At 38.9% G+C, this 143497-nt stretch overlaps 15 protein-coding genes and 2 long non-coding RNA genes across 17 annotated transcripts; 6 read left to right on the top strand and 11 right to left on the bottom strand.

Annotated features, from left to right (window-relative positions):
* Positions 1-17119: 17119 nt before the first annotated feature.
* On the top strand, positions 17120-19227 carry LOC136245191 (uncharacterized). Its single transcript, XM_066036692.1, has 16 exons — positions 17120-17171; positions 17223-17276; positions 17324-17377; positions 17429-17482; positions 17534-17566; positions 17647-17667; positions 17723-17758; positions 17806-17857; positions 17914-17946; positions 18010-18063; positions 18120-18155; positions 18212-18268; positions 18334-18357; positions 18421-18474; positions 18536-18571; positions 18965-19227. The coding sequence occupies exons 1-10, from the start codon at positions 17120-17122 to the stop codon at positions 18011-18013; spliced, it is 393 nt and encodes a 130-aa protein (XP_065892764.1). The 3' UTR covers positions 18014-18063; positions 18120-18155; positions 18212-18268; positions 18334-18357; positions 18421-18474; positions 18536-18571; positions 18965-19227.
* A 6022-nt stretch (positions 19228-25249) lies between these two features.
* LOC136245806 (uncharacterized) lies at positions 25250-32001 on the bottom strand. The gene is made up of 14 exons (XM_066037279.1): positions 31884-32001; positions 31564-31826; positions 31017-31483; positions 30636-30786; positions 30531-30584; positions 26647-26700; positions 26466-26519; positions 26251-26304; positions 26172-26195; positions 26055-26108; positions 25896-25958; positions 25749-25840; positions 25585-25687; positions 25250-25531 (listed from the first exon to the last, which is right to left on the bottom strand). Exons 1-14 carry the CDS (start codon positions 31991-31993, stop codon positions 25365-25367), a joined length of 1710 nt encoding a protein of 569 aa, XP_065893351.1. The 5' UTR covers positions 31994-32001; the 3' UTR covers positions 25250-25364.
* A 1535-nt stretch (positions 32002-33536) lies between these two features.
* Positions 33537-38088, bottom strand: LOC136245979 (uncharacterized). The gene is made up of 8 exons (XM_066037428.1): positions 37974-38088; positions 37807-37910; positions 36005-36222; positions 35355-35404; positions 34710-34791; positions 33873-34040; positions 33689-33825; positions 33537-33636 (listed from the first exon to the last, which is right to left on the bottom strand). The coding sequence occupies exons 2-8, from the start codon at positions 37907-37909 to the stop codon at positions 33567-33569; spliced, it is 828 nt and encodes a 275-aa protein (XP_065893500.1). The 5' UTR covers position 37910; positions 37974-38088; the 3' UTR covers positions 33537-33566.
* Positions 38089-42652: 4564 nt separating this feature from the next.
* Positions 42653-44289, bottom strand: LOC136245190 (uncharacterized). Its single transcript, XM_066036691.1, has 3 exons — positions 43960-44289; positions 43492-43720; positions 42653-42864 (listed from the first exon to the last, which is right to left on the bottom strand). Exons 1-3 carry the CDS (start codon positions 44287-44289, stop codon positions 42653-42655), a joined length of 771 nt encoding a protein of 256 aa, XP_065892763.1.
* A 4860-nt stretch (positions 44290-49149) lies between these two features.
* LOC136245189 (uncharacterized) lies at positions 49150-50147 on the bottom strand. Its single transcript, XM_066036689.1, has 5 exons — positions 49983-50147; positions 49885-49932; positions 49392-49835; positions 49215-49346; positions 49150-49164 (listed from the first exon to the last, which is right to left on the bottom strand). Exons 1-5 carry the CDS (start codon positions 50145-50147, stop codon positions 49150-49152), a joined length of 804 nt encoding a protein of 267 aa, XP_065892761.1.
* Positions 50148-50156: 9 nt separating this feature from the next.
* On the top strand, positions 50157-51540 carry LOC136245617 (uncharacterized). Its single transcript, XM_066037111.1, has 2 exons — positions 50157-50451; positions 50498-51540. Exons 1-2 carry the CDS (start codon positions 50437-50439, stop codon positions 51413-51415), a joined length of 933 nt encoding a protein of 310 aa, XP_065893183.1. The 5' UTR covers positions 50157-50436; the 3' UTR covers positions 51416-51540.
* LOC136245615 (uncharacterized) lies at positions 51418-53023 on the bottom strand. The gene is made up of 3 exons (XM_066037110.1): positions 52769-53023; positions 52441-52717; positions 51418-52247 (listed from the first exon to the last, which is right to left on the bottom strand). The coding sequence occupies exons 1-3, from the start codon at positions 52983-52985 to the stop codon at positions 51425-51427; spliced, it is 1317 nt and encodes a 438-aa protein (XP_065893182.1). The 5' UTR covers positions 52986-53023; the 3' UTR covers positions 51418-51424.
* Positions 53024-53169: 146 nt separating this feature from the next.
* Positions 53170-54336, bottom strand: LOC136245188 (uncharacterized). The gene has a single exon (XM_066036688.1). The coding sequence runs from the start codon at positions 54334-54336 to the stop codon at positions 53170-53172; it is 1167 nt and encodes a 388-aa protein (XP_065892760.1).
* Positions 54337-55959: 1623 nt separating this feature from the next.
* On the top strand, positions 55960-56982 carry LOC136245186 (E3 SUMO-protein ligase ZBED1-like). Its single transcript, XM_066036687.1, has one exon. The coding sequence runs from the start codon at positions 55960-55962 to the stop codon at positions 56980-56982; it is 1023 nt and encodes a 340-aa protein (XP_065892759.1).
* Positions 56983-67248: 10266 nt separating this feature from the next.
* LOC136245185 (zinc finger MYM-type protein 1-like) lies at positions 67249-68061 on the bottom strand. Its single transcript, XM_066036686.1, has one exon. The coding sequence runs from the start codon at positions 68059-68061 to the stop codon at positions 67249-67251; it is 813 nt and encodes a 270-aa protein (XP_065892758.1).
* A 903-nt stretch (positions 68062-68964) lies between these two features.
* LOC136245184 (zinc finger MYM-type protein 1-like) lies at positions 68965-71264 on the top strand. Its single transcript, XM_066036685.1, has 2 exons — positions 68965-69192; positions 69342-71264. The coding sequence occupies exons 1-2, from the start codon at positions 68965-68967 to the stop codon at positions 71262-71264; spliced, it is 2151 nt and encodes a 716-aa protein (XP_065892757.1).
* A 3752-nt stretch (positions 71265-75016) lies between these two features.
* Positions 75017-77063, bottom strand: LOC136245844 (uncharacterized). Its single transcript, XM_066037316.1, has 3 exons — positions 76743-77063; positions 76593-76694; positions 75017-76539 (listed from the first exon to the last, which is right to left on the bottom strand). Exons 1-3 carry the CDS (start codon positions 76824-76826, stop codon positions 75829-75831), a joined length of 897 nt encoding a protein of 298 aa, XP_065893388.1. The 5' UTR covers positions 76827-77063; the 3' UTR covers positions 75017-75828.
* A 1238-nt stretch (positions 77064-78301) lies between these two features.
* LOC136245183 (uncharacterized) lies at positions 78302-80369 on the bottom strand. Its single transcript, XM_066036684.1, has 4 exons — positions 80216-80369; positions 80101-80166; positions 79103-80049; positions 78302-78511 (listed from the first exon to the last, which is right to left on the bottom strand). Exons 1-4 carry the CDS (start codon positions 80367-80369, stop codon positions 78302-78304), a joined length of 1377 nt encoding a protein of 458 aa, XP_065892756.1.
* Positions 80370-82143: 1774 nt separating this feature from the next.
* On the bottom strand, positions 82144-83124 carry LOC136245182 (cell surface glycoprotein 1-like). Its single transcript, XM_066036683.1, has one exon. The coding sequence runs from the start codon at positions 83122-83124 to the stop codon at positions 82144-82146; it is 981 nt and encodes a 326-aa protein (XP_065892755.1).
* Positions 83125-103762: 20638 nt separating this feature from the next.
* LOC136245128 (uncharacterized) lies at positions 103763-104574 on the top strand. The gene is made up of 3 exons (XR_010695786.1): positions 103763-103861; positions 103913-104116; positions 104170-104574. It is a non-coding gene; the product is annotated as an uncharacterized lncRNA (long non-coding RNA).
* A 4986-nt stretch (positions 104575-109560) lies between these two features.
* LOC136245841 (uncharacterized) lies at positions 109561-110372 on the bottom strand. Its single transcript, XR_010696151.1, has 3 exons — positions 110242-110372; positions 110117-110179; positions 109561-109897 (listed from the first exon to the last, which is right to left on the bottom strand). It is a non-coding gene; the product is annotated as an uncharacterized lncRNA (long non-coding RNA).
* Positions 110373-110402: 30 nt separating this feature from the next.
* On the top strand, positions 110403-119990 carry LOC136245181 (uncharacterized). The gene is made up of 8 exons (XM_066036682.1): positions 110403-110750; positions 113652-113762; positions 113817-113852; positions 114144-114188; positions 114243-114362; positions 114421-114459; positions 119715-119768; positions 119820-119990. The coding sequence occupies exons 1-8, from the start codon at positions 110403-110405 to the stop codon at positions 119907-119909; spliced, it is 843 nt and encodes a 280-aa protein (XP_065892754.1). The 3' UTR covers positions 119910-119990.
* The last annotated feature ends 23507 nt before the right edge of the window (positions 119991-143497 follow it).

Raw genomic sequence — 143497 nt, 5'->3', positions numbered from 1 at the left:
TACAGCCTCTGACTCACACATTGCTCTACAGGACTAAGGGACCTGTGAAATAACTTTGAAATCTCCCTTATCTGGACCTCTTTTATCCAGGCCCAGACAGTCCAAATTAGTCACAAGCATGTGGCCTGTAGTCTATTGACAATAAGATGTTTACATGTTAGGTGGCTTGTTGATTCTAACTACCACTTGGTTGCTAGGTGATAAAAAAAATTTACAACCCAGGGGAGTGACCACGAATGCTCTGTAGTGACTTCCCCTTCTGCCCACTAAAATGTATAGTAGCAATAGCAACATTGCAGAACAGTTAACTTTACCAGTTACGGATATTTCTGAGATAAGGACAGTATACCAGACTACCTGGATAAGAGAGGTTCCACTGTACATGCTATAAAATAAATTACATGGATGACTCTAGCAAATAAAAATTCTTCAATTATCCTTGTTGCCTCTCTGTAATGTTGATGATTCTATCAGAGTAATTTAATATTGACTGCTCTACTAGAGTATCTTGATCTAAGTTACCAATATTAAAATTCCTTGAGGGTGAATTAAAAGCATGCAACCAATAATGCACAACTGACAATCAAGCTTAACAAGTTGCTCTACCTTTGAGTTGGGAGACCAGGCTGCAAATTTCTAGAACTACCCTTGTGTGTAGCTAGTTGACAAGTTGAAATGATCTCAGAATTTCATCTTTGCAGGCAAGTCCATATTATATTGTTTGGTTGGGAAATTTGACTAAATAAAAAGGACTGGTCTGGCAAGAGCACTCAAATTGTGGCCTGCTGAGATTCATATGAATATTACAACAAGCTATTTTACTAGTTTAATTTTGTGTACTGATCTGTTATGCACCTATGAATGTAATCCCCGACTACCACTAATACGGGCTGAGGTGGGGGAAGGTGGGGATTTGCATCACTGAAAATTACAATTTCCCACCTACTGGGGACGTACTGGCAATGCAAACCACGACCAAGTCTCGACTTGTAACCCCCGGGAATACTGGGGCTAGGAGGGGATTTGTACGGTTGTGTGGCGTTGGTCTAGTGATGAGTTAGTTCGAGTGGATTCTAGTACGAACATAGTAGCTAACACCCGAGACACTCCTTCCTAATTAACCTGAAAGCACACAGCTTTGCTGTCTGAGTGAATTTCTTTAGTGAAGATAGATCCCCACTATGTCGGAGAAATGTAGCGATCAATTCCCCCACCATCCCCTACCCTTAGCCCGTATCAGTGGTAGTCGGGAATTACATTGATAGGTACATTACAGTCCTGTAAAGTATTAATAAACAACTAAATAAAACACTACTTGATTCATGCAACTAAATAATTATACTCAGCCGAATTATACTCTCAGTGACAGCGGACAGCATTATATTCAATAATGCTGTCACTGAGAGTATTGGCACCCAGGGATGAAAAGTGAAACACGTGCAGTTTACAAATTGTCACATTTACAACTGAAAAGGTAACTCCATACCTCACATCCTTAGTTACAGATGAGATCAGTTCCTTTCATCACCAATGACAGCAACATTGACCTTAATAAACGCGCAGCAATTATTTCCATTAAAGGTCATGGACTCATCCGAATGAAAACAAGCCTAATGAGTCACGCATAGCACCACAGATGGTTCATCTACAGTCACAAGCAGCTAATCAGCAATTAGTATTTACAAGCATAAGCGCCTATAATATTATTATACTGAAGGATTCGCAGAAAATTAAAATGCAAAAGCAGGTAAATTGTTAAATATCGTCGATGTTTAGCAAATGTCATCAATGTTTAGTAAATGTCGTCGATGTTTAGTAAATATCGTCGATGTTTAGTAAATGTCATCGATGTTTAGTAAATATCATCGATGTTTAGCAAAAGTCGTCGATATTTAGCAAATGTCGTCGGTGTTTAGCTAAATGTCGTCGATATTTAGCAAATGTCGTCGATGTTTAGTAAATATCGACGATATTTAGTTTAGATCTCAATTTTTGGGGTTTTGAGACAAATGGCACCCCATAACGTACAGCTGTTAAGATGTGATGCTACTGCATTTCTGTTTACTCTAAAGATCACCAGGAAGCAAACAGCAATGGTAAGATGCTAACGTACAGCTGTTAAGATGTGATGCTACGCCCTCCAGTGCCTAACTGGTAAAGTAGATAACAACAACCACAACTAATAAAAACGCAACAGTCTTCTCGAAAATATACGGAAACTTGTAAACTTATCGTGTTATAGCGCCTGTTATTTTATTTCTTGCTTGTTATTGTTGGTGTACCGTTGGTTGTATTCGTGTACCAGTGGTCATACTGCTGTCGTGTTTTCGTGTTCTGCCGCGTGTGGTCATGATTGATACTACCTCGGATACTACCACACAACCGGTATGTAATTAAAGTATAGTAGTACTTGTGCGAAATACGTGTCGTGTCATTTTAGCTGTCAAGCAGTGATGATTCAGCTCCACTGGCAAAGAAAAGAAGGTAAGAGGGTGGCAATACTGTTTGTGGTTTGCTGTATTCTAATTGATGCACACATTGATTGTTTTCCTGTACTTGTACATCCATGGAAACTGTGGTAGCGGTTAACTTTGGTGAATCGTTAGCACTGCTGTTTCCTTTGTATGAAAAATTCAGCACTTGTTGACAAGTCTCGTGACAAATGAAGCCTCTGCTATTTGTCACTGGACTTGTCAACTCATGCTGTATTTTCCATATAAAGTCACAGCAGTGCTTTAAGTTATAGTTATATCACAAGCACTTGTACTTGAATGTAATCAATATTTAACCACCACTAATTTCTACTCTATTGTAAATCTAGATGTGATAGTGCTGCCATAACAGGAATTTGGTTCCAATATGAAGATGCGTTAAAAGATATATTCACTAACAGTACAACATCAGCGTCAACGTGTCACACTGTTAAGGATGTGTGCGCATTCTGTGAAGTTGGACCCCAGGAGTGCCTCATTGCACATAATGGTAAAAGATGCCTACCTAACCTCTCTTTGGATAATTTAGATATATCAGAAAATCGTCCCCTGCAAATCACAAGGCTTGTAGTTCACTTCAAACTAAATACTGGCATAACCTTGAAGATGGCATATCAGTCCGAACATACCATTAAGAATTTACTTGATTACCTGAAATGCAGTTCTGAATACTTCGTGAAATGTGGAGATGCATTGTACGATGATTACAACTTTTTACAGGATATTCCCACATCAATTGATAATCCCTTGATAATAGCGCAATTTGTCATTTATATCCAATATGAGGATGTGCCAGCTGTCAGAAAGATATACAATCCGTATACTCCTATACGAAATTTATTCAGAGACTCCCTTTCTCTGGCATTTCACAATAATGAAGAAGTTAGCAGTGCTGCAAATCTGATGTCTTGTGCCAAGAAGTGTGATATTTCAATAAGTTGTCCCCTAATAATCAAGCGTAAACAAGTGAAAGTATATATTGACAATGAAAATAGCAACATTGACATATCTACCTATGACAGAGTATTAGAGGTGATTACAGCAGCAGAGGAAGTAATGCGATCAAAATTGCTCCCTCCCAAAAACAATTTTGGTGCAACAGTTTTAGCAAAAAGAAGTTTGAGTGAATATATCAAGACTACTACATCAAAGAATCGAGCTTTATATTTTACAAAAGTTATTCCAGATAAGCCTCAATATTCACATGGTGGGCAGTCGGTATCAACTGCAGCAAAATGTGATTCTGGGAAACCAATAACACAGCATAATAAATACTATTCCAGCTATGCACACTGGTTTGCTTTGAAGATATATAACAAATACAGGGGTGATCCTGATGAAGGTGCTGTTAGATTTTCTGAAAAGTTTCAGAACATGATGGATAGGGCAAAGTATCCTCCTAATGAAGCCATACTTCAGGATTACGAAACTGTGTATTCCGCTCTGTTCTCTCGTGCACTAGACAGATTTTTGTATCCAGATGATGATGCCGGTTGCTGTATTCACCAAGTGGCTTTGTCTGACGACCACGCCCACAGACCTGACCTGTATGTTGCTACATTATCACACCATGTACCTTCACTACCCTTATTGGTGGCTGACTTTAAAAAAACCGATTTCAATACAGCTAAAATTGAAAGTTTTGGATATTGCCAAACTATGTTTCACCAGGGAAAAGTGAGGCATCCAGTGCTTACCATGCCTTGTACACAATCAATTCTCTCTTTGCATTTGTGTTGGCCCGAGTCCAAAACTAAGGTTGCCTGCATTGAAATTTGTGAAACAGACAATAAAAATCTATTTTCAAATTTTTTTTTTTGCACTGAAGTTGGCTGTCACAGAGTTCAGAAATTTCACAACTAAAAAGTCTTTTGTTGTTGAGCCATTTCAAGCCATTACATTTGACAGCAACCACATTTTGAAAAAGCCACATGTGTATTGTAAAGATCAGAAAGTATATAAATTTTATGATACATTCAATACCCCAAACAGAATTGATATAATCAAAGAATTTAATGAGCAGTACCTGCCTGGCTTGGATGTGATATATATGAGCGATGACAAACGTTATCAGTGTTTGATGTACAAGTACATTGAAGTAAAAGAATCAACAGATTTGCAACTGAGTGACTTCCTGCCCATCATGCGTACACTCAATATTCTCCATGAACTCGACTATGTACACTCCGATGTACAATTGGTAAATTTTCTTTTCCCTATGGATGATAGTGAAGCCAAATTAATTGATTTTGATTGGTGCGATAAAGTTAACACGGAATATCCAAATGGATACAACGCGGATTATGAAGAACGTCACCCTAATGCCAAATTTCAATGTACTCGACAAATAGTTCATGACCAATATTCCCTGCTTTCTATAATAAAATCTAACGTGGACTGCACAGACGAAGTAACCGATATGATAGAGAAATTTCTACGAAATCAACAACCTGAATTATGGAAAGAATTAGTTGACATCTTACTTTGATGTTGTAAATATAAATGCTATAAATGTACGCAAAATGCAATAAATGATAGTGCAGTTGCTATTAATGTATAAATGCAATAAAAATAAATGCTATAGTCTCACATCTTATTCTTAACAGTACGTAAACATCTTACACTAGGTATGATGCATATGCTACATATACGAGGTTACGTTGCATACGCTACATACACTAAGTGCGATGCATATGCTATATACACGAGGTACATTGCATATGCTACATACAATAGACACAATGCATATGCTACATACAGAAGGCACGTTGCATACGCTACATACAAGAGTCACACTGAATACGCTACATACACGAGGTACATTGCAAACGCTACATATACGATGCACATTGCATAAGCTACATATACTAGGCATGATGCATACGCTACATACACGAGGTACGTTGCACACGCTACAAATACGACGTACATCGCATACACCACATACACGAGGCATGTGTTAGCCCCTCTACAACCAATGGAGTCTATAAATCCATATTGTTGGCTACAAATTTTGTCCCTTGAATGAAGGTGTTTGGGTATTCTATAGCTAGCTGTGGTCACGTACTCCAGGAGTACAAGAAGTGCATCATTATTGCACTATCATGGATATCATTGTGTATGCATTATGTGTAATATGTATCTATATAATCATTTTGAGTTGCAATGTACACTGATATAGCTAGATACATGTGCTAGTGCTGTTAAGCTGTATGGCTTCACATAAATAAGACAATACAGAATTTGAATGACTTACAAAATTGACTGTAGTTAAGTATGCAAAGTCAACAAATCACCAATCAAATTCTCCATAGTAGCAGTGGCTGGTTGTATGAGGAACATGCCACCAGCACTACATGGCATGCCAAATACAATTTTTACAATTGCATGAATTTACATACATACATACAACCAGGAAGCCTCACACAAAAGTATGAGGCTTTTCGTCCCTTATATTTTACATGGCAGGACTCCTCAGCTGGTGCCATGGTAGGCATGACAAACAAATAACATGGTTATATTATTAGTACGCTCTACTATATGAGGTACTGTACACTACTGTACACACATACAGCACAGTAAGCATCCCTTAGTGTTTATGTAACAGGAGGTTTGGAAACCAGTCACCAAAATCCTGGGGCCGCCCTTGTGATGTGTATATGTTACTGTACCTGTCTCTTGTCTAGAGGTACCTATTCTCTAGTACTGTCACTCACTATTAAAAAAGTCAAAAAAATAAATATTTAAACAATACAAACACACACTACTGCACTATCTGTCTCCTTCTCTCACATGAAATAAAGTCAATATATTTTTCACCTCTGACAGAAAACCTCTATAAAAAATATTGAGATTTTCTCAACATGTATGTACTATACAGTAAAGTGGGGTGTACCTTAGGGGTTAGCACCTCACAGCATAACACACAACACTAGAGCACAACACACAATGTGGACTAGAGCTGAAACAAACGTTCAATTTGCTTGGGATATTTGCTTGTTTAAGTTAGTATTCAAATAGCTCAGTAAGTATTCGAATACTAAGAAATTAAACTCAAGAAATACGTACCGTAGAGTCGGGTTGTTAAGCATGCATGTCTATTATGCGCATATTATTTGTCAAGCGCATGTACATTTCTTGTAATTAACCCTGGTTGATAAGTGCACGTGGTCCAATGATAGTCTCAACAAAATGAAGCTGCACACAGGAAGAAAGGGTAAACGGTGCTACAAAAAAATGGATCAGTCGTGTAAAAGGTGAAACGCTAAAACCAGGGTTATTGCTAGCTACATTGCTCTTATTCAGCACAAATCCGAAGCCATTTCTCCACACCAACGAAGCCCAAATATCACCTGGGGACCATGAACCAGTTGTTTTAAGGGGCATCAACATTATCTATAAGACATATGGAGGGTAGTTTGATAGTTAAAGTGTCTGTGGATACTTTGACAGAGGTACTTACTGGTCCTAGCTACCAGTGCTTTATACATCCTTGGATGGTCGGATCCATGGATCTTTGACAGAGGGTACCCCTTGGTCCTACCAACCAATACCTTGTACATCCTTGGATGATCAGAGTATCCATGGATTCCACGGATACTTTGACAGAGAGTACCAACCAATACTTTCTACACCCTTGAGTATCCATGGATACTTTGACAGAGGGTACCCCTTGGTCCTACTAACTAATACTTAGGACATTCTTGGATGGCCAGAGTATCTACGGATTCCACAGACAGAGGGTACCCTCTGGTCCTACCAACCAACACTTTGTACATCCTTGGATGGTCAGACTATCCATTAATTCCATGGATACTTTTGGCAGAGACTACCCCCTGGTCCAATACTTTGTACATCCTTGCATTGCATGTTTGTCATTATTCTTTTGCATCTTTGGAAAGTACTTCTACGGCAGCACTGGACATGTCTGGTCCCTAGTACACAACACATGGTACAATACTGGTCCCTGGTACACAACACGCAATACAATACTGGTCCCTGGTACACAACACATGGTAAAATACTGATCGATATCCCTGGTACAACACTGATCCCTAGTACATAACACATAGTACAAAATGGTCCCTGGTACACAACACACGGTATAATACTGGTCCCTGGTACACAACACACAATACAATACTGGTCCCTGGTACACAACACACGGTAAAATACTGATCGATATCCCTGGTACAACACTGATCCCTAGTACATAACACATAGTACAAAATGGTCCCTGGTACACAACACACGGTATAATACTGGTCCCTGGTACACAACACACAGTACAGTGCTGGTCCCTGGTACACAACACACAGTACAATACTGGTCCCTGTTACACAACACACAGTACAATACTGGTCCCTGTTACACAACACACAGTACAATACTGGTCCCTGGTACACAACACACAGTACAATACTGGTCCGTGGTACACAACTGCACACAGTCCCTGGTACACAACACACAGAACAATACTGGTCCCTGGTACACGACACACGGTATAATACTGGTCACAACACACGGTATAATACTGGTCCCTGGTACACAACACACGGTATAATACTGGTCCCTGATACACAACACACAGTACAATGCTGGTCCCTGGTACACAACACACAATACAGTGCTGGTCCCTGATACACAACACACAGTACAATGCTGGTCCCTGGTACACAACACACAATACAATGCTGGTCTCTGGTACACAACACACAGTACAATACTGGTCCCTTATACACAATCCACAGTACAATACTGCATGGTCTCTGGTACACAACACATGGTATAATTAATAATGGTCCCTGGTACCCAACAAACAGTACAATGCTGGTCCCTGGTACCCAACAAACAGTACAATACTTGTCCTAGCTGGTACAGAACACACAGTACAATGCTGGTCCCTGGTACACAGTGCACAGTACAATGCTGGTCCCTGGTACACAACACACAGCACAATACTGCATGGTCTCTGGTACACAACACACAGTACAATACTGCATGATCCCTAACACGGTACAATACTGGTCCTTGGTACACAACACACAGTACAATAATGGTCCTTGGTATAATACTGGTCCATGGTCTGGGGGCAAGACTAACACCAAAGGACACACCACACATCAGTGGCGGATCTAGGATTTTTGAAAGGTGGTTTCCATCGGTAGTAGATCCCAGATGCAGGGGTCTGGGGGAGCAGCCCCCAGCCGCTGAAGAGGTTTTAATTTTTACAAGTATACAATCTATTGAAAATTATAACATTTTATACCTGTAAACCATTATCAATTATGAGCTAGCAAACTTAGTAGTTAGCTAGTTATTAGTGAGCTTTTCAAAGTTATAGCTATATAATATACTAGAATACTTTACATGTGTTGATAAATCATTAATTATTGGGTAGCTATGTAGTTAACTACGTATGTGCATTTATAATTACAGTCAGTTAGTTACATGTCTAGGAATTAGCTAGTCAGAAAGAATGAATGGCAGTTTGATTCTACGAGGATGCCTTTCCATAAATGATTTTACAAGTTCTGCCATGCACAGTTTATCACAGTAGTTTCTGTTGACTTTCATGATAGCAAGACCACTCAGTCTATCAGCAATCATAGTGGAACGTCGTGATGTTTTTATTAGTTTTAGCTGGCTAAAACTTCTCTCACTTTCACATAATGTTATAGGAAGCGTCAGTGCAAGTTGAAGTAGGATATGTATGTTGGGAAAATTTAAATAATCACAAGCCTTATAGACATCAATAAGCTTTCTAGGTAATTCATCTCCAGATTGCTTTTGCTTCCACATTCTGACCCACATGCGATATTCTGTAGGAAACATTAGAGCATGTGGTATATCATTTTGATAGAAATCCACAACCTGTAAAAGAACTCCAGGGACATCATCTTCACTATATTCTGCATTGTCACTACAACACTCAGTAGGCAGAAGATATAGCAGTCCAAAACCATGAAGAGGGTTTTCAATAAACCTGTCTTGTATAGATCAGAAATGATGTGGGAAATGAATTCATTATAATAAGAAATTCTGTAGTACTCCTCAGTGCTGGATGCTTGAGCATTATCTCTATGGACTTGTCTTCTATTAATTCGAGGCTGGGTTAATCTGAAGCTACTACCATGCACATCTTGACCTAACTTGTTAGCGCTGGTGAAAATCTTATTAAATTCTCTCTGTGAATTTTCTCTCATTTCTTTGAGAGACTTGATGGTATTTTTAACTTCTTTATAAGCATATAGCACATCAATAGCCTGCATCTGCAACTTCAAAGTTAATGCTCTGAGTGATGACAGAACTTCAAGTAGTATCTTGAAACTAATCAAGAAAGGGGAAGATTCAAGTTGATACAAGAATCCATTGGCTTTGGAAATGGTTTCCCCATCCCAGTTCCAATTTGTCCCTAGGTCTTCAAACTGACCTGGACTACTGATGGCTTGTAGAGTCATATGCACTAATGGAAAAAGCTCTAAGAAAACAATGTATGAATCTATGCGTTCAACCCATCTTGTTCTACATGCATCTTTGAGCTTTTTTGCCTTTGGCAATGGATTAATGGACTCCACAACTTTGTCAAATAGTTGTTGCCTTTTTGGTGAAAATTTAAAAAACCTAGATATTTCACCAATGCACAATTCAGCATTTCTAAATGCTTGAACCTTACATGCAGCAACAATTGACAAATTCAACTGGTGGGCCGCACAATGTGTATACAGTGCCATAGGAGCTTGTTCCTGAACAAGAGCTTTACAACCTGACTTAGCTCCTGCCATATTTGAGCTTCCATCATAGCACTGACCACGTAAATCAGAAAGGCAAAGTTCCCAGGAGGAAAACTTTTGCAATATTGCATCTGCAATACTCTTTCCAGTAATCCTTTCTACTTGGACAAAATCTAAAAACACTTCCTTTACAGAGAAATCTAAGCAGTAGCGCACTGAAATAGACAACTGCTCCCTATTGGCTGCATCTGTTACTTCATCTGCAATAACTGAGAAATACTTTGCCTTTCTAACTTCAGTTAAAATGCTATTGCGAATTTGTGCACCTATGACATCTATCATCTCATTTTGAATGGTTTTAGATGTGTACAGGGCATTTCTTGGGGCATTCTCAAGGTGTGTGTGAAGAATTTCATCAGTTTCCGCTCGAAATTTGACTAACTCAACAAAATTTCCCACATTACTGCTTTCTTCTTCCTCAAACCAAGGGATATTATCATCCCTGTGACCTCGCAAAGGAAGCCCTTGCTTCCCACAGAGCAATATAATTCTGAAAAGTGACTCTAGTACCTTTTGGTTATGTTCTATTCGCCGCTGCATATCTCTTTCAAAAGCTACATCAATTGATTTTGTAGGGTTTTTATACCTGGTAAGAAATTCTTTCATTCGTGTCATTGCAGTCAAATGATAATCTCTTTTTGCATGTGCATTCATTTTTTGTGACCGTACAACCCAGTTTTTGAAAGGTACTGAAACAAACTGCCCTGCAGCTTGTCCACCAACAGTACCTTCAAGCTGAGTAAAAAATACACATGCACGACAAAATACCCCATCAACATGCTGACTGTAGTGAAGTCATGGGTGTTGCTTCAGCCAGCTTGGCTGAAACTGCCTGTAAGAACCAGACCCATAAGGTCGTGTACGTGGATAAGAAGCATTAGAATTTGGCTCACAAGACAAAATTTTAAATATATGCTCCCTACTGAGATTTTGCACACTTTGCAGTAGCTTACCAATGTCACATTCAGTGACAGCCACAGCTGCTGCCACTGCAGAACTGGTTTCAACTGCTGAAGCATTGACGTCTACCATACAATTATTGTTGTGTACCACTAAAGTGTTGGTATCTGTTATTATTTCTGTACCACTACTATTACCACCATCACTAATAATGTCTGATACAGAATCTGCATCTGATGGTAATTGCCTGTTAGACCCTACACTACCATACTCAACTGCTTGGATGTCATTGTTAACAATGCCAAGACAATCAGCTTCATATTCATCCTCAATCACTTGACAATCATCACTGTCAACAAACTGTGAGACAGGCTCGATCTGACTTGAGTTAGTGGTTCCAGTCTGCATGCGATCTGCTAAAGATCCTGGCATATCTGTCACAGCCGTGCTGATAGCACCCACCTCACCACACCTTGCATCACCTATATGCAACAAACCAGGAAAAGCATAGGCATGAAGTTAGATAGGTTAACTATGTAGTTATATGGCCAGATAGTTCAGTAAATTGTTGAGCTATTACTTCAACTGGGAAATTCCATTATTGACTAAAATAAGAGCCTAAGAGGGGGTCAATAATTCCACTACCATTAACTAAAAATTAACTTATTTGTTGGTTTGCTTTTCTTAGTAAAATAAGAGGTAATGTTACCATGCTTCCGTTTGCAACTCATTTCCGTCGTATTCTAATTGGTGCCCACCAGTAGTAAATGCACGTATTTGGGCATGTTTCGCTACAAATGATTAGCTTAACATAACTTGTTTACCTTTAGTAGTTAAGAGAACTCTTAGTTGGTTAAGAAGAGGATGTATAGCAGTACAAAGTATGTTTTTAACAACTGTAGTTGATTAATGCATGATTGTAAATAATTTTATTAATACCAATTTGAAAGGGGGTTTCCGTGGAAACCAATGAAACCCCACTGTTGAATCAGTTCAAATATTGGGTCAGCTTTGCCAGTGGTGGTACATGAAGCAGATGAATGCTGCATATTGTAAACTTGGCGACGATTACCGGGTAGTTCACTTTTACTGGTAGCTTCTAAAATACCACCCACATCATCATACACCCTAGCAATCACAGATTTTTGCTTAACTTCTGAGTCTCTTAATTTTTCAAGTGTGCTCTTTTGAGTGCGATGGTAGGGATTGGAAGTTGCTGTCTTTGCATTACCAAGAAGGTAATAGAACATCGGTTTCTTTTCCATCTTAAAAAATGTACTGTACTACAGTGTATTGGACAGTTTGATTGTTGCTATCAATCAAATAGGAAATTCTTCCATGAAAAGTACAAGTACTTTTGTGGTGATGACACAGCCTTACAAGGGTGTACTCCTTCCCTGGATTTGTACTTTCTCCCTCTGGTACAGCACTAATAACTACCCCAGTATTAGGACCAATTTCAACTACATACTTCTTCCTTGGTTTACCACCATGAATCCAAGCACCATTATCATCTGCACACAGATCATCGATGCAGCGTACACATGAAAGGTCTACCACAAAAACACTATTGCAAGTCACTGAGGTTGGTTTTCTGTGACAAATACGATTAGCTGGTACAGTGCCAATCATCAAAGTAAACAGTTGGGTAACACTAAGCCCCTGTAACGGACGTGCCAGTACAGGAACTCTTCTTGTGGTAGGATCATGGTAGTCGTCATTACTTACATTAGGAATAAGTTGCTTTATAAATGGCAAGACACTATTACTTGGTCAGCCTGGATTGCTGAGTTTGTCAGGTTCAACCTCACGCCGCTTATTCTGCCTTCACTCATGGCTTGTCACAGTCGAGCCAATGTATCAGAGTTTTTACAACCCCTTGGAAACAACATTCTACTGGTGCTTATTGCTACTGTGACCGAGTGCTCTCCACATACTTACCGGTGGGGAATCAGATACACCGTTCCCGGCATGAGTCAGGGTGTCCTTAGTCTGGCGCTGCCGACCCTTTTACACCGCTTGCTTTTTGATTAGTTGGGCGGCGCTCGCTGTAAAAAGGGTCTAGTCACAACCGAATACTAAACTTGTGTACGTATAGTGGCAGCACCATTCAAATCACAGCGTTTGTAATTAAACTGAACATTCACGCGTAAAAAAATGGAACCATGGATACTATTGCCTGGAGGGTATCGTATCTACGGTAACTATGCATGGTCTTACTTGGAAGAGGACGGGGTGCGCTGTTATCAATTCTATGCAGAAGCTTGGCTACATGAAGTGCGCCTCTGACAGTGCTGTCAAACTCGAAGCGAGATTCAAAGCAATAATTCTAAAGCGTTACCATGACAAAACCCACGTGATTCAGACGTTAAGCTGCACAAGTTTGGTATGCGGTTGTGACCAGACCCTTTTACAGCGAGTGCCGCCTAACTAATCAAAAAGCGAGGGTCAGCTGCGCCAGACTAGGGTGTCCTCATGTCTCTGAGCTTGACTAGAATGTACCGAAGTGAACAGTTTCCTCCGTAGCCTTCTTCTTTTGATGCTTCTGATAAGCTTCTCTAAATCAGAATCACTGCCACTGCTGTAGTATGGCTTGCGCACAGTCTAATTGATTTCGTTTCACCGTTTCGTGTCATCCCGGATTTTATAACTGGCCTAAATGAAGAGCGCCGTGAAGTTTATTGTAGCTCATTATGAGCTACAATGCAAAAGTTATAGACGGATTTGTACAAGGTTAGTTTTGTTGTGTAAATATAATATACTTTAAATTATAAGGTTAGTTCTTTCTAGTGTAGTTTCACGTAATGTATTGCCATTGTATATCAAAAGAATCACCTACTAATGGCAAACAAAATTGTCTTTGTTTATAGCCCATAGCTTCTAATGCTGCAAAGATATAACTCTTTGTTTAGACCCCTATTTGGTGATTATTAGTTTCTCATCCACCGCCCGCATCCTTCTTAAGCTACCACATGGTAAGCCATTATTTACTCTGCACATGCTCAGAAGAACACGTGATACCAAACTGTTATAATTTTGGTTGATGAACGCTACAATGCGCTATATATCACCAGGAGAACTGTTGTTTTCCTTAGCAAATTGCTGCAGTGCCAGTTGCAATCGTGCTCTATCGAAGATCAATTACATGTAACAAAATGGACACATTAGTTTCTTCAACTATTCACAAGTGGTGTGGTGGCACTGGGAAGAGTTATTTCATAAAATGATAAAGGCTTGGGTTCAGCCTACTGCTGGTAAAGATGTTGCCATAACAGCACCCAGTGGTATTGTTGCTTTCAATATTAATGGCTTGACCATTCATAGATTGTTTGTGCTGCCAGTTGAACATAGCAAAAGTTCCTAGCACGGCCATAGGTCTGACAAGGCATTAAATATAGTCAAAGAAAAGTTATTGAATGTTAGTTGATGAAAATATCAATGGTGAGTAACATAACATTCATCTTAGGCTCACTGAAATATTTCAAACTGAAGATTGGTGGTTTGTTACCATTTCTGAAGGACCTTTACAACTTCCTAAAGACCTGCTTTTTAAGCCACTTTCAATAGAAAATGCACAGGATGTGTAGGAGTAGTATTTTGATTACCATTATCAATTACCAAAAGTTGACAAATTGTAACGACGACAACACATTGACTGCTGGATTGGAAAAATGAATTACTACGGTACAGCTCAACTTTAACTTGACACACGCGGGCTGCACGCACGCAGCTAAATAGTCGCCCGCAGGTTTATCAACCTTCGGGTGCATGTTGCAATATGTAAGCCCGTAGCTACGTGTATGACCTGTCATGGGCCTGACCTGCAGTTCTTCACGCGAGCATACCCGCTGCATTGTGTGTACAATACGTACGTCGCAGAAGTTGTGTGTACATCCGCAGTTAGCTGTTACAGTATTTACAATGCCTCGTATTGATGTTGAAACGAGACGAAGGGCAGTATTGTTAAGGCGGAGTGGCTATTCTATTGCTCAGATAAGAGAACGACTGAAGGAGGAAAACATCAAGATTAGTTCACAGGCACTATTTAACCTAATGAAAAAGTACAACGAAACAGGAAAACTGATGGATTTGTATTGAAGAAAGCGCCCAAGAAAGCTCACTAATGAAATGAAGTCATTTCTATCACAAGCACTCAACGATAACGACGAGCTCACAGCAAGTAGAGCCCACTCCATGCTAATCGAGAAGTGGCCCACTCTGAATGTATCACTGCCAACTATCAAGCGAAATCGTCAGGAATTAGGATATGTGTGCACTAAACCACACTACTGCCAATTATTAAGTGGGGTGAGCATTAAATTGAAACAGCTAATTATGTAATCAATAATTTAGTTACTTCACCATTATTTCACCTAAATATCTCCATAAAATTAATTATGTACTCATTGTATTCCTTTTAGTTGAACAAGAAGAAGAGGCTGCTGTGGTGCAAACAACAACTACAAGCAGAAGAATCATTTGATGATGTATTATTTACAGATGAGTCAACAGTCCAGTTGGAACATCACAGTCGCTTGTGCTTTAGAATGCACTTTAACCGTAGGGTGTTAAAACAAAGAACCAAACATCCTGTTAAATTGCATGTTTGGGGTGGCATCTCAAAGAGAGGGGCAACTAACATCATCATGTTCACTGGGATAATAAATGCAGAATGGCTGGCAAGAGTGTTTGAAGCAGGATTATTACATTTTTTAAGAGAGCAGTATCCAGATGGACATCGCCTGCTGCAAGATAATGACCCTAAGCATGCTAGTGGTCTTATCGACAATTTCTTCAAGGAGCATGGAGTAAATTAGTGGCCCACTCCTCCTGAATCGCCTGATCTTAACCCTATCGAAAACATATGGGGATCCTTGAAAACTTAAGAAATATTTACAAGCCTAAGAATTTGGAAGAGCTTAAACAAGGAATACAGCAATTTTGGGTAACCCTGACACCTGAAGTCTGCACACGTTACATTATGCACCTTAAAAAGGTGATGCCTAAGGTAATAGAGGAGAAGGGAGGACCAAGTGGATATTAACTTAACTATGAACTTTGTTTTAACTACTGTGATGTGTGAGTAAGTACTGCATGTGATGTAAATGCATGGCAAGACTTCTGATTGAGCAAAACAACATTTTTAACCATTAACAAAATTGATTTAAAATGAAATATTTTGAGTACCTGAATCAAAGTACAGTTAATCACAAAAGCCAGTCCAGTATCAGTCCAGTATCCAGTTCACATAACTATGGCAATTCCTTCCTTTTCTTCAAGCCACGTGATTTGTCATCTATAGATTTAATACATTTCTTCCATTCATCGTCGATGTTTGACAGAGGGCATTCATAGTAGTGTTGCACCGATAATCGGTTCAATAATCGGTATCGGGCCGATATTGGCTACTAGCCGATTAATCGGTTTTGATTAAATCAAGGCCGATGTTAATCTCCACTGCGCTGTGTAGTATAATGATGTGGGGGAGGCTAGACATAAGTTATTTGGCATTTTAATTAAGTTATGTGCTAATGGTTTAGCGGTGACTACAAGCCATGCCCATAATAAACTGTCAGGATTTAGGCCATGCCCAACAATAAACTGAGGTTTTTAGGTTTCTATGTAGTGCCAGCCACTTGTCTCAACTGTAAAGCAGTAGTAAAATGTACTTAAAACCTGTTTACCATGAGTAACTTTTACTTGTGGTATACATCTAACTTTACATTTTAGCCTAGAATGAGCTGTATATCAATGGTTATGTCACTAATATGAGCCATTTAATAATGATGAGGATGAGTGTTAGTGTTATTAGTGTATATCGGATCGGTTATCGGTATCGGCTAATTCTGTTGCTTAATATCGGTTATTGGAATAATCGGCTAATTTGGATATCGGTGCAACACTAATTCATAGAACTCAAAAACCCTTGTTTTGATGTACCTAATTATAAGTACTGCCAATGTAGGTGGAGCAGGTCACACCATCGGTAAGTGTTGAGTTACTTATGTATTAGCTCACTTAATTTCTTTATCAACAGTTAGTTCCGTGTGCCCAAGTACTGCCAGTTTAGGTGGAGCAGGCCACACCCTCGGTAAGTGTAGAGTTATGAATTAGCTCACTTAATTTCTTTATCAACAGTTAGTTCCGTGTGCCCAAGTACTGCCAATGTAGGTGGGGCAGGCCACACCCTCGGTAAGTGTTGAGTTATTTATATATTAGCTCACTTAGTTTCTTTTTCAACAGTTAGTTCCGTGTGCCCAAGTGCTGCCAATGTAGGTGGAGCAGGCCACACCCTCGGTAAGTGTTGAGTTATTTATATATTAGCTCACTTATTATCTTTATTAACAGTTAGTTCCGTGTGCCCAAGTGCTGCCATTGTAGGTGTGACAAAATTATTAAAAATTAAGTCACTTGCTTTTTATCAATGGTCAACTGTTTATGTCCATACACAACCTCTGCAGGTAGGGCAGGTCGGACGCTCGGTAAGCATTAGTATATTTATAAAGAGGTGAAAATCTTTATCAACTGTCAATGCAGGTACTGTTTCTGCACGTCAGACAGGTCGGACCCTTGGTTAGTGCCAAGATATTATTTTATGAAACTACTTTCATTATCAACAGTTAGCTCTTTCAACAAGTACTTCTTCTGTAAGTGGGGCAGGTTGGACCCTTGGTAAGTAGTAGAATATTTATGAAGAGGTGAGAGTCTTTTATCAACTGTCAACCCAGGTATTCCTGCACGTCGGACAGGTCGGACCCTTGGTTAGTGCCAAGATATTGTTGTTGTTTTTAATGAACTACTTTTATACTTTTCATTATCAACAGTTAGCTCAGTGTCAACAAGTACTACACCTGGAAGTGGGGCAGGTCGAACCCTCGGTAAGCATTAGGATATTTATAAAGAGGTGACATTCTTTTATCAACTGTCAACCCAGGAACTGTTCCTGCACCTCGGACAGGTCGGACCCTTGGTTAGTGACAAGATATTGTATTTTAATGAAACTACTTTTATACTTTTCATTATCAGCAGTTAGCTCAGTGTCAAAACGTACTACACCTGGAAGTGGGGCAGGTCGAACTCTCGGTAAGCATTAGGATATTTATAAAGAGGTGACATTCTTTTATCAACTGCCAACCCTTCATATCCAGATACTGCTCCTGCAAGTCGAACAGGTAGGACACTTGGTTAGTGTTGAGGTATTTATGGAACTACTTACTTGTTTTCTCTATCAACAGTCAGTTCTATGTGTGCAAGTACTACCCATTCAGGTGGGGTGGGTCAGAACCCTGGTTAGTGTTAAGGCTATAAATTATAAATTTATGAAATTACTTTTTTTCTCTTTATCAACAGTTAGCTCTACGTGTGGTACGTAGGGTCAATCTGTGGGTTAGTGATGTACAATAGAGCATCATACTTTGGAATTGTGTGCGCAGTGCTAGAAATATGGTGTAGAAATTTGTAAATCATTTTTGGTAGATGGAAAATTTTCTGTTCACTCAATGCTTCCACATTGGAAATGCAGTCCGAACAAAATATAATTTTAGTCAGCCAAATGCTGAAAATGAGCAACGGCCAACTACTATTTCTAATACTGTATACATTTTTTGGTATTTACAGTACAGTGAAACCTCACTTAGCAGCCACCTCAAACATAGCTCTGATGTACTTTCCAACCTCACTAATAAGGCCTCATTATTGGTCCAGAGGTGGCCCTATAAATGAGGTTTCACTGTGCTATATTTTATTGGTATGAAGTTACTAGCATTTGCAATAATGTAGCCAGTGAGGTCGGACAGAAAGTGGTTCTCTTGTCTGAGAACAAGCAACCTATTGGGCTGGGGCAAGTCATCAATGGCCAAGCTGATGTTCATCTGCAAGCAATCCCTGATGGTTACTGCAAAGTAATGATTGATTATGTTGTATCAGGCACTCTACCATATCTAAAAAGTCCGTTTGATGATGATGACTTGCAAGCAGGACAGTTTACTGTATGGCCAAAAACTTTAACTGAAAGTGCATACAGTCAATGAAGTTACTGTAAATAATATCTAATCCAAAACAGCCAAGCTGTAAAAAAAGTGTGCGGCCCTCAGAAAGGCTATGGTGAAAAAAGATGTGAAATCCAAGGTGGCGGCCAAGAAATGGCTGTGATGGTAGGTTAATGGTAAAAATTTTAATAACGACAATTCAGGTGAATTTTTGTGCCGCTTCACAAAATTTACCTAAATTGTCATTATTAAAATTTTTACCATTAACCTACCATCACAGCCATTTCTTGGCCGCCACCTTGGATTTCACATCTTTTTTCACCATAGCCTTTCTGAGGGCCGCACACTTTTTTTACAGCTTGGCTGTTTTGGATTAGATTTCATTTCTTTTTGTATTTGTATACCCCAAAGCCGGCCTATGGCCAGCTTTGGAACTTTTTTAACCTATGTTTTTTTCTTTACTACAGGAAGAAGAAAAGATGAAGTAGATGTACTTTAAATAGTTTATCAGTAAATGTACAAATTATATATACTGTATAATACATATGTGACCGGATTTGCGAAAAGGGGTCTTCCACACACATCCAATTTGCCAACTTTGACAATTGATAACTTCAGGTTGGAAAGAGCTATTACCTTGAATTTTGGGCAGTGGTGAGCACCACTATAGCTGAATACCTGGTGAAATTTTCAGGTTAATGTGTTACTTGAACATTGAGGTATGGTCTCCAACATTTACGGAATTGGATGTGTGTGGAAGACCCCTTTTCGCAAATCCGGTCACATAATATTATATTGATTACAGAAATCTCCATGGTGGTTTCTTTGTAACTGAACACTCTACAAGGTGACTTCTTCTAATTGCTCTCTCTACAGGGTGAATTGTTTGTAGCTGAACGATCTACAAGGTAACTTCTTCTAGCTGATCTCTCTACAGGGTGATGTGTTTGTAGCTGAATTCTGTATAGGTGATTTGTTTGCAGCTGAGCTCTTTACTGAATGGTTTCTTTGTAGCTGAACTCTCTAAAAGGTAACTTCTTCTAACTGATCTTTCTACAGGGCAATTTGTTTCTGGCAGAATTTTCTACAGGGTGATTTCTTTGCAGCTGAACTCTCTACATGGTGGTTTCTTTGTAGCTGAACTCTCTACAAGGTAATTTCTTCTAGCTGATCTCTCTACGGGGAGATTTGTTTGTAGCTGAACTATCTACAAGGTAACTTCTTATAGCTGATCTCTCTACAGGGTGATTTGTTCGTAGTTGAATTCTGTACAGGTGATTTGTTTGCAGCTGAGCTCTTTACAGAATGGTTTCTTTGTAGCTGAACTTTCTCCAAGGTAACTTCTTCTAACTGATCTTTCTACAGGGTGATTTGTTTGTAGCTGAACTATCTACAAGGTAATTTCTTCTAGCTGATCTCTCTACAGGGTGATTTGTTTGTAGCTGAATTCTGTACAAGCGATTTGTTTGCAGCTGAGCTCTTTACAGAATGGTTTCTTTGTAGCTGAACTCTCTACAGGGTGATTTGTTTGTAGCTGAAATCCCTACAAGGTAACTTCTTCTAGCTGATCTTTCTACAGGGCGATTTGTTTGTAGCTGAGTTCTCTACAGGGTGTTTGTTTGCAGCTGAATTCTCTACATGGTGGTTTCTTTATAGCTGAACTCTCTACAAGGTGACTTCTTCTAGCTGATCTCTCTACAGGGTGATTTGTTTGTAGCTGAACTCTCTACAGGTGATTTGTTTGTAGCTGAACTCTCTACAAGGCGATACTTCTAGGTGATCTCTCTACAGGATTCCTTGTTTCTAACTGAACTCTCAACAGGGTGATCTGTTCATAGCTGAACTTTCTACTGGGTGATTTGTTTGCAGCTGAACTCTCTAAATGGTGGTTTCTTTGTAGCTGAACTCTCTACAATGTGACTTCTTCTAGCTGAACTCTCTACAAGGTGACTTGTTTCTAGCTGATCTCTCTACAGGGTGACTTGTTTCTAGCTGAACTCTCTACAGGTGATTTGTTTGTAGCTGAACTCTCTACATGGTGGTTTCGTTGTAGCTGAACTCTCTACAAGGTAACTTCTTCTAGCTGATCTTTTTACACTGCATATATGTTTGTAGCTGAGTTCTCTACAGGGTGATTTGTTTGCAGCTGAACTCTCTACATGGGAGTTTCATTGTAGCTGAACTCTCTGCAATGTGACTTCTTCTAGCTGAACTCTCTACAGGGTGACTTGTTTCTAGCTGAACTCTCTATAGGTGATTTGTTTGCAGCTGAACTCTCTACATGGTGGTTGCTTTGTAGCTGAACTCTGTAAAAGGTGACTTCTTCTAGCTGAACTCTCTACAGGATGATTTGTTTGCAGCTGAACTCTCTACGTGGTAGTTTCTTTGTAGCTGAACTCTCTACAATGTGACTTCTTCTAGCTGAACTCTCTACAGGGTGACTTGTTTTTAGCTGATCTCTCTACAGGGTGACTTGTTTCTAGCTGAACTCTCTACAGGTGATTTGTTTGTAGTTGAACTCTCTACATGGTGGTTTCTTTGTAGCTGAACTCTCTACAAGGTAACTTCTAGCTGATCTTTCTACAGGGTGATTTGTTTGTAGCTGAATTCTCTACAGAGTGATTTATTTGCAGCTTAACTCTCTACAAGGTGACTTCTTCTAGCTGAACTCTCAACAGAGTGATTGATTTTTTTTGCAGCTGAACTCTCTACATGGTGGTTTCTTTGTAACTGAACTCTCCACAGGGTGATTTGTTTGTAGCTGAACTCTCTACAGGGTGATCTGTATAGCTGAACTCCCTATAAGGTAACGTCTTCTAGCTAATCTTTCTACAGGGCGATTTGTTTGTAGCTGAGTTCTCTACAGGGTGATTTGTTTGCAGCTGAACTCTACATGGTAGTTTCTTTGTAGCTCTACAATGTGACTTCTTCTAGCTGAACTCTCTACAAGGTGACTTGTTTCTAGCTGATCTCTCTACAGGGTGACTTGTTTCTAGCTGAACTCTCTACAGATGATTTGTTTGCAGCTGAACTGTTTACATGGTTTATTTCTTTGTAACTGAACTCCCTGCAAGGTGACTTCTTCTAGCTGATCTCTCTACAGGGAGATTTGTTTGTAGCTTAACTCTCTACAGGTGATTTGTTTGCAGCTGAACTCTCTACATGATGGTTTCTTTGTAGCTGAACTCTCTACAAGGTAATTTCTTCTAGCTGATCTCTCTACAGGCCGATTTGTTTGTAGCTGAACTCTCTACATGATGGTTTCTTTGTAGCTGAACTCTCTACAAGGTGATTTCTTCTATAGCTGATCTTTCTACAGGGTGATTTGTTTGTAGTTGAACTCTCTACATGATAGTTTCTTTGTAGCTGAACTCTCTACAAGGTGATTTCTTCTATAGCTGATCTTTCTACAGGGTGATTTGTTTGTACCTGAACTCTCACATGATTGTTTCTTTGAAGCGGAACTCTCTACAAGGTGATTTCTTCTAGCTGATCTTTCTACAGGGTGATTTGTTTGTAGCAGAACTCTCTACAAGGAAACTTCTTCTAGCTGATCTCTCTACAGGGAGATTTGTTTGTAGCTGAACTCTCTATACATGATTTGTTTGCGGCTGAATTCTCTACATGATGGTTTCTTTGTAGCTGAACTCTCTACAAGGTAACTTCTTCTAGCTGATCTCTTTACAGGGTGAATTGTTTGTAGCTGAACGATCTACAAGGTAACTTCTTCTAACTGATCTCTCTACAGGGTGATTTGTCTGTACCTGAACTATCTACATGATGGTTTCTTTGTAGCTGAACTCTCTACAAGGTAACTTCTTCTAGCTGATCTCTTTACAGGGTGAATTGTTTGTAGCTGAACGATCTACAAGGTAACTTCTTCTAACTGATCTCTCTACAGGGTGATTTGTTTGTACCTGAACTATCTACATGATGGTTTCTTTGTAGCTGAACTCTCTACAAGGTAACTTCTTCTAGCTGATCTCTCTACAGGACAATTTGTTTGTACCTGAACTCTCACATGATTGTTTCTTTGAAGCGGAACTCTCTACAAGGTGATTTCTTCTAGCTGATCTTTCTACAGGGTGATTTGTTTGTAGCAGAACTCTCTACAAGGAAACTTCTTCTAGCTGATCTCTCTACAGGGAGATTTGTTTGTAGCTGAACTCTCTATACATGATTTGTTTGCGGCTGAATTCTCTACATGATGGTTTCTTTGTAGCTGAACTCTCTACAAGGTAACTTCTTCTAGCTGATCTCTTTACAGGGTGAATTGTTTGTAGCTGAACGATCTACAAGGTAACTTCTTCTAACTGATCTCTCTACAGGGTGATTTGTCTGTAGCTGAACTCTCTACAAGGAAACCTCTTTTAACTAAGCTCTGTACAGGGTGAATTGTTTGTAGCTGAACTATCTACAAGGTAACTTCTTCTAGCTGATCTCTCTACAGGATGATTTGTTTGTAGCTGAACTATCTACAAGGTAACTTCTTCTAGCTGATCTCTCTACAGGGTGATTTGTTTGTAGCTGAATTCTGTATAGGTGATTTGTTTGCAGCTGAGCTCTTTACAGAATGGTTTCTTTGTAGCTGAACTCTCTACAAGGTAACTTATTCTAGCTGATGTATCTACAGGGTCACTAGTTTGTAGCTGAATTCTCTACATGGTGGTTTCTTTGTAACTGAACTATCTATAAGGTGACATCTTCTAGCTGATCTTTCAACAGGGTGATTTGTTTGTAACTGAACTCTCTACAAGAAAACTTCTAACTGATGTCTGAACAGGGTGAATTGTTTGTAGCTGAACTCTCTACAGGGTGATTTGTTTGTAGCTGATCTCTATACAGGTTACTTGTTTCTAACTGATCTCTTGAATTCTGTTCAGGGTGACTGCTCTATTAGGATGACTGCTCTATTAGAGTATCTCGATCTCGCACTTGCTACACCTAGTTGGATTTCGTGCTATAACTCCGTGGCTTTAAGTCTGATTCTTCTACACCATTGAAGAGCCTTTCTAAGATGATAACTCCATCTGTACAGCGATTTTCAAAGCATTAACCCAAGTGGTTTATCTGGTAGGCGTGGAAAGCATAATAATAATAATAATAATTAAAAAAAAATTAGCTAATCTCGATTGCGTAATTGTTACACACTGTTGATTTTTTCGCTGTATCTTCCTGGTTTTTAGCTCGATTTCTTTCAAACCACAAAAGGTTTAAGGTTCAATAGTTAACCTATTCACCCACCGATTTTCAGCTTCTTCCCATACGCGGTTTACCCTGTAGGCGTGACAACATATTGGTGTTATTTTTCGTGCATAATCGCTCATAACTCTTTGCCTGTTTATGGTATTACAGCCAAAGTTGGTACCGAGATGCGCCTTTATACCCCCTTTCTGTGTGCCAAATTTCAAGGCAATCGGATAACGCTTTCGTGTTTTATAGCAGTTTTTGTAAGTGTGCGAAAAGAGGAAGAAAAATAAGAAGAAAAAAAAACGAAGAAACTAAGCCAATTTTTGAAGTCGCATATCTCAGGAATGCCTGAAGTGATTTCGCTCAAATTTGGAATGTGGAGTACTGAAGTTGGAGGGAATGTACACAGCAAAATTTGTCTTGTTTCATCAAGGCAGCACAGAGCTACGGAGGTGCGAAAATTGCGTTTTCTTTCTTCCTGTCAATGTACTCACGGGGTTGCGCGCCGGCTTCTTGGGCCGCACGACACACTACCGTGTGTCTTGATGCTGGTTGTCACTGTAGAGTATTTTTGAAGCAACTTGTATAATGGCTGTACTTTAATGGACATGTATAGCGCTAAATATGGAGAGATACTTAGCTACACACTCACACAGGTTTACCAGTCAGTAAGTGGACGGTCACTGCTACCTGTTGTAATGCATTACTTCTGTGTAGCCAGACTCACAATATAAGGTAGGAATACCTATATGCAGTATTGTAAGTTGTAGCTACTCTGATACGATGACAGTTCAAACTATGTACTTCAGTAATGACACATTGACTTCATCAAGCTAACTGTGATTTTATTTCATTACTTGAATTGAAGAAGAGATGTTTGCTCTGGTGTATACAATATTAATGATTCAAATCAATACAAACGGATGTATTTAATCATCATTATAATGTATCTAGTATAATAGGTTTTTGTATAATAATCACAGTACTATGTACAGGAATATCTAACCTTTACGACTGGTTTTATACACATTGAAAGCAAAATGTCTTCTGTTTCGCTTCTCAAGGTCTTTCTTAGCTAAGTTCATTAAATTCTTAGCATATTCTTTTAAATCTCCTCTGTGCATAAAAGAACCCACTGGTCTTGCTCGTATGGGATTAGTGCAGATCTCTATAATACATGTACAAATGGTGAATATATAATGAACTTGCACTCGAATGTACCTCTTGTGGTAGTTGCAGATCTGATATCAACATCACCATAATGGAGTTGTGAATTCTCTAACAAGGTTACTAAAACTAGTAAAGGAGACTCTTGCTCAGAGTCCTACAAAATGTATGAAACAATCATTATACCGTGTAAAGTAATGCTGATCGAGTGAATCTACCTCCAGCTGTTTTCTGTAAGTGTCAGCTCTAGACCTCCAGTTTTTTGGACCTTCAAACTCCTCGTCCGAATCTTCATCCATAGAATCTATAGCTAGCAAAATGAATAGTTAATTATTTTATAAACAATAAAACTATAATATTATTACATGTACTAGAATAGTCTGATACATCACCCAGCTCTGTGTGGTAACTTGCATGGGTATCATCCACTGAAATTAAAAAAATAATAAACAACTGCCAAATCTGCACTACATATAGTACAAGAAGAGCAATAACCACTTTACTAAACAGCTTAAAATACGTACTGAAACTCTCGCTTGCGGCACTTTCAGAAGCAGTACTTGTAGTCATGGAGCTAACTGTTGATAATATAAACAAGTGAGTTATTATGTAAATACCTCAACACAAACCAAGGGTCTGACCTGTCTGACTGGTAGGAACAGTACCTGGATACAAAGGATGATAAATGAATGTCATCTCTATAAATATCCTAATGCTTACCAGGGGGGTAGCCTGCCCCAACTAAATTGGCAGCACTCGGGCACACGTAACTAACTGTTGATAAAGACATTAAGTGAACTAATACATAAATAATTCAACACTTACCGAGGGTGTGCCTACCTCACCAACATTGGCAGTACTAGTACTTGGGCACACAGAACTAACTGTTGATAAAGAAATTAAGTGAGCTAATACATAAATAACTCAACACTTACCAAGGGTGTGGCCTGCTCCACCTAAACTGGCAGTACTTGGGCACACGGAACTAACTGTTGATAAAGAAATTAAGTGAACTAATACGTAAATAACTCAACACTTACCGAGGGTGTGGCCTGCTCCACCTAAACTGGCAGTACTTGGGCACACGGAACTAACTGTTGATAACTCAACGCTTACCGAGGGTGTGGCCTGCTCCACCTAAACTGGCAGTACTTGGGCACACGGAACTAACTGTTGATAAAGAAATTAAGTGAGCCAATACATAAATAATTCAACACTACCGAGGGTGTGGCCTACCTCACCAACATTGGCAGTACTAGTACTTGGGCACACGGAATTAACTGTTGATAAAGAAAACAAGTGAGCTAATATATAAATAACTCAACACTTACCGAGGGTGTGGCCTGCTCCACCTACATTGGCAGTACTTGGGCACATGGAACTAAGTGTTGATAAAGAAATTAAGTGAGCTTATACATAAATAACTCAACACTTAACGAGGGTGTGGCCTGCTCCACCTACATTGGCAGTACTTGGGCACACGGAACTAACTGTTGATAAAGAAATTAAGTGAGCTAATACATAAATAATTCAACACTTACTGAGGGTGTGGCCTACCTCACCAACATTGGAAGTACTAGTGCTTGGGCACATGGAACTAATAGTGCGTTTACACTAGCACTTGGGCACGGTACGGTACGGCACGGCACGGCACGGTACAATATTGACATGCGTTTACACAGAAAAAATTGCAACCGCGCTGGGAAGTTAAATAACCGGAACGTGAGTTCACGTGATTTGTTTAAAGACTCTGACGAGATGGAAGTCGCCTTTTCTGCAACGTGCTCCGCAATGCGTGTGAGTGAAGGGGACCAATTTGAGGAACAATATCAACGGCTACGTATACTGCTTAGCAGACGACGTAGGGTAGTTCGTCGTAAGCGTTTAGAAGCTAGAAGAAGATACGTTCGTTTGATGATGGTATTGTCCATGGCAGTGATGGCTACCTTTGTGCCACAGCCAAGGGTACAGTGGACGCTACAAAGGTACTGGATATAATTTTGCTATGCAGATAGCCAAGTGTGGTGAAGATTTTACGTACTGACATTTCAGTTTAATAAATTCAGTACTTCAGTGTAGCTAGTACAGTAGCTAGATGTTTTCTAGCTAGCCCTTTTATACGTAGTTTTGTATTCATGCACAGTACATTAAAAAAAAAATCTTTCAGTATTTGTGTACAAGGGTTAAGTTGAAGCAGTGTTTATACGTGTCTTGCACATGCTAGGGGTAGCCAATGACTTTGTACTCTAAAATAATGTGTAATTTTAAAATACAATCATCTAGGTATTGGACTCTAGTACAGCATTTTTATCATGGGTGTTGGCTACCCCCTGAGCATGCGAGAGGCAACACATTTGCATTACAGCTGTATATATAACTTTTTAGGTCATCATCCTGGTGGAACTACATAGTGTTGGAAACATTTACACCTACCCATTGGCTTGAAAACTTTCGTGTCAGCAAAGAAACATTTCAGTATTTGTGCATCAAGTTAAAGCCACTAATAGCCCGTCAAAATACTCAACTCCGTAAATGCGTTTCTGTAGAGAAACGTGTTGCTATAACTTTATGGTGTCTTGCTACTTGCTCAGAGTACCGTACAATTGCTCACCTGTTTGGTATAGCCCGATGTACAGTTTGTGAGATAGTTCATGACACTTGCCGAGCCATTGTGTCTGCCTTGCAAAAACTATTCATCAAGTTTCCTGATGGTGATAACCGCCAAGAAGTGGTTGATGGGTTTAAGTCTACCTGGGGAATGATTCAGTGTGTGGGATCAGTTGATGGCTGTCACATCCCTGTGATGCCACCAGCATTGAATCATACTGACTATTACAATAGAAAGGGATGGTACTCCATCCTATTGCAAGCTGTTGTGGACTACAAGTATATATTCAGGGACATTTGTGTTGGGTGGCCTGGCAGTGTCCATGATGCTAGGGTATTTAAGAATTCTGGAATTTATACCAAGCTATCTGTTGATAAGATTCTTGATGGCAGTGAGATACAAATTTCAGACACCACCACTCCTCTTTTTATAATTGGCGATTCCGCCTACCCTTTAAGTAAGTTTCTGATGAAACCCTTTGCACACAACACTGCTTTGTCAACTCAGCAAAAGACATTTAATTACACTTTGTCACGATCCAGGATTGTTGTGGAAAATGCTTTTGGACGCTTGAAAGCTAGGTGGAGAAGGCTAACAAAGAGGAACGACATGAGTATTACCCATGTCCCTCATGTTATCACTGCCTGTTGTATCCTACATAACATTTGTGAGATGTTCAATGATGCTATCCCTGAATCTTGGCTGAACGCAGAGGTGGATATGGACCAGCCACCAACCGCTACTACTCCAGAGGACACTACATACACGAGTGATGCAACAATTATTCGTAATACATTGGTTGACTATTACAGTACATAATTGCACATACAGTGTACGTACATATGTTCTAGGTAGATAATTATGTCATACATATATATAATATGTTATGTGTACAGCTATACTTTATGAGTTGTAATCAAAACCTTGGTAATCACCATATTCACAATTACCACCAGATTCACTGCTACCTGCACTGTACGCACTTGGTGAACGATGATATTGACCAGCAAACACTGGTGCACTGGTCATGGATGGGCGCTGACCACACAACATGCCAAACAGCTGCAATTGAAAATCTCTCTCTTCCCGTCTTTGCCTCTCTGCTCTTTCAATTTGCTCCCTCTGCATATCTTGTTGCATCTTTAGCATGTCTTGTTCAATTTTCATTCTTTTTTCTTCAAGGTCTGCATACACACGGTCACTTTCTGTCTGCTGGGAGCTGATTTTTTCACACATTTTATCTATTACCTTTTCCATTTTATCTATCTTTGCAGATTTCTTCCTTTTTGAGCCAGCAAGTTTTGGCTTTACATCTTCTTCATCCTCTTTAGCCACTAATGCAGTTGTAACGTCACCATCTTTGCTTGGTTCTTTTGGTTCATTCTCACTTACATTGTTCTCATCTTCTAAATCTGTCTCTGGTATTTCATCAACTTCATCGTCAATCGAAGACTTAACAACTGAGGTATCAAGTATGAAGGGAGGGTTCACACTGTGTTTGGCGCTCATCACTTCGTTCATTTTTTCATAGAACTTGTTGCTCTTCTTTCGATTGTTCCCTGTCTGTTTATGCCCATCTTTGATCTTCCTGTAATCGCCTTTCAACTTCTTAATTTTATCGCGACACTGAACAAGTGTTCTTTCGTATCCCGCCTTTTGCATTTGGTCACTCAGTCTAGCATAAATCTGACTATTCTTCTTACAACCCTCCAGGTCTTCTTGAATGGTCCCATCGCCCCACAGCTCAATCAATTTGAACGTTTCTGGATCAGTCCAAGCAGCCATCTTAATAATTATTTTTCGAGACGCTCGACTAGGCGCTTCATACTTCTAGTAAATCTTTGTATATTTTCGTAGCATTGTGTACCGTGCCGTGCTAGCCCGGCTGAAGCACCAGGGCCAACTGTACCCGGCACGGTACGCTTCGGATCAGTTTACACTAGCAAAATTAAGCGTGCCGTGCCGTGTCGTGCCGTACCGTACCGTGCCCAAGTGCTAGTGTAAACGCACTATTACTGTTGATAAAGAAATTAAGTGAGCTTATACATAAATAACTCAACACTTACCGAGGGTGTGGCCTACCTCACCAACATTGGCAGTACTAGTGCTTGGGCACACGGAACTAACTGTTGATAAAGAAATTAAGTGAGCTAATACATAAATAACTCAACACTACTGAGGGTGTGGCCTACCTCACCAACATTGGCAGTACTAGTACTTGGGCACACGGAACTAACTGTTGATAAAGAAAACAAGTGAGCTAATATATAAATAACTCAACACTTACCGAGGGTGTGGCCTGCTCCACCTACATTGGCAGTACTTGGGCACACGGAACTAAGTGTTGATAAAGAAATTAAGTGAGCTTATACATAAATAACTCAACACTTACCGAGGGTGTGGCCTGCTCCACCTACATTGGCAGTACTTGGGCACACGGAACTAACTGTTGATAAAGAAAGTAAGTGAGCTTATACATAAATAACTCAACACTTACTGAGGGTGTGGCCTGCCCCACCTACATTGGCAGTGTTTGGGCACATAGAACTAACTGTTGATAAAGAAATTAAGTGAGCTAATATATAAAATAACTCAACAGAGGGTGTGGCCCGGCCCACCAGTAGTGGCAGTTTCCAAATGTGTGACTGCTGCTTGCAATATAAATGAATTATTTCAGTAATGTACATGTAATAAACTCTAACCAAGGGTCCCATCTGCTATATAGCTACATTTTCAGCTACCATTTCAAAACTGTCATGGGTACTACTAACTGTAGTAAATATTTAGGGTCTTTGGTTACCATATAAGAATAAACTTATACCTACTCTTGAAAGCTCACTTCTGCATTAGAATACACTGTAAATATATACAGACATACCTGGTATATATTGTTGAAAGATAATTTGCAGGTCCGAACGTTTTCTAGAAAATAAGACAATTTCTTTGCAATCAGACAGCTGCACCCAGATAATTTATTAATATCCTGAGATTGTTCACTGTTCATTAGCTGCGTGATTCCTTGATGATTGTTAGTTAGCTGTAATATTTGATTTTCATAATATTCTAAGAAATTAGACATTTCCTGTGTTAATAACATCATTTCTTCATTAGACCTCACAATAGTTTGAAACTTCTTCACAGCTTCATGCTTCACTTCAAGAGGGATTGAGTCAACAGGATTAGTAAGACTAGCTGTGTATGAATGGCGGTGAATGTTACATGCAGCCTCCCATGACATTCTATCATCAACTGGTAATCCTTCATTAAAATCATTCAACATTGCTTTCATGTGGCTGTTGACAGTGGTTATACGTCTACTTAGCCGAACAGCAATTGAAAGGCCATCTACAGTGATAGAAATGCAATAGCTATAATATACAAAACAAACAAATGTACAGCTCACAAAGCACAAACACATTCTATACCAGCATATTTTGCTTTCAATCTGAATAAGAACCATCTTTCTCTTGCTGCTTGTTCAATTTTTATCAACAAACGAGTTCTGTTTTCTGATGAAACCATAGCCTTAACCTCACGATATTCAGTGAATGAAGGTGACCACCTCTGGTTAACACCATGGCTATGCTCCAAACTGCTAAGCTTATCTTCATAATCATTCAACTGCTCACAAAGTTGAGAAACTAAGTGAGTGTTTTCTTCACTAACATTGATTGAACTGATTGAAACTCTAAAACCATAATACAAACATACATATAGAACTAGAACATCTGTTTATGCAGCCTACCGGATCTCTGCATGTAAATCAATAAGCTTAACATATTTAGCTTTCCAGCTTTCAAAAAATCTTACATTCACACCTATTGGTACAATACAGATTGCCATTTTACACTGCATACATAACATTATTAATACAGAAATGTAGTTAAAATATTAAATGTAGTTAAAATATTATGTTATTTATCAACCATATTACAAAATACCCAGGGAAAAATGACTTGGCAAGATTGCAGTGGCTTGCAAGAAACTTGCAAGAAAAGGGACATTTTCCATGCAAGAATCTTACATGGAAACTTGCAAGTCTTGCACAGGATTTCTCCCTAGGATATAGTGGATTAACAACCAAAGATTTTAAAGCTTAGGTTATTTAACAATCATATTACGCCTTTATGTAGTAAAAGTGTATGCTAGGCCTAGTGCATGCATTTGTTTTGGAAGGACTTTGCATCACTGCACTGTAAATAGATGCATACACAATTCTGCATATGTACAGTAGTACTACTTTACTAATTCAAACTGTTTGTAATTTGGTATACATACATTCAATTCTATGCATACTGTTTAGCAATAACTTTAAATGTTAGTGGATGTATTTGGCTACTTTAGACACAATGTGTATGCGTGTACTGGGTTCGGAATTTTTTCTGCATTCAGAGGTTTCAGTAACATCCCTGTGATTACAGCTTTATGTAGGTCCATAGTGGGATAGAATATAGTGTGCATGAGTACGTGATTTGTATGTATGTGTGTAGTGTGCATGCATGTAGTGTTGTTACAATCAAGTGGTAGAGTACTGGCTTGGTAATCAAATTGGCAACTCTCCAGGTCTTGTGTGTCAGTAGGGCGTACCCACATCATTGAGACATGGCAGTTCCAGCTCAGCACTTATCTACTAGAGTTTGAGTAGTGCATACTGCACAGGTGTCCAATATTATTGGTAGCTATAAGAGCATATGAAATCAGAAGGCCTTGCTTTGTGGTATGTGTGTAGTGTGCGTGTGTGTATGTGTATAGTGTGTGTGTGTAGTGTAGTATAGTGTGTGTAGTGTAGTATAGTGTGTGTGTAGTGTAGTATAGTGTGAGTAGTGTAGTATAGTGTGTAGTGTGTAGTGTGTAGTGTGTGTGTGTGAATTATGATACCACATACTGTTCCAAGTCTTCTAAAAGCTGAGATCTCTCCTCTTGCTCCCATTTTGCTACATCGTCAATAGTGAATGGCACTATTTCGTGTTTAGCCATGCAAAACATTTATATACCCATATGCGTTTACCTGGTGACATTTCCATCAACTCATTCAGTTCTTTGTCACACTCCCTGTTTAAGGTTTGAGCATGGTCAAAACGTTTTGAAATCAGTTTACCTGATATGAATAGCACAAATCAACATAAAATTTATAATACTGATTCAAAATAAGCATACCAATGTTGTCTATTGCCTTGTGACTATAATATAGTATGGCATCACTAAGGACGTCAATTCTATGAGAGGAACCCTTTCCTTTGACATACGACTAAATGGTCTTAAAAAAGACCACAATCTTTCCATTCCTTCACCATCGCTAAGGCCAAAGCCTTCATTTATCCGAGGGCTAAACTTGATCTAAAAATGAAAAATGAATGTTTGCGAGCAGGAAACAGCATAAAGTAAACTTAATTGTACCTGTAGATGTTTTTTCAGTGTACAAGATACATCATATAACATTTTGATGTGCTGAATTGGAAAATATCTTTGCAAACATTCCATCATATACACTGCATAGCCTATTCTGCAACAAAAAAAATTGTATCAACATAACATACTAGCTGAAGGTACCTTTCACCATGAAACAAGTTAAAAAATCTTAATGGGACTTCATGGCGACAGACACTACCCATGACAGCTGTTTCATCTAAAGCCTTGAACCGCTTGTTAGATCGCAATTCATTGCCAGCTAGAAAATTACTGCAATTCTGCAGTATTAAAATAAGGTTTTATTATACAATATAACTTAACTGACCTCGGTACTTGCATTATGGTGACCTTGAGAAGCTACAAAAGCATTCACTTCATCTTGTGGCTCAAATACTGTTGTTCCACTTAGTTGAGTACGCACACTTCTTCCGGCAGATTTTTTTCGACAGAGACCAAATATAGCATCTACTGATACTATCAGTGATCCATTTTCCTATACGTATATTGCATTAATAAGTTGAAAATTGCTCAATGTTTTTAACCACATATATAAAAGTCAATATTTTCATTTGGTGAAATGTAATTCAATTTCAAAACAAGGAAATCTCTTGATACAGCTCATTATCTATAAAAGGTTTGTAGATTACCACATATGTACAATTACATGCAATAAAAGAAAATAGCTGTACACATGTTGAAATAAGCAATAATTTTCTCAGAATTTTTTTAGCATATGCAAGCCCTAATCATAAATATCTTGCATTCGATAGGTCTTATATATAAGAGGACTGCTCTTTTACCTTCACCCCTTCCCTCTCATGCCCTTTGATTAGTTTGTCAACTCCTCTTGCCTACATTGTGTAGCAAGAGTCTCTTGGATACACAGTGTACGTATCTTGCATTCTATAGGTCTTATATATAAGAGGACTGCTCTTTTACCTTCACCCCTTCCCTCTTATGCCCTTTGATTAGTTTGTCAACTCCTCTTGCCTACATTGTGTAGCAACAGTCTCTTGGATACACAGTGTACGTAGGTTTGCTAGCTTGCACATGTTTTCATGGTATATACACAATACTATACCTAGATATACCTTACAGATGGTATTAAGCCAATGTCAGAGTGCATGTTACAAATAGATGCACATGCATCATTAATAAGCACCTTAGGACAAGCAGGACATGAATAATGAAGAGAAGATACACCAGGTACACCATACAAGGAGTCAATCCTTCTTTGGAAATGCCTGAAATATACAATGTAGTTACACCAATATCCCTGCACACAAATTGTGTTAAAATGTCTGTCTTAATAATTAGAAGTACAGCCAAACTTAGGACACCAATGAGACAAAAAAAATTGGCTCCAATTATGAGGTGATTGTAACTAGAATTGAAGTTAACCTCCGCATTAGTTGCCACACCACTACATGTGTAATGTATGTGAATGCAAATGCAAAAGTAAATCAGTTTCATTCACATGCAGTAATAATGATGCAAATCAGAATTGTTTTCTGATGCACCATATGCTGAAAAAATATTTTACCGTGCACGCAGTTGCTCTATTACAGTATGACTACTATCAAGAGTACATAATGGAATTCATTCTTGCTATACTATGTAGAAACAAAAATTTAATAATCGTATGTACACAGTATAGTATTAAATAACTAGCACAGCAAAGGTAATAAAACCACAGAACAAGCACATACAGTATAGCCAAGAAGATAACTAACATGGCCAAGATGCACTATAAGATTTTCATAATCATTTCAGTTTTACTATTATATATTTACAGTAAGTAAAGTACCTATACTCCTCAAATGAGTCAATCAACACTGGATACAGATTGCATGGCATCTGTAAACAATCACGGTATACATTATTATACTATAATAAGAATACATGCATGCATATACATACATACACATACTCATTTGTGTAGTACATGATATAGCTATAAAACAGGAAGTATGAGACAAAGCTGTTAACAACTAAGGTATAAAACTACTGTCTACACCTAAGCACATATGTACTAAAAGCCTCAGATAATACAACAGAATTACTATGCACTATATTATGTACTGTACTATATATTACTTACATATGCAGAGTCAATTATTACTGCCTGACATAGGCCATTTGTCAGGCAAATATCATGCATGGCCGACCATAATGGAACCTGCCTGACAAAATGTCAGATCAAAATAGAAGAAAGTTGTAGTTTTTTAATAGTGAAGCATTGTCAATAATAGCAAACACAATTTGACAACAATGACTGTATTATTATTATTTTAGGTTGAGTCACTCTATTTTGTCAATGTATTGTAAGGATTTCCCTATTATGATGAATTGTGTAAAACAGCAGCTTATCAATGTCAGGTAATGCTTAAGGTTGCCTGACATTTTCACTGGGATTTGACAAAATTATAATTGTCTCTGCTCATATGTAAACAGTACCTTAACTAGTTTCTTAGAAATCAAATAAGACCATGCTTGTGTAAAATCCTGCACTGGTACATGACATTCAACCAACAGTGAATCGAGCAGATTCATAAATTCAAATGAAAATGCCACAAATGGAGTAACTGGAGTTCCAGGCCAGTAGTCAAACTTGATCAGTTTAACAGCATCACATTCACAGGAGCAAAATGGGAAATTTATAACACGTGGGAGTCCTACACAATGAAAAGCATTTCATTATGCAAAAGGTATTATAAAAAACTAACAATTTTCATATGCACAACAAATATGCACTATGCTTGGTGAGACACATGCAGTGAAATAGAGTGACATTTGTATGGCAGCTAGACAAGCATGGTAGTCATTGGTACACACACACACACACACACACACACACACACACACACACACACACACACACACACACACACACACACACACACACACACACACACACACACACACACACACACACACACACACACACACACACACACACACACACACACACACACACACACACACACACACACACACACACACACACACACACACACACACACACACACACACACACACACACACACACACACACACACACACACACACACACACACACACACACACACACACACACACACACACACACACACACACACACACACACACACACACACACACACACACACACACACACACACACACACACACACACACACACACACACACACACACACACACACACACACACACACACACACACACACACACACACACACACACACACACACACACACACACACACACACACACACACACACACACACACACACACACACACACACACACACACACACACACACACACACACACACACACACACACACACACACACACACACACACACACACACACACACACACACACACACACACACACACACACACACACACACACACACACACACACACACACACACACACACACACACACACACACACACACACACACACACACACACACACACACACACACACACACACACACACACACACACACACACACACACACACACACACACACACACACACACACACACACACACACACACACACACACACACACACACACACACACACACACACACACACACACACACACACACACACACACACACACACACACACACACACACACACACACACACACACACACACACACACACACACACACACACACACACACACACACACACACACACACACACACACACACACACACACACACACACACACACACACACACACACACACACACACACACACACACACACACACACACACACACACACACACACACACACACACACACACACACACACACACACACACACACACACACACACACACACACACACACACACACACACACACACACACACACACACACACACACACACACACACCTTTGTTATCTGTATATATATATATGCACGTGTGTGAGCATGAAAATGCAAGTTACATTTTACACTAAGGCAAGCAAAGCTTTTGGGAGTTTTGTGAAACATAACTATTCCACCCAGTGAACTAAGCAGGCTGCATGTGGTTATGTGAGTTTAACAATTCTCTTGAAGCAGGATTAGTAATGTGCAAAAGAATTGCCTAGGTAAGAGGTTGTATAACACTAAATTCCACATGACCTCAATGTCTCTAAGTGAGACAAAAAAATTTAACACATTAGGACAGTATCCAATCTCATGCACTCATGGACACACTACATGCAGTTTATAATAAAATTACCTTCCGCACCAAAACACACAATACTTCTCCAGTTTGTCATTGCAGTGAGGCATACGGTCAAGCACGACACCATTAGGCAACTGGAGTGGTTGATAATAGCCATCCTATAAGAATCGCATATATGCAATAAGGCTGAAATTTACATATTTACATGTATACATATGTACCTGCCAAATTTCCATATGGTGGTGGAATAAAGAATATTAATGTAAGCCCACAGCACAAGCTTCACAGTAGTGCGTGTGAGGTCCACACTGATGGCATTTTACTACAGCAGGTGACTCCTTGCAGCTCACACAAGTGAGGTGTGGTTTACCCATGGTACAATATGCTGTACTTAATGCCTTGTCCTGTATGATTTCCTATTTTTCAGCTGCCTTTTCCTTTCTTCTTACATAAGAATTCTGTCGTTGTTCATCTAATTCATCATAAGTAGAATCATTTGTCTGATAGCTGTCACACTGGTCTGCAGCATCATCATATGTCTCTCTATATTGTTGTGCATGTGCACCAAAAGTTTTAACTGGTGCTTTGATGTGCGTTATTTTATAACGCTTAGAAGCACTAACAATATTAAGAGGAATATTTCTCCTCTCAATGGCCTTTTTTCTTGAGGCCATTATAATACCTGCAATGGGATTCATAAGTGCATATAAATGTAATACAGTGTATGTACAATTGCATTGTTTCTGCTATTCACTGCATGCAATGAACTGCATGCAATGAAGATTGTGACATTATGCCATTTAAAATCATGCATGTGTATACCAAAACTAAGAAAAAATACAATTAGCAATACGATAGGCCTGAGGATGTAGTTTCCCATCTTCTGCCCGCATCACATTTCGGCACCCACATTAAATGGTCATTACCATATTATTGTCGTTATTCTCTAATTACAAGAAGATAATTATTTCTTGGCAATGCTGCCATGTATATGGATCTGTGTAAAGCCTTCTTTTACGTGCTGAAACTATGAAAGAATAGCCCTAAGAGCTAGGTCTTGTAACTGATTGGTCACTTTAGTTTGACACGTTATGTGTAACTACTTTGGTCCAGTAGCTTCATAGAGTGGTAGCATAACCAGTGGTATAGGGTGTGTGAAAATTAAACAAGAGAATGTAACAGTACTGTGTATGTAAAACTGAAGAATTTCGACCTCATTAATTCGTTTCGTGGCTTTGATGTAAAAGTGAATGATAACAAGCTACCTCCCTCACAAAAGTTTCTGAGGACAGGAAACATTCCCATCTGAAGCAGCCTTACATACTTGGCATATCGTACACTGTATAAGACATACATACGTTCACGATATTTAACATTTAATTTGGACTTTGATTGCACAAGGAATAGGCATACAAACAAGAATCAAGTTTTGGCATTAACCTGCTCATTCAGATCGTAACACAGCTTCTACCACTACGCAGACGATACTGTTGAAATTAACTTAGTTTCTGCATTACAAAATGTTGGCTTGTAGACTGACATGTAGCTTGTGTTCAACCTGATGCAACTCTAATAGCCAGGATAGTAGTACTCTAATCATGCACCTTACCCTACTCTGTTAAGAGCTTGGACTCAGAAGTCAAGTAGCAAATTTTATGTAATTTCCCAGGGTATTTCCCTTCCACTCAACTTGTGACGTACCCATCACCTGGCCGCCCCCTCTTCCGCGGCTCTAGTAAAAAGCCTGGTCTATCTGAAAAAGGATCCCCAACACTATAAACTCACTGAAATGATGGCAACTTCGCACAACACCAGGGTTTGGATAGTTGGACCGTGACACTAAATTATCAGATACGAATACGGTAAATATCTGGCTGGTAATATTGCGTTCGAAGAATAAGAATTAATACGGTCAACAATGAATTGTATTTTCATCAGGTTATATACTGATGAAAAAAATAATTTTTCATTTTATATCCTGAAATATACTATGCGGAGAGGGTGGCTAAAAAGCATTTCTGCTTCGAACTCAACAGTTACTACAAATAGCCAAACCTTGATTCTTATTTCCCAGCCATTCATCACCAACTTAAAAATAAACGGAGCTGCTATCTTTGGCTTAAGGCCCAATGTGACTCTAACAAATTCAGGCGGGTGCCCGTGTCAGATAGTGGAGTACAGCAAGTATAACAGGAGTAGCATATAGATTTGTTAGTAAAATACATTAAAGAGTAGTTTAGGCTATAGCTAGATTGTTTAACAGTGGATATTGCGTTGTGTTCGTCTTGCAAAGAACTATGCTACTGCACGAGCCCTGCTTCAGCGTTCTTGGTAGAATCGCTACACAGTAAGTAGTGTATTATTGTGGTAAATAGCTTACTGGAAGAATTGACCTTTGGTCCGGTCCGGTCCGTTCCGGGTTTTAACGAACACCTTGCCTAAGGTTACGCTAATAAAATTTCACTGAAAATCCATCTATTTGTTAGCTATCAATGTGTGGGTGTACAAGATTCTGATTCCCAAAATTTGGCCTGTTTTGGAAAGCTTTTTCGTGGCAGTAATAATATTACACATAGTAGTCATAGGGGTGGTGTAGCAGCAAGATGAATGAAGGTCAGAGGTCCAATTGGAGTAGCAAGATGAATGAAGGTCAGAGGTCAAATTTGGGACCTCTATGGCATACAGTCAGGTTTTCGCTCAGCGGGTCACAATTGTTTTGATATTGGTTGTAAACCTACAGTTTCACAACTCTGGGAAATCCATGTTTGTCATGCTGATGCATACCTGACCCAGGTTCCAGGGCTTTCTCAGATTGTTGAAGCCCCTCATTGTCAATATCACTTTCTGGTCCATCAAATTTCTCCTGCTCCTTAGCACAATCATCCATAGACCCTTCAGAGAAAGATAAAGTTGCATTTTAATTGAAACGGCTATTTAAATGTTAATGTGGCAGTAGTACATTTTGTACCCCATGGCTCATCAACATACTATGTTGGTCAGGTACATAAATAAACACATTGATCCACTAAATTAATAACCACAGCAATACATATTAGCTAAAATCCAACATATACTTGCACAAAATAATACCTGAAAATATCAATTTCCCAGGATACTTCTTGTTATCTGACCATACTACGAAACACGTGGTTCCTATGGACCCATCCACTTTCTTTTCAACCCGCTTTATCGGAACAATTGAAGACCGCTACTCTTCTTCAAAATGGATCAAAGCGTGGGTATCTATATGAAAAGCACAATAACCTCACAATGCTTTTAGTCGGGTGAATACGTACATTGAAAAAACTACGCTGCTAAAATAATCCGCTTCAATATATAGCCGGACTACAAAGCCCGCTAGTGGTAAAGATAATTATGTTTTCCAACCAGTAAATTCGAGTACCAAGCCTATGCAAACCAAATAAACAATGCCCATTATTGAATTTTTTGCCACATACACAAAAATAAACAGCATTGTATAATGAAACGAACGTAGTATAACAATACAAAGCAAGGAAATGTTTTACCTTCTCCCAACGAACAGAAACTGTGTTTAACTTGCGGGTTAGTCTGTTACCTTCAACATTTTTGTCTGTGGCCCACGTGCGTGCATCAAGTTAAAGTTGAGCTGTACCGTATATGCTTTGTAGAAATGCACATGCTGTGTAAAATATAGAACAGGCCAGCTTAAAGTAATTGACAACATTATAGAGTTTAGTAATGGAAATGAGAAAAAGTAAATAGTAAGTTTTTATGTGACAGTTTCCAATTACCAGCAGTCACATTCCATAACAATAATATTATTATCACTGACATAAGGATTCAATTTTTACATATGGACAGAGCTATGTGGCATTGTCTAGCTTATCTGCAGCTACAGGGTTAGCCTGTTAAAAGAGGCGATTGACAAAAGAAATGCACTTGCTTGACCAAAGTCGAAAGGCATTTTTCATTGAAACACAGCCACAAGTACTACCATCAAGTACAGTTTGTGATGCTTTGTACTGTAATGTAGTTGTAGCCATTACTTTCTACATTGTATAGTCCATGTTCAACATACTGTACTGTAATTAAATACACTGTTATCACTTGTACACCACTTGTAATGCGTCACCGTTCACTGTAATGCATCAATGTTCACTGTAACAACTATAATATTCTTCTTTCTTCAATAACAATAAACCACAAGAAAGCCAACTGAACTACACATGCATAATTACATAAGAAGTTTTTTCAGTAAGGTAATTAATTATATCCGGTAGCCATGGGTATCCTGTAACCTTAAGCATACTTTCTTTTCATAGTATTTGAGCAGTGAAGATAAAACAATACTGTTATTAGCAGAAAAAAAAGATATTGCAAGTAAGAAAGGAAAGATGGTGACATTCAACACAGAGGTAATGGTTGAAGAGCACAAGTCACCATAATTATTGTGATTTGTTATTTAGCCATTTAGTTATTTATTATTTAGGCAATACAGCACAAGTGCTGAACACCTGGTCCTACAGCCTATTTAAAGATGTTATATTAAGTGTGTTTGAAAAAGTTGGAGAAAAGAGAAAAAATTCCATAACCAGCCTTATCCTGGCCGGAGTGACACGCGTTCATTCACAGTTCTTATTAAAGCATACTACAACAATCAAGTGACTACACACACAACCTACAGTATACTACATTCCCTCCCCCATAGAGGGGCATACCCTACTACAAAAACAGCAAAGTACATATGTATGCGTGCCTCTATAAGAGTATATACTACTACAATGTCAAAAGAAAAAATATATACAAGTGTGCTTACAAAACAAAAATGTAAGTCAGTCAGTCACAAGTCATTTTGCTCGATTAAGCGTTTTGGCTTCACCTTAGTCCGAGTTGATCTGGAGGACGTGATGAAATAAGTTTATGGGGCATAGGGGTACTTCTGACTATTGTTGGTGTCAAATCTGGAGACTGTTAGGTCAATAACAGGAGGACTATCTTGTAGCAGCTGAGTCACCTGTGTGGTGGAACGTTCAACCTCTGGAATCACAGGTTTCTGCAACACTTCTGAAGGTCCCTTGGCCACTGATCCTGCTGGTATCAGTTGATCAATATGCACTTGTCGTTGATGACCTTCACAGGTAACCGTGTAAAGTAATTTCCCAAGTACCGATAAAATAATACCATGCTGCCATTTGGATGGGGGTGTTGGGCGGAGATCACGGACCAGAACATAATCACCAACTTGGAACTTGCAAACTGTTCTCATTGTCTGTTCAGGAGTTGGCTATAAGCGTAGCTTGACCCTTTGGCAAATACTGGGGAGAGCCATCGACAAGTGTGTACGTGGTGCTTGTGATAAAATAATATGGGCTGGTGCTCTGTTAGTGACAGTGTGTGGTATATTACGATATGTCCTTAGAAAGTCTGAGAAGCAAATGGACACATTGGTTGGTTTGTGCTTCTTAAGATGGTGTTTAACACTCTTCACCATATTCTCTGCCAGCCAATTCGTGGATGGGTGGTATGGTGGTGATCTGTAGTGGACTATGTTGTTCTGATGGAGGAAATCTGCGAACTCAGCAGAGGTGAATTGCAGACCATTATCCGAAACAAGAATTCTTGGGAATCCATGGGTCGCAAAAATGTTGCTTAACACATTCACTGTCATTCGAGTAGTTGTAATAGACACAACTTTAACCTCTGGCCATTTGCTAAAGGAATCAATTAACACAAGGAAATGGTGGTTCTTCCACTCACCATAATCAATGTGGACTCTGTCCCATGGTGCATTAGGATGTTGCCATGGATGGCGTGGTACTGCTGCAGGCATGGCAGCAGTGACTTTGCAAGCTTCACAATCTGATACTAGAGTTTCAATGGCAGTATCAAGACCAGGCCACCAAATATAGCTCCTGGCGAGTGCTTTCACTCTACAAATGCCGATGTGGCCTAAATGTAACTCATCCAATAACTGGGCCTGCTGTGACTTCGGAATAATCACTCGTTTACCCCATAATATACAATCATGTTGAATAGTAAGTTAATGGTTACAGCAATGGTAACATCTGGTAAGGGGTGTGGCCAGGATCATGTTGCCACAAGTAAAAACTTTAGACAGTGTCTTGTCTTTCACTGTTGTCCTGGCTATGTCATGAGCAATAACAGGAGGGTAAGTGCGTGAAGTTCATTCCCCTTCTCTGCTGGATGGATTGACTCACTACTGACTGGCAAACGTGACAAACAATCTGTACATTGGTTTGCTGTGCCCGGTGTATATTGTATCTTATATGAGTATGCACTTAGGATGAGTGCCCATCTCTGCATCCGGGCAGCAGCTAGTGGTCGTACACCTTCAGCATGGCCAAACAATTTGCACAATGGGCGATGATCAGTTACTAATGTAAAATGTCTACCATATAAATATTGGTTAAAACGTTTGACACCAAATATAATACTAAGAGCTTCACGCTCTACCTGTGCATAGTTACGCTCAGCCTGTGACAGTGTGCGTGAGGCACAAGCAACCGGTTGTTCACAGCCATCAATAACGTGCATCAAACATGCACCTAAGCCAGTTGGGGATGCGTCACAATACAATTTAAGTGGCTTCATAATGAGATAAAACTGGAGCTTGGCTGATTAGTACTTTGGCTTTGTCAAAAGCGCTCTGGCATTGTTGGGACCAAGCCCAATGGGCATTCTTGCGTAGTAATTGATACAATGGGTGAAGCACTGATGACACTGATTTTAAAAACTTTGAAACATACGTCACTAAGCCAAGAAAGGATTTAAGCTCTGTTTTGTTAGTCGGTGCGGCTGCATTAAGTATGTTACTGACTCTCTGTTGGGTTGGGGATATTCCTGTTGGGGTAACAATGTGCCCAAGGAACTCCAGTTTATCCTGAAAACATTTACATTTTGAAGCATTAAGGTGTAACCCAAATTTCTGTAACCTTGACATGACATTCCTGAGATTCTTCACATGTTCTTCCATGGTCACTCCAGTCACCAATATGTCGTCTAAATAATAAACAATCCCAGGGCACTCTTGCAACACAGTTGTCATTGCTTTCTGCCAAATTGCAGGAGCTGAGGCAATGCCAAAGGGTAGTTTGAGGTATTTGAACAGCCCTAGAGGTGCATTAATGGTGAGGTACCCTTGGCTTTCTTTGGCAACCCTTATCTGTTTATATGCCCGAGCTAAGTCTCGTTTAGTAAATGACTCACCATTGCTTAATGTGGCAAATACCTCATCTGGGGTTGGCAGTGGGAAGGTCTTCATGTGGAGATAAGGGTTAATTCTCATCTTAAAATCGGCACATATCCAAATGTCACCATCTTTCTTGGTAACCACAACAATCGGCGCTGCCCAGTCACTGTGCTCAACTGGTTCTAGTTCACCTTCATCTACTTGTTTACCAAGAGTTGTTTCAACTTGGTCATGGAGGGCAAAAGGGACACTGCGGCTCTTGCAAAACGTTTCTTTTTAACTGATTCCTTGGACTTACACATGGAGCTAAGCTGTCCTACCTTGTTACATATGTGGCAACGCTTGTGTTTGTGCAGACAGGTAGATCCAGAATGACCAGTCTTGCCACAACGATGATATGCTTTTTGTCTACTATATAGCTTGTGCGTGTCTGCGTCTACTAGAAAATTCTGCTGCACTTCTCGGTTGACAGCTTCTGTAGTTCGCGAACGTTCAATTGCCACTGCAAGTGTTAGACGTTGCACGCAAAAAAGTTCCTTCTGGGTCTTCTGGTCCTTTAGACTGCAAACTAATTGATCTCGTAGTGCTGTATCGAGGTAGTCTCCGAAGTTGCAAGCCTTCCCTAATCTGCGTAGCTCCCCCATGTAATCAGCCACTTCTTCATCGTCATGTTGAACACGCTTAAAAAAATTAAAACGCTTGGCTATCTCTACTGTCTCTTTCTTGTAATGTTGCTTCATTGACGTGATAATGTCTGTCAGAGACAGGTCATCAAGCGAGGTCGGACTTACTAGCGTCTTCAACTTTACAAATGTCTCATGCCCAATTCTTGTTCAGAAATAATGCTTTCCTGCATCGTTGCCGAATATCATGAGCTGTACAATGGAAGTAAAAACGTTCTTTATAATCGTCAATGCTCTCTACGTCGGGATTGAAAATCTCCAGCGTTGTTGGTGATGCCATATCTATGCTACAGTCTTACTGAGAGTTTTATCCTCGTCGCCACTGTAGTATTCCTGGTAAGAGTGAAACACGCGGTCATTCACAGTTCTTATTAAAGCACTATACAACAATCACGTGACTATACACACAACCCACAGTATACTACAGATCCTGTCATCCAATTTATGCTCAAACACATTTTAAGTGCACTGGTGACTATTATTGTATCAGCATCTCCAGTAGAATTGTGAACTACCTGGAATTGTGTCAATTAACAATGTTGTGCTCCATCGGATACTTTTGTACTCTTTTATATATTCACGTTACACAAGCTTGAACCCAGATGGACCTTTATAAAGTTGAACCTTTATAGCAACCATTTAAATTAACAGTTAAAACAACCCAACTGTAATTTCTTCTGCACGCGATAACTTTTGAAATAACTTTGATCACCAAAACATACACATAACTTTGTACAGAAACACAAGTCTATTTATACTATGCAAATCTTAGTTGTTTACCTATTAATAAGATATCTACACATCCATAAATAAGATGTTTACATAATTCAGGGGTGAAAATAACAGTCGGCCATCGGCCAAAATCCGGGCACTGCGTTAGACTGGCCGTCCATTCTGCTCAGTAATCGACCCATCATCTGAGAGAGTGAAAAGGCTGTAGCACATGCGCTTAATTATAAAATTAATTATACGTAGTGTCGAGTTGAAATTAAATGGCGACTAGCGGAAATGCAGCAAAGAGTCACGGGTCAAGCAGCGGTTCAAGGACGAAGCAGGCAAAGAGACAGGTATCAAAAGAAACATTTCTCAAGTGGCAGCGAATTAATGAACGTGATCATCAGTCTTCGGTTTGGCTGCAAGCTGATCTGGATGATGAAGACAGGTCTGTGGTTTCAACGCTTTGGTGCGTAGTTTGCTGAAAGTACGAGCCAAGGATTTGTTGGCAGAAAAACTTTTCGAGAGCGTGGATAGAAGGCTCTACCAACCACAAGACGAGTAACGTAACCGACCATGCCAACAGTGAACAACATAAATTGGCCATGGCGCTGCTTCGCAAAGATCAGGCTATAAGTAAGCACCAGCCGATTACTAGCTATAGCCCTATTGCACAGAGTCTTTCGTCCACGACATTAAATCCAGCTGTCAGAGAGCAAATCAAGAGAAAGTTCGAAATTAGTTTTGTTCTTGCAAAAGAACATATCCCCTTCTCGAAATATCCAGCTATCCTTGCCCTAGAAGAAAAACATGGAGTGGACCTCGGTACATCATACAACAATAGAGACTCAGCTCGCAACTTTGTGCACTATATAGCTGAGAGCCAACTGAAGCTCTTGTATACTACACTGGAGTCATGTCACTTTTATAGTGTCTTGATGGATAGCTCTACTGATAAAGGGCGGATTGAAAATGAGCTGTTCGTAATCCTATTTTGTGAAAAAGACGATGTGCTGCTGGAGTTGAAGACCACTGCGAGGTACTATTGTGTATTGGAGCCAAGAAGGAGCGATGCAGATGGATTAGTGGAGTGTCTTGGTCTAGCATTAAAAGGTATGGGTATAGATAACCTACTTCACACAGAGAGAGGGTGCTTGGTGTTGATGGCTTTCCGATTCTTGTCGGTTGTGGTACTGATGGCGCATCAGTCAATGTGGCTGAGCAAAATGGTATGAAAGGTAAACTTCAGGCTTCCTTACCTTGGTTACACTGGGAATGGTGCTACGCCCACCGGCTTGAACTTGCTTGTAATGATGCCTTTTCCAGTCAACTTTTTCGTGACTTAGACGACATGTTGTTGAGACTATATTACTTGTACGAAAAATCACCAAAAAAATGTCGTGATCTTTCAGACCTTGGTGGTGATCTTAAGGAGGTGTATGAACTTCCTGAAGGAGTTAACTTACCAGTGCGAGCAAGCAGAAGTCGCTGGATTACCCACAAACGTAAAGCTCTGCAGCGAGTGGTTGATCGATATGGGGCTTACCTCAATCACTTGGCAGCACTCACTGAGGACAAGTCAATTAAGAGCACTGATAGACAGCGTCTGAAGGGATACCTACTGAAGTGGAGGCAAGCTCGAATGATAATTGGTTCTGCTCTCTACACTGATGCCCTTAAGCCAGCCTCTCTTCTCAGCCTTACCTTACAAAATGATGACATTGATGTTGTGCAGGGCATTAAGAACATTTTGAAATCCCATACCTCCTTAAACAAACTGACCTCACAGGATGTGGTAGAATGGCCTGTGTCAAAGATGGTTTTGAGGCACTGTTTTCTGTCGCTTGAATACCAAGAAGAGCACACTTCTTCAGACAATGAAAAGAGGAGAAACACCGAATCGATGCTGTATGCTGCAGCGCACCCAGTTTCAAAAAGAAAAATGCTATTTATGCTCAGGCCTGACCTGCCTTCTTTGACTGCAACTTGGACGCCGGGTGTGCCAAAGCCAATGAAAGGAGTAGCTGATGAATTCTTGAAGGTCCGTCTGGGTGGAATTCCAGCTGGTGCTGAAAAGATCTATGTAACTGTTGAAGCCTTTAAACGCATCGCATCAAATGGGCTACTCTGTGCCATGCCTGGTGTCTCATCAGTCTACAAGATGAAGCAGGTGTTGAAGAAGGTAGAACAGAAAGGAGTTGCGGCTCATGTTGGAGCTACATATGTGACCGGATTTGCAAAAAGGTACCTTTTCCACACATTTTACATGTTAGCAAACAAAATAATGCAACATTTGACTCCTTATACTGATTAACTTGCTCTTAGTTTCAAACTGTAGCCAGATACTTTAGCTGCACTCAAGGAAAATTTCAGGCAAATACATGCAAAGATACAAAAGTTATGAAACTTCAAAGTTCAAAAAATGGGTCAAATTTTGTATGTGAAAAAGGTACCTTTTCGCAAATCCGGTCACATATTACCTTCGCCATACAGATATGAAGCCCTACAATGCTGATCAGAACCGGGATTCTTTTAAGAACACCCAAATGTGTGCAGGTGCTTACATGAAGATAGTTGCTCCAGTCAGTACTCTTGTTCAGTCACCGGCTTTCTCAAATGCTGTGGATGAAGCTAATGCCGAGTTTGGCGATTGGATCGCTGAATGCCGAACTTATGAAGCTACTACTAGAGCTAAAGTTTCCGCGGGATTGGCAGGAGTAGTTGGGAAGTATACTGCAGGAGTTGTAGACATAGCAGAGTTGGAGCAGTTGAGAGAAGCTTATGATCAAATCAATGAAATGGATGTGCTTAGCAGGAAAGCAGCTGCAAGAGCATTGATTAGAAGAAAGTTTGAGATTATGAACATGTCTAACCTTAATAGTCATCAATAGCTTGTTCACCCAAGATATCACATCTGCATCATGATTATCAGACAGTTTTCTAACAGTGTTAGCAGTTGCTGTCACTGATACGGTGATCATAAATGGTTGTAAGCATCGAAAAACCTGTTACAAATAGTAGAAGAGTCATTAAACAGACAACATTAATACCTGCTTGTGTACTCCATTTGCATATAACATCATTGACACAGCCTTTTGAACTTGGCAAAGTTGCTTGCATTGCATCTTCAATACCATCGAAACTATGAAACAGATAAACTTCTCCTTAGCATTAGGCAGTAGATCATGTAGGAACATCCAAAGTGTAGGAACAGCCTCCTTCAATTCTAAGCACAATAATTCCCAACTAAACTTTTCAAGTTGTTTTGGAGACTCCCTTAACATTGATTTATGTTTTGGAGAATTCAATACCTTCATCTCTTCACGAGCTTTATTGGCCATTGCTTTTATTGTGCAGTCATGTAGGTCCTCTGACTCAACAACTTTCTCTGATGTAGCATTGTACGACTTTCTGCTTAGGGATGTTACAATTGGTTTACGCTTTGGTGTAATACGGTGGTTCCTTACGCGGCCATCTCTGCCTTTAATCTTCACCTACAAAATAATGATTTCGATAGATTTTTAAACATGCATAGCTACTCACAGTTACTTCTGGAGTATTGGGTCCTGTGGATACTGTTGATGTGGTGTTCTATTTGACAATTTAGTATAGGAGCATACTGGTACATAAAAATTGCTTACTATGGCTTCATTTTCATCAGCTTCTCTTTCTTGATCAGGTTCTCCTAGTTGGGCAGTCTCAGCAGATCGCTTCTCTCCTGTGTGTGGACTGGAACAAGACAACTCTGTCTGTGGTGGTGTTAGTATTACTTCAAATATATATATATATGTAATATCTATCTGCATCTAGGTACCACTTGGTGTGATTCTGAAGAATGAAGCTCTGCTGAAGGAAATTACTGAGGTGTTAGATGATTTGAGTAACTATGTTCCAGTGCATGTTGCAACCAAGACAGTGTCTGTAGAGGGAAAAGATTATACAGTTGATGACTCAAGATTAATCAAGATCTTGCTTTTTGGTGATCAGTTAACTGCTGCTCGTGCTAGAGGTGCCATTACATTACGGGATGATGACACATCAGCTTTACATCGATTGGAGGGTTTTGTTCCTGCTGTTGCTGACTGGCATGCTAGAATGTGTCTATTACAGGTAACAGGTGTATTATTTGAGTACAAGTGTTACTAATATACTACAGGCAATGTGGAAGCGACTATACACCAAGAAGTCAAGTAAAGATAAAGGCACGCTGTATCAACTTAGGAACTTAATCAACCGTACTGCCGTTAAGAGTGATCCTTCTAAGTGCATGAAGGCAACAGAAGATTTTTTGATGGTTGTGTTGCACGGGTACATTGTTGCTGGTGCCACAAAGCTTATGAAAGATGAGCCATCCAGAGTTTTTACTTGCAATGATGTTGCCAAATGCGTAGTTCGAAATTGGATCAAGATGAATTTATTCTCAAGCAACTCAAAAACACCACCCAAAGGAACTGACTACAGTTATGCACTGGATGTCATGAGTTTAGGCTTGCTGTGGCATGGCTTCCATGATGCTGTACAAGAGGGTGATGGCGATCGCATTATTAGATATTGGCGGTTTCTGATGCCTGTATTTAAACATACTGGCCGCCGAAATTATGCTTTGGAAGCATTCAAATTATTATCTCAGACTATGGTGATGTCACCTAGACAGGTTACTGAGCTAAAGTGGGGGAGAACTATCAATACTGTTGGAAGAATTGGACACAATATAGCTTGCGATCTACATATGGAACATTTAAATGGGCGTGTGAAGTCTATGATGGAGAACCTGGGTTCAAATTTGAAGCCCCAGTGCATACAAACTGTAGGATGTACACTGGGCATTATCAATAAGCTGTGTGGTCGTTTTGAAGATGAGGCTGATGCTAGTAAGAATAAGGACTATCACACATTTCCTGCATTTAAAAAAGATTTGGCTATGATAGTATCTCAATTGGTGTCAGATGATGTGTTCAGTGAAAGTAGTCAACAGAATCTCCAATCGTACAAGAGGAGTCCTTTATTCCAAACATTTGATTGGAAAGCAGTGACTGAGTGGCTTAAAGAGAAAATTATAAACTTAGATCTTTAAAATTGTATTTTAATTATTGTTTTTACACTTAGCACAAACACACAATCGAGCACACAAATCACAACATCTACATGCAACAATATCGTGTTTGTCAACATCACTGAAAAGAAAATCTTTGAACAAGAGCGTTCTTCTACAGTGAGATTGATTCTCTCCATAAATCTTAACGGGCTTTGAAATGTGTGTCATGGCTCCTTTCCCATAGTATAAAATGGATTCTGCCTCACTACTATCTCGTCCAGCTCTACCAGATTCTTGAACCAATTCTTCCAAGGAATTGGGTGCACCCCAGTTGATGATTCGAGTTATATCTCGACAATCCACCCCCAAGCCAAAAGCAGTAGTGGCAATGATCAACTTTAAGTTGGTCTTTTCTTTACAGAATTCTTGTAGGGTCTTCTCCCGTATCACTGTTCTAGATGCCGATGTAAAAAGACTGAGCATTCGAAAAGGAAATATACTGGGAGCTGTTGGTGGTATAGCAATGTTCTGTTTTAGTAGCCTCTTGATTCTTACATGGAAATCACCACACTGCGGCAAACTTTGACAAAACAAAACTGTTTTAGGCATGTCAGCCTTCATGCTTATAAGCTCCTGAGCTAGTATTGAACAAAGATCAGCCATTTTAGGCATAGGGACAACAAAGTACTTGATGTTTGGCCTCTCAGGAGGAAGTCCGACCATTGTATTATTAGTCATTGACAAACGTTCAAAGATACTCTTCACTGTTTCATGTGTAGCAGTGGCTGTGAGAGCAAGAATGTTTACTTCCTTATTAATCAAGCTCCGGATTGTCCCTATCTCAGCAAACGTCCTCCGAAACTTGTCACCCCTATATTTTGGAAAACAAATGTGTAGTTAAAATTAATCACGTCTACCTAAAAGTGTAGGTGGTATACTAAAGAGGTCTGACACCCCTTTCACCCTTGTAATTACTGCTATAGCAAATTATAAATCAAAAACATGTGGTGGAACTGTATCAGATATCTCGGAAGTTGCCACACCCCGGCTACGAGCTGGCTTACCATATCTTCACACAGTGAGCCTCATCTACAACAAATCCTACTAAGTTTTGGGAGTACACAGAAGTCAACAACATTTTCCTGATCTTTGCATTGCCCAGTAAACTTTCTGGACTGATATACACAAGTTGTACTTTGCCTTTCAATACATCATCTATGTTTTCGAGTTTTTCTCCAACATACTCCACTGATAGGCCTTTCTGAGATAAAATTCTTTTTTGATCCATCATCAGGGCTGTCAAAGGGCTTACAACTAAAACAATGCTTTCCTTTTGGCACCCTGTAAGTAAAATAAAACCACTGAACCAAATTACTTACTGATTAGTCTTACCTCTCAGTTTATCAAAAATCAGCGGAAGAACTGCATATATGAGAGACTTCCCATAACCAGTCGGCAAAACAACCAACGTGTCATTTCCAGACAAGAAGCTTTGTATCGCATCGCGCTGCTTGGGTTTGATGGTGTCTAAACCTAGATCTTGAATGGAATCTTCAATTGCTGCATCTATAATAGACGAACTTCCACAGACATGGGCAGTCCTTTCCATTTCTAAGTCTTAAATAAAATCTATCTGGCGCCTATAGGTGGATGGAAATAATTTACATCCAACATTTTGCTGGGTCGCGAACACAACTGGCCTATTGGAAGTGTACCAGACCCTATTCGGCGCAGGCGCTTATAATCTACAATCGATAAGCCCCTGCGCGGAACAGCGGTCTGGCCACGCGAGACTAATCCAGTATACCGTGCAGTGAGAGAGAATAACATACATGGTTAGCACACAATTGAGTCCAGTCCAAGCAAAGCAAAGTTTGGTCAGCCAGTCCCTTCCAAACAAACTTGGTCCATTTCCCCAAGCCACAACTAACTGTAATTGTTCTGTACTGCACCTCTACCTTGATTACTTCCTTCACAGTCAGCCGCTCACCGCTGTAGGTTTTCAACTTCACATGGGACTCTTGTATAGCAGGTGTTTTCCCTTGTGGCCAAAGTCGGTTGTATGTGGCTTCACTAATGATTGATATAGATGTTCCAGTATCCAGTTGCATCTTGAGGTCCACGTTATTCAGCTTTACTGATACCACCAAAGGCTTTACTGGAGGTCCTGTCAGGTTGTACATTGAATAATCATTGGTGTCCTCAAGAAGCATGTTTGTAGGACGAGTAGTAGTCGAGCGTTGTGGTGGGTGTCGCACTTTTCCCGTTGTAGGCTTGCTCTTACACACACGAGCTAAGTGTCCAACTTTACCACAGTTGTGGCACTCTGCTACTTTGTGACGACAGTCTCTTGATTTGTGCTTCCCTCCACAGTGGTAGCAAGGCGGTTGCTGCTTAGTGTGTAGCTTATGGACATCCTGGGGAACTTTTGTAACAGGTTGCAAGTCCTTGGCATTCTTGTCTGCAGATTCAGACGCTAGGGACAGTCCAAAAGCTTTGTCAAACGTCAGCTCTGGTTCTGCCAGTAGTCTTCGTTGAATCTTTGGATCTTCAATCCCGCATACTATCCGGTCACGCTGCATCTCATTCAATGAAGTGCCAAAGTTACAATGTTCAGAGAGATGGCGAAGTTCTGCTACATACGTCAAAATGGACTCTCCAGCATGACGGTTTCTTGTGTTGAAACGGTACCTCTGGACACTAACAGATGGCTTTGAATCATGCTGCTTCGTAACAAGGTCCACGATGTCCTGGAATTTCAACTCTGTCGGCTTCTTGGGAGACGCCAAATTGTGGATAAGCCGGTAAGTTGCAGGACCACAGACACTCAGTAGTATTGCTTTGCACTGGTCTGCATCTTCATCTTTGTTAGCTACCAGGTACTGCTCAAGGCGCTCAATATAAGAAGTCCAAGTCTCTTGAGCACTGGAGAACTGCGATACAGTGCCATGAGCTGCCATTTAGATCCTCGTCGCCACTGTAATATTTCTTCTGCACGTGATAACTTTTGAAATAACTTTGATCACCAAAACATACACGAAACACAAGTCTATTTATACTATGCAAATCTTACAATACCATGGTTACAATACAAAAACAAGTTGTTTACCTATTAATAAGATATCTACACATCTATAAATAAGATGTTTACATAAGTGCTAACAACATTTACACTTCCATAAATATGAGTGCTAATAACCTAATTACAAAACTCAACAAAACAGTTCATGAGTAAAGCTTCAGTTTACCACACCAACGTGCTTCTAGGTATATTTAACCAAACAATGGTTTAAACGGCTTATTTATACATGAGTGAAAATAACTGCTAAAGGAGATAGTAACTATTTAATAGGGCTGGGCGATAGCACATACATATCGATATTGCTACGATAGCATTTCTTCAATCGTTTACGATATTTTAAAAGCACACCTATCGATACTGTAAATATCGATACTCGGACAACATCAGTAATAGCGATAGCTGTCTGTGAAATGTGTAGTGCTTTCTTTTGCTGACACACAAGAGCAGTTATTGCTTAAGCTAATTCTCCTTGTCATCAACTTTCGATCCGGTGTGATGCCACGAGTTTCTATAAGCATGCGCAATATAAATAAAATATGGCGGATGAACACGAGGAGCCTGTAGAACTCAGTTCTGAGTCTTCTGACAGTGAAAGTGATGTGCAAAGTACGAGTGGAAACTTACAGCCACTTGAGGGAGCTACTAGCATCATCTGGAAATTCTTCGGATTTGAAGCGGACGATGACAGAAGGATTTTAGTTGCTGACAGAAGGATTTTAGTTGCTGACAGAAGGAAACGTAGAACAGTGACTTGTAAACGATGTAAAAAGAAGTTGAAATATACTGGTGGTACTAGCAACTTACATTTTCACTTGAGAGAACATCACAGAAGTGAATATGAAGGAGCAGTACAGGCGAGTACAGAGGAAATGCCTCAATGTAGCACGAAGTGGGTCGTGTCCACACCAGTTACCCCACAAATTACTATCCAAGATAGCCTTGCTAAAGCGATGCCTTTACCGCATAATTCAGAAAGGTACAAAAAGCTTACAAAGGCTGTTTGGTATTTTATATGCAAGGACCAACAACCTTTTGACACCATTAATGACAGTGGGTTTAGACACATGTTGCATGTGTTTGAGTCTCGTTATACTCCTCCGGACCGGAAGACTATTGCATTGAACCATATTCTTACCATGTACGATACTGTCAAAGCATATATTACAAAACAAATTGCTGATGATGTCCAGTACTTCAGCATCACAACAGACCTGTGGTCTTCACAAGCTAGACACAGCTACATAGCTGATACACTCCATTATTTGACAGTGTCATTTGAAATGAGGTCACATTTGAGACAAAGGAGTTTGCAGCAGCTCATACCGGTGAATTGATAACTGAGGCATTGGAAGAAGTGCTGTCTGAATGGAATTTAAGTCATGAAAAGTTAGTGGCTGCAACCACAGATAATGGGTCCAATCTTGTTCGTGCCATGGATTTGTTAGGTTGGACACGTATCAGTTGTTTCAGCCATACAATTCAGCTTGCTATTGAAAAAGTTATGGACATTCCACAAGTAAGTAGAGCTGTTGCTTGTTGTAAACAGTTAGTGGGACATTTCAATCATTCTTCAAAGTCATCATACCTATTAAAGCAAAAACAGTATGACTTGAAACATAAACAACATCGTTTGATCCAGCCTGTGGCCACCAGATGGAATTCTTCTTACTATATGATGGAGTGCATCTTAGAACAGCAGCAGCCTCTCTCAGCCACCCTATCACAGCTACGAAAAAGTGATCTTATGCCTACAGGTTCAGTAATTAGCACAATGTATGATTTTGTCCAATTCATGAAACCCTTTGTAGAAATGATCGAAGCTATTGGGAGTGAGAAATGGGCTTCCATTTCATCAGTTCGACCACTTCTTTATCAGATAACAAACAAATATTTACTTTGCTCTGAGGATGACAGTCCTTTGGTGAAACAAATGAAACAACAAATGATAACCAAGGTGAATGAGTATTATGGAGATGGTTGTGACTTGGAAGTTTTAAATAAATGTATACTACTAGATCCTAGATTTAAAAATGTTTCATTTGCATCTAGTGACATTCTACTTGATCAACTAACAGAAGTAGCCAGAAACAGAGTGAGTGTTGCTGCCACTGCTTCTAGCTCACACGTACCCTCATCAATTGCCATCACCTCTAGTACTCCTGTGTCAAGGCATAAAGAAGGAAAGGTAATGAAATTATTAACTGACATTGTTCACACTCCAGATGATTCTCTTACTAACCCTTCAGAAAAAGTTAGCATAGAATTACAAAGGTACTTGTCCGATGTCATCACAGATCAATACGATGAAAAAGGACGATTGGATCCTTTGAAGTGGTGGCAATTGAATGGTGTTCGTTATCCCTGTGTTACAGTACTTACTAGGAAGTATTTGTCAATACCAGCTACGTCTGTACCATCAGAGAGAGCGTTCAGCTTGACCGGCCACTTAGTCAATGAAAAAAGAGCAAGTCTTTTACCCGTTACAGTGAATATGCTTTCTTTCTTAGCTGGTAATTTAAAATGACATTGTGATGTTTGTTTGTTTTTTGTTGTTAATACTCACCTTGTAACCATTGGGTACTTTTTTTTCTTGTTCTGTGTAACTTATTACAGTTTTGAAAATTATGTTAAGTGTGATCTAGTAACTATCGCAGTACTATCGCCTATCGTGAACATAATGTTTATTATCGTTTTGACATGCAAAATGTTACTATCGCCCAGCACTACTATTTAAGACAAGTTAAAAGTAACCCATTTTTTTGGGTTATTTTGTCTGTAACTCAGGCAACCCATTTAAATGGTTACAGCAACCCTTTAAATTAACAGTTAAAACAGCCCACTGTACTTCTAGGTATATTTAACCAAACAATGGTTTTAATAGACTGATTTACACAAAAGAGAAAACAACTGGTGAAGGAGCTAATAACCATGCAAGAAAAGCTAAATTAACCCAATTTTGGGGGTTATTTTGTCTGTAACTAGTAAATATAACCCAGTCAACCAATAGGTAGATTTAATCAACAGTATAGTAAAATACCTATAATGCAATTGCGAAGTAACTACGTAAGGGGAAAGTAACCATTCAAGAAATGGTTACAGTAACCCAAATATTTGGTTTGATTTTCCTGCGAACTTGACTACCCATTCCAATTATGCCGGCATAATTTCAAGCATAATAGGCTAGCAAAAGCATCTATGCCAGCATAATAGGACAATTTTCAAGATTTTTAATTCAATGTGCAATGTGCGTACCAAAATACAGAGTACACTATGCCTTAATACTGCATTTAATAACAAGAAAATGTGCAATGTTATTGTTTTTTGGCTGATTATTTACACTTCATGGAAAAAATAGAGATACTTTAATAGAGCAGTCACTTACTCAGAATACAACAGTCAGGAAAGACTGATATACTGTAATAAAACAGCCAAATCTAGAGCACAATCTTGATTTTGAAAGCAAAATTTTGAGCATACAATAGGCTGAATTTCTGAGCACTGCTACATGCTCAATAACTATAATAGGCTATTTTCAAAGCATAATTGGCTCAAGTCTACATTTCAATACTTTGATATACTTTAAGCCAATCATTATGCTCAGGTTGATACATCCAATACACGACGTATTATCATACAGTACGATAGTACTATATAGTAGGGGCAGCGAATATGTGGGCATGGTCCACAAAACTAAATCTGCCAAAAATCGTCTTCACAAATCTTTCACGGGCTTGACAGTATAGGTCAGCTATAGTCAAGAACAAATGTGTCTTCAGAATGACCGAAAGCGTTTTCAACGATGTGCTACAAAATTTAAAAAAATTATTTTTGCAAATTTTCCACTACTTCACTGCCTGCCTGATGCATTCAGTCAAGCATAGCGGAAAACTGTATGGCTATACAGCTACAGCCTTACTTCTTCGGCGGAAACGCTTCGGATTTGGTAGCAAAAAAACCTTTCACAATATTAATTGTCTTACTGTTTCACTTTTGATCCTTCTTTGTCATGGCCATCGCTCATCGGTATAGCTTCCATCAGACCACACAATCATTGTGCCCCAAAATATTAGAATACACTTGTTACTGCACCTAACACCCAGGTGATTTTAAAACCGTGGCACAGAATTCAGCGCTTTTGTCTGCATGTTCCTCAATCTGTTCTGCTACCCAGTGTTAAGAATCTACATGCATGTAAGAGTTGGTGTTTGTATCTATAGATACAAACAATAGACTAAACAAGTGCACTTTAAACTAATAGAATACAAGTCCGTCTATGTAGCCCAGTCAACATATACACCTTGTTACTGATGATATTTTTAAGTTTCTTTCATAAGTGGTCTGGGAACGAGGCTTCAACAGTTCAAGTTTTCCTGGGTTGCACTCTTACCATATGCCCCACCAGTATGCAGCTGCTATCCTATGTAATACAATAACAGCGCATTGAAATTGCTATATAATGTGATTTGTGTGTATGTTTACCAAAAAAGTACACAAACAAGTGTAAGAAAAAATAGGAATTTTCAGTATGAGTATTCTCATACAGTAGGACCTCCATTATCCTAACACCTGAATCACAAAAGTGTTCAGATAAGTGAATTTAATCCAAAATAGCCATGCAAGCTGTAAAAAAAAATGCGGCCCTCAGAAAAGCTATGCATGGTTGGCGGCCAAGAAATGGCTGTGATGGTAAAAATTTTAATAATAACAATTCAGGTGAACTTGGTGCTGCTTGGTCTTGGCACAAAATTACCTAAATTGTCGTTATTAAAATTTTTACCATTAACCTACCATCACAGCCATTTCTTGGCCGCCACCTTGGATTTCATCTTTTTTCACCATAGCTTTTCTGAGGGCCGCACTTTTTTTTATAGCTTGGCTGCTTTGGATTAGATTTCACTTCTTTTTGTATTTGTATACCCCAAAGCCGGCCTATGCCGGCTTTAGGGCTTTTCTTTACCACAGGAAGAAAAAGATGAAGGAGATTTTAAATACTTTAGCTAATTCAGATTTTATCAGTAAATGTACAAATATATATAATCCATACACTTATTGCATGTCAATTATTCCCTACAGATAGCTGGTTTGCAGCTGATCTCTCTACTGGGTGACTTGAAATGTAGCTGAACTCTATACAGGGTGATTTGTTTGTAGATGAACTCTCTACAGGATTCTCTCTACAGGGTGATTTGTTTCTATAGTTGAACTCTATGCAGAGTTATCTGTTTGTAGTTGAACTCTCTACAGGTTGATTTGTTTGTAACTGAACTCTCTACAGGGTGAATGATCTGTTCTGATGTCTCTATAGGGTGATTTGTTTTTGTAGCTGAACTCACTACAGGGTGATCCTTCTAGCTGATCTCTCTACAGGATGCTAAACTATACATGTATCTGCAGGGTGATTTGTTTGTAGTTGAACTCTCTACAAGGTGATCCTTATAGGTAATCTCTCTACAGGATGACTTGTTTCTAGCTGAACTCTCTACAGGGTGATTTGTTGGTAGCTGAACTCTCTACAATGTGACTTCTTCGATAGCTGAACTCTCTACAGAGTGACTTGTTTGTAGCTGAATTCTCTACAGGGTGATTTGTTTGCAGCTGAACTCTCTACATGATGGTTTCTTTGTAGCTGAACTCTCTATATAAGGTACCTTCTTAGCTGATCTTTCTACAGGGTGAATTGTTTGTAGCTGAACTCTCTACAAGGTGATCCTTCTAGCTCATCTCTCTACAGGATGACTTGTTTCTAGCTGAACTCTCTATAGGGCGATTTGTTTGTAGCTGAATTCTCTACAGGGTGATCTGTTTGTAACTTAACTCGGGTAATTTGTTTGTAGCTGAACTCTCTACATGGTGGTTTCTTTGTAATTGAACTCTCTACAAGGTGACTTCTTCTAGCTGAACTCTCTACATGGTAGTTGCTTTGTAGCTGAACTCTCTACAAGGTGACTTCTTCTAGCTGATCTCTCTACGTGGTGACTTGTTTATATAGGTGAACTCTCTACAGGGTGACTTGCCTGTAGCAGATAACTGTTTGTAGCTGAATTGTCTATCAGATTAACTGTTTGTAGCTGAATTCCCTACAGAATAACTTGCAATGTAATATAATTCTATAATGGAGTAAGTTATAAATGTAGCTGAATGCTCTATTAGGGTGACTGTTCTATTAGAGTATCTCGATCTTGCATTTGCTACACGTATATAGTTGCTTTTCAAATCATAACTCAGTGGTTTGTAATCCGATTCTTCTGCAGTACTGCAAGGACTTTCTATGATGATTATTCCAGCTACATACTGATTTTCAGCTCATTGCTCTAAGCGGTTTTCCTGGTAGACGTGATAACTAATAGTTTTTTAAACCAGGCACGCCCACAGCCGGACGAAGGCCGGCTGTGGGCACACGCCTGGTTTACTGAAATTATCTTCGTAAAAGTGCGTGTGTGTACCTATCTACCTATCTATGTTTGTCCGTACGCACCCACATGAGCAAAATCACTAAATAATAGTAAAAGCAGCTTTTACGTAAGAAGTAAAACTGAAATGACGTTATACTAAACTTCTGCACAGGTCAACTTTGCTCTGAGGTCGTTTCTTTTTGGCGGACTGAAATACGGGTGTGGCGACTTTCCTCAGACTACCTTCCCCTTGAGGTTTTCAGACGTTTAGCAATTGAAAAACAACAGTGCAGGCCTCATACACTACTAGGAATAGCCTATCGCTTAGAATTGAAAGGGGGAGTATCCCTTACGTGCACGAACAAAATGAAGAGCAGCTTTGAGGCTGTCGAGGGAAAAAACATGTTAGTCACAATATAAAACAATTTAGAAGATACTTCTGTGCGTAATATGTTGGTAAAAGCGGTTTGTTTACCAAACGCTTCCTTAGCAGAGCATAGCAACGTAATTGAACGAATTACGAATATTTCATGAATTACAAAATACAAGAATTAGCTAATATTATTGCACAACCCAAAACTAACCTATTGTAAAAATATTAATAGCAATACATAGTTGGTTAATGCAAAGTAGCATATACTGTCTATAGTTAATTCCAGATGAGTTAGCTATAGGGTCATTCCATACCAAATCAACCCAAAAAAATCCTGACCCCTTCGGATTTTCATGAAATTTGACATAGACATGGACTCTACTAAGAAACTTTATCACACCAAAATTTGGCCCATTCTATTGATCACACTTTAAGATATGACCGCTCAAAGTTTATTAGAAAATATTACAGCAGCTTACACAGGTTTAATAAAATGGACATAACTTTGTCAGTGATTTCCACAGAAACTTTCTGTTTAGATTTTTAGAATGCTGATTAAATTCGCTTTCAAGTGATGTATAATTCATTATAATTACCCAAAGGAAAAGATCAGATCACAAAAACGTGACTTTTTCCTTTGATCTTAATTATTTCAAAAATGGATATTTTAATTGCTTTTATTTTTGTTCAAATATTCTTCTAATAGCCTTCTTTCATGCCAGTAAGTTTGAAGTTGGGATGGCAAGTAGATTATGAGTTAAGGCTACATAAGTAATTCTTATTGATGTTTACATGCTACAGGGGGTATAACTATAACTGTAGTATGGAATGATTGGAATAGAATGTGGTTACACATACAGTTAGAGGCATAGTACACAGGTATAATCACGAGATAAAACATAAGTATTAATACTCTCCATTGCTGAAGGCACACCAATATACCCATTTTATGGTTATCAATGCAGTTATGATAACTGGTGAAAATACCGTCAAAAGTCCATAGCTAATAGAGATTTTGTACCATATATTGGTGCTTAAGTTTGGTGAAGAAAATAGTTTGACAAAATTGTGAAACTTCATAATAGGAGGGTTTTAATTTGGTAAAAGTAACCAAATTTGCCGAACAATTTCTCCGCTAAGCTTTTCTGTTATTATTTTGTATAGTGTTTGTCCCACATGCATAGGCGTAGCAACCAGGGTGGGGAGGGGGCTGGAGCCCCCCTAATGATTTCTATGTTTAGTGTGCAAAAAGATCAAAGTACTCTAATAGAATAGTCAGCTGCTGTTATAGAGCAGAGTCATTGTACAAAATTGTCTGCAGAATTGATATCAGAAGGCAAAATTTTCCTGTGGGGGCATGCTCCCAGACTCCCCTACAGGGGTTGTGTTCGCATGTTTATACTGTCCTTTACAACCACCTGGAATAGAACCCCCCATCAAAAAATATTTAGCTACGCCTATGACATGTATAATTTCTTTTGCGGGATCTGTATGTAATGCTTTTTGATGTAATAACTATACTTCATAAAGTCACAAGGAAAACTCCAGATGGGGAACAACACAGACTATAACATAATAGCATTGCCTTGTCATCAGAGATACTATAGTAATGTAGGTGGTAGAGTACAGACTGTCTGTGGGATCAAGACCTCTATATATTTACTCTGTATATCAGCATGAATTTTCAAAAATGTATTGCACCAGTAACACTTAGAAGCTGTACCACTGGAATACTTCATATATGGACATCAACATAGACAAAAGCATTATTGCATATTTACCAAAAGATAAATTTGTAAAAGAATATTTTATTGTCTGAAATTTGAGTATCAGTGGGTTACATTTATTGCTGGACATACATACGTATAGTAGTTCACCATCAGACACTGTATTCTGATTAATCTTTATTGACTGTACAACACCAATGGTGGTACTATATATGTCCAGCAATGAATGGAATCCATGCACTGATATACTAGAATACTTAACTATATTTTCACCAAATCCTACCACTTCACACACTTTTTGTGTTGCTTTTCATGAACTAATGAACGAAATTTAGACCACTTACCTTAGATTATCATATTTTTAAAATTGATAAATTTTAGTCTGCATAGATTAAGCAGTATACGTATACGTATACGTATACACTATATACCCAGTCAAATAAGCTATGCTAAGTAACTTTTGCACTACAATAATAATAATAATAATAATATATATTTAGTGAAAAGAAGTTGGATCCCTATGCAAGTATGTAGTTTTTGATGTGTATTTAGCTTTTCACATAATTGCTTGCATAACTTATTCTAAAGTGGTAATCAAAACGCCCTGTAACTTTTTTTTGCTGTACCATAGGTGAACACTAAGTGTTGTAAGTGTACTGTAGGATATCTTAAACTGCCACTGACTTGAATTTTTCATGAAAAATCAGGAGTTGTCTCATACTCAATTTGCCAAAATTCAAGAAATTGGTTTACGTACATTACCAGTGTCCAATTGTGTGTAACCACTCCAAATTTCATGGTCACAGCATATTATATTACTGAGTTACAAAATTTTAAAAACATTACCAGATTTTGGAACAGTACACTAATCCCATCTGGAGTTTTCTTTGCACTGGCACTTTCTTGTGATTTTATGAAATGTAGCTGTTATGTCAAAAAACTTTGCATACAAATCTTACAAACAAATCATACATGTAAAAGACGCTATACGAGAAGTTTGGCAGGGGAGTTGTTTGGTGAAGAAATGAAAACTAAAACCCTTTTCCTTACCAAACTTACAGTACCATAAGATAATTTACCACCAAACCTCCCCAATATAATTATGGTATACAACCTCTATTATGGACTTTGACAATATTTACACCAGTTGTCATAACTGCATTGATATACGTAACATGGGTATATTAGTGTGGAGAGTATTAATACTTCTGTTTAATGTTGTGATTATACCTGTGTACTATGCTTCCAACTGTATGTGTAATACAACTTGACCACATTCTTGTGAGATTCCAATCATTCCATACTATAATTGAATTTAAAAGTTTGTATTGTTATAGTAGTGTTCATAGTTATACCCCCTGTAGCATGTAAACATCAATAAGAATTATGTATCTCATAATCTACTTGTCACCCCAGCTTCAAACTTACTGGCATGAAAGAAGGCTGTTCGAAGAATATTTGAACAAAAAATAAAAGTAATTAAAGTATCCTTTTTTAAAGTAATTAAGATCAAAGGAAAAAGTCACATTTTTGTGGTGTGACCTTTTCCTTTAGGTAATTATAATAAATTATATATCACTTGAAAGACAAAGCATTCCACAAATCTAAACAGAAAGGTTTGCCTGCTGTACTTCCATCAAGCCCTGCCATTGTTGCTCCACCAGTTCCACAAGCCAAGGCACAACTGCCCAAGCTAACCTTACCAAAATTCAATGCACAACAATGAAGCAATCTCCAAGGTGGACAAGTTCGATTACTTGAATTCTCTATTAGAAGGCACAGCATACAAGACAGTACAGGGACTACCCTTAACAGAGAGCAACTATGATTCTGCTGTTGCAATGTTGAAGGATCGCTTTGGTGATCCACAGCAGATCATCTGTGCCTATATGAAAGGATTAATGAAAGTTGCAAATTGTGTGAATGAGTGGCCTAGTTCCCTTAATGTTGTTTTTGATAAGATTATGGTGCACATTCGAGACCTTGAAGCATTGGATGCTACGTATGAACAATATGGGAGTTTTCTTATCCCAGCTAACGACTTCCATCAGAGAATTGCTCGAGAAACCGGCAAGGAGGCGTGACAATGTACTCCAGATAATAAAACAGCAAGTGGAAGCCAAAAAGTGAGTGAAAGGACACCTATTAGCAACTCAAAGACAGCTCCTGTGCCACTTCGAGTCCCTCCCACAGTTAGCTCTTTTATGTCCCACCACCATAAGCTCCAGTGTGTGTTCTGTGAAGGGGATCATTTTTTGGCTTCATGCATGAAGGGTACTGAAATGAAGGATCGCAGGGATATTTTATTGAAGGCTGGGCGGTGCTTTAATTGTTTGAAGTTACGCCATAAGTCAAAGGATGGTGACAGCCCCAAGAATTGCCAGTACTGCAACCAATGTCATCATCAGTCCATTTGTGATATATGTAGATGGAGTAACCATCGTAGGAGTGCCTTTTTGTGGTTTGAAAGGAATCGAGATAAAGACCATGGAGATGTGACACAAAACCCAACCTGTGTCAAAATTACGCGATCGATTTTTATGAAAAACAAGTTGATGTTGTGCTACTTCTAAAAACCAGGCGCCATGCAGCTATAGGGTCATTCCGTACCAAATCAACCAAAAAAAATCCTGACCCCTTCGGATTTTCAAGAAATTTGGCATAGACATGGACTCTACTAAGAAACTTTTCACACCAAAATTTGGCCCATTCTATTGATCTCCCTTTAAGATATGACCGCTCAAAGTTTATTAGAAAATATTACAGCAGCTTACAAAGAAACAGTAGAAGATTGTTTTATCTCAAATTTACAATCTAACCCTAGCAATAATAGTTTCAGACTCATTCATCTCAGTTTCTATAGCTTCCACTTCACAGAAGCTCAGTATCTTCTTGTCCATGTCACTAAGCAACTTCAAGTTTTCATTAAATTGTTGTTTTATAAGTTAGCTTGTTGTGCTGTTCAGGAGTCAGCTAATTACTAAATATGCCTTCTGCTTCGTGAACAAGTTTTGTAACTACGCCACAATGTCCGCCACGGATGGCACATTACCTCTCCAGAGAGTGGGCGGTTTCTTCAGACACTATCACACTAAAAATGGATCAAGAACACAACAGTTAACACGAACAAAATCTCTCGTCTTAGCTGGTACCGTTAATAGACTGCCACGGTACCACAACTTTTTAGCGGTTAGTTAAGAATACGACTAAGGCTTTCAACAAATTTTCATGGCGAGTTCCAACTGGAAATCAGATCAGAATCCTATCTATTATTATTAGACAATGGCATGTCAAGAATGCTTTGATATTTGCAAAGTATGCAGGGTTTTTATTCTAGTAAGACACCTGTAAACAGGTGGAACCTAAATCTGTAGTGTAGAAAGCTGTAACAGCACTCAGACACTCGTCATAGTTTTCCCCTTTGATAGACCTAACTAATAAATCTTCCAACTGTTCATATAGCTTATAGCCAGGTTGATCAAATCTTTCCTTAATGCCAGATATCACCAAGTCAAGGGCTTCGTAGTACTGTTGCCTAAAGAATGATCACAAAATTCTGGCTCAGCAATTCCATCATCATATCTCCTCGGAGCTCGTCTTTTCCTTGGCAATTTAGGTGCTTCCACGTCCAGAGGCTGGCGAGCTCTTTCCATCTTTTGCCAAAACAAGCCATAGCACTCATCATTTCGAATACTCTGTAGAGTGGTAACTGTCATTGCTGCTATCCTCTGCCCAGCAGCTGCATACAAGGTATTGATTGGATTGCAGAGTCTTACTCAAGTTGTCACTGTGTTGCAAAAGTAAATATCCTAGTTGAATTCCAAAGTATGTCCTGAAAGTTTTAAATTGAGATTCTACACCAATTATGCGAGCCTTCATAGATGGGTCAGATGTTTGATCTTTAGATGCTTCCCATAGCTTCTGCAACACAGTGTAATTGTCAAGAACAGACTTGAAAGATGCTGCCCTTACCGTCCACCTTGTGGGACACAGTACACGGAAGCCTGGGGTATCAGGGGCTAGCTCACTTTTCAGCTTTTCAAACTACATCTCTTTTAGGAGAATACTTGATCAGCTTCGTCACTTCAAAGATAAGATCTAAGGCATCTTTCGTGACTTTACACCCTTTCATAGTGTCACTAATAGCTAAATTCAGTGAGTGACCGTAACAATGTGTAAAAACTGCTCTTGGCTCGTCATCAAGTAATTGCTTAGCAACTACACTTTTAGGACCTCTCATAGTGCTGGCCCCATCATAGCACTGACCCCTACATTTGTTCATTGAAAGATTGAGCCGTTTAAGTCTCAAGCAGGTACAAGCCAATGAATTCCTCGTGTGCTTCTAGATAAGAGTCAACCCATCTGACACATACCACTAACTTCTCCCTGTTGGCAGCGTCAGTGCATTCATCACACATAATGCAGAAATACCTAACCGCAGCTAGGTCAGTAAAGATCTTCCGCAACACAGTTATTGCCATCACTTTAAGTAACTCATCTTGGATATCATGAGAGGTATACTTATTTGCTTTCTTTGCTATCCACTCAGGGATTCTAGGGTCATCCAACCCACGTAATTTCAAGAGCTGCAGAAAATTTGAGTTACTTTCATCGCCATCACCCCTAAATGCCAGTCCCTGTCGTGCAAGGAAAGCAACATTGGAAAGTATCTTCAATAAACATTGCCTGCTGTCCCTCTTTTCTTTAGCATGCCCTGTAGATATCATTTCACCAACATCTGGATATAGCACAGGTATGTCTACAACTAGCTGTAATGCAGTTTTATGAGTTACTGAGGACTGGTGATCCCTGAACGAAATTGTGGCATCTTTCCAGTTCTTAAAACCTACATTTGTAAAGGAAGAGTCGCCTCTGCTCTGTTTCATTCCTTTGTGCTTCATCGCTGTTATGCAGACGTGACAAAAAACAACATCGTCGGTTGATCGGTAGTGTAACCAAGGCCACGCTGTAAACCAATCAGCTTGGCTAGATCGCTGCACAACCTTCTTACCGAAATCCCACTTAGGAAACACAAAGATTGGTGGCGGATGTGCTGGTTTTACTGGAACGTCAGCCAATGCGGCAGTGAGCTTCAACTTCGACATTGCCATGCTACCGTTACATACCTAAAACCTAATTAGTCGTATGAATTTCTTTATTCTCAAATTTTTTTTTATTCAGTTCTCAAAAATTGGTCCGGCCGCAACCGGACTACTTCTGCCGGCCCTGACTTGGCTGGTCTCCTTTCCAATCTATACCAAGGTCTTTTCCAATTCCAACAAGAATTGAACTAAGTGTCCTTCCATTCATTTCATCAATTGGCTGAGGTAAAGTTGGCAGAACCAGTTTAGGAGGTGACATATCCTCTTGGGGCCTTGGGGCTGGTGTTGTAGCATATTAAGAAACTCTTGCTTCCTGTTCTTTACAATACTAGCCATTCGTTTGTCTCCAACAACATAAAGATCTCCAGTCCAAAAGAAACAAGCTTGGTATTTCTCAAGGTCTCCAATCTCCTTAGTAATAACATCAACTCTCCTTTAGGAGTCTCTTGAAATCGTCTTGTTTTCGGATGCCATTATCAGTTACCAAAAATCAGCTATTGAATAATGGTGAATATTTATATTTCTCAAACAGCTGATCCTTGCAAAACAACGAGCTTATACAGGTATAACTGCTCATAGGGGAAAATCTTTACAGGTCTTTTGACTTTTGTAAAATCTCTCAGCCAAGGAATATTAAAGCAAAATCTCACATGACCATATACTTAAGTTTGCAATCTAATCTACATAATTTTGTTTTGGACCTAATCATTACCTTTGAAGAGCCATGAAGATAGGTAGGAGTTATATGCACCTAATATTCAGTAGTTACCAGGGCCGGAGCCCACGGTCCGGCATTGGCCGGACCACTTTTCATCTTTATTAATTAAAACTTGATGAATTACATTTGACTGTGGTTTTGAGTTGAATTGCACGTGCAAGCCGGTAGTTAACTTCCGCGGTCCGCGTATTAACATGGCAACAGCTAATTTTCCTAGTGCTCCGCATCAACCAGCAAGACTAAGTATCCCAAAGCGATCTTTTGGGAAGAAAGCTGTAGCCTTACGCGCGTTTCAAGCGTCATGGTTTAGCATGTGGAAGTGGATACACTATGACGAAACGAATGATAGAGCATGCTGTTTCTATTGTGTGAAGGGATTCAAAGAGGGCAAGCTGAAGGTACCTAACGCTGATCCAGCATTTGTAAGTGCATACAAAGATTATAGAGTCTCTGACTAGAGTGGCCTCCATTCTACTAGCTATAGCTAGTTGTTACGTAGCTATAGCTACTGTACGTACGTTTGACAATTTTTATTGTAAGTGAAAATAAATGCATAATGTGATTTATGTAGGTATCAAAAGGATTTTGCAATTGGAAGGATGGGACATTGAGTTTCAGAAAGCATGAACTAAGTGCATGCCACAAGGAAGCCATCGAGGTTATGGGTACTTTGCCAGCAACTGTGAAAGATATTACAGAACTATCATCACAAAGCCATGCTAATCAAAAGGCAAAAAATCAACAGTTATTTCTTCAAATCTTGTCAAGCCTTAAATTCTTAGCCCGCCAAGGCTTGCCCCTTAGAGGTGATAAGGATGAGAAAGATGGAAATTTTATGCAAGTCCTTAAGCTGAAATCAGAAAACAACCCAGCTATAGCTGATTGGTTAGAGCAAACACATCCAAAGCACACAAGTCATCAAATTCAAGATGAAGTCCTTGGGATAATGGCAGAACATGTCATCACGAAGATCTCTTCTAGTATTCACGATGCCCCTTTTATTTCAATAATGAGTGATGAAACAACCGATATAACACAGTTGACGATTGTCATCCGTTGGGTAACAGATGATTTCGAAGTTCATGAGGAGTTTGTTGGGCTATATGTTGTACCATCAATCGATTCAAATACCATTTTTGCCAAAATAATCAGTGTTCTTGAACTATTAAATTTGTCAGTGACTAAAATACGTGGCCAATGCTATGATGGAGCTAGCTCAATGTGTGGAATCAGAAATGGTGTAGCTAAACAAATAATGGATCTAGAGCCTAGGGCTCTTTATACTCACTGCTATGGCCATTCTCTTAATTTGGCCGCTAGTGATGTAGTAAAACAGTCCAAAATTTTACAAGATGCACTGGATACTACCAGAGAAATAACAAAACTCATAAAGTACTCCCCACGAAGAGATAACATTTTTCAAGGCATACAGGACACGATGTCAGCTACAGAGAACTTACCTGGAATCTGGGTGCTCTGTCCGACTAGATGGACTGTGCGAGCAGATTCCCTTGCAAGTGTAATTAAGAATTACACAGTATTACAAAGCACTTGGGAAGAGGCTCTCGATGCTACCAAAGACAGTGAAACCAAAGCCCGTATTCAAGGAGTAGCATCACAAATGCTTACTTTCAAGTTTCTTTTTGGCACTATGTTAGCTGAAATGGTTTTAAAACACACTGATAACCTTAGTCGCACATTGCAACACAAGGCCATGTCTGCAGCTGCTGGCCAGAAAGTAGCTCAAATGACTGTGCAAACATTGCAATCAATACGAAATGATGAATCTTTTCACTTGTTTTGGGAAAAAGTATCTTTGTTTGCAAACTCCTTGGAAGTGGATGAGCCACAATTACCTCGTCGCCGCAAACGACCTAATCGATATGAAGAAGGAACTTCAACAGGTGACTTTCCAAGCAATCCAAAGGAGGTCTTTTGCCCGCAGTACTTTGAGGCTATTGATTTGGTCACTGCATGCATCAAAGATCGATTTGATCAACCAGGCTACAAAGTATACCACCAAGCAGAGGAGCTAATTTTAAAAGCTAGCAGGAAGGAAACATTTAATTCAGAATTAGAATTTGTCATCAAATTTTACAAAGATGACTTTGAACAATGTCTGTTGGAGGCACAACTTTCTACCTTTGGACTGGACTTTAAGTATGATGGCAAATCTAATATCAGCATCCTTGATGTAAAGGAGTACTTTCAGTCTCTTTCCACAAGTTATAGGGCTTTGTTGTCAGAAGTCAGTCGTTTGTTACAAATAATATTAGTAATGCCTGCAACCAATGCCACATCAGAACGTTCCTTCAGTGCTTTAAGGAGGGTAAAAAGCTACCTTAGAAATTCCATGGGGCAAGCAAGGCTCAACTCCCTTATGGTGCTCCATGTACATAAAGAGTTAACAGATGAATTAAATCTTAAAAATGTGGCAAATCAATTTGTCAGTCGACGTGAGTCTAGACTCACTTTATATGGACAGTTTAATTAATAATATAGTTATACTATGACTGACATGTACGGTGATGTACCTGTATCATATACATGTATCCACAAAATTAAATAAGTATCAATTTAATTAACAGTACTGCTGGAAAAGTTTTCCTTGTAACTTGACTGCCATTGTATATGCATAGAAGTGGCTAATACACAGTTTCATCATCATTCTGTAAAAGAAACAATACAGGTTACTGGTACTGTTCAAATAATAGCATGTAGCCATGCATAACAAGATAAAATTGAGCTAACATCTACTGTACATGTAACACAAAATTCTCAGGATCTATGTAGCTATAATGTCAATAAAGAGTTTTTTATGTTAAAATAGCCATCATAGAGTATCTAATTTTTTAAATTTTCCTGGGGGGGGGCATACCCCCAGACCCCCCTAGAATTCGCACACTGTGGTGAGTGTGCCCCCACCCTTAGCAAAATCTCTACCACTAGATGAAGATGGCCTGACCACTCAAAATCTCTGGGCTCCGGCACTGGTTACTATACCTTGGGTACCAGCATAAATCAATCTTTGAAGGCATAGTACCTGCAAGATCATTGGATGAAATTGCAATGCTCATCAGTTACCTTGGTTACCAGTATGATCACTCCTGCTGGTGCTACTGTGTGGTAGAGTCCAGTGCCTGATGTACACAAGATTATTAGGTAAAATTGTAATGTTCAACATTTACCTTGGTTACCGGTATGATCGCTACTGCTACTGTGTAGTAGTCCAGTTCCTGATGTACACAAGATTATTGGGTAAAAATTGTAATGTTCAACATTTACCTTGGTTACCAGTATGATCACTCCTGCTACTGCTACTGTGTAGTAGTCCAGTGCCTCACATACACAAGATTATTGGGTGAAATCATAATGCTCATCAGTTACCTTGGTTACTAGTATGATCACTAATGCTAGTGCTATTGGGTGGAATTACAGTATTCAGCAGTACAAACATACCATCAGAGCTACAATTTTCTTCATTGTTTAATTGAAACAGGACTTCTGCATTTTCTGCTGTAAAGTAACCACCATTGGAAATAGAGGTAAGGAATGATGCATTCAATTTTGTGAAACACTTAATACAGTCATGTATTTCATGGACACAATCAGATAATCTGAGCTATAACCATTGTGAAGCTGTAAAGAATAAGGCTTATTGATCAGGATTTTAATGATGATTGTTAATTTTGTATAAAACGTTGATCATTTCTTCCTCAAGTAATTGTAGCTCTTCTTCAGATTGGTAGTAAGTTGACAAATAAAGCGATTGCCTATAATCAAACAGGTCTTGGAATGAGAGGTGGTCTGCGCTCAGCCAAAATGACGACTCCCAAGTTAGTGACTTCATCCCCAAGAAACAGCATCACAATTACCAGCAACCTCATTATAAGCAACCATAAGACATCTGGAAACCAGACAACCTCATGGACATCCACTGTCATGATTGAGGAAACAGAAGCCAAATTTAAACTTGACACTAAGGCTGAAGCAACCGTTATCACTGAGGACACATACAAGTTGTTACCCAACATAGTGCTACAGAATCCAAAGAAAACCTTACATGGCCTTGCCAACCAGTCCCTGGCTGTTAGGCCAGTTTCAAGCTATGTTATGTCACAAACATAAGTCAGACGCTTTATGTGGTTTGGGGTTGAAAACAAACTTCTTGCAATTACGTCTCTGAACCTGTTGTGCAGAATGGATTCACTGGCTTGTGATTTAGATGTTGTCCATGAGGGATACCCTACATTGTTTAAACGCCTGGGAACTTTAGGTGATAGTACACTATGAAACTCAACGATGATGCCATGCCATACTCTCTGTGTACCCCCAGAAACGTGGCAATCCCACTAAGAGAAAAAGTCAGGGTAGAGCTTCGTCACATGGAGAATAATGGAGTTATCTGTAAAGTCACTGCATCTACTCCGTGGTGTGCTGGGATGGTGGTGGTACCAAAATGAGATGGAGCAGTTAGGATACGTGTTGACTTCAAGGTCTTGACTGAAAGCGTTCTGCGTGAGGTCTACCTGATACCCAATTCTAGCCCAGCTTGCAGGAGCCACCGTCTTCAGTAAGATCGATGCCAACAGCAGATTTTGGCAGATATCATTAGCAGAAGCATCCTGCCCTTTAAGGTGGCACTGAACCGATTAAGTCCAGCTGTACAAAACAATTTGTTTCGACCCACGTGCTTAATGAGCTATTTAGGGTGACCCAAAATTTTGCTAGTGTACAACTTGATCTACGCCTTAAAAGCTGTTATGATAGCATGTGATACTTTAGTTTAGTATACAAAGTTTCATGAAATAACACTCCTTCATTTTTCGTCTATAAGACTCAAGTTTTAAACCAAATTTTAAAATAACTTGGCTAATGAACAACCTAGCACTAAGCCACTTCAGTTCCAACCATTTCTCACCTTGTAGAACAATTCTATGCTATCTTTTTCACTGATAACAACATGAAAACTAGTGAAACCACACACCTGTGGGCTACAACATTGGCTAACAACTCCATCAAACCTGAATCGTGAAAATTCGAAGCGTACTATTGTAGAGTATTACTTACCCAGTGCCTATACCAAATTTTGATGGTCTGTGGTGCATAAGTTTGAAGTTATTTAGCGAGAAAGGAGACGGTGTGGCTAATCAGGGTGTGGTCCGTATAACAGTAATCACGCGATGGCAGCTAGTAGAGTGTTAAGTTACAAAGAAACCACCATGTAGAGAGTTCTGTAATAAATATATGTATTATATATATAGTTTGTACATTTACTGATAAAATCAGAAGTATTAAAAGTATTTAACACCTGCTTCATCTTTGCTTCATCTTTTCTTCTTCCTGTGGTAAAGAAAAAAAAGATAGGTTAAAAATAATGCTAGTTGTATCAACAAAGTAGCTGGGCGGTCTGACAGCTTGTTCTGTTAGTCAATTGAGATGCTTCGCTGTGGTCTATGAATTTCAACATTTGTTCATGCATCATCACAAACATGCTGTACAATTAACTTTGTGCGGCTACCCTTGATCAGTTCAGCGCTACCTTAACAGCTTTCATAACACCATACGGATGCTACCTCTTCCCTTTGGGATTTCTTGTGCTCCAGAATTGTTTCAACTCCGAATGAGCAAGATACTGGAAGGGTTAGAAGGAGTGGTCTGTCAAATGGATGATGTCTTGGTATTTGGTGCAACTCAAGAGCAGCATGACCAGAGGCTGATTGCAACACTGGACTGCATTAGAAGACTGCAGGAGTATTGCTGAATAAAGATAAACGTAAGTTTAGTGTCAGTTCCTTAAAAGTTTCTAGGCCATATTGTCAACAAAGATGACATAAAAGCTGATCCAGACAAGACGGCAGCTATACTTAACATGAAGCTACCTCAAAGCTTTTCTGAGCTTCGTAGGTTTATGAGGCTGGCTAAACAATTAGAAAGTTTAGCTTTTTAGGTTCATAGCCATCTCCAATGTCATCCTTCATGAAAGGGTATTTTAGGATCAAATCTCTTGCTACTTGCTCGCAAGACGCTGGTATTATTCAAGCAAGAAAAGAAGCACATCAAAATGTAATTATAGCTTTCAGTTCTGGAGTGATTGTATGGGACTTCCATCAGTGGCGTAGCCAGACCTGGGCATCAAGTCACTCTGCCCTACCATCACATGTGACCCGATTTGCGAAAAGTAACCTTTTTCGCACATTTTTTTTAAATTGTTTTTTCTCATAAACAGGTTGGCATAATCGCTCGCTACGCTCTGTTAAAATTCTAGTGTAATACACCCAACCGCTATGGAGATATAGTAATTTTTAACTTCAGTACATTACAAACTAACTTTAATGAATTGATCAGACTTGTAGTACAGAAGATCCGTACATTCTCCGTAACAAATCAAGGCGACAGATCTTTACCAGGCTTCTCCTTAATCGGTAACAAATCACCATTCTTATAAACGGAACGAAATTACAAGTAAAACGGAATTGCTTCAAGTGACCATGTGCTGTTTACTTCGTGATGATTTGTATTGCGACTCACTGCTTGGATTTCAGGTTGATTGGTGAGGTGATTGTTTATCTGTCAACAGTAAATGTACGATAGGTTTACCAGAAAGTTTCGTTGTAAAGTTTCTTTTAGTGCGCACTTTAGCCTTACCTCGTGGTGATTTGTATTGTGACTCACTGCTAGTTTAACTTGTATTTCTGGTTATTTGGTGAATGATTGTTTATTTGTCAATGGTAAACGTGCGATAGGCCTACCAGATAGTTCCATTGTAAAGTCCTTAGCGCACATTTTATGGTGTTCTTTTGTTTATTTGTTTGGTAGACAGGAGCGATTATACGGAAAGAAATGATTATTTAATTGTGTTTAGTGAACCCTCTTCCTTTATTAAGCCAATTTACACCTTGAAAAACATTCACAATTGGAGAAGGTGGGTGTGGATACAATTAGTTGGAATTTTTTCTTATAGACTCAGTACCAATTGTCAATATTATTATACGCAATAATTTAATAACTGTTTCAAGTCTGCATTATGCTATATTAAAATGTTCTATTATTTTAGGTCATGGACGTGGTTCTGTTGGCTTGGGACATACAAGATCTAGTACCTCTACTGGACAAAACTCGCGTACTTTGTCGAAAAGATACCATCTCCTTTCCAAAGAAAGTCCGTCAGGGACAATTACATGTGGAAGATCAGTTGGAGTCGGGTTCCATGATGATTCCTTCCGTAAATTGATAGATCGCTCCTTGTCGGACTTGCAGTTCTTGACAAACACTTTACCAAGATGTGCTGAACTGAAGCGGAAGTGATGCATCTGTGTTATCCCTTTTAGTGCCGTTTTGACAGTGTGTGGATCAAAATAATCAGCCCAATTGTACATCGGAACAATGTTGCTGCCATCCTGTGCTCCCACTAGTTGAGCCCAGTTAGGTTTAGCCGACTGATTTATCACTTTGACGATGTCATCAAGGCATCCAACAAAAGTCTTCTTGTACTTTTGTTTTAGTAGCCCAAACCCCCAATCTGGTGAGAACTTTGTGTGGCCAACAGGAAGAAAAGAGATAGTGATCTCATCATGTAGACCAGTGAGTATACGCCACATAAAGTAGCACATAAGAAATCTATTTTTGTTCTGCCCACAGCAGTTGTCAGCATGGAAATGGGCAAATGTTTCACCAAATGCATGATGATGGAGGAAGTGATGTAGCATGGAGATGATGGTATTTCCTCCTTTGCCAACATTGGAAGCCTCGTCTATCAGGTAGTTGATCTGAAATTAGAACATTAAGGATACAAGTGTATGTGCCATACTGTCACCATTACCTGGCGTGGAACTGCTTCACAGCAGACCCCAAATATTGCACATTTGCGTGGGGTTAAAAAATAGATTGGCCCAGGCTGAAAGGGGTTGCTTGGATAGTGAACCTGCAGTGCATACTATGCCATGATGGTAAATTAGAGGAAATAAAATACCTGCTGAGCCATATCAAAACTGTAATGGATAGTTTTGTTATTGGATTTACAAGGAATTTGTGCTCCAGGAAGAGGCACTTCCATTGTTTCCCCATGCTTATATATCTGCTCTAATGATTTTGTGCTGTCTTTGCATGCCTTTCTGTAGTAGTCTCGTTCCTCCTTAACATGTTTTATGTGTATTTCAGCTTCCTTGATGGCCTACAATAGAAAAGTATGAATCTTACATATGCAACACACTTACCAGGAATTTAAGCAGAGGAGGTTGGACGTGCTCTAAAAGTCCTACCTAATTATATTACTCTAAATTGCATTATTTTATTTGGTGTTTCACGTGACCCTCAATAGTTGAAATACAAACAATGCATGGGGTTCACTGGGGTTCATTAGATATTCAGAAGTAAGCTTCAAGGCAATGTACTTTGTTTTGTAGAAAGTACTTGAATTCTGGGTGAAATTAATTTATGTTGCGGTTAGTGTATACAACTTTACCAGACTTGTCACGTACATATTCCTTGAACACTGATTATCAGCTGCAGATCAATGTATTACCCTACTCAAAAAGATGATTTTTGAGTAATTTGTTTTAGTGGCACTTAAGGCGTTTGCAACCTCCACTGGAATTTAAGTATGCCTTGCCTATGAAACCATGTCTACAGTTAAACGCAATTTTAAAATGTTCATGTGCCAGCCCCTTAACCAGCTAAGGTTTTTTCGTTTTATACAATTTCATGCAAAAATTCTATAGATATTACTGTGATGCAAGTGATAAGCAACTTTTTTCTAAATTGTAAAAATCCTATTAATCTGGATTAAAGGTGCTTTTGTCAAAATAGTATTTCTTGCCAGTTAAGATTAGCGTACCACTCATGTTTGGGAATTAGTAAAACGCGGAATACGGAATAACGAATAAAGAAATAAGCAAATCTTATCATTTGCAGATTGTACAAATAGTTACATGCTCTATAGCAATTATACTTTATTTACACCTTGCAACAGCTCTGCATGGCACGCCACGGTGATGGATAGCTAAACAGCAGCTGGGCGAGCATTAAATGGGACGAGCGAGTACACAACCAATCACCCTAGAACGATCTACCTTCGCTAAACTTACTTATTTACACTCCTTAGTTGATATAGCTACAAAACGCCAAGACCTAGTTCTATTCTTAGGTTAAACTAGCTGCCCTTCATGTGCATACTACCGGATTTATTAGTCACACTAGAGTTCAGTAGGGAAGTCCAGTGGTTGTGTGTCTTTAAATGGATTTCAAAACTCTTCAGGTTTGAATCAAGAGTGTAGCTAAGTAAAGTTAGTGAAGGTAGATCATGCTAGGGTGATTGGTTGTGTGCTCGTCCCATTTAATGCTCGCCGGCTGCTGTTCTATCCATTGCCGTGGTGCTCCATGCAGAGCTGTTACAAGGTAAATAAAGCATAATTACTATAGAGCATATCATATTTGTACAATCTGCAAAAGATTAATTTTGCTTATTTCGTTATTCCACAATTCCGTTATTCTGTATTCAGCGTTTTACTAATTCCCCTCATATTTGTATATTTAATTTACCTGTGACTTTTCATCTTCAGGTTTGTTAATGGATTGCATGATTGCAGTGCTATTCTGCTGGCAGGTCCAGCATAAGTCAGTGTGTGGCCTGGCAATCAGAATATGAGGTAGTAACTTCCTCCAGTATGCATAGAAGGTGGTGTTTGCTATGTATCTTGTGCCAGCCTGAATACAGGAGTCCTTGTAACGTGTCCACACATCCTACGTGTATGTAAGTTTGAACAGATTAATACTATCTTATTGCAAGAGGTGTTACTTTAATAGAAATTTTAAGGTTTCAATGGACTTTATCCACAATGATGTCATGAGCACAAGATGGCCGCGTTATTTGGGGTACCAATGTACAGGCGCCTATGGAGAAATTGTTTTGATCAATCATATTTCACTCGTAAAGAAAGATACTGACCAGTAGCCAACAGGTATGGGTATAACATAACAAAAACCATTGCAAACAAGCGTTATCTTGAAAAATTTCCACCATGCATTAAAAGTCGTTTATTGTGTTGTCTTGTACCCATACCTGTTGCTTAGAGCTCGATATCTCCTTCCCTGGCTGAAATATGATCGATCAAAACAATTTCTCCATAGTCATCTGTACATTAGTACCCAAATAACATGGCCATCTTGTGCTCGTGACGCCATTGTGGATAAAGTCCATTGTAATAATTTTGTATTTTAATGTTTTGGGTTAGTAGTCATTTATTTTTTTAATCTGGAAAAGTAGTAACACCTCTCAAATGTATATGTGCACATACAGTACAACTTGCAGCGTGAGATTTGGTATATGCGTACCATTTTGCTGCTGCTTGATGGTAACAATTTCATGTCGTCTCTTTTATATCCAGGTATGCGACCAGGCAAAAGGATGGCATGTTGTTCTGCGTAGTTCTGCAGAAACTTGACAGCAGCATTGATGATGCCAAATGGCAAAGAATTGTGTGGAAGACTCTTAGTGTTGCCATGCACTCGCGGTGTCATACCATTTTCCAAATAATGGGACCTGAGTGACTGGAGTCTCTTTTTGGATCCAATGCCATAGAGAAAGCCAAAGGTGACTGTACAAACTGAGAGGCAGTTGTGTGTGTAGTCAGAGTAATCTCTCTCTCGCTTTTTAGGCTTGTGTCTACCATCAACAATATTCTCACTCCTGTTCAGTGTCGTCATCAATGACCCCAGGATGACCATGTCAAGCTCATCGTGTGTCAGCAGAGAGGCTTGTGCTCTCATTTCGATGATGTACTCAGCACTAAACTGTGTGCTACATGGTCTACCATTGATCTTTTTACAACCACAGGTATTTTCAGTGAATTTTTTGCAAAGTGCATTTTCCTTTTCGTCTACTAGAATACCTCCTGCAGGTGGTGTTTGTGGTGAAATGCTTCTGTCACTAATATCAATTCTTCTTTTTCTTCCTGAACATGGACCAGGGGCACTGCTACTGCTGTCGGTGACTGGTGTATCAGGATTGCTAGTTATCAGCTCACTACCAGTAGACACCATGTCATTGCTGTTTGACTGCTGTGGAACACATGGAGACTCAGGAATGCTCATAATCAGCTGACTTCCGCCTGAGTGAGTTGGAGATAGAGATTCCTGACTACTGTCAAAAGATGATACATTATTGCCCCTAGTTGTCAGACAAGGCTGAAGCAGTGGGCTGGCAAGAGACATCATACTATGTGATGGCGTGTCATCAATCACCGGGACAAAGTTGAGTCGAATCTCCTCTTCAAAAAGACCTATTTTTAAACTTGTACTACTATAATGTTGTTTTATGTATGCAGTAATACCTTCACTGTTATCCACTTCTTCATCAATGTATTCAAATTCATTAGCATCATAATTAGCATCACATCCTGTTGAATTTGTGTGCGAATTGTATAAATATTTTAATGGATTCCTTACCGCATTCCGACTCTACATCGCTTTCGTCATCATCAAAATATTCTCCAATAAGCGCCTCAAACTCTTCATGATTTGTATCGTTTATTCGTGAGAGACCGTCATTGCAGAGAGAGTTTAAAGCAGACGCCACTCTGCTTCTACTACGGCTGGCCATTCTCTATCTTTGCGCGTAAAAGAACCGCCATTGAAAACAAATGGGTAATTTGTAAGTGATTCCGTGTTACGTCTTTTGTTTTATATGTACATACTCCGATATTTTGCATTGTATCTTTAAATGTACTGCACCCACGAAGCTAAAACTTTGCAGTATAATAGATTAGGCTTGTATGCACCTGTATCTGCAATAAAAAGGGTGGCGAATTTTTTCCGGAAAAGTTCAATCGCTCTTTTCTCGAGTTTTTGAAATGTGCGAGAAAGGTACCTTTTCGCAAATCGGGTCACATATGTAATTAATAACGTGGGCTGGATCCATTGATGAACAGTCACATAACTTGTAATAATCAAGAATAGCAGTCACATAACTTGTAATAATCAAGAATAGCTAACACAACTTACTCTGTGCTAACTTTGCCAATGCTTTCTTTCTGCTGGCCAGTGGTAAATAGAGATGGCCAGGTTCCCCCCAGGGTTCTCTAAGTTACCGTACAGCGCAATAATCTTAATGGTGAAAAATTTTGACAAAATCACTAACTGACGAAAATTGACAAATTCCTGGCATTTACTAATACCAGGGGTAGTGGAAGCTCTTAGTGGTATGTCAGGCAACAAGCTAGGTAATGTTTCGGAGGTTGTAATGAGTGTACAAACCTCTAGGGGGTCCAGGGGCCTGCCCCCCCCAAGAAAATTTTGAATTTTTAGTGTTTGTAAACCACGTTCTGAAGCAATTTTAGTACTTTAAAAGAGTTGATATTAAGATATTGCTTCATACACACACACTGACTTCCTAGCTGTCACACTACCTTTCTGTATATTGTAAAGTCTAATTTTGTCTATACAATTGCAACCTACCTCTAAGCAGAGCTGGAAGAACGTCCACCGCACTGGTCATCGTGTGCTTCATTCAATAGAAGCACAAATATAATAGAGGATAAACAAGTGGTAATGTGAAGTCGGCTGCACATCCTTTTACTGTATTAAAGGAATGGTTAGTGTCTGTCTAGAAACATTTATAAATTAGTGTATGTCATATCTGACGACGTGACTACTATACGGAGCTATCTTACTGGTGTGTAGCTATTAGCTTAACTAGCCATGAGCTTGACTAACTTGGGCTGTGAAAAATCTGCTACGGCAGTGGCCTTAGTGCCTCTACTGGCCCTGTAATACTAATTATGTGACAAAGGAAATATTAGTGAAGTTGAAACTGGTTTTTTGTATTTTCGACCTTTTGACATGCTGCTGCTGTTTTAACAAGCAACTTCCTTTCCTTGTCTCTCTTCAGAAGGGGTTATCATATAGTTTAGTGATGTCATGGCTGCAATAGTTGTGTTTGAGAGAAGCTAGCTAGATCACACCACACCAGTGTGCAAAATAACTTTTGGGACCCCACCTGACTTACTGTCAGGACAAAATAAAAGTTGGAAGGACATTTTCAAAGTTGTCCGGACATATACTTTGAATGATCATCATCACTATTTCATAATAAATTTATATTATATCATTAAAAAGTTCATGTATGCACAGTGTTTATAAAATTCATGGTGTAAATTAAAATACAATATAATGAATTACAACTAAGTATCTGATATTGAGACACACACACACACACACATCACAGAGACTGACAGTTTTACACTACTACAAAAAGCAAAAGGCTACATACTTGTCTAATACAGCTGCACAACAATATTACAAGATCACAAAATACAAATCACAAACTTATGATATGCAATTAGGTAAGGTGTTGTATATTCTGGTGTGGATTACACTTACTCTATAATCACACAGTCATCACCAGATTCACAAGGCTCATCATCACCAGATTCACAAGGCTCATCATCACCAGGTTCACAAGGCTTGTCATCACCAGATTCACAAGGCTCATCATCACCAGATTCACAAGGCTCATCATCACCAGGTTCACAAGGCTGGTCATCACCAGATTCACAAGGCTCATCATCACCAGATTCACAAGGCTCATCATCACCAGGTTCACAAGGCTGGTCATCACCAGATTCACAAGGCTCATCATCACCAGATTCACAAGGCTCCTCATCACCAGATTCACAAGGCTCGTCATCACCAGATTCACAAGGCTCTTCATCACCAGATTCACAAGGCTCTTCATCACCAGATTCACAAGGCTCGTCATCACCAGATTCACAAGGCTCTTCATCACCAGATTCACAAGGCTCGTCATCACCAGATTCACAAGGCTCTTCATCACCAGATTCACAAGGCTCATCATCACCAGATTCACAAGGCTCATCATCACCAGGTTCACAAGGCTCATCATCACCAGGTTCACAAGGCTCGTCATCACCAGATTCACAAGGCTCTTCATCACCAGATTCACAAGGCTCATCATCACCAGGTTCACAAGGCTCATCATCACCAGATTCACAAGGCTCGTCATCACCAGATTCACAAGGCTCATCATCACCAGATTCACAAGGCTCATCATCACCAGGTTCACAAGGCTCATCATCAACAAAACTTAAAGGCTCGTCGTCGTCATCATCATCATCATCAGGCTCTTCATCAATGCTAACTTGTACCCAATCCTTCCATTCATCCAAGGACCCATGACCTGTGGTACTGGTAGCTCTACTGCTGGCAGTCAACCTTCTAGATTTCTCATTATACCATGTATCTATAGCACTGGAGGCATCCCACTTCTCCAATGGTGGACCTTCAACATTAATCAATAAGCCATGGAATGTCTTCCGTGAGATATCCTTTAAGACCATTCCTACTTCCTATATTGGCATTAGTACCATCACACCCCAGCCCAATCATCTTGCACTGCCATTCTAATGGAGTCACACCCATAGTCAGGTTCACTATGTACTTTTGTTCAAAGTTTATGGAGATTAGCAAACCTATACATTTTTGGAAAGCTTAGAGCATGAGAAATCTGAAAATTAATGTTTACATTTGCACAGATTCCTGCAAGGTCAGCATTTTTAAATTTCAAAATGGCAGCCAATAAAGTAAGAAATTCCCGATATATCAATTTAAATTTGACATAAAAGTTCATCAATAAACTCAACAAATTCTCTGTGGTGACATGCATTTTTACATCTGTATTTATTAGAGGTGATAGTTAATCAAGAATAATTAGAAGTTTTTACAAACGGAATAGAAGAGCATCCATTATGCTGCAATAACTCAAGAATAGTTTTAAGCGAAAAGAATTGTGGAATATTCCAGATTAATTTAATGAGACCTATGTATAACTGGAGCAAAGTATAAGTTTGGCTTTCACTGAAACAGTTCAAGCTTAAAAACAGCAGAAAAATTGAGTTACTCTAATAGAGCAGTCACATACTCTAATAAAGCAGTCAACTTTGAGTCCATATTGCTAATGTAGCAGTCACTTTTATGAAACTCCTAGCTAGTGTGCTTATGTTAGACATAAATTTCAGGAGATTAGCTAATACTAGGTTTGAAAGAATAATTGTAATTTGCATAAAATATTCTCTCTTAAAAGAAACTTTGTTAATTAGCAATTGGCAACTATGACTTCACCCTGACTAGATCAAAGAGCACTTTTGCATGTACCAGTTGGTGGCATGCATTGACACAGTTTACTATGTCAAATAACTTTGCTCAAAATTTATGGGCCTACATAATTATTATTAGAAAGCTTAGAGCATGGAGATCAATGCTTACATTTAAACAGATACCTACATGTTAGTTAATTAGTAGTTTGAAAATAGCAGTCCATGTGGTGCAAATTTCTCCATATATCAGCCTCTTATTGACAGAGAATTGCAACAAACACTATTTCTATGTTCTCACACCCATATAGAACCATTAATAGCCTCTAAAATGCTAAGAAACTTAAAAGCAATCCATTTGGCAAATAGTTATTGCATGAAACAAAGTGAAAAAGTGAATTATTAACACTGAGATGTAGGGTACAGCTATGTATAAAGACATCATGGCTATGTACGTATGTACATGTACATGTATTTATATCTATTACAGTTAATTCAAAGATATGAACCTTATGTCTATTACAGTTAATTCAAAGATATGAACCTAACAATCATCATGATCAACACTGTCACTGTTGTCATTTTCGATGTATTATATACAGTACGATAGTACTATATATTAGGGATCATGCATAATTGAGCTTTTCCAGGTCAAAATATCACCCTAAAACCAGTCTCAATTTCCCTTCATGACAGCTTTGCAACATTGGCTAGGCACAGCCAAGCTAAAAAATGTCTTCAGACTAACCCCAAACTCTTCCAACAAAATTTCTATAGCATTTTAAAGTTTTTCTATTCAACAGAATTTTACGCTGACTGACTGACTGACAGCCAAGCATAATTTGACATATGGGCTTGATTTTGCCAACCACAGTACATACAATACACACATCATGGGCTTGCCTTTGTCCTCCTTTGTGTTCCAGTTCTCTTCACTGACAATGCAAGGTGTCAATTTACACTACATAATGTGATACGGCTCGACTGTGGCTGTGTTAGCTTACCGCCAGTATTTTCTATAGCAATATGATTGATAGTGGAGACACTTCGCACGCTGTTCTTTGTTTGCAACGCTGTGTAATGTGAAAAGCATAGCTGAAAATGAATCGTAATGGCTTGCTACAAAATTGATAGTTGGGGGCTTGGGGCATGTGTCCAGGTGTAAGGTTTTCCAAGTGCCCTTCTTCCTTTGATGCAGTATATGCACGGGTTCACCAGTCATAATTATGTTAGTCCCACATTTAATCCCTATATTTCAGTCTGTACAGTAGTGAACAAGAGAGGTTGCCTATATGCTGCAGTGGACATTTAATCCCTAATTCAGTTGTGGTTATAGACTGAATGAAGTATAGGTCCACTAGTATATCTGTAGATGTACAGGCAACCTCTCTTCTTTCACAACTTTTTAGCAATTCTCTTGTTTCTTCACTTTTTTGATCATAATCCAACTTCGAAATTTTTCATTTTTCCTTCTACTTGTATGTATAAATCTCCGTCACTTGTGCATCTGTACCACACAAACACAGTTCTGTGCAAGGTAAATCGTTGCAATAACACCAGCATTTTAGCATGGAGCAGTTATTTGTAAGCCTGCCATTAAAAACATCTTGCCTAGATTTTTGTCATCTTCTGGATAAGAATCACTCCATCAACAATGGCAATATTTGGATTATTTAAAAATGGTAATCATTCTGTCACTGGAAAAGAAATTTACATTGGATTAACAGTTAGGTAACAGTGGATACTAATTTTCAAGACCATGTATCAATTTTAACTTGTTGGTGCATGTCTATCTGGTGCATAAAATTGCTCTTGGAGATCATGGTGAATTCATTGTTTATGTAAAAAAGAAACTTCCCTTTTATTTTAGGAGAGAGCTAATTCCATTTACTTTTAAAAATGAAAGTTCTTTCAAAATTCATATAGTGCTAATTATGCTAAACATATGTAAGCATATTAGCAAAAAATGGACTCAAAAGTTGACTGCCTTTAAGCGACTGCTCTATTAGAGTATCTAAATTTTCAGCTTTTTTTAGGTTTGAACTGTTTTAGTAGAAGCCATTATTATACTTTGCACTAGTTATACTTTGCACCAGTTATACTCCAAATAATCCAGAATATTCATTAATTCTTTTCATGATAAACTATTCCTGAATTATTGCAGTATAGCTAATAGACGTTCTTCTATTCCCTTTGTAAAAACTTTCAATTGTTCATGATTAAATGTCTCACCTCTAATGAAAAGAGGTGTAAAAATGTCACCAGAGAATTTGTTGAGTTCATTTATTAAACTTTTATGTCAAATTTAACTTGATATATTAGAATTTTCTTATTTTATTAGCTGTCACTTTAAAATTAAAAAAAAATGCTGACCTTGCAGGAATCTGTGCAAATGTAAACATTGATTTTCAGATTCCTCATGTTCTAAGCTTTCCAAAAATGTGTAGGTATGCTAATCTCCATAAACTTTGAGCGAAAGTGTATTTTTTGACATAGTGAACCTGACTACCATGTAGGCCAGAGTTTTCTTGACACAAATATAAAGACCTTCTCCAGTCCCCCATGCAAGATGACGAACTGCAAAGAATTTATCCCTCACATGAACTGTGCCATCTTCTGAACCAGAGTAGGGATCAAAATACAGAACTAAAAAAAGCTCCTCGTCTACATTAGCACAATCAGTGCTGCTATCTATCAACAGAGAAAAAAACTTGGCTTTTGCTATTTTATATTTTAAATCTCCTTTGAGGTCTGTAGCAATGGATTCTACAAATGAAGCACAGCCAATATCATTTCGATAGCTTGCACCAATTTCCACTCCATGCCGCTCCTCCATGTCACACAAAGGCTTCATTTTCTTGAAAGCTAGATTTTCCTTCACCATCATGTAAGCGATCTCGAACTTACGCTTCAGTTTCAGCCTAGTTGATTCATCCATCGATGGCTGTAGAATAGCTTTAGCTATTGGTGCGTACTCGCACACATTTGTAGAGTGTTGTTTCTTGTACAGCAGCATAGCACGCGCGTGCATGTCCGTATCGGCGTGTTCCTTAAATGCCGATGTTCTTGTATTCTTTGATCCATTGACAAAATCCGGGTTATAATTTCGCAGCGAAATTAGTCGGTCGTTAAACTGTATACAAACCCCACACTTGAGAGCAGACACGTGCTTGCGGTCGCCAGGTACCATCTCATATTTCAGCCATATCGTTGTATCCAACTCCTTATCATTCTCTACAATCCACTTTTCAACTGTTCTACGTGTTAGCACTCGTTTCTTGCTCGAATCTGAATGTCCAGACATAGTTTCCGTGCATTCTAATTTTCGTCCGGACAGGTGCTAATAATTTCCGGATATTGTCCGGTGACCGACCGTTATTTTGCGCACTGCCACACAGTAAAAACAATAGCTTGAAGGTTTGTAAAACCACCTTGGTACCTCAGGATTAGTGGATAAAATTTAGCATCAGGAGTTTCCCTCACACAAGTTATCAGGTTCATCCACAACATCTTCAGCTGGTTCATTAGGCATGCAAATGGTGCCCAGACTAATCAAACTAATATAGTCATAGTTATATGGGCATAGACTATATATAGACCATAGACCATAGACTACATAGTAATATATATACACCTACACATCAAGTGCACAGTATCCACACATGTACCACTGCACACATGTGTTGCAAATATTCTTCTACACCCAACCGCAAATATGAAGTATAAGTACATAAGTGAATGCTATGCACTGCAGCTAGATGATCCTTTTTCCAAGTGATTTCGATACTGACATGTACTTGACACCTTCATATTGCTCCATTTTATCAGTGTTGAATGGAATCTTCATTTTTGTGCACATGCACAGTGTACTGGAAGCATTATTATGTGATTGCACAGTATCAACACTCATAGTAGGGTCATTCCATGCCAAATCATCAAAAATTCAGTATCATGAGACTAAGAAACTTTCTCACACCAAAACTTGGCCCATTCTATTGATTTCCCTTTAAAGATATGATCGCTCAAAGATTATTAGAAAATATTAAAGCAGTTTACACAGGTTTAGTGTAATGGCCATTACTTTGTCAGTGATTACCACAGAAAATGTATATTAAATTCTCTTTAAAGTGATATATAATTTAGTACAAGTATTTCAAAAATTTGGAATTTATAACTAGAATAGGGACAATATTTGTTTGTAAACTTATTTGTACATAATATTCAAGGCCGGATCTAGCAGTACGGCCGGTACGGTTTTGGCTGTACCAATTTTTGGACAGGCTGTATTAAAAAAAAAACCTGCAGGTGCGATTAATAAAATGCACACGTGACTTTGATGGTGAGCCTCGTGTCAGCAAGTCCTCCAGTTCGTCGTCATCATCGGTGGATTCACGTTTTGATTTGCCAGATATTCCCTTGCAGCCACACCAGCCAACTAATTTTTCTTTTCCGAAAAGACGTTTCGGGCCAAACCAAGGTTGTATTATGTAAACTCCGTGGCCAATGTTATGATGGGGCTGCAGCTATGAGAGGAATAAGATCAGGTGTAACTAAGCGAATCCTTGACAAAGAACCTAGGGCAGTGTATACTCATTGCTACGGCCATTCTATCAACCTTGCAATGAACGATTCAATAAAGGCCTGCAAGCCTGTCAAAAAGTCCCTGGAAGTAACTCACGAAGTCACGAAATTGATCAAGTACTCCCCACACCGTGAAGGTATTTTTCAGCAATTGAAGGACAACCATGACATCTCTGTTGGTTATCACACACCTGGAGTAAGAGTGTTATGTCCAACAAGGTGGACAGTATGTGCCAATGCTCTTGCAAGTGTTACTTCGAACTTTGAAATTTTACTCAACACATGGGATGAGGCTGCAGAAATAGTTTGACACAGAATCTAAAGCAAGGATTAATGGAGTTGCATCTCAGATGAAAACATTTGAGTTTATGTTTGGCGCCATTCTTGGTGAGATGATCTTGCGTCATTCTGACAACCTCAGTCAGTGTCTTCAGAAGAGAATTATATCTGCTGCTGAAGGTCAGCATGTAGCCAAAATGGTTACTGACACATTGCAAAGTATTAGGACTGAAAAGTCTTATCACTTGTTCTGGCAAAAGGTTGTTCATTTCTGTGAAGATCAACCCATTACACAGCAATACGAATCTAAAACTGTTTTTAAAACACCTCTGCAATTGAAGTAGCCACTATGAAAAATAAATGAATTCCATTACGAAGGGAAGCCATCACGTGCTACCACCAAATCGACACTTCGCTGTCAGCAAAGATGAATGGGACACAAAGGAGGACACTGGTAAGTCCATGAAGAATGCATTGTACATACTGCGGTATGCCAAAAGGCACCTCGACGTCGAACAGTGAAAAAATCAAGCCTGTAGCCTTAGTGGTTATCGAGTTACGCTTATCTGAAGGCATCAGTCAGTCAGTCAGTCAGTAGAAAATTCTGTTGAATAAAAAAATTAAAATTTTTGTAGCAACTTGTTGAAAGCATTTCGGGTCAATCTGAAAGCCTGTTTTGTCTTAGTTTTAGCTAACCAATACAAGCCACTTCATGGTTTTGGAGGGGAAGATCATACAGACTACTGTTACTGCTGTAGAGGCAGAAAATTTCACAGCACTATCTCAATCAACTGTGTCCTCAACAACAATGAGTACAACCAATAGGTTGTTACATGGTAAGAGATTGCTACAATTTATAAATTGCATATAGGTAGCAATTATGATAAGCGTAAACTAAGGCAGCAGAGTTGAAGGTGATGGCAAATTGGGAGTGCAGTACAAGCCCACCCCTCTGAAATTTGAAACCTTCAGTGGAAATATACTTCCGATATGGCTAGGGAGGAGAAATAAAGCAAAATGAGGAAATCATGGATTCTGCCAACCTTGACCTTGATAGTTGATTAATAGCAAAATTGAAATTTTCATATTGATTAGTTTTGATCAGATCTATATTTTGTTATATATATAAAGTAATTCTGTTACTGTTGTTAATCAATATAACTTCCAAAGTTTAGTACCGGGATATTCATGTTAAAAATATTTCATATAGATGATTGGAGAGTAGACAATTACAGGTGGAAGGCTACTTCAAAAGTGCTCTACCAGCGAAGTCTCCGAAATTGAACAAATTCTACTTTCACATTGACACTCCTAAGGGTACAAACAAAGGCTTTGCAAAGCATGCATACCAAATAATCAATGAAAACAATAATTTAACTTTGGTTCACTACATTGGTGATGATAGCCTTTCAGAAGATTTTCCACACCGAAGTGCTAAAGCAACAAGAAGTTATTTTTGTACTCTACCATCATATCTCAAATCAAATGAAGAACAGCTAAAATTAAGCAAGGCAAGTGTAGTCTACAAAAATGAAATCACCAGACTGAATGATGATGCCATTGCTGGCCCAAGAAATGCACAGCAATTTAGAAATTTGCGATTCAAAATTCAAAGCACAACACGAATAACAAGGGATGAGCTATACAATGTATATGAAATATCAAAATCCAACTCTGATTTTATTGGAAATTTAAGACTTATCCAGACTTGATATGTGTCTGTGGATTAAAACAAATACTTGATAAAATGGAGAGAGAGTGTTTTTCAAATGCAAAACAGAAATCTAGGACAAATGATGGCATACGACCTGCTGCATTTTTGATGCATGAATGAAAATTTACAAAAACGCATGAAGAACTTTTCAAAGTAGTACAAGAAAAGGTTCCAGCTTTAAGTAAAACAAAAAATAATGTGATTGTAACTGACGGCGAACAAGGAATAATTCGAGCAATCATTAACACATTGCCAACTTTAAATTTGGTCCGATGCTGGAACCACATTTTTAATGACATCAAAGCATGGTTTACAGATACTGAAAGCAAGAATAAAGATTATTACAAAGACGAAGTCTGCAGACTTTTTAATTCAAAAACTGAACAACAGTATCAAAAATCTTATGAAGAGCATCATGTCAATTGGGATGAAGATTTTCAACAATATTACCACAGGAATATCCATTGTAATATAGAATGTATTGGACGATGGAATTTAGAAAAGCTTGGAGCACCCATACCAGGAAACTGGCAAGACTTTTGCGTGTAGACCTCAACAAGAAAGACCTCTTTAGTTTCCTCTCAAAGGCACTTGTCAAGTCATTCAAAGAGAGTAACAAAGAACTGGTTGTCACAGATGGGGTTCAGGTTCTTTGTGTGCCACAACAAGACGCTCACTTAATTGGTCCATGCAGCCTAGAAGAGGCTGACAGTCGCATGATCCTGTATGCTGCACATGCTGCACAACATGGCCATCATCAAATACTAGTACGTACTGTTGATACAGATGTTGTGGTGTTGCCAGTTATGGTAGCTGAAACTCTACCAACTAAACTTGAAGTTTGGGTAGCATTTGGAGCAGGAAAAATTTCCAATACTTTGGTAGTCCATCAATATTGCAGCTAGTCTGGAATCAGAGAAGTCGCATGCCCTTCCTCTGTTCCATGCACTAACTGGATGTGACACCGTGTCAGCATTTGTTGGATATGGAAAGAAAACTGCATGGGCTGTATGGAATTTATTCCCAGAACTTACTAATGCACTGCTGGAATTAGCACATGCAACAACTGAGATTTCAAAACAAGCTATGCATGTCATTGAGAGGTTTGTCATTCTTATCTATGACCGAACAAGCACCTACACTGATGTTAACCAGGCTAGGAAGAAGCTCTTTGCAAAGACAGCATCTGTAAAGAGAATTCCACCAACACTCGCTGCTCTAGAGCAGCATGTCAAGTGAGCTTCTGGTCATGTCTGGGGTCAAGCACTTACTCCAGACCATGTACTTCCTTCTCCAAGTATATAGTTGGGGTTGGACCAAGTAGCCTAGCTATGTGAACCACACTGGACCACACTTCAAGAAGCATTGAAGGCCTGTTATGAGCTGATCTGTTGTGGCTGCAAGAAAGGGTGTCATACCAACTGCAAGTGCAAAAAGGCTGGTCTTCACTGGTCTCTGCAAGTGTGAGGGAGAATGTCCAATAAACTGAACAAAATTCAATTTTGTATCACACAGAGAGCTTGTAATTTACTATAATAATCAATTGTGCAGTAATTGTCTATTATGAATAAGATAAATGACCAATATTTGCATTATTCATGTCAATAAAGATTTAGCATGATTCTACTAGAAGAAATGCAGTCATTTTTGTACAGAATTGCTGCCATGAACTTTTCATTGGTAGCACTGAAATTCCTAATAGTGGTTTGAAATCATTTGCGTGGCAGCCATTTTGTAAACTGTTGCTATGACTACTATGAGTACAATTGTGAGTGCCTCCATATCCAAAAATAATTGTTAGGTAATAATCTACATGTGTACCAATTTTGGTGCTTTTATCAAAACGTGCACAATACTTTTGGTATACCGTCATCAAACTCCCTTCCATAACCAACATACCTTACTTTCACCAGTCCTTCTTGGGAGTTTCTCTGCAGAATGCTTAAACGGTATAGTCTATCGCCTTCAGATTCTTTGATGGCAGTTGTTAAGTCTATAGCCTTACGTTTTCTGACTGCTGGTATTTTAATATCCACTAGTTCAGCGTAATTTACCCTAGGGACAAAACATTTAGGCCTCTGGTCCATTTTCTGTTGCTACACATTCGCCCACTCAATTACGAGTAAAGTTTGGAAATATCCTAGCATTCGCAAGTTTCATTCTATGTTAGCTATTTTTGATATGTAGATTATATGACCTATGAGTACTGAACCTTGGACAAGCTCTACAGTCAACTACCATACTCTGTAGCTAGCTACCACGTGATCCATGAAACAGGCAGGCGGGTCATTCCATGTCAAATCAACAAGGAATTTAGGGTTACCTCTCGGATTTTGACGAAATTTGGTGTGTTTGTAGTACCTGTGGTGCTTATCACTCATGCAAATTTTTAGCTCTATACATTCCATAGTTTCTGATTTATGACCACAAATATTTTGAATATTTCATGAAAATTTGGTCCATCTCTAGTTATAAAATTGACTGCAACTTTGCATTGTGTAAATATTTTTAAACACAATTTTCACTGATGGAAGATTGTTGATTGACCTTTCCAGTGATCCCTAAATCATGGGATATCTCCTTAATTATGGTTCAAAAGTACTTCATTGAAAACTTTGATCCTTTATATTTTGAAAAATGCTGCTTGAAATTTTTCAAATTCTTTTGTGAATAATGATTGGGTCATAGTTTATGTTTGATAAAAGTTTCGTGGTGGGACCACAATGGGCTCAAGAGATATAATGAATTATGTTGTGGTATGCGGTGGACTTTGCAGTCTATTATTGCTGTATTGGAGTCTACACCTCCAATAACCACTCACAACAAGGCTATGCCAAGTTTGTCTTACAGAGTGAAGGTGTCTAGGTACATTGCAACCTGTATTAGTGACCACCTGTATTGAAAGGCCATCTATGTAAATTCATTATATCTCTTGAGTCCATTGTGGTCCCACCACAAAAATTTTATCAAACATAGACTATGACCCAATCATTATTCACAAAAGAATTTGAAAAATTTCAAGCAGCATTTTTCAAAATATAAAGGATTAAAGCTTTCAATGAAGTACTTTTGAACCATAATTAAGGAGATATCCCATAATTTAGGGATCACTGGAAAGGTCAATCAACAATCTTCCATCAGTGAAAATTGTGTTTACACAGTACAAAGTTGCAGTTGATTTTGTAACTAGAGATGGACCAAATTTTCATGAAATATTCAAAATATTTGTGGTCATAAATCAGAAACTATGGAATGTATGGAGCTAAAAATTTGCATGAGTGATAAGCACCACAGGTACTACAAACACACCAAGTTTCGTCAAAATCCGAGAGATGACCCTAAATTCCTTGTTGATTTGACATGGAATGACCCAGGCTGCAATATCAGCAGCAACAGACCAACTATATTGACTCTGTGGCATGTGTAGCTAGGTTCACTCAAAGTTTCTAATTAATGCCCGCCATGTGTTCTTACCAATCCATGAAGTTCTGAAAGGTAGCGCTCGAACTGCAGTGTGTGAATCACACTCCTATGAATTTGCCTTTAGTGCCACCTTTAGGTAATTCATATCTAATTTTTGGACAAATGCAGATTTTAATCAGTATACATAGTTATTAGCTAGCTATATAATTTATTGTTTGCTACTGTGTGCCCTTATGTTGCTTTCTTTGCAGATTTAAGCACCACTTCTGCAGGACTGTATTGATGGCAAGGCTATCTTTTTTGATTATAACAGATAACATAATTATATAGAAATGACCTGAAAACAGCATACAATAACTAGCTATACAGCATGGAAATGATTTAGTATAATAGTTCTAATGTTCACTGTGTGAATGACAACCAGATTACCATTGGCAAATATCTGGTGGAGTTGGCAGAGTATCAGGTACATATATTTATTAAATACTATATGAATCAAAACAAGATGCATATATATATATATATTAAATACTATATGATTCAATACTTCACCACTCGTTCAATGAGTGTTTTAAGTGATTCAAATTGCAATTAACACCAAATATCTCTAGTAGCGCTTAAATCATGTTGTTCCTCCTCTGGACATCCTTAGCAGCACATAGCAACGTATTTCAATAATTACATGTAATTCATGGATAATGAAATACATTATAACATGAAGATTTAAAACTCAGTGTGTTAATATCATTCAAATTATTTTATTATTATTACTAGGCCCTGGGCACATACAACCAAATAAAATCACCAACTACTAACAGGGCACGCACAAACAGTGTCATCACCATCAGCATAATACTATTCAACAAGCTAAAGGATTGTGACTACAGTAGGTAGCTGTTTATGTAGCTAAACCTTTCCTTGTCCATCACCACACAATTTCAATAGAAAGTGCCAGCCTTTGTTACAGCTTACTACTACACAATTCTAATAAATTCAAGCAGTTATTCGTGTCAGACAGCAAAAGAACTCGTAGAAAGTGGGTACTGAACTCCATTAGAAAGTAGTTTAGCAATGTAGTTAGATTGTTTTAAGATCATTTTGTGGGATTACCACCAAAGACCAGCTCCATCCAGATAGCATTTTGGCAGAGTTGCTACAAGGTGAGTAGTTATTGTAGCTAGCAGTGATTGTAGCCTCTCACCTATTGGTAGTTTAGTATCCTTTGCAGTTTGCTGTACTAAACTTGAGCTGAGAGTGCATACAACGTGATCCTCCGATCCGTAATCCTCTAAATGCATACACTGTGTGATAATGCATTTTCCAGCCAAGGGGAGGGACCACAAAATTTATTCTCTCTGTAGAGACTTCTACTTTGCTGTACAGTACTAATTGATAGCAATTAACAACATTACTGGTATTCTAAGTCAGTTTTTAAAAAAATCCGAGTCCACTAGCTTTGTCCACCAGTACAGTGATTGTATGCAACCATTTTATCCTCTACATAACGAAGTGTTCTCAGTGGGTCACATATAATATCCGACACTTGTTATTAAATTTTTTGACTTGTACTGGGACTTACACTGATGATGTATGCCTTTAGAAAGAGCAGTTAGGTGTACTGAATAACCGCTTAGATGGGTTAGAACACCAGCTCCAAGTACTGGTGGCTTCTGGAGTTGCCAGAACTTTAACAGCTTCTCGTGGGACAGCATTAACCAGGCTGGGTGAGTACGTATAATATCTTACTGTATTTGAAACTATCATTTTCTCTAGATCTCCATACACTGACAACTACATCGTCACGGACAGCACATCAATTTACGACGACAACATCTACAGTACCTCTATATGCGACAACAACAATGTCTACAGTACCTCTACATACGACGACAACAACATCTACAGTACCTCTATGTCTGACAACAACAACATCTACAGTACCTCTAATATGACAACGACAATGTCTACAGTACCTCTGTATATGACAACAACAATGTCTACAGTACCTCTATCTACAACAACAACGTCTACAGTATTTCTATATATGACAACATCTGATACCACAAATCACAATAACATCTACGGTACCTGAATATACGACAACAACATCTACTCTACATGTACCTCCACCAGCTATGACACCAGTGTCAACATTTCAGTCTGCATTAAGTGAGCAGTACTCTTTAATTGTGTGTATGGTCATAACAATTTTTTTCTAGTTCCTTGTAAAAGTGGAACCCCGCAACAGACCAACACCCCGCTTTCTTCCCCAGATGGCACAGCAAATGAGGTAGTGTGATAATATTATTGTGAAAAAACTAAGTGATGTACATTTATTTTTTCTAGTTGTAGCTCATACCAAGTGAGACATTAGTACCATTAGTCATGAAGCACAAGACAAGGCCCAGATTGGCGGTGGCCATGACGAACCGTCTCTTTGACAAAGAGACAAGGATCAAGTGCAATTGCAGAGGCAGGGATAAACCTGCCTTAGACCCAATTAAGCTTATGTACATACGAAGAAAGTCGTACGAATGCTTCCAGGCTACAATTAGTAATGAGAAAGATAACTGGGAGCAAGAGTGTATCAAGGCTATAGAGGGGGATTAAGTGCAGCATAAGAAATAGACAATAATATTTTGCTGGTTGTTGACTTTTGAATAATATTGTGATGTCGTATTTCAGTTATTATAATCTATGACATGATTATCAATGCAAATGTCACCTAGTGTCTATTACAATTTTAGTAAGTATCTGCAAAAAACGTGGTTGTTCTGCTTTGAGCCTTCTCTTGTCAGGTCATGAAATGTGTACCACCACTGCCTTAGCCAGCTTGCATGCTGCCAGATTGCTGATTTGCTGCAGTAGACAGTAGTTCAGAAATGTAAGGGTTTAAATTTCACCTCTTCTGCATGTCAATTGCAAATGATGAGTTCCAAAGTCGTAGTGTTACCTTGCAATTGATCTGCAACGTTTAAACAGTGAATAATTGATTTGCAATAAGTATGGGCTATATACATTTACACATGCCAACGTGCAGGAGTGCATGCTGCTGTACATTTAGGACTCCAGCATGCTCTCCTGCATTATGTAATTTGGCACACTCTTCACATCATCTCTGCTATGAATTCAGTGCGATACTAAAAACTATTCCACCAAGACATTCAGATGAAGAAGTATTTGTCACAATTCTTATTAACTTAAATTTTTTAGTGTAAGAACCTAAAATCTGTACATGTTGTATAATGATTGTTACTCTAAGTATTACGCAAAAAAGTGCCGCTCTTAAAATTTTACCATTACACAACTTTATTTCTCCAGAAGTTACGAGTTAGTTCCACTTGTTTCATTAATTTCTGTTGCATAGCCCTTTTCTCACTGACAGTCTCTTCTGCTTTGTTACGATAGCTTCTGGCAAGAATCATAGCATGATCTCTCTCTTGCCTGGCAAGACCAACTTGTTGTTTATACCAAGTATGGTATACTGGATTGTCTTAGAGAACGGATCCACTTCAGTCTCTTCTAAAGGTATCAAAACCTCATCAAGTAAAAGTAAATTTGAGTCTTTAAGACGTGACTCTTCAGCCATCCTCTTGTAATTTTTTTCACACACATCTGTTTCTTCTTGAGTAGGTATAACCAGAGCAGTTCCTTCACTTTCACTGTTACTTTCCTCTAAGCTTAAGAAACCTGGAGTCGCATATTCTCTGGGTTGAAAGGTCTGTTTGGTCAAATTAAGACTGGTTGTTTTATAGATGTGGGGCAACAATTTGAGTTTTGATGATTAGTGACTGGGGGTGACCTATATACAAAAGAAACATACACATTGCATAATTTATGTGGATACAACACATACCCCGCCCACCAGACCACATTAAGCAGATCGCAGGCTAAGGAATGCCACTATACATTAATACAATACCCCGCCCACCAGACTGCATTAAGCAGATCGCAGGCTAGGGAATGTCACTATACACTAATACAATACCCCGCCCACCAGACCACATTAAGCAGATCAGGCTAGGGAACGTCACTGCTCACATGTCACCATACACAGATACAAAAGAAGGGTGACTAACACCACTACTATCAACAAACCTCAACAGCTTCATATTGGATTTCACTGTTTTGAGCAGCAGACTTCTCCCTGTCTGCCAAAAGCAACTCTGGTGCTTCTTATTCCTATACTTTCTTCTTTCTTTCTTTGCAGATACCTGTATTTATTTTGTGTAATAACCTATACATACATTGTATACTCAACATTGTATACATTGTTCATGGCAAACACAATGGTGCAAATTTCAAGTCTCCACAACCTTGTATTCGTAAGCTACAACCGTTTTAGTAAGCGCCTGTATTTTATTTTCCCATTACTTACTGTACACTTTCTGTTGTTGCTGCATAGTAGGACTGTAACTCCAAAAGTTCTTGGCATATGAAGCTGAAACTTGGCCAGAACATACACTTGGTTATTTGTGGTGCTTGTTGCTTTTGAGTGGAGACGTTGCTCTCAACCCTGGCCCGGTGAAGTTTCCGTGTGTAGTGTGTCATTTTCCTGTGAGGTCAAATCAGCGTGCCCTTTCGTATGATGATTGTGGCCTATGGTGTCACTGCAGGTGTTGCAGTGTGAGCAGAGCTCAGTATCAATCCTTTCAATTGCAATCTGACTTTAACTGGACTTGTCCATCTTGTTTAAGCAAAACTTTACCATTTCATGATTGCTCAGTTTTAAGTTCTCCTGGTGTGGAACATTATCAGGGATGGGGCTGTAAACTAGAAGGATTAAGGCTGCAACCGATGATGATAGAGATGGGACCAGTCCCAGAGATCATATAATAATTTTGTACAACATAAATGCCAGCTTTCCACTGAAAATCCATGTGGTAGCAATATTATACTCTTGTTGCAAACTTGGATTATTAGTGTGTTGCAGAAGTGCTAAGGAAACTGTTTCTTATGAAAAAATACCTTAAGGATAACACATTTTTGTTGGTCACAATGACCAGATTTGCAAAAATGTGTTTGCAAATGCATCCGATTGTGAAACCACAACTTAGTGTTCAAGTTGAATATCAATCTAAAATTTTCACCACCTAATAAGTGATGCTGGTGCTCACTACTGATCAAATCTCAAGTTAATACTAGTTTCCAATCTGTCAAAGTTGGTAAATTGGATATGTGTGGAAGATCCACTTTCCCGAATCCAGTCACATATGCCTCAATACTAAATTGGCCATAAAAATTTTTCCCCAAGGTGGATTTTAGAGGATTTTGGATATGCTGTGTTAATTATTTACTAAGGTTTTACATAATAGTGTAACATTGTTGTTATGAGATGTAATTGTGCGCACGTTAATTGTTTCACTAGTTCATTACTCTAATTGATGTACACCTCAATCATGCGCATGTGTCATATTACATCACCTGTAACATCTTCCCCATACAAAAAGAAAGAAAAAGAAAATACAACAGGCCTAACATAAGGGGAAGGGCTTTTATAATTACAAAAACTACTGCATGACCTAAATCAATGTTGTGTGCATGAGTATACCTATGTATACATAGTACATTTAGTGTCTCACATAATCCTTAAACCTTCCTGGTTCTTTCACCACTCTGCCACTAGCTGTGTGTTTAACTGGTGACTCACTGGTCAGCTGTTCCACAGGTGCTTGCTTTTTCTCCTCTGGTGGGGAGCACTCTATTGTCACCTCGTCATTTACAGCTTCTGTGATGGAAGGTCTATCTTGCTCAGTGCTGTTTTTCTGTTCCGCTGATGGTTCTGGAATTATTCTTATAAACTTTCTGTTTCTTCGATAATTTGTTCCGTCATCAGTTTGTACAAGGTATGATCGATCACCTACTTTGTTAACTGTCCTTGCTTTACTCCAGGTGCCACCTTTCTGCAATGGCTGTAACTTGACTGGTTGACCTATCTCCAAGTCTGGCAGAGGCTTTGCATGTCTATCATAATAAAACTTCGCTTTACGACGTTTGAGACGTATGTCTTCTACTACCGCTTCATTGTCAACGATAGCAGGCAGCAAAAGGGACTCAGCCGTGGGGAGCAAAGTTCTGGTACGTCGAGAATGTAGCTTTTGTACTGGACTTGTTTGTAACCCCCCTGTGGGTGTGTTTCGCCAGTCCAAGATGGTCAGTTATAAATCACAGTTGTCATGTTCAGCTTTGACCATTAGCTTTTTTGCTATTTTAACTGCCGACTCGGCTTTGCCATTACTTTGGCTGTGGTGAGGTGACGATGTAGTATGGGTGAATTCCCAAGTGGCTGCAAAAGACTCATACTCTTGAGACCTGAATTGAGGCCCATTATCGGTAACCACCATGTCTGGTATTCCATACCTTGCAAAATGTGCTTTCGTGTGTTCAATGACTGTTTGACCTGTTGTGTCCATGAGCACGTCCACTTCCCAGAAATTGCTGTAGTAGTCTACTGTAATAAGGTAGTCTTTCTTCCTATGAGTCAACAAATCCTGAGCAATCATTTTCCAAGGATGCGTTGGTATTTCATAAGTCATCAATGGTTCCTTCTGTTGGTTACACACATAGTTACTGCAGATGTCACAGTGACTTACCATTTCTTTAATGTCAGATGACATCCCTGGCCAAAATATGACATCCTTGGCTCTTTGTATACACGAATCTACTCCTTGGTGGCTTGAGTGAGTCCTAACCAACATTTGCTTTCGGAGACTTAAGGGAATAATTACTCGAGAGCCAGAGGCTGGGATTTGCTCAGGGCTGTAGTCTTCTTTTGCACAGTTTTCTCTGGTACTCTTCTTCTGGGCTTTTCGCTCACTGCATTTACAGTTTCGTCTTCCTTATCCCCAATCACCGTAAGTTGCTCAAGGGTAACTTCACTGATTCGCGACTCAACAGCCTTTGCTAGGCTGCACTCTTTCTCTCTAAACAAGCGTGCCCGTGCTGCTTTGTCGCGTGCTCCCAGTACCAACCTATCGCGAAGCATTTCATCATGTAAAGCAACGAACTTGCAGGGCTCAGCTAGGCGCTGGAGACGAAGTAGATATTGATCCACAGTTTCATTAGGTTGTTGTTCAGCACTATGGAAGATATATCGTTCATAAAGGATGTTTCTTTCTGGCGCAAAATGTCTTTCCAAGTTTTCTAGTATCATAGATGTCTTCTCGAGTGCTTCAGATGTTAGATTCAGTCGCTTTAAAACCTGTTTGCATTCAGTTCCCATTACCGCTTTCAGTGTAGCTACCTGTATCTCGTCACTTTTCTTAGTTAACTCCGTGGCTGTTGTGTAGTCTGTGAACGACTCCCTAAAAATCTTCCAGTTATGGGCCAAATCCCCACTGCACTTCATTTGCTCAGGGGTTGGAAGCTGATACATTGCCATTGGTACCGGATTCTCACTCATAATCGGGATTTAACTTCTGACACCATGTTTCACTAGTTCATTACTCTAATTGATGTACACCTCAATCATGCGCATGTGTCATATTACATCACCTGTAACACGTTAAGGCGTTATTTAGAGTTATAGTGATTGAATCTTTTAGGCGACCGCTGTGCCACGCCATCGCCGATAAGTCATGTAACAAACTTGGGGGCTTGTCCGGGGGGCAGAACCACTTGAGCTACTATTGCTTCGCAGCAAAGTTTCTTGTTAGCTGATCCTATCATCGCGGTTGTTGGGTTAACCCAGGCCGCTTTACCTGAATTCCTTGGTACCGGGTTAATGGTACCCGTTAAGGTGACTTTTGTGTTTCACGGCGATTTGTGTTGTTCTCCGTACTCTTTTGTTTCCCTAGAGTACTTTTGTGTGGCAAATTCTACTGTCGCGTGTAGCGGGCATTATTTGGAATATTAACCTATGTCGTCTCAAAAGGATTTGTTTGTCTCTGAACCGTCTGCGGAAGCTAAAACGCACCGAGTTACTGGAAGTAGCTGCTCATTATAAGTTAAGTTGTTCAAGTTCTTTGAAAAAAGATGAGATTCGTCGAGTGATTCTAGAACGTCTACGCGAAGAGGAAATTATTTCAGATGAGGACGGTGATGAACTAGAAGTTAGTAGAGCTATATAGAGCTTAAGAAGTTAGAGTTCCAGGAAAATGAGAGAGCTAGAGAGAACGCATTAAGAATCAAGGAACTTGAAGTGAAAGAGAAGGAGCTAGCATTGCAAGTGAAGCTGAAGGAATTAGAAGCCAGAGCTCATTCAACTCCAGAGCCAGTTACGGATAAGCATGCCAAGTTTGATATTAGCAAACATGTTCGGTTTGTCCCGCCCTTCCAAGAGCAAGAGATTGACAAATATTTTTTACATTTTGAGAAAGTGGCTACCAGCTTAGACTGGCCCAAGGATGTATGGACCTTTTTGTTGCAGAGTGTGCTAGTTGGCAAGGCGCGGGAGGTATATGCAGCTCTGTCTGTAGACCAAAGTTCGGAGTACGAGACTGTGAAGACTGCAATACTGAATGCATATGAGGTGCCAGAAGCATACAGGCAAAAATTTAGAGAAAGTAAGAAAGATAATGGTCAGACATATGTGGAATTTGCAAGAAACAAGGAGAGGCTGTTTGACAGGTGGTGTGCGTCAATGGGGGTTAACAATGACTTCAAAAAACTCAGAGAATTAATGCTTTTGGAGGAGTTCAAGAACTGTATGCCCAACGAAATCAAGATGTATTTGGAGGAACAGAAGCTGATCACCCTACACCAAGCAGCAGTACGCTCCGATGATTATTCCCTCACACATAAGTTGGCGTTTGGGAGGGCTGCTCATTGTGAAGGCAAAACAACTGGGGTAAACACCCACCAAATTTCTTCATTTTCCTCTGGTATTGAGGCTGACAGACGAACTGCAAGATTTCCTTCAGGTCCAACTTGTTTTTATTGTAAAAGGAAGGGCCATGTTATGGCTGAGTGCCAGGCATTGGAGAGGAAACATCAGAGACCGCCTAAATCGGATCTATTGATCAAACCAGCCAGGCAGCCTCCAAATGGCTATGGACAGCTAGATCAACAGGTGGATGATGTCACAAGATCATGTGCTCCATTTATATCTGAGGGGTCAGTGTGCCTTGCTGGTCAGTCGATAAAAACTCCAGTTAAGATACTTCGTGACACTGGAGCAACTCAGACCCTTATTTTAGAGAATGTCCTCCCCTTCTCTAGCGTGTCCTCTTGCAGGGACAGTGTACTGCTACAAGGAATTGAGTTAGGAACTGTACGGGTGCCCCTACATAGGGTCGAGCTGTCATCAAAGCTAGTGTCTGGTTTAGTAGTTGTGGGTGTGAGATCTTCGCTACCAGTGGAAGGAATCCAACTTGTCCTTGGGAACGATCTAGCAGGTGGTAAGGTAGAGGCTAACCGTTGTGTTTCTGGTATTCCTTGTTCTAGTGGGTCCAATGCTGTGGAAGCAATTCCTGGACTATTTCCAGCCTGTGCAGTTACCCGTGCTATGGCCAAGAGGGCAATGAATCATGTCCAAGATGATACTGATGAAATGGTAGAGGAGGAACAAATAGAGCCAGCAGTGGTCACTTCCTTGGCGCCCTTGAGTAGTTCACTAGAGACTGCACCTGCAACTCTCAGTGAATCAATATAACAGAGGATGAGTTGGAACTTACTGGAGACTTGGTACTCTCCACATCAAGTGATTATATAGTTTGATGATGCAATGTGCAGGACAAAATTCATGTATTTTGTTGTACAAATACCATTGTCGTTCTAGGGACAAACCAGGAGGTACAATCTCATCAGGGAGGTCAGAAGACAAAGGCTGCCAGGAGTCTACTTTCTTCAATTTAATCTCCCTTTCAGGTCCATCATTTGTGTTCTTCACGAAAACTCTCCTGTAATATTTAGGTATATTGGAAAACAAAAGCCAGCACAAAAGTCAATAAGAGCCAGCACTAAAACCAAAACGGAAGAAAACTGCCCACACCATTATCAAAGTGACTTCTTATGGGGGTATATGCCCTATATCAGTTGCCTCATCAGGTACATACAATATCACTTGTTCACATTCAGAATAAGTTGTCTCATTACCAGGTGATGACCAACCAGTGACCACATCAGTCCAATCATCATCAGACAGTAACGAAACAGTGACAACAACAGTCCAACCATCAGGTACCTGTACATTACATACTGGCTATCTAGAGTCACCATCAGGAACAGAAGTGGAGCAACATGTAGTCTCAAACAACAAAACATCTATGCCAACTCTGCCTTCAGCTGTTACATCTAATTCAGGTACATAATAAATTGATTTAAACTTCTCTCGTTTACTCTTCCTTCTTAAACAGACACCAGTGTGCATTTTTCTGATGATTAGTAATAGTCGTCAAATCAAAACTGCCAGGGATAGTGGGAGGTAATTGTCGTCGGAACCAATTAGGGCATGTGCCAAGTAGAAAAATTGTTTGAGACAGATTTTGCATCGTATCCAACTACCACACAGTGACTAGAATTGTGCTAGAGTTCATTTCCTTCTACTTACAAATCGCGTTCTCGAAGTTTCTATTTAATGCCCGCCACGTGGCATGTTGTGCTCTTACCAGTCCATCAAATTCTGTTTAATCCAGATGTAGAATTGCTTCCTTATCATTGTAAAAGGTAAACTACTGTAGTATTTTCATGTTATAGACGTGTCCAACTCTTTAGTAACAGCGAGGATGGTTTTCTGAAGTCTGCCAGCATGGGCAATAATTAAGAGAGTTAACCACAGTGCATGTTAGTGGCTTGAATCATATGCTTACAAAATAATAGTTTAGCAGGTTAAATGATAGTTTTTCAGCGTAGGTAGTTGCAAAACGTTTTCGTGCAGTGGGCATTAAATAGATACATCGAGTAAGCGATTTCTAGCATGCCTACGAGTAGAAGAAAACTAACTTCATCACAATTCTATTCACTATGTAATGGTAAGAAACGGTGTACAATCTGCCAAAACCATTTATTAACTTGGAGCGCCCCATTCCGTTCCAGCTTTTAGCACTACCCAACTACCAGTGCCAAGACTATCACCCTTCACAATGAGAACTAATACACCAACTTCAACAACTAGAGATGGAGGAATGTCCCCTTCAGGATTCTGTTCATCAATGAACATTTCCTATGAGAACGAGACGGGTAATCTATATATGCAACACTATAATACTTGTGAGTGGGCTAAAATAAAAAAAAGCATACCACCTTTATTAATGTACAAACCTCAATCACGAGTGTAATGTACCTTTCCCCTCTACCCATCATCATATAGCACTTAGCTTTCTCAGGCCTGCCAACCTAGGAAACAGAAAAACCTTGGGACTTGGTCTTGACATCCAGAACAGACTGCTGTATCTGCAGATTATTATAGGCAGACACAGCAAGTTGCAACAGCCCCCATGCCCATACAATGGCAGGGCAGCTAGGCCATGTTTACCATGCAACACATATACACATGCCCATCTTCATATGGGCATCAATATACATGTTTTGCATCACTAATCTATGCATGGAATAGCTAGACCTGCAGTAAATATGTGCACGAGTCTTATTTTACCAGCTAAATGTACTTACTCAGAAGTCATTGTGTTGAAACAGTTACATTGCTATAAAAGGAGTTAAAAGTCATTGATAATAGGAAACTGGATTACATAGCGCAATTATATGCATGTATATACACCGTCAAACTATTTATTAAAGGATGAAGATTTTGATGTTCAACCAGAACCAGATCACCATTTGGATGCTGATAATGACAGTAGTTCTGATTTTACATCTGATGATGGTACAGAATTAGATGAAGATGATAATAGTTATGAGGTATTTGGAAAAGTACTTTAAACTTTAAAAAATGTGCTTATACATTTAGTGTAAAATTGATGTGTGCAACGTAGTAGTGTTTATTGTATTATTTATTCAATTAGATTGTATCTGAAGATTAATTGGAAGAGGATGATACCACTACAAAATTAACTTCATGGAAACTAAGAGCGATTTTGGTGTTTATATTATCGTGGCAGTTCAGCTTTACAGTATCAGATGCAGCTGTAGTGGCTCTTCTACATTTCTTTTATTGGTTATTTCATTTGTTATCTGTCAATTTCAGTAAAGGAAATGATCGACATCAAGTAACTGAAGAATTTCCAAGAACTTTGAAAACTGCTTCAAAATTAGTCGGTATTGATCCTAATGCTTTTGTGCAGTACATCGTGTGTCGTAAATGTGGGTCTATTTTTGGATATGAATTTGGTTACACATTGCAAGACAACCAAAAGGTGCCCAAACAGTGCCCTTATGTTGAATACCCAAACCATCCTCACACCTCTAAGCAGGTGCCTTGTGGTGCTTATCTGATGAAGACAGTCGAGACCAGGAGTGGAAAAACAACAGTTAAGCCTTTCAAAGTGTATGCATACCAGCCTCTTAAGACTGCTATATCCAATCTTGCAAACAGGAGAGGTTTCATCGATTTATGTGAGATGTGGCGTGAACGGTGGAATTCTATGCCAGATGATGTAATGTATGATATTTATAATGGAAAGGTGTGGAAAGAATTTCAGCGAGTACATGATCAGAGCTTTTTAGAGTCAAGATTTACATGGTGTTTTACCATAAATACTGACTTCTTTCAGCCTTTCAGCCATACTCATAAGTGGCAAACTTACTTAGGTTACAATGCTGGGCTATGGTACAATATGTCACTGGGCCTGCATGTGTACCTTTAGTACTTTACATGGGCTTTACCAGAACATGCAATTTTTAGCACTTATTAAACATTTATCTGGTATATAATACAATTCACAAAATGTTGATATTCTTTTCCAGTACTGAGGTATGGTCTGTCAACGGTGTGATGGGTGTAGTTTGTGCACACATGCCCAATTTTTGTAGGCCCGGTGACATATTGTACATCTCCACACATTCTATAGTTGGCACATATCTTTAAATGCTTACTAACTGTATTTCAAACCCAATATTTTAAATGCTTAAATTGTTTTTAAACCTGGCATGTATAGGTACATTTTCAAATTAAATTATTTACAGTGAATACCAAATACACCTAGTTTACTATAATTGGAGATTTTTGTATGCATGTGTGTCTGTCCACACCCACATGGCACTTGGGCAGGTATAGGCTGTTACTTTCTGTCGATTTAAAAGTTCAGTGGGGCAGCTATCTGAATGCTCTCACATTTGAGATAGACTGTTGGTGCTCCTGTTAAGCAAGATTATTTGGCTAAGAGTTAAACTACAGGCTGTTTGTTGTGTTTGTGTGTTGAATTGCAGTAAAAAATAATATGTTTTTATGTTTACTTTAGAGTATTCAGTTGGTGTCATTTATCTGTCTTTGAACAATTTGCCCAGAAGCCTCAGGTACAGAAGAGAGAACGTTATCATAGTGGGCATAATTCCTGGCCCAAGTGAACCGAAGCTTACCAAGAGCTTAAAGAGTTTTGGGCTGGTGTGGCTATATCATGTGATAATTATATTCTAAATACAATATGCATTCGAGCAGCTGTCATCTGTTGTGCTTGCGACATTCCAGCCACCAGAAAACTCTGGATTTTTAGCACATTCTGCTACATTGGGATGTTCAAGGTGTCTGAAGGAATTTCAGACTGTCCAGATTTCTGGAGCTAACAGAACCAACTATTCAGGATTTGATAGAGAAACATGGCAGCCACGAAGTCGTGATGTCCACTATGCCAAAGGTGTTGAGTATTTAGAAGCTGATACACAATCTAGAAAAAAATTAATAGCCAAAAAGTTTGGAGTAAGATACTCATGTCTCTTGGAGCTGTCGTATTTCAACACTGTTCGCTTTGCTGTGCTTGATCCCATGCACAACCTGTACCTTGGAATAGCCAAGCACGTGATGGAGGTTTGGATAGATAATGGAGTAATCACCAAGCAACATTTTGCTATAATAGAAGACATTGTTTCTAAAATTGTAACACCACGAGATGTTGGAAGAATTCCTCTCAAGATAGCCTCAGGTTTTTCTGGGTTTACAGCAGATCAATGGCAGAATTGGACAACCATATTTTCAGCAATAGCATTAAAGCAAGTGCTTCCATTAGCCGTGCTGCTTGCTCAATGTCTGTGTTTTATCTGCTGACATTGTACAACAAGCAGATGCATACTTATTAGAATTCTGTAAGCACTTTGAATTCCTATATGGTGCCATTTCATGCACACCCAACATGCACCTTTGTCTTCACCTTCGGGAATGTTTAATAGATTATGGTCCAGTTCATGCATTTTGGTGTTTTGCATTTGAGAGATTCAATGGACTACTAGGTAGATACCACACAAACAGTCAAGCTGTAGAAGTACAGTTGATGAGAAAATTTTTGCGTGAGCAGCAAATCTTGTCAATTGATACTCCATCTGAAGCTCAAGATGTGTTCAATGTACCTAATTATAACTCCCATTGTTCTGGTTCACTTTTGGAAAGCTTTAGTGATCCTTACAACGAGACCATTTTGAAGCTACAGTCACTTGCAAGATGTGACATTAACGGTGAACATGATTTTTCACTCTCAGAATCTGATTCTTATATTCAGCTATTGCCACCAATACGTGAAGGAGTTCTAACCACCTCTCAAAAAGCCAAGCTTCTTGATGTTTACAAATTTCTCTATCCTGATATTAATATTTCACACTTTTCGTCCTTTTCTGAACATTCACGATGTTGTGTAATGGCTAAAGAAATGTTCACTACGGCAAGTTCTAAAGAGCGCTCATCTGTAGTGATGGCTGTTTGGCCAACAGAAAGTTTCTCAGATAACATGGAAAAGCAAGTTGGACGTATTCAACAAATAATACATCACACTATTACAATATTCTGTTCTGGCAAGCTGGAAAAAAGACACCACATTTTCTGCTTTATGGAGTGGTACATAAAGCATAGCCAAGAAAATTGGTATGGTACTTCAGCTACAATGTGTACCAACATCAGGTACACCGAGAGTTCTTGTTCATATTTACCAATACAAAGAATTTCTGATCGTTGTGCATATGGCAATCTAAACATAACCATTCCTCCAAGACATTCAGGTGAAGAGGTATTTGTCACAATTCCTATTAACTTAAAATTTTTATCATAAAACTTTCATAAAATCTGTACATGTTATATAACAATTGTTATTGTAATTATTACGCAGAAGGCTGCTCTTATTATTTTACCACTACGTGAATTTCCTCCCAATACTTTATTTCTCCAGAAGTCACACTTCAGCTCCACTTGTTTCTCTAACTTATGTTGCATGGCTCTTTTCTCACTGACGGTCTCCTCTGCTTTATTGCGATAGTGCTTGGTTAGAGTCATAGCATGATCCCTCTCTTGACTACCTTGGTTTTTATACCAAGAATGTATACAGGATAGTCTTTAGAGAAGGGATCCACTTCAAGGAATCAAAACCTCATCAAGTAAAAGAAAATTTGAATCTTTAAGACGTGACTCTTCAGCCATAGTCTTGTAATTTGGCTCACACATGTGTGTTTTGTCTTTAGCAGATGATGTACATGTATGGATAGCCTCAGGAGTTCCTTCACTGTTACTTTCCTCGAAGCTTAAGAAACCTGGAGTCATATATCCTCTGGGTTTAAGACTGGCTGTTTTATAGGTGCGAGGCAAAATAGTTACTTTATAGGTGCGAGGCAAAATAGTTACTTTATAGGTGCAAGGCAGCAATTGAGTTTTGATGTTTGGTAACTGGGGATCACCTATATAATATAAACAAAGAAGCATACATATTGACATATTGAATAATTTACATGGATACAATACATACCCCGCCCACCAGACCCCATTGAGCAGATCGTAGGCTAGGAAACATCTCACGTCACTAAATACTGATTACAAGAGCAGGGTGATTAGCACCATTATTTACTAACAAACCTTAACAGCTTTACACTCTACTTCACTATTTTGAGCAGCAGAATTCTTCTCCACCAAACCTTAAAACCCTGACGCTTATTGATCCTATATTTTCTTTTTCTTTCTTTCTTTGAAGAAACAGATCTACATCCTCTTTGGAGACCCTATTCAACACACAAAAATCATTAATGCAAAAATGTGATCAGCAATGCTACATAACACACAATCATAACATGCATATGGTCAGATCTAGAACTATAAGCAAACCAGTTTGCATGCTCAAGAGATCTGTTAGGACCTGCTTATTAATACAAGACTAGCATTACACAAAGATAGAGGCCATACATTACACTTGATCAAAAACAAAAGTACTGATCACACACCTTGAAAGGTCTATCAACGTCCACTGACAAAGTTTTTCGACTCCCCAAATCGGTGTACTTGCTCTTTAATTAAATAAAATTCCAGTTAATGCACAGTAATAAAGATTTGGCACTTATTTACTCACCAATTAACATATAACTTTCATCCTGAGAGTATTCTGATGTTATTGTCTCGCTATTGCCAGGGATGTCCAGGTTGAGGAGCGCATTCATTGCTAGCTGGTGCTGCGTGTTAAATAGAGTTCAACCAATTAATGTTCGCGTGAGGTGCCACGCTACAATAGTGATGGATCCACGCGGTGGTGGACAAGAGATACCTCGTAGTCATTTGGTCGGTTTTTTTGGAGCAGAAAATCAACGAGAAAGCCATGGGACCTCATCAGGCTCCCACGAGTTCTCAGTAACACCGTCAAGATTGTGTGACGAAGTTGCACAGTTAACAGAAATGGTGAGGAGGAAACAGGAAGCACTAACAAAATTTCTTAAAGAAAACGAAGAGTTGAAAACTTCTATTAACGATGTAAAGTCGGAAATAAAGACATTGAGGAAGGAGCTGGCAGAGAAATCAGATGACAACACTTCATCGAGTAGTGGAGCAGCCAAACGATCCTGCAAGCTTGACACCAAGCTAACTGTTAGTAGTTGTGTAAATTGTAATACAATTGTCCTGCCACGATTTACTATCGTATATATGACCAGATCTGCGAAAACCAGACATAATAGTGCATTTTTCAAATTCCATTTTATTAAATATTTATAATCTACATAGCCAAGTGTATGTCCTGGTAAAGTTTCAGCTTCATATGCCAAGAAGTTTTGGAGTTATAGCCCTACAAAGTGGCCCCAACAGAAAGATCGATTTGTACAGTCAGTAATGGGAAAATATATTATATGCGCTTACTAAAACAGATGTAAGTAACGTATACAATGTTGTGGAGACTCGAAATTTGTACCACCGTATTCGCCATGAACTGGGGAATCAATTGCTGTGTAAGTTCCTCTAATAAAGGCAAAATGCATGAAGAAAAGTCGATTGCGTACTATCACTTCGACGTGACTTGAACAAGCGGCCATAACTTACGTTTTCTTTGGAGTACTGCAACAAAACAAAGATTTTCTAACTCCTCTTGTGTAGGCAAACAAGTTGATACCCAGGTTTTAACCGTTCGGCCTTTCCTTCAGTACATATGAGGGCATTTCAAAAATTACGGATTTTTTTTCCTGAAATACACGATTATTTATCCATTGTATTTCAATGCTTTATACTGAAAATTTTGAATTGCGCTATTATGTTTGGTTTTCGCAGATCCGGTCAGAAAAAAAAGTATGCATTTGTATGGTGTTGTTAATAATGATCCGGGGGTAGATTAGCAGTGTCATAACCATCTTTTCATGTTGCATGCATACAGTAGAACCTTGTACCAGGGGCATAGCCAATTTCTGATGGTTGGGTACCAACAAACTTTATATATTTAAGTGCATGCACAAGAAACATGCTCATATTTATGTGAGGCATTATAAAAAAAATGTGAAAAGCGTATGCACAGCCTATACGCTATCATTATATATAGCTGTTCTGTGGTGTAAACAGAATTTAATGCTGCTTGCATACATGCAAATACAATATAGCTATCTAACTATAGATGCTAGCTAAGATCTACTTGTAGTCATTGATCACTGACGATCATTGCAGTTGAGCATCACGTGACACAATTATGAACCTGGGAAATATAATCAATCTATGTTAGATTATACTTACAAATACACAAATAGCTTAACGACTGCAGTATATATAAGTCAGAACGCCGCAACTGGCTTGCTGGGATGCTAATTTATGTAGAGTCTACATGTCGGGGTGGTGGGTGGCATGGCAGACCATTTATGCACCTATGAATGTGTTGCCCCACTACCCACCCCCACCCCCTCGAGCTGAAATGGGGATTTCCTAGGGGGGTTTGACACAGAAATTTCGCCCCACTCTGGGGCATTTGACAGCTTTTTTAAAAAGTCACTGTATCCTCGCGTCAAATCCTCACAGAGTGCCTTTGGCTTTATAAGGGACTTACATGGGGATTTGACTGGCTTGGTTTGTCCCACCATGGGGGATTTGACATTCCGCTGTGTCAAATCCCCACTATTGCCCCCAAATAAGCCCTGGGGGGGGGGGGGGGGGGGCTATACATTGATAGGTGCATTAGCAGGGAGGAAATGCTAAGCTTAAACTAGTATATACACATATACTTGAAATAACATTGGACTAAGTATATTGTACTGAGCGCGGATCATTTTATAGTGGTGCACATGACAACTTAACTTGTTTATATAACATACCACCATAAGTAGGGTGTCCATTCCTTTATCCGGGTAATCCTTACTGATAAGACTACTCTTAATGCCGGATTAATCCCCAATCCATCCTCATCATCAGTCTCTCACCGACAGCTCTATTTCCATTTTATGCACCCTAATGAAAAGAAATGTTGTCTTCAAACCACCTGTTTAATCCTGTGATTGTTAATATAAAGTCCAATGTTTAGTATCTCACTGTAGACACCTCATGCACTTGTGGTTCAAGCTCCCGCTTCATTTAAAATTTTAAATTTAACATATCATGTGCGCATTTACATGACTTTCCAATGGATTTTCCAGGTGATAGATCACCTGATACATCTGAAATTAACGTGTTCTTGCATGCTTGTAACGATGATTAAACAAATGTGGTATCTGTAATAATAATAAAACAGTTATTTATGTAATGCCATGAATGTAGTAGAGCATTTCTCTAGCTACTCATGATGGTTGGGCACAGGCCCACTCAGGCCCACCCTTGGCTACGCCTCTGCCTTGTACGTCGGAATACATGGGGAAATCTGTATTCACAACTTGCAATTAAACTGTATATGTTTAAGTAATACAGGCAGTGCTGGTGATAAAATTATCCAATATATATTTAGAAGCCGTTTATCGTTACTATGAATCACGAAGAAGGATGTACCTAGATGAGCAGCCTGAGAGAGCAGCTATAAAAGCTGAAAATGATAGGAAGACAAAGTTGAAAAGCAGGCAGAGACAGGTTTGCATTTGTTTCTCTCTATATCATTTTACTTAATGGTGTCATACTTACAGTTATACGATCGCCGATTAAAGCTTTGCATGACCAGGAAGGAGAGGAAGCACTGGGGGCAGATTAATGACCTGTATATGTCTGAAGAAAGCGATGATGGCGAAGGATCCTTCCGCGTGCATTCACCAAGTTGGCGATCGCAGAGTAAATTTTTATCTGTACCAATGTTGTGATTGTTTCTTTTAATCAATTTACAGAATTAGAAGATTTTATTCAAGAATTAAACAGCCGACAAAAATGAAAGCTGATTAAAAAGCCTCGAATACAATCGACCTCTTTGGTAGGAAGTCCACCCAAGAATGCTCCAGCTTGGGCAGTTCAGAACCAAGGAACGCCAAATACTGCGGTGACAATGCTCATTTACGTGATTAATTTGAAAGTGTGTAATTTTGTAGGCTACGCCTGCTGTAGCTGAAGTGGAAGATTTCTCATTATCTCAAGTATGAATATAGATGGTTAAATTATACCTTGTTTACATTTAACTGCCAGAGTCAACATCGTCCATTGCAGCCTGTCTTGCAGGTATAGTAAATATAATAAATTATAGTGAAGTACTCTTATGGCTTAATTTTGTAGAACTATGTACAACCTCACCAAGGGAGCTTTTCTGAGGTACGTAGGAAACAGCTATACACCAAATATTTCTTACACTATGTACATGTATGCAAATTTTCGAGGTACGTTAATTTACAGATGAACAAAAAGTTTTTTTGGTTTTATATTTGTAGATCACTTATCTTCCACGCAGGTTGTACTATTGTACTACATAGATAGTAAGAAGTTTTGAGGAAAGAGATAGCTAAACAACAAGAACTCGAAAATATGTGTGTGTATATATATGATTACAACAATGGTGTCCATTTTCTGTTAAATTGTACACCTGGTGGAATTTCTTTTCCATAGTTTCCAGTTGGATCATCACAAGGCATGTATTCAAATTCATCCTTGGTATGTGCATGCAAGTTACATATCAAGTCACCTTTGAACATAATGCTTTTGTAGAACTACACTACTCCTCCTCCTCAAAATGGTTATGCTGCAGAGGTAAGTTATTGTATGCTTCACATTTCAGCATTTTCAGTGCTGTTACAGGGGTACATGCGATGGTCACCATCATCTGAGGTAAGGATTTATTCAATAAAGACAGTGCTGTTAAAAGTAATATATACATTTTCTATAGGAGTACCAGCAGATTTCAAGGGCCGTGCCATATTATGAGGTATAGCCTGTGTTCATGTTTAACTTACACTGTAGTGGACAAAAAAATCTCATTTTGTTGGAATACGCTTGTCGTTGCGTTCTGTTTGTACTCAAGTGTTTTGAAACGAAGGTGCCTAAACGGTGGAACTGGATTCACTAGCAAGGAGGCAGTGGAATGTAAATGGTGTAACTTCATACTTACTTCATAGTGAAAGGCTAACCAGTTTGTAGATAGAAGGCTGCTTGTTAACATGTGCTGGCTTGCTTGCATCCATCACACTTTTCAGTCGTCATTTTTAATTAAGCAATCTACATCATGTCAGTGTTTATATGGTGTCTATACAAGCAACTTGAAGAGACGAGTTTTACAGGAATGGGAAGCTTACATGTTTAGCTTCTACCAAATGTTTAAATTCGCTGAACAAAAATGAAATGCAAGCAATACAGGGATATTTTCATCTGCTACAGTATACCAAATGTATTTATGCAATGTTGATTGTAAAGTGGATACATAAATACTTGCATTTTCGCTCTGATCAATGCCTCCAAGGGAACATCCAGTGAACAATTTGATTTGTTCAATACTTTTTTTACAATTCTAATAACTGTGGTTACAATAATGGAAGGATTGGCAAAATGAGGACAAGTTATTTTTCTAAGAACTTGTGTTTAGTAGGTGCTAATTGGCATTTCCAACCACCCATAAGTGGCTAGGAATTATAATTTGAGATATCAGATACCGCAAAAAATAAACCCTTGAAATTAAACACCTCTTCGGTAACACCATACGGTACCCATCCATACGAGACACCACTGCTCACACTGGGAAGTTTATTATAATTTTGCCTTGTTTTAAATACCGTATAGCGGGAATGATTCGCGGAAGAAAAAGTTCGCGTATTGCCTCCGATCTCCTTATTCGCGAGAATACATTCGCGATTCAGTTAGCAACAAATAATTAAGGCAAAAGGGCGTGCGCTTACAGGCTAACACATGAGCAATGGAAGCTACCGTGACAAGTTGCGTGCATGGATTTCATGTGTATCAAGACGTCTGGACGCCGTTTATTGGTGAAGTTCTGAATTGTAGAAGAGAGGAGGATAACAGGCACGATAGATACGCTGTAGCAGTATACAAATCAGCTGAAGTTGTTGGTCATGTGCCACGCACGAGTTCGCACACCTGCTCATCATTTCTCAGGAGAGGGGGAATAATGAAGTGCATTGTGATAGGAAGCCAGCGCTATTCAAGAGACACGGACAAAGGAGGGATGGAGATTCCGTGCAAGTACATTTTTAAAGGCCTGCCAAAGGAAGTAGAGAAGGTGCAAAAGTTTTTCGAAGGCGCTTTGAAGACCGAAGTGCAGGTTAATAGCTCGGCTGATGATGACGATCACAACTGTAATGCTGCACAAGAGCTCACTGTGTCAGCCCCTGTGTCAGTTACCACAAACACTTCTATGCTACCTGAGAAGCGTGTTCTAGATCTTGCCGATGCTATGAAATGTTGTAGCGTTGATAAACGCTTCAAGCCTGATGATTTTGAATCAATGCCAAGTTCTTCGACTAGCCTAAGTGACTCCATACAGCTAGGTAAGCAAGATGAAGCTGTTAAACTTAGTGAGGGTGGCACACTAGGGACGCCTACAATTGATCTAACTGCTGCTGATGTAACTGTTAATACCAAACAAGTATGGGTGCAGTTTCGGCGTAATACACTAAATATGGTGGACAAATGTTTGGTTGCAGATGGGAGTAGGTTGACTGATAAACATATCAAATTTGCTAGCTGCTTGATATCTCGTCAATTTCCTAGAATTGGTGGACTACGTACAACACTGTTACAAACCAGGTACTACTGTTTTCCTCCAGAAAGCATTCAAGCTCTATTCTGTAAAAGCCGTGAGCACTGGATAGTGGCTTCCAATATTCTAACAAGTGATAACAACACAGTAAATGTGTATGACTCTTTGTTTACAGAATTAGATCAAGAAAGTACTGATTTAATTTTGAGAATCTTTCAAAACCGCAACAATAAGAATAAGGCAGTCACCATTGTGGTGAAAACTTTACAGAAGCAAAAGGGATCAAGAGATTGTGGTTTATTTGCCATTGCAGTGATGGCATCATTGGCACATAGTGAAGACCCATGTTCCGTGACATACGATCAGAGCAAGATGAGGAAGCATCTTCTAGAATGTTTCTCCTCCAAACTTATTATGCCATTTCTAAAATCAGCTGTTCCAAGTTAAAATTTGTACACTGCATGTATGAATTTGAAAACAAAACTTGTATGTATGAATTAAAATGCAACAATAAATGCTGTACATGTTATAAGTATATAGAAAACATCAAATGGTCCCACCACGTTCCTAGACGATTGGTGTTACGGAAGTAGATACGTGCACACGATTTACCATGTATCGACACGAATCAAGGTCACGACGTTACCTTTTACGAATGAAGACTGGGCCGTCGTGTATAGTAAGTTTCGCTGTGTCCACCTCCAGGATACAAACCATCATTGGAGTACAACTCAGCTCCAGCATACAAGCCATCGTCGGAGTACAATTCAGCTCCAATTGCCGGAGTACAATTCAGCTGCAGGATACACACCATCATCAGAGTGCAATTCAGCTCCAGGATACACACTATCGCCGGAGTACAACTCAGCTCCAGGATACACACCGTCAACGTACAATTCAGTTTCAGCCTGGCCTAATAGCTATTCCATGGGTAGTCAGGTAACACCACCACCTTTCCCTCCGACACTTCAATCCTGTAAGCAGATGTCGTCAACTCCACCAACACACACACCATCACCTGTGGGTGCTGGCTTAAACATGGGAGTTACTGGAGTACCATCGTCTACTTGTGTGGATTTAACAGTTTCTGGGCCATCCCAAAACACAGCACCTCCACCCTCACTTCCATATCACAGGTCGCCAGAGCAGTTTGAATCTGTTTGGAAAATATGTACAAAAGCAATCGAACAAGCATGTGGAAGACACCGTAGGGAATTGGAACAGAGAGGACACTAGGAACAGTTGCTTTTACTACTGTACACTTTTACAGCAGTATATAGTAGGCCCATAGGCTGTGTATTCTTTTTTGTTTTTTTAAAGAGGTGTACTGTACAACAAGTTATCTATGATAAACTTACCTAATGTTGGCAACTTCCTCCGTGATAGTACTTTACACAAGTCACCTTCTTCAAAATACCACCCGTTAACTTTGGACATGACACGTGTCACAGAACAATAGATCATGTGAATGACAAACAATTGAAGATTCTAATTATTGCGTAAGTTGGTGTGGCGAGGTCAGCAAGCTTGTAGAGAATGATGGAGAACACCGTTCGTTGAAATTGTAAGTGACTGTTTGTGTGTGACTGCGTATTTAACGTAACGTATGTTTAATAGTAGTCGGCCGTCATGTGCTTAAGAATGGGTCCTTTACCAAGACGAACTGGTGTACTGGCATCGTGTTATACTTTTTGTATTTGCTACTGAGTTTACTGCAATGGTCTGATTTTAAGTGCGAGCTGTATATTGACTACATTTGTTTCAGGATACACACTGAAGCATTGTCAAGGGGTAGTCACTATGTACGACTTTGCAGGATAAACAAGTTTATACCTTGATAACTTAAATTCACTTGATACCTCTAGATGTGTAAAGTGTTTGATCATCCATTTCACAGGGCACTGGATTGATAATTAGTTTTTGGATTGCAGTTTGATCCTAGGTTCAAGCACAGCTGGCGTGTGACCAATGAAATAACAATGGATACTTACATCCAAAAGGTTATTTGCCCATATGTTGAGGAAACTAGGAAAAGATTAAAATTGGCTACAGATCACAGAGCATTGTGCATCTTTGATAACTTTAAAGCACAGTGTACCGGATTTGGTGAGAATGTAACATCCCAACTGGCAGGAAAATCTACAGATGGCACACTTGCTTTGGTTTTACCCTGATATACTATTTGTAAGGGCAGCAGCTTTCCTGTCATGGATGCAGCTAGCACCAGGGTAATTTGCCGCTTGTCATCAATACCAGCAATCGATACTTTATGAGTACCTTCCTTGGCCATTGTCCAGTTAGAAACAGGCACATAATTGACGGCAGTCTGATCCCAATTTAAAACTAAATCCTGTGGAATCTCTTCCATCTCAACTAGACCCCTGATATCCAACAAATACTGCTTTTTCAGTGAGGCTATATCTTCAACAGTAACCTTGGCTTTGGTCGTAGCTTTCCTTTTCACGTAACCCATTCGTTCCATCAAGTATTTTTCCCAGTGTTTTGTCAATATGATGTGTCCACCGTTTACTGCTAGTAAATTGCTATCATGTCGTCTAATGATTCCAGTAGCAGATGCTATTGCTATTGATGTATTGACAACACCTCCAGCATCACGAAGGGCATTCAAGTACTCTTGTACTTGTTGATCCAATTGCTTTCCCAAAAGAAGGGGTCGGCCCTTAGGAACTTCTGGGAGCCGTTCAACAGAAACCTCCTTAACACCAGCTTTAACTTGAACACGCACTTCCTTTAAGTAAGCAGCCTTCCACCCTCTCACTGTACTCTCATGTAAATTAGGGAAATCCTTGGCGAAATAATGTATGGCGTTCGTTGTGCCGTGATCGGCTGCATATTTACCAACTCTAGCCTTTTGCTCTAAAGACAAAATCAAATATGGCCCACGCTTCTCACTGTCTCTTCTTTCCGCAATCAGAGTTGCGACTTCTTTGTTCGCTTCTTCGATCGATGTTGAGGGTACTGTTTCACTTAGCGGACCAGAAGGGTCCGGAAAAGCACTTCCAATTGAGTTCTCAGTTCGTTTAAAATACTTCAGCAATGCCATCGTAGTTCGCTGCAGCTGTAACAGTATCCTGCCACGTTTTACGTCATGTGCAATTCGCGTATCCAAATTATTCCATGCACCAAAAGGCATGCGAGAAAACATTCGCGAATGTGTCTTAAATCGCGAAATTCGCGAACTTTTTCTTCCACGAATCATTCCCGCTATACGGTACTTGCACTGTTGGATGTGACATTAGGACTAATTTTCCACAATTCAGTCACATATATTATGTCTATTATGGTCACAGGCTTTACTAGCAGGCAGGTGGTTTAGTGCGTAAATATTTCTAAGAAATTTACAATTGGTTGGCATTGAGAGGTGGCATATGCATAATGGCATATGCATAATGGCTGATGTGTATTTTATTGATATACTACTGTTGTAAATAGTATTGTATTTTTTCTAGGGTGGAATTGGCTTACCCAGAAGTACTGGAAGCCTACCAACTTCAGGAAGTTTGGTATGTAGATGAAAGTTTCATGAGTTTTGATATAATACTATTGTTATTTAGGGAAACCAAAGCACGACTCCCACTAGACCTGCCTCTGTGCGAAGTCGTAACCAGGTAGTGAATGACATCTTCAGTGACTCGGACAGTTGATGTGATAATGACTCAGACAGTTGATGTGATTAGTTTAAATGATTCATGAATGCATGTGCCAAACCCAGTTCTGCAGTTTGGTATTGGCCCAGTGTCACCATAAATATTTATTTACCTTTTTTCCTGACGATTCTGGTTCGACTTAACACTTATTTTCCTCAATGCCACACTTCATTTCAGACCATGCGGTAGTATATTTTTGTATAATTATTATTTAACTATATGCTTTATTTTTGTCCATGCCACGCTTCATTTCAGACTATGTGGAAATATATTTTTGTATATTATTAAACAAATGTTACAAAGTAATGCATAATAATTTACAGACAATTGAATAAATAAATAAAATTTATGTAAGTACATTAATATCCTGTAGCTGCTCCACCAAGCTCTATTATTCTAAGTATAACCTTATCTAAATGTCTTATATACTTCCGACACTTCTCACCGGACACTGAACCCCAAAATTCTATGATTCCATCTACTAATTCATCTTTTGTCTTCGGTTTTACTTCTCTTCTTAAAAATTCTTTTAGTTCATTCCATAAATTCTCGATGGGGTTCAGGTCCGGTGATTCTGGGGGCGTCCTCCACCAACTGATTTTATTAGTGTTCAAAAATGCTTGACCCAACTTTGAGGTATGTTTGGAGTTGCTGTCCTGCAGGGGGCTCTGCAGGAATCGGGATACACAGCCTCAACAAAAGGTAGAAAAGTTTTCTGCAAGATGTCGACGTACACTGGGGCGTCCATGATTCCTTTTAATACTTCTGTAATGATCCTTGCATACCTTCGAAAATGCTAATTCCATTTCTTCCTCTCATACTAATGTCAGCCCATACGTGAACTTTGACTGGATGCTTTGCCCTGCAAAAAAACAAAACATGATGTCATCTCTCATCAGAACAGCTATTCACATACCGGGGCTTGTTCTTGGGAGGCTCTCCCTGTTCCTCGACAATCCTTCAAATTTCGTCAGTTATCACTGTGCTTCTACCACTGCCAGCCTGCCTTGCGATGGTGCCTTGAGCAATATATATATTCTTACTAACCAGAAAACAAGGTCTATCAGCGTACCTGTTCTACATTATATATTACTTTCTACTCCATCATGTAGCACGTTATAATAATATTACTCGTTACTGTAAAAGTAATAATGTAGCGCATTACCCCAACTCTGCTTATACAGTAGAGGACAAAAAAAAAAGTTCACATTTGCATTGCGTGCAACAGAATTTGTTAACCATTCCATTGCGATTCCATTTCCTTTTCTGTTTGTGCAAAACGTTGTGGAATGGTGGTGGTTATAGGTGTAATAGTTACATAATAGTGCAAAAAGTTTACAGTTGCTAACTAGTTGAGCTGGTCTTGGGCTTCTTTGGTGCTGGACCGTTTGGCTTAGGATTGTCAGACAACTTTCTCTTTTCCTTTTCTTTTATAAATCGTGAGAGTTGAGAGGTCTGCATTAGTAGGGCTTTCATTAAATTTTATAATGACACTTTAATGTATTTGAATAGACGTGTTCAAGTGCTGGTATGTTAGTAAAATAATGGTATCAAAAAAATATTCACTCATGATTCAGTACAGCATGGGTGTAGAACCTGTTCTATATCGTTCAGCCATGCACAAATGGAAAAAGTACGGATTAAAATGCATACACTCAGTTCTTGAGTTGCGTCTCATCTCAGCGGCTTGTTTCAGTGTTTTTTTTTTATTGCAGTCCCTACTCATGCTGAAATTCCTATTACACTTGTAGTATAATTAATTCTGTATGCTAATATAATTGTATTATTTTGAATCCAGGTAGAGCTGCACAGTGGTGCCTGGTTTTTAGAAGTAGAACAACATCAACTTGTTATATACCATATTATTGTTAGAGTATATCTTTTGTATATACATGTATAAGCTGCATGTTTTACTCATATGAAACTATTTGTCATGTACACTGTAGCCAAGAACGTCAAAGATACCGCAAAAACCAACTAGCAGCAAGTAAAACTCCTGGAGGATGTCTGTCCCTTATAATTGATGGAATGGACCAAAACAAGACAACATTCCCAGTCTTGTGCAAATGCCAAAGTCTTGCTCTAACCTGTGGACATGGATCTATTTAACTAGTGTTGTAGTTCATGGTCTAGGGCACTGTTTATTTGACTACTTGCAGTGGCCTCATGACTGCAACTTGACACTTACTACCATCTTATTTATTTTAAAGAGATTTCAACCTCAAGGGTACTCCCATCAAAGCTTTTTATCCAAATGGACAATTGTAAGTGCAGTACATTATGAAAGTATCTTGTATGTATGCTGAGCTAATGTTAAGAAAAAGCTGAAAGGTAGATAATACATACGGTAAAGGTGCAAAACCAAATGCATGCATCATATTGGAATGGAGGTGTTATTGTACCAAAATTTAGAAGGCTTGTGAATTTGACATTTGGTACAGGACCTGCTCTACATTGCCAAGAAATTTAAATGTACACATGTAAATGAATATTGTTTTGTATTTGTATCTACAGTAGTAATAGGCTAAACTATGTAAGTCCATTTCTGAACCAGGATGAAGCTAATAAAGCATTATTACACTGGCCCTGTGAACTGAATATGGCAACTGCATCATCATTTGTAAAACCTTGGCTTTCTGCAATTTAATAAACTGTTATCACCAGAGAAATTTTACATCTACTGCATCCATACCAGAATTTACAGTGTTGAATATTGTTGATGGCTAACAGTTCGGCAGCTTTTCTGGAAGTTTGGATAGCAACTTCCTTTTTATCCCCATCAACTAGAGAGGTAAAGCTAAAGCCTCCATCATCCTCAAGGTAAACACTGAATGTCACACCACAATCTCTTATGCAACTCAACAACTTTTTCATCATGGGCCTCTCTAACTCTCCAGAAATTTCAGGATTGTGTTGTGCATCATAAGACATAGCAGCTTTATTAATCCTTTCTTCCTCTTGACTTGGAGTTGGGAGTGTACTTGTTAATGCTTCCATTGTATGTGCTCTCCTAGTACGAATGTTGTGTCTAAATTTACCTTCAACATTACACCATAAACAAGAGTACTTGACATTGGCTTTAGTTTTTTTATATACAATTTTTAATTTTATTTTGCATACATTGGAATAATAAGTCAAACTACAGTACCGCTCTCGTGCAACTTCATGCATGCATAGTAAGACGATGCGTGCTAGTCAACACTCAAACGCGTGCACGTAGTAAAGGTAAGCGTGCAAAATAAAATGCACTTGACTTTAAACGCGTGGTACTCACTCAGTAAACGTGTTTTCGTGTAAGATTGTACGCGTGTTGCTTAGGGAACCCTATAGCTTATAGCTTAGTATAAAAGTGCGTGTCTTGAAACCACCCTAGTAGCTAACTACTCTATATGCATGTTCATACTGATATATAATAGACACCAAGACCAAGGGAACTAAGCGATTTAGTAATCCTGATGACCCGAGGCTGTAGCGTCCCGAGCGCAGCGAGGGCGCTACTAAGGGCCAGAGGGGTTACTAAATCGCTTAGTTCCCGTTGGTCACGGTGTCTAACTTATTTAGACTATGGTTTAAAGTACATACCTTTATAGCCAGAGCATTAGGGTGGCATGAAAGAGCAATGCAGAACAGCAGAACGGTTTCTTCCTGAAGTCCTTACAGCGCCCACAAAAATAATTATTCGACCGGTAACCAGAGTAACAGCTACAGCTATAGTAGATATGCCGCTTAGTCTACTATTTCTCCAGAATTATTCGCAGAACACGGAGAAGAATTGTATTACAGTATTATCAAGTACTCCAGTGTACCTTTCGTGTTATAATTATTTTTCACGTACAAAATTGCCTGAGGTCGGGTTACTAAATGAACACGTGTAGGTGACTAAATAAGCATGTCAGGTGACTAAGTGATTTAGTAACCCTCTAAATGAGCTATATCATAGTCTAAGATAAAGTGTTACATGTTGTTTTATTGTACCGTAGGTGGGTCAGCTGTTAGCTGCAAGGACTAAATAATAGTTAGACACCAAGACCAAGGGAACTAAGCGATTTAGTAACCCTGATGGCCTGAGGGTGTAGTGTCCCGAGCGCAGCGAGGGCGCTACTAAGGGCCAGAGGGGTTACTAAATCGTTTAGTTCCCGTTGGTCGTGGTGTCTAACTAATTTAGACTATGGTTTAAAGTACATACCTTTATAGCCAGAGCATTAGGGTGGCATGAAAGAGTAATGCAGAACAGCAGAACAATTTCCTCCTGAAGTCCGTACAGTGCCCACAAAAATAATTATTCGACTGGTAACCAGAGTAACAGCTAGAGCTATAGTAGATATGCCGCTTAGTCTACTATTTCTCCAGAATTATTCGCAGAACACGGATAAGAATTGTATTACAGTATTATCAAGTACTCCAGTGTACCTTTCGTGTTATAATTATTTTTCACGTACAAAATTGCCTGAGGGCGGGTTACCAAATGAACATGTGTAGGTGACTAAATGAGCATGTCAGGTGACTAAGTGATTTAGTAACCCTCTAAATGAGCTATATCATAGTCTAAATACTGACAGATTCCACAATTCCAGTTATCCTTGTATTATGGGCTTCACTCAGTGAGACATATAGCGAGTGCCATTTCACCATACACTGTAGTTACATTTTCTGTTTTTTTACTAGGCTTGATTTTTGCCATGAATAGTAGACTAACTTGGATTCCAGTCAACCTCGTCCATCTTCTTGAAGTCCAAGTTACTGTCGACTTTAACTTTTAAGTAAATGAGCAATATTTAGAAAATATATCGGTTTTCATCGTGTATTGATTGTGACAAGGTGCTGCCATGTCGAGCTTAAGTCTGGAAGCCAGACGTAGAGTTGTATCTTTACATCACCAAGGATGGAAGCCCAAGCTTATTTGGGAACAGCTTCAACGAGAGGCAGTTACTCCTGTGATGTTGAGAGCTGTGTATTACTTATTGTCTAAATACCAGCATCATAAAGCAATAGTAGACCTGCCACGGAGAAGAAGGCCAGACATCATTACTGATGAAATGAAGGCGTTTATAGAACAGACGTTAAACGAAGATGATGAAACCACTGCTGTTATATTAAAGCATATGCTTGCTGCATGATAGCCCCAGCATCCGGTATCAGTGTCAACAATCAAACGCGTGAGAAAGAAAATGGGCTGGTTTTGTACCCGTCCTAAGTACTGCCAAATGCTCCATGAAGTAAGTTTGCTTCCACATACAGTAAAATGCACAGATGTTAAATACAGTGTGCTGGTTTCTTTTTAAAAGGAAGAACCCAAGGGGGTCCTTCACTTCTGGAAATATTATTGATGGTTGTTGGAAATGTAAAAATAAAAATTTATATCAGAAATGTGGAAGTGAAGTTTATTTGGAAATGTGAAGTGTTGATGGAAAGATGGAAACAAACGAGAATCCCATATAAAATTCAACCCGATAGTTCCATAACCAACAAATTGCTTATTTTGCCACTATCGAATGAGGAAGTATGCCCCTTCAGATTCGATATTAAAACTTTTGTCAATGTGATTTTGAGCGAAGGACCCCTTGGAAGAGGCATAAAACTAATAATAAGCCTAGGAAACTGGTAGACAAGTTTTTAAAGTAGCTAGATAGTACAGATCCAACCTTCATTTCTAGCGTGATTGTGCAATCACACACTAAATGCTGTAGATTTATCGAAATATTCTTTGATATTTCGATAATTATCGCAAAATATTACCTTTTCGATAAATATCGAAATCTGCTACAGCAGTATCGAAAATCGATACTATAACGATATCGACGAAATTATCGCACATCACTACCACCAACTTGAGTACTGAGACTAGCATTAACACTGTCAATGTGACATCAACTGCTGGTGAGGCTGCTTCTGAAATAGAAGATCTTGAAGTCGAACCTTCGGTTAAGAGAATGAAAACTTTTTTTAGTGATTTAATAAGCCAGTCTGATTGTACAAGTGCTGAGACTTCTAAGGATTTGAACACAATGGTCGAAGAATACTTCCTTGCGCCATGTTTACCACAAGAAGAAGATCCACTTGTATTTTGGAAAGTTAATCAAGGAAAATTTCCATCTTTAGCTAGGCCGGTAGATATCTTTCTATACCTGCATCCTTGGCACCCGTAGAAACACTTTTTAGTATTGCAGGTTAAGTCTTTCGTCCTGGTCGATGTTACTTAAACGACAAACGATTTGAAAAATTTATGTTTATAAGAAGTAATCAATAAGTTGAGTAGTTATCTTGTTACAAAGCTACAGGCATTAGGTGTGGTCAGTAGATTTTTTTGCACACAGCAATTTTAAAAACAGAGATGCGCATGTGTTTTATTGGGCGGTTGTTTAATGTGTAGTTCAGATTTAAAGGATGAAAGTGCAGAAGTATTTAAAAGTATGTAAATACAAATAGTTGTATTTGTATTTCAAATACATCCTGGATATAAGTATTTGTATTTCATATTTTCAGAGTATTTGTATTTAAATACTTTTCTAAGTATTTGACCCCAAGCCTGCTCAATTGATAACTATGTATTTGTCTTGTGCTACAATTCACAGCAGTGAAATATAAGTATCTACAGATCAGTGTTATAATTACATCGATATTATACATGCGTATGTAAGTAGATACAGTATATTTTTAATGTACAGTACCCTCACCAAAGTAGGGCCTCCAGAGCTTCGAAACATTTTCAAATCTTGCTAAAAAAAACTTTTGCGGGTCCATCAGTTCCCATAATGGGGTAAGATTGATTTTTGGGTTGATCTTGTGCCCAAAAATGATGATGCCATAACCCACTTGGTTAAGTTGATTTGCCTATAATTTTATGGTAAAACCACTAATATTATGTTTGACTGCCGGGGTAAAAACCTGTAAATTCTATTTTGCTAAATTCATCAGTGAATTGAAATACATATAGTAGACACATGTACTACATGATTCTAACAGTATCGCTCCACAATTTATACTACGAAGTCATCAAATAATGCTCCATGGTATGGTCTGAGTGTGAAGGGTGTAGCATACAGGGTTTCGGTATTTTCCTTGAATGTGTTCAAACCATCTAATCTCCCATTCAGTTTCACTTCTACCGTTCACACAATAAAGACATAATTTGCCTCAAAACTCATTGTTGGCTTCCAAAACATCTTGAGAAAGAACCCTTTACCATTGGTGAGTCTTGTTTTGCCAAGAATAACCAGCCTGTAACCAGTGGCGCTTACTAGTTTCCAATCCAGGGGTATATTATCTATGACATAACTTATGCATGTGCTAGCTAATCACTTCAGTACACAGTGAAATAAGTGATATCCGCAATGACATTTCAGATACGTTTTGTGTATATCTATGATGTCAAAACAAAATGGCCACCATAGTGTGGGGACTTTGTACAGGGAGGTATTGTGTGAGATATTGTTTCCCTATGAAAGCGTTTATAAATTCGAAAAGGGCTAAGGTGAGGCATAGTATATAATGCAATACAAATAAGCGTATTTGTGTCCAAAAAAAATTAAATTTTTGGTCTTGGAGTACATTTTGAACTGTTACAGTACATGTACAACTTACCTTTATTATCTTGTGGATCCACGTGCAAAACACTACGGACAACATTAATTTCGAATATCATGTGCCAAAGTCATGTGCCAAAGTCTTTAAAGCCCCTGCGCTAACACTGCCATTTTATCAATTATGACATCTAATCGTAAAGTAAAGAAACATCATTGCGGATATCGCTCATAAATTAAGTTTCACTTGCTCATAGAGTTTGTACAAAGAAAGCAGCTGTGGTTGTTTGATTACATCACATTGGAATTACCTTCTTTTTTTACACATGAAGGAATACAGGGAAAGTTAGCTTTAACTCCCTGTTCATAGTAAACCAAGCTAACTTGTTAGTGATACCTAAATAGTTATGTTGTGGAGCCTGTCATAGTGGCCACCAGTTTATAAAGTCCGATTAGGAATCATAGAAATAAAACAAGGAAGTGCCTACACTTGAAGAAATACTAGCACACATTTAATCCCCACCAATTTATAACCACGACAGTATATTTGGAGATGTAAGCATACTGTTTTACCAATTGGTCTTAAAATTGTAAAATTTTCTTTGTACTCCTTTTTTCACTTATTGTAACATAATTATGACTCACAAAACCTCGTATGTCATATCAAAAGAAAGAAGAGCACCAGGCTAAATAATTATTTTCATCTACATCCTTAGTTACAGTGTACGTTCAACAGCATTTTAAATGAAAACTAATAGAAGAAGCCAGTACAAGCCACTGATTATAAATACAGCCATGGGTTTGGACAAAAGTTAACAAAACAATAGTAGTGTTCTACATACATATATACATTGTCACTCTGTGGCCAGGGGATTTAACAATAAAATATTAGCTTTATTAAAATATCTGCCAAGCCATTATTAAGCCTCTATCATATGACAGCAATTTCTCACCAAAGAGAAAGAATTAATTCACACTTTATCAGCTTTGATGAAAATCAAGAAAATACACAGCACTACTAAAGGTAATAATGGATACTGAATCTAACTGATTTGTTCAATTCATCAACCTCTTTTTTCATCAACATTCATGTTGTATGACCAAGAGTATCAAATAGTACATGTTCGAATGCTATCATAAATGTTTAATGCTCACCGAATTGTAATGTGGCAACATTTTTATACAATTGATTTTTATACATTTTATACGATTTTTATACAATGATAGCAAATCAGTGGCATGTTTTCTAGGTGAGCCAGTAGCTAGCCTCTTCTTTGATTCTGGGAATTTTACTTTGGAGCCATCACAGCATTCAAGTACAATATATGGAGCACTACTATTATACTAATTCTCAATACAATTAGAACAATAAGTCACTGTAAATCCATGAGTGTAATTTCATGGCCCCATGGCCAATTAGTATTCAATATGTTTTAATTAAGTAATTGACACTTCACATCGTTTTCTTTCTTCCTGTCAATATACTCACAGGTGTTACGAGCCGCCTTCTTGGGCCGCACGACATATTACTTTTATATCAGTATAATACATTACAGCTACATATTACTTAGAATAAAGAGTAACTTAATAATACTACATATTAAGTTACTAACTAAATAATGTTAGCTACAAATATTAAGTTACTAATGCTAAGTTACTTTTTTTAAGACAGCTAAGTTAAAGTTAACATATAAACCACATGCAGTCACGTGATGCACATCAGTCACGCGTACGTGCAACACCTGAGCACCATTATAGAAGAAAAGTTAATGGATTAAGGTGATTAATTAATAGTGGAATGGATAATTGGCAGTAAAATCCATTTATAATGCGTTACTTGTTCATCTTTACTCGTAGTATCACTCGTTACATCACGGTAAAGTTACTCGTTACTTTTCACTTCCAGCTACTCGTTATGTAATAATATTACTTCTTTCGTTACTAGTAATGAATTATAGTTTCAAAAAGTAACTTAAAGTTATATTACTGCATTTCCAAAAGTAACACGTTATATTACTCAGAATCGTGAATTGTAATATAAATTACGTAACGCATTATATTACGTAACGCGTTACCCCTTCTCTGGCTATGTGTACCAAATTTTTCACACATTTTAGCCCAATTTCTTACCTTCCAGAGCATCCGCTGTGCAAGTAGCCCATAACTAAGTTTCCGCCATTTTAGATAGTTTTAAAACCGAGGTTGACTGTATCAGGCGAGCTGCAAATTGGGTTGGAGGCGGGGGCCCTGGAAAGTGGGCAAGATGGTGTTCAAAAATTGAAAAGGAAAGTCAAGGGATGAATTAGGCCAAGCTTTGGGCCGTTTGCATTTGCATAGATTTCTGCATGGTCAGCATTTTTTAAAGATTGCAGCCTATAAGGTAAATTTATAATACTTCAATTTTAATTTTACATAAAATTCCAGTAATGAACCCAAGGTAATTATGTAGCATTGACAATGGCTTTTGTTTATACTTAACTCTATGTTCAAGTACATGAAAACTATACTAGTACACTGCAAACAGCTGAAATGAACACAACAAAAAAAACATTTGAATTACCAATGATCAGACATGCCATGCATTACAGTTATTTTGCCCATGCACCAACTAACTATTCAGTGATTCACTTGTTTATTTTTGCTTTGATACTTTTACATATGAGAATTCTTGTACATATATGCTTGTGTAGTACACGTTTGTCGTCTGTAAGTGCGTGCTGTGCATGTCTGTGTGTGTGCTTACATGTGACCTCTATGCTGAAATTGTGTACAGATTTCATGCAAAATGCAGTAAAAAAATTCATGCGGTGTTCATTCATTGAATTTTCATTCATAATTGTATATAGTAATAATGTATGACCATTGCATGGAATCTTACATGAATTTATGCAGAAAAAAGTATCTAATCCAAAACAGCCAAACTGTAAAAAAAGTGTGCGGCCCTCAGAAAGGCTATGGTGAAAAAAGATGTGAAATCCAAGGTGGCGGCCAAGAAATGGCTGTGATGGTAGGTTAATGGATAACAACAATTCAGGTGAATTTTTGTGCCGCTTGGTCTTGGCACAAAATTCACCTGAATTATCATTATTAAAATTTTTACCATTAACCTACCATCACAGCCATTTCTTGGCCGCCACCTTGGATTTCACATCTTTTTTCACCATAACCTTTTTGAGGGCCACACACTTTTTTTACAGCTTGGCTGTTTTGGATTGGATTTCATTTCTTTTTGTATTTGTATACCCCAAAGCCGGCCTATGGCCAGCTTTGGGACTTTTTAACCTATCTTTTTTTTTACCACAGGAAGAAGAAAAGATGAAGTAAATGTACTTGAAATATTTTATCAGTAAATGTACAAATTATATATACAATACATATATTGATTACAGAAATCTCCATGGTGGTTTCTTTGTAACTGAACACTCTACAAGGTGACTTCTTCTAGTAGATGCTCTCTCTACAGGGTGAATTATTTGTAACTGAACGATCTACAAGGTAACTTCTTCTAGATGCTCTCTCTACAGGGTGATTTGTTTGTAGCTGAATTCTGTACAGGTGATTTGTTTGCAGCTGAGCTCTTTTCAGAATGGTTTCTTTGTAGCTGAACTCTCTACAAGGTAGCTTCTTCTAACTGATCTTTCTACAGGGCAATTTGTTTGTGGCAGAATTTTATACAGGGTGATTTCTTTGCAGCTGAATTCTCTACATGGTGGTTTCTTTGTAGTAGTGGTGTGCGATATCAAGATTTTTGTTTCGATATGATATCGATATGATATTGGGGTAAATATCAAAATTTCGATGCAATTTTCGATAATTTTTAATTGTGTGAGTGGTGTAATTGCGTGGGCGTCCGATATTTATAAATATGCTTGAAATACAAACTATTGCATAAAGCTAATAATAAGCCTAGAAAACTGGTAGACAAGTTTTTTAAGTGGCTAGATAGTACAGAACCAACCTTCATTTCTAGCGTGATTGCGCAATCACACACTAAATGCTGTAGATTTATCGAATAATTCTTCGATATTTCGATAATTATCACAAAATATTAACTTTTCGATAAATATCGAAATATGCTAAAGCAGTATCGAAAATCGATACGATATCGACAAAATTATCATGAAATCGATATTTTTTCGATATATCGCACATCACTACTTTGTAGCTGAACTCTCTACAAGGTAACTTCTTCTAGCTGATCTCTCTACAGGGTGATTTGTTTGTAGCTGAACGATCTACAAGGTAAATTCTTCTAGCTGATATCTCTACAGGGTGGTTTGTTTGTAGCTGAATTCTGTACAGGTGATTTGTTTGCAGTTGAGCTCTTTACAGAATGGTTTCTTTGTAGCTGAACTCTCTAAAAGGTAACTTCTTCTAACTGATCTTTCTACAGGGCAATTTGTTTGTGGCTGAATTTTCTACAGGGTGATTTCTTTGCAGCTGAACTCTACATGGTGGTTTCTTTGTAGCTGGACTATCTACAAGGTAATTTCTAATTGTTACACACTGTTGGTTTTTTCGTTGTATCTTCCTGTTTTTTAGCTCGATTTCTTTCAAACCACAAAAGGTTTGAGGTTCAATAGTTAACCTATTGACCCACCGATTTTCAGCTTCTTCCCATATGCGGTTTACCCTGTAGGCGTGACAACATATTGGTGTTATTTTTCGTGAATAATTGCTCATAACTATTTGCCTGTTTATTGTATTCCAGCCAAAGTTGGTACCGAGATGCGCCTTTATATCCCCCTTCTGTGTGCCAAATTTCAAGGCAATCGGATATGGCGTTCACGTTTTATAGCAGTTTTTGTAAGTGTGTGACAAGAAAAAGAAAAATAAGAAGAAAAAAAACAAAGAAACTGAGCCAATTTTTGAAGTCGCATATCTCGGGAACGCACAAAGCGATTTCGCTCAAATTTGGAATGTGGAGTGCTGCAGTTGTAGGGCATGTCCACAGCAAAAATCGTCTTGTTTCATCAAGGAAGCACAGAGCTACGGAGGTGCGAAAATTGCATTTTCTTTCTTCCTGTCAATATACTCACGGGTGTTACGCGTCGGCTTCTTGGGCCACACGACACACTACCGTGTGTCTTGATATGAAAATGCTATGGATTTAAACATGAAATGTACATGAAATAGTTCACCTGAAATTTCAATGAAAATATGTATGAAATATATACACCATTGAGACCACACTATTTATATAAAAACAGTAATGAATTTAACATGAAACTTGATAGTGAATAATGTACAGTACGATAATTATGATATTAGTTATGATTGTGTACATAGGCTAGTGTAAATACACACGCATTACACATGTGTACTGTATAGGCATTTTAGTTCCTGTATAGTGTCATGTTTCAGCATAATATTACCACTAAACTTGATGCCACTCATAATGACACTGTTTATGTCAATACAGTCATTGAATATCACTGGTTTTCGCTCCATCCTGCCAATATCCACTGTAGCTGCCAACCATCCAGTGTCTTTGTATGCTGTCATCAGTGACATGTACATATAGTGCACATATGGTAAATTGTTTCCACTGATCTAGGCCATCACATCTGACCCTTCCACACATAAATCTTGAAACAGAATCTTTAGCTAAATTAGAAAGAATGGACTCAATTATTGAGATGACCCACCTCAAACGTTATTTGTGACCAAGTTTTGGAAAACCATCCTTTTCAGCACATTGGTCAATTTTCTCTTTTGTAGCTAAAATGAGGCACTGGGTGTTTATCCATCTTGTGTCAAAATTTCAGCTTGATGTTGTAAAGGGTTCCAGAGATATGGTCAATTTACTGTCTGATACATGAAAAAGTAACTGACATTCTATTGGAGAAATGGGTGAGGCTCTACATTTGATCACTGACAATAGTCGATACTCACGAAGGAAATTGGGTTGCAGCAGAAAGTGTATGGAAAAATTGTAAAATCAGAATAGGAATCAGAGATGTGGTTTTGAAAAAAACTGTGTAAATAGGGATGTTAATTTACAATACTGCTCAATGCAACAATGCAAGCCAAGCAGCTTGATTTGTGCACGTTGAATTTGAGACTACTATTTGTTACCGGATCTGCAAAAACTCGACAAAATGGCACGAGCTTAAATTTTCAGTATAGGCTATTGATTCAATGGGTAAAGCATTTGCGTAAATGAAAAAAAATCGTAAAAGTTTTAAACGCTTTGTTCTTAGTGATGAATGGGTGTAATGATAAAAACATGGATATCATCTTATTCGCCTACTCAAATGGGAGTTTGACGATCTTTGTTTCGTATCAGTAGCCTAAAGGATACGTGAGTTATGGGCATTTGTTTACGTCATGTCGAAGCGATCATACGCGATTGATTTTTCTTCAATGATTTCAGCTCTGTTTGTAGTGTTTCATATCCTGGCCCTCGCTAGGAGAACAGGCTCATTTTCACTACTATAGTGGTTTGTTACCTTTCATGAGCTCAGACTTTTTTACCTGGAATTAATATTCTCTAATTACGGCGGCCAAGTGAACAGCTGCAAGACAATCTGTGATCAGACCAATGGATTTAGTTTAGGATATGCTTTTGTTGAATTTGTTAAGGCAGAATCAGCTGCCAAAAGCTTGGAGATTAATGATCGGGTTGGAGTGAGCATGGCAAGTGGGATTGGAGTTGCTTTCATCATGTCAAACGACTACTTAACAAATGAAAAAGGATTTAAGGCACTGTATGGAACCCACAATGATGGAGCAGTATGACTTGTGCATTTGAGGTGTTGAATTACGAAGTGGTATCACGGAAAAACATGACAAAACAATAATTGTTGGTCTTCGTGGTTGATGCAGCTTCCTGAGAGTACAATGTATCATGCAGACATTTAGTGTTTGTGTTTGCAAACAACTTTTTGAAGGATGCGGTAACCCAACAGTGGCCTGATATATACCCAAGAAGGTGATACTTTTCAAACTGAAGATCTGACCAACCACTTCAAGCCTGATGACCTATAGGTAAAATAGTGACTCATCTGGTCTTGAATATCATAACCTTGGTCACAGCTGAGGTCAGAACAGTCCTTGGAGTGGTCAGCCATTTTCTCAAAACCTTATGCACCAGATAAGACACGTGCACATATTTGTGGCTATTTATCTGTGTATTGTATGCATTTATCACACTTATGTGCTACAGGATGATGGCAATAACAGTTCCATGGTATCTGAATTATTGAATAATAGTGTTGTCAGCAAGCCAAATGATGAAGATACCCAAATTGGAATGATAATAAGACATTGTGTATGTCTGTGTGTTTGTACAGATGGTGTGGGTCTGTAGTGTGTACTGGGTGCAGGTTGCGCTAGAGATAGAATACAGTGACGACTGTTACAAGTCATCACAACAACTATCCTTCAGTACTGTAACTGATACAAGTTGAAGGGGAAGTCCTGGCCGAAGTTCTTTGATTGTATCTATGGTGACAAAGCCTGAAGAGTCACAGTGTTTTGTACATACACATGTAGAGACACAAACAACATTCAATGTTTCCTACCTTAGGCATGGTTTTTGGGAGGATTGATAAATTCAAAACCACGACGACGTGGGGGCTATTAATGATCTAAATGTTAAACCTCTTCTTGCTAGCAACATAACAAGTACCAAAACAATCACACATTGCTTATACTGAAGCACCTTTTGGTGAGGCCAAAGGAAAAATCTTTGTATACATAATATACCTCATAAGGACAACTTGCTGGTTACTGACCTCCACTGCTTTGACTTGTGCCTAACCACTGACTTGGTTCACTCTGCGCTCTTAACAGGCTGGCTTAGCCTGTCTCTGTCATCGCTGGAATCCTAGTCTTCACTGTTGTTGCCACTCATCGTCTTGACTTCAGAATACTACCACTTTTAGAAGTGCTGCTATTCTCTCATGTTTACTACACAAACTATAAATTACGTATAATTCTAGACATGCCAACTGTCACGCATTAGGCGTGAGTCTCACTCTTTGGCTATTAATCTCACGCTCTCACACCTAACCCTCTATTTCTCACTCTTTCAGCTTAGTTCTCATGCCTGATCTGCTTTATCATTAGCCCTGTGCTTAAAATTGGACAGCCCTGTGCTTACTTATGTACCTTGAGCATGTAGCAACCTTTTTTTATTAAAGTCTTCACTAGCTACCAAAAATCCTGGAGCTGCACTTGAGTCTAGTCCACATTGCTGGTAGTGTTTGAGGTCTCACTCCTAAAATTGTTCAGAGGTTGGCACCTCTGTCTATTGATAAAGCATGCATTCATATTGACTAATTCACTACAGAACTATAATTATGTTATATCTCTTGGCTGTTTATAAACTTGGTGTCAGAATGGCACCCAGATCTAGTGTAGGGAACGTGCATATACATTCAAACTGGAGCTTAGAGGATATACAACTTTAGAGATTTTTAGTATAAAGATGAACAATCTTGAAGTTTCATTTCATACTATAAAGATGTATCCATCTATACAAAGGGCAGGCTATGGGATTGCATTAGCTAATTTTTGATACCGCTACCTATACCTGCATGTATAATAGAGCATTTGAGATTATTCTGTGGTTGCTTTAACATATTCTCTGCCATATATATACCTACAATGCATGTGATAATGATCTATACATCTATATAAAATAGGATTGTTATATGCATGTTTATCACTTCTTTGGTACAACAAAATTATGAAGTTTTAATCTATTGCAGAATTGTTGAAATACAATATGTATATGCACCAATCAGTCTTTGTAGTATTTAAATTTATATTTGCAAATGTACCCTGTGTTTTGTACATATACACACATGCAAGCAAACCATGCACACAGTGCGTGGTTTTACGTTCACCTGCAATTGCAAGGGTAAACATACACACACACATACTCATATAATAACACATGCCAATAAACGTATGTAGTTCCTTGGTACATATATGCTGCCCCTCCTAGGATCAAGTGTTTTCCTGCCATATATAGGATAGACAACAGGACTGGTTTGACCACAACTAATGCATGCAATGTGGTATATACATGTTGGCCATAATTGAGTTTCTGTGAACAGGCTGCTATGAAGATATTGCATGTGGCCAACATCACGAAGTTTTACAAGTCTGTCTTGGAACTGTACTGCATAAACTATAAGATGGATGGTCATATTCCAATTGTGTAGGCTTTGGTTTGGTGTTGCACGTCTGTCATTATATACCAAATAAAGAAACTCCTGTTGTGACACTCATGGAAACTTGGTTTTGACATAACAACCATTAGATAATTGTATGCAGAATTTAAAACAGAGCAGCACATTTGTCTTGCTTAATGTATATATCTCTCACAATTATGATCACTTGCATTTACAATGCACGCTACCACTGCTGCAATATCTTATACACCTATCAATGTTAAGCCCCACTACCCCCCTCCCGGGCTTACTAGGGGATTAGTGGGGGATTTTGACCTGATTTGATCTGAAACTCTGCCCCACTAGTGGGGCATTTGACTGCTCGAAATTTTAGGCGTTTGTTTTAATTTGCAAGCTAAAGGAATTGACCTGTTTCCTAAAGTACCTAACAGCCATACTACATGGAGATTTGACCACTAGTCGTTCCCCCATGGGTGGAGAATTTGATTTTTCAAAAAGTCAAATCGCCACCATTTCCCCCACTACGCCCGGGAGGGGGTAGGTGGGGGATAACATTGATAGGTGCATTAATCTTATTCTAGTCCGGTGCCTTATGTCAAAATTTTGGCAAAATCGTGACACGGCGGACCAAAGCACCAAACTTGGTATACATATTCCTTAGCATGCATATAACCATTTTAGAAGGGGTGCTATCTCCTAACTATCTTGCACCCCGTAATAAAAGGCCAAAAAGGAGAGCAAGTGTCATAATCAGCCTAATTAGGTGATTTGTTCACTTACACCTGTTTATCATGTTGTAAACATGTTAACAAGACTATTGGTAGCTGCTTGCTACTCAGCACGTTTTTAAATTTGGTGGTCATTGAAGCTCAAGAAGTTTAGATAAAGGATTCCAGGTACCTTGACAGTTATTTAAAGTCTAAAAACACATTTAAATGCTATTTTGTAATTGACTAATTAAAGTTGTGATAATTGCTCTAATTAATGACCACCCTCAGTGTTGCCATGCTGTGAATAAAGTTCATAGATTTATGAACTTTTTGTCTTGTTTGTGAACCTGAAATAATCTATGAACTTTTTATGAACTTTTGGCAATGTGCTGGATAGAAATAACTTTTCACAGTACACACACATCAAGCAACAAAATATATATCTCTATATGTAGCAACTATATAGAGCCAACAACGAACATATATAGGTACAGTATAATTATATATATAACTCTATACAAAGTACTGGTATAATAGCTAATGAGATGCTATAGTCAAAGACATGTCAATCACTGTCAGAGTCAGATGAATCATAATACAGGGTACGCGATGACATCAACCTTCTTGCATCTGTTGGTGGAGAGAATTTAGTGCATCCACCAGCTTCCCTTACAGCGTTCTTCACTTGAAGCAGTGCACAAACTGTACTGACCTTTAAGCGATTTCGTTTCTTTGTTTTAATGGCTGTGACATCTGAAAATGTCCTTTCGACATCTACATTAGCGTGTGGCAGACACAATAATGTTTGCATGAAAAGGCAGAGAACTTGGAGTGGTGGTGTATCCGTACCGTCTGAGATCAGGCTCAAGCGGTGCCAAAATTCCTCAGGGTCCATATCCTCATGTTCAAATGGTAGAGGTCCAATTCCTAGCCTACGCCATTCATCATCCAGTCGCTGAAGTTTCGAAGGTGGCAAAAAATTTGGAAATCTTGTGGCAAGGGGGACAAGGGAAGGAAATTCTGAATGCTTAGCATTGGGATCAATAACCTGTAACAGTCTAATAGTCGAATCACCAATAGGAAACCTGCGCTTTAATTGGCTTGCAGCTTCGATGTAAAACTCTTGAACTTTCTTCAGAAAGTATTGTACATCTGGTGCTCTGCTCATGTATAGCTGTAACGGCAGGCATAAAGCTATCTTTGTACCCATGTACATTGATTTTAGCGGCAGCAAGTTGACTGTTGTAGCTGGATCTATGTTTTGAAGTGGGGTTTGCTTCCAGTAAGCTTCTTTCATATAGCAACTTAAAAATTCCTTATATATTGCAACAAAGCTTGCATGAAGACAGTGTATAGACACTTTACTACTCTGAAACATCAGGTTCAGGCCATTAAACTTGGGCAATACAAAATCTAAAAAGTAATAGTACAATTTCCAAATAGGATTCTGCATTAATGACAAAATTTTCTCAGTGACTAGCAAATTGTCTTTCTGTGCAGCTGCTTGAAAATACTGTAACAGCGCATCCCACTGTTCAATCATTCTAGAAACGCAAGAATGAAGGGATAGCCAACGTGTTTGACTAGCTCTCAGCAATTTGTGTGGTTCTGTCTCAGTGAAGTACTGAAATTGTTGTAGTTCTGACTGCCGTTTTGCATTATGGCAAAAGTAATTATATACATCATGTAATAAATCTTCAGCTGTCCGTGGCAGTTTCTCACAAGCATGTGATGCACACAGGTGTGCACTATGACATATACATCACATGAAATAAATATCTAGAATCCTTTTTTTTAAACGCGATGCTACACTATTGTGCTCCCCAAACATAACATTAGTGGTATCAGCGGCAAAACCAATTAAATTACCTACAGGAATTCCTTCCTTCTCAAAGGTACCACAAATAGTTTCATATAGTGTTTCAGCATCGCCACTACTTAACTGCACAAGGTCAAACAAATCACATCGCACTTTTTTGGCCTCCTTATCATACACTCTTGTTACAATACCCAGTTGCTTGCATACAGAAATATCTGTAGTTTCATCTATGATGACAGAAAAGTATGATTTCTTGAGAAGTTCTACTAACTTTGTATGATAGTGGGATGCCAATGCATTCTTAACTACACATTTCATCTTTGTTCGTTTACACTTGAAGTTAGCAGCTATTTTTGAATCTGGACATAAAATTGGCAATAGGTCACTAAGATGGTCCATTAGATTAAAGGACAAGTCATGCTCACTAAGAAATGCAGCTGCTCTTAGTTCAGCATCCTGAACATTTCTTTCCATTGTTTGATCCACCAATACTGCATCTATTCGGAACAATGTTGGGTCAATCAGTTCACCGACTCGCTGCACATGATATTGGGCTCTGCTGTGTTTCTTTAGAGCAGTAACTTTGCTGCCAGTTCTTTCTTACACACCTTACAATATGCTTTATCTGGCTTACCCTTCACTTGCTCTAGCCATCCTTTAAACATTTGATATTTCTCCCACTGCTTTCGATAATTCTGCTTGTAGTTTTTCTTCTTTTCCACTTGCTGTTTCTTTGATGGTGGTGGGACAACCTCACATTCACTATCAGTGCTACTTTCTTCTTCCTCTTCTTCGTATTCTTCGTTTAGTCCACAAATTCGCCCAACTACTGAACTTTGAGTACCATCCATGTTATACACGTGCTAAGCGTGGTGCTAAGTAGCGCGCCAATTCTAGCGTGAGTCATCATCACGTGTCCAGAATTTTCAAAATGTCAACGGAGCGAGCTACGGAACAAGTCGTTGGTGAGGTCGTTTGAAATGAATGTGATACAAGAATTAATTAAACCGTGTATTCAAAGCAAATGAGCCCACTAGGGCTAAAGTGTTAGCCAGTTCACTATGTGAGTGCGGATGGGAAAACCACGTACAGGAGGTGAGCCAAAGCAGGGAGAAGTCAGTGATATACTGTATAGCCATTCAATCTGTGTGAGGACAAAGAATACACGTCGATGTGAGGTGCTGCTTCAGTGTTACGAGTCACGTGACATGATGTGGCTAATGAAGTGATGTCTACACTTTCGAGGTATCTGGTCTAGATGGACTGCCATTGCCACCACCCCCAGCACTAGGTGTTAAAGTGCTGGACAGCTGGGAATACCAGCAATCAAACAGGACCACCTGGCTCAGCCAGGCGACCCTCGGAGCAGGCCAGATCGATATGTGATATTATAGGACAACGATTAGAAGAACGATGACCCCTCAAACACATCACTGCAGATCTCAACAAAGAGAAACAAAGTCTACATCGCAGCCAAAAGAGACATCTACTGTAATTGATGGAACGTTTCTCAGCCAACATAAAAGCTAGCTTCCTAAATACAGTTGTAGCAGTGGGCCCCATGCCACCTGTTGCCGCAAACACTAAAGGAGGTAGAAAGTAGCTATAGTACACTGGTATATATACAGCTGTAAGCTAGCTGCGATGAACAGCAGCATGCAGCTACCTAGGCACAGCCATGCACTTTCAAAACATATTGTGTACGCTGTAGTCCTCATGAAGGTGGACTCATTTACGCATTTTTAGTACCTTGCACGCCAAGTCCACCTATTTATAATGTGTGGGCTTGGTGCATGCTGTGTTCGGAGTAAAAAGCATGGGACTAAGTGGTCTATGAACTTTTTATGAACAAAATAATTTTTTCTGTGAACATTTTAAAAATTTATCTGGCAACACTGACCACCCTATACTTTTGTGTTGTACTTCTATAGCTGTGCTTATTTCTAGAATTGCACATAACAGTACCACACTACTTTATGGAAAGCATAGATTGGAACTTGTGCATTATATGCAAAAAAAGAGATGGCGATTTGAGGTGCCCTGTAGATAGCCATGTAGGCAATGGAATTGAAGTATATTCTAACTTCCTTGAAGTTGTTGAGAAGTTCCGCAAGTTTGATGCATTGCCAGTTGATATTAAGTATGAAGGTGAAAATCTTGCTGAATTGATGAATCAAAAAAGAGCTAAGTGGCACAAATCATGCCATTTAAAGTTTTCATCATCAAAACTCACAAGAGTTGAGACTTGGCAGAAAAGAAAGCTTACCGAATGTGCATCTAATGATGACCAGAGAAGGTCAAAGCGCCATTTACCAGCCAGTGAAGAATGCTGCTTATATTGTTCTCTGAAGTCTGGTGATAAACTACTTCAATGTACAACTATGGAACTGGACCGTGATCTTCGGAAAATGGCACAAGATTTACACGATACTTCATTAATAGCAAAGCTATCAGCTGGTGATCTAATAGCGATTGAAGCCAAGTACCACTACAATTGCCTTTCAGCTTATAAAAATCGCTATAGAAGTTTATACGCCTGCAACACTCTAATGTTAAATGTGAAGAAAGGCAGCTATTGGCTAGAGCCTTTGCTGAGCTTGTGTGTTATATTGAAAATAAAATTGAGAATGATGAACATATTCTGAAGCTGTCCCAATTACATTGTATCTATGAGGAACGCCTACAAAATCTAGGAATTGGTAAAATGATTAATAAAACCAAGTTAAAAGGCAATTACTAGATCATTTTTCTGAAACATGCCAGGAGCAATCTGACGGGAAAAACTGTTTGCTTGTTTTTAATGAAGGGCTAAAGAAAGTTCTTAAAGAAGCAACAACTTGCTAGAGATTTTGAAGCTGAGGCATTTTTAATGACTAAACTGGTTAAAATTATGAGACAAGAAATTTCTGAATGGGATACATTTCAATTTTCAGGTAATTTTCCACCTAAATGCCAAGAAAGCTCAGTGCCTACTATTCTCCATAGTTTTATGTCCATCCTGCTTAATGGGCCTCATGTTCAGGATCAACATGATCAAGAATCACAGGCTTCTCTCACATTATCTCAATTGGTGTGTTTTAATTCCAAGTTTAGAGGCAGAAGATCCTCTACTGAAAACACTCGCCACTTCAAAGACAGAGAACCTGCTACCTCTTTATATAGGTTTGAACATTCATACTCAAACAAGAAGCAAGGTGCTTCTAAACCATCTCCACAAATTAGGCATCAGTGTGAGTTATAAACGTGTCATTGAGGTGGAGAATTCCTTAGCCAGCGCATTGTGCACAAGATTTGAAGATGATGATGTAGTGTGTCCATCTCAACTGCGCAAGAATCTATTTACTGTTGGAGCACTGGATAACATTGATCACAACTTAACATCCACCACAGCTCAAGGTTCCTTTCATGGAACTGGAATAAGTGTTTTTCAGTTTCCAACTGTTCATAACTCTGGGATTTGTAGAGATCCAATTGTGATAGTACCTGACAAAAGTGTAACCGATTATTCTTTGCCAGGAAGTTACACTAATGTACCAGCTGTCACCTGTAAAGTGAAGGAATTAGTTTTGCCTCTGGCGAAATGTTCTGATTTTAATGGCCACTTGGAAGAAGCTAAAGCAGAAGAAATGAAATGGATTGAAAATGCTGTACCATTGCTAGCAAAGAATAAGTTTGAAGATGGTGATAGTGTTTCCTGGGCTGCATTTCATGCAGCAACTCAGTCAGATCCTGTAGATCCTATTTCAGTGATAGCACTTTTACCATTGTTTCCTGAGAAATCTGCAACTATTGCCATGGTCAAACATGGCATGGAATACCTGACAAAAATCACCAATTACCTCAACCCAGGTCAGACTCCGGTTATGGCTTTTGATCAGCCACTGTTTGCTCTAGCTAAATATGTTCAGTGGTCTTGGCCACAGTCTCTTGGAGAACAGTGCTTTGTAGTTATGCTTGGAGGACTTCACATAGAAATGGCCCTGTGGAGTACTGTTGGTGATTTTCTTGATCAGTCTGGTTGGACAACTGCCTTGTGTGAAGCTGGAGTAGCAACAGCTGGAGTAGCAGATTCCTTCTTAAAGGTGTCACACCTTACTAGGACTAGACACAGTCATCAAATCATAGCACTGGTTTTGAGTAAGCTTCAACAAGATGCATGGAAGAGCACAATGAGATCTAAAACCACCGATGAACAGGTTTTATTTGAAGAATGGCGTCAGACTATGATAAGAAAGCACCCAACATTTCAGTATTGGGATATGATCCTTGAATTTGAGATCCTCGTCTTGATATTTGTTCGTTCTCATATGATTTTGAGGTGTACATAGAGTCCTTGGAAGCTCTAACACCATGGTTTTTTGCTCTAGATCATACCAATTATGCTCGCTGG

The sequence above is a fragment of the Dysidea avara genome, chromosome 15, assembly GCF_963678975.1.
Source record: "Dysidea avara chromosome 15, odDysAvar1.4, whole genome shotgun sequence".
NCBI lineage: Eukaryota > Metazoa > Porifera > Demospongiae > Dictyoceratida > Dysideidae > Dysidea > Dysidea avara.
This window is presented reverse-complemented; position numbering and strand designations above follow the sequence as displayed.

Excerpts from the sequence above, each read along its gene's own strand:
- LOC136245181 (XM_066036682.1), top strand. The coding sequence starts at position 110,403 with ATGGATCCACGCGGTGGTGGACAAGAGATACCTCGTAGTCATTTGGTC. Across the intron at positions 110,751-113,651 it reads AGCTTGACACCAAGCTAACT|CTGAAGTGGAAGATTTCTCA; the intron begins GTTAGTAGTTGT and ends CGCCTGCTGTAG. Across the intron at positions 114,460-119,714 it reads GGGCCGTGCCATATTATGAG|GGTGGAATTGGCTTACCCAG; the intron begins GTATAGCCTGTG and ends TATTTTTTCTAG.
- LOC136245806 (XM_066037279.1), bottom strand. The coding sequence starts at position 31,993 with ATGCAGTGTAAAATGGCAATCTGTATTGTACCAATAGGTGTGAATGTA. Across the intron at positions 26,305-26,465 it reads TGGAGCAGGCCACACCCTTG|TTAGTTACGTGTGCCCGAGT; the intron begins GTAAGTGTTGAG and ends CTTTATCAACAG. Across the intron at positions 25,532-25,584 it reads ATCTGCAACTACCACAAGAG|AGATCTGCACTAATCCCATA; the intron begins GTACATTCGAGT and ends CATGTATTATAG.
- LOC136245185 (XM_066036686.1), bottom strand. The coding sequence starts at position 68,061 with ATGGCAATGTCGAAGTTGAAGCTCACTGCCGCATTGGCTGACGTTCCA.
- LOC136245183 (XM_066036684.1), bottom strand. The coding sequence starts at position 80,369 with ATGGCCAGCCGTAGTAGAAGCAGAGTGGCGTCTGCTTTAAACTCTCTC. Across the intron at positions 80,167-80,215 it reads CGATGTAGAGTCGGAATGCG|GATGTGATGCTAATTATGAT; the intron begins GTAAGGAATCCA and ends CAAATTCAACAG. Across the intron at positions 80,050-80,100 it reads AGAAGTGGATAACAGTGAAG|GTCTTTTTGAAGAGGAGATT; the intron begins GTATTACTGCAT and ends GTTTAAAAATAG.
- LOC136245191 (XM_066036692.1), top strand. The coding sequence starts at position 17,120 with ATGTACCTAATTATAAGTACTGCCAATGTAGGTGGAGCAGGTCACACC. Across the intron at positions 17,483-17,533 it reads TGGAGCAGGCCACACCCTCG|TTAGTTCCGTGTGCCCAAGT; the intron begins GTAAGTGTTGAG and ends CTTTATTAACAG. Across the intron at positions 17,567-17,646 it reads CCCAAGTGCTGCCATTGTAG|GTAGGGCAGGTCGGACGCTC; the intron begins GTGTGACAAAAT and ends CAACCTCTGCAG.
- LOC136245979 (XM_066037428.1), bottom strand. The coding sequence starts at position 37,909 with ATGGCTATTATCAACCACTCCAGTTGCCTAATGGTGTCGTGCTTGACC. Across the intron at positions 35,405-36,004 it reads TTTCTAAGAAACTAGTTAAG|ATGCCATGCAATCTGTATCC; the intron begins GTACTGTTTACA and ends GATTGTTTACAG. Across the intron at positions 33,826-33,872 it reads ACCATAATGCAAGTACCGAG|AATTGCAGTAATTTTCTAGC; the intron begins GTCAGTTAAGTT and ends TTAATACTGCAG.
- LOC136245182 (XM_066036683.1), bottom strand. The coding sequence starts at position 83,124 with ATGGTCTTAAAGGATATCTCACGGAAGACATTCCATGGCTTATTGATT.
- LOC136245189 (XM_066036689.1), bottom strand. The coding sequence starts at position 50,147 with ATGCAGATAGATATTACATATATATATATATTTGAAGTAATACTAACA. Across the intron at positions 49,933-49,982 it reads CTGATGAAAATGAAGCCATA|AACACCACATCAACAGTATC; the intron begins GTAAGCAATTTT and ends ATTGTCAAATAG. Across the intron at positions 49,347-49,391 it reads CAAATGGAGTACACAAGCAG|GTTTTTCGATGCTTACAACC; the intron begins GTATTAATGTTG and ends TATTTGTAACAG.
- LOC136245186 (XM_066036687.1), top strand. The coding sequence starts at position 55,960 with ATGGACATTCCACAAGTAAGTAGAGCTGTTGCTTGTTGTAAACAGTTA.
- LOC136245615 (XM_066037110.1), bottom strand. The coding sequence starts at position 52,985 with ATGGAAAGGACTGCCCATGTCTGTGGAAGTTCGTCTATTATAGATGCA. Across the intron at positions 52,718-52,768 it reads GATTTTTGATAAACTGAGAG|GGTGCCAAAAGGAAAGCATT; the intron begins GTAAGACTAATC and ends TTTTACTTACAG. Across the intron at positions 52,248-52,440 it reads GCTCACTGTGTGAAGATATG|GGGTGACAAGTTTCGGAGGA; the intron begins GTAAGCCAGCTC and ends TCCAAAATATAG.
- LOC136245190 (XM_066036691.1), bottom strand. The coding sequence starts at position 44,289 with ATGCACGTTATTGATGGCTGTGAACAACCGGTTGCTTGTGCCTCACGC. Across the intron at positions 43,721-43,959 it reads ATTGTTTGTCACGTTTGCCA|TCACAGCAGGCCCAGTTATT; the intron begins GTCAGTAGTGAG and ends ATTATTCCGAAG. Across the intron at positions 42,865-43,491 it reads CAGAGTCCACATTGATTATG|GTCATCAACGACAAGTGCAT; the intron begins GTGAGTGGAAGA and ends TTACCTGTGAAG.
- LOC136245844 (XM_066037316.1), bottom strand. The coding sequence starts at position 76,826 with ATGGAAGTGCCTCTTCCTGGAGCACAAATTCCTTGTAAATCCAATAAC. Across the intron at positions 76,695-76,742 it reads GTTTTGATATGGCTCAGCAG|GTTCACTATCCAAGCAACCC; the intron begins GTATTTTATTTC and ends TATGCACTGCAG. Across the intron at positions 76,540-76,592 it reads GTGAAGCAGTTCCACGCCAG|ATCAACTACCTGATAGACGA; the intron begins GTAATGGTGACA and ends TTCTAATTTCAG.
- LOC136245184 (XM_066036685.1), top strand. The coding sequence starts at position 68,965 with ATGGCAACAGCTAATTTTCCTAGTGCTCCGCATCAACCAGCAAGACTA. Across the intron at positions 69,193-69,341 it reads CTAACGCTGATCCAGCATTT|GTATCAAAAGGATTTTGCAA; the intron begins GTAAGTGCATAC and ends TGATTTATGTAG.
- LOC136245188 (XM_066036688.1), bottom strand. The coding sequence starts at position 54,336 with ATGGCAGCTCATGGCACTGTATCGCAGTTCTCCAGTGCTCAAGAGACT.